This window comes from Rosa rugosa, chromosome 7, assembly GCF_958449725.1.
Source record: "Rosa rugosa chromosome 7, drRosRugo1.1, whole genome shotgun sequence".
Lineage (NCBI taxonomy): Eukaryota > Viridiplantae > Streptophyta > Magnoliopsida > Rosales > Rosaceae > Rosa > Rosa rugosa.
The window spans coordinates 6,990,834-7,135,012 of NC_084826.1; the positions used below are offsets into that span (position 1 = coordinate 6,990,834).

General features: G+C 39.2%; 11 protein-coding genes, 1 long non-coding RNA gene and 4 pseudogenes across 13 annotated transcripts; 9 read left to right on the forward strand and 7 right to left on the reverse strand.

The window, feature by feature from the left end:
* Positions 1–4,986: 4,986 nt before the first annotated feature.
* On the reverse strand, positions 4,987–6,324 carry LOC133722743 (uncharacterized). Its single transcript, XM_062149615.1, has 2 exons — positions 5,512–6,324; positions 4,987–5,340 (listed from the first exon to the last, which is right to left on the reverse strand). Exons 1-2 carry the CDS (start codon positions 6,322–6,324, stop codon positions 4,987–4,989), a joined length of 1,167 nt encoding a protein of 388 aa, XP_062005599.1.
* Positions 6,325–18,726: 12,402 nt separating this feature from the next.
* LOC133723563 (F-box/kelch-repeat protein At3g06240-like) lies at positions 18,727–22,808 on the forward strand. Of its 2 annotated transcripts, XM_062150416.1 has the most exons (4): positions 18,727–18,885; positions 18,984–19,107; positions 20,674–22,041; positions 22,291–22,808. In XM_062150416.1, the coding sequence occupies exons 2-4, from the start codon at positions 19,008–19,010 to the stop codon at positions 22,302–22,304; spliced, it is 1,482 nt and encodes a 493-aa protein (XP_062006400.1). In that variant the 5' UTR covers positions 18,727–18,885; positions 18,984–19,007; the 3' UTR covers positions 22,305–22,808. The 2 variants fall into 2 exon arrangements, with proteins under 2 accessions (XP_062006400.1, XP_062006399.1); XM_062150415.1 differs by lacking the exon at positions 22,291–22,808 and having other exon boundaries at positions 20,674–22,248.
* A 14,855-nt stretch (positions 22,809–37,663) lies between these two features.
* On the forward strand, positions 37,664–38,655 carry LOC133722744 (beta-galactosidase-like; annotated as a pseudogene).
* A 756-nt stretch (positions 38,656–39,411) lies between these two features.
* LOC133723866 (serine/threonine-protein phosphatase PP1-like) lies at positions 39,412–41,915 on the forward strand (annotated as a pseudogene).
* Positions 41,916–42,396: 481 nt separating this feature from the next.
* On the reverse strand, positions 42,397–46,914 carry LOC133722282 (uncharacterized). The gene is made up of 8 exons (XM_062149136.1): positions 46,499–46,914; positions 45,275–45,422; positions 44,580–44,730; positions 44,365–44,490; positions 44,190–44,270; positions 43,846–44,038; positions 43,491–43,761; positions 42,397–42,933 (listed from the first exon to the last, which is right to left on the reverse strand). The coding sequence occupies exons 1-8, from the start codon at positions 46,694–46,696 to the stop codon at positions 42,683–42,685; spliced, it is 1,419 nt and encodes a 472-aa protein (XP_062005120.1). The 5' UTR covers positions 46,697–46,914; the 3' UTR covers positions 42,397–42,682.
* A 7,291-nt stretch (positions 46,915–54,205) lies between these two features.
* LOC133720124 (protein HEAT INTOLERANT 4-like) lies at positions 54,206–55,229 on the forward strand (annotated as a pseudogene).
* A 621-nt stretch (positions 55,230–55,850) lies between these two features.
* On the reverse strand, positions 55,851–63,052 carry LOC133722135 (mediator of RNA polymerase II transcription subunit 33A-like). Its single transcript, XM_062148958.1, has 12 exons — positions 62,592–63,052; positions 62,387–62,497; positions 61,368–61,718; positions 60,882–61,198; positions 60,656–60,747; positions 60,187–60,568; positions 59,773–59,983; positions 59,554–59,668; positions 59,165–59,323; positions 58,401–59,049; positions 58,007–58,213; positions 55,851–57,339 (listed from the first exon to the last, which is right to left on the reverse strand). Exons 1-12 carry the CDS (start codon positions 62,846–62,848, stop codon positions 56,246–56,248), a joined length of 3,945 nt encoding a protein of 1,314 aa, XP_062004942.1. The 5' UTR covers positions 62,849–63,052; the 3' UTR covers positions 55,851–56,245.
* Positions 63,053–65,315: 2,263 nt separating this feature from the next.
* On the reverse strand, positions 65,316–69,401 carry LOC133722745 (protein HEAT INTOLERANT 4-like; annotated as a pseudogene).
* Positions 69,402–81,685: 12,284 nt separating this feature from the next.
* LOC133721989 (uncharacterized) lies at positions 81,686–82,394 on the forward strand. Its single transcript, XM_062148771.1, has one exon. The coding sequence runs from the start codon at positions 81,757–81,759 to the stop codon at positions 82,363–82,365; it is 609 nt and encodes a 202-aa protein (XP_062004755.1). The 5' UTR covers positions 81,686–81,756; the 3' UTR covers positions 82,366–82,394.
* A 4,311-nt stretch (positions 82,395–86,705) lies between these two features.
* Positions 86,706–90,781, reverse strand: LOC133722645 (uncharacterized). The gene is made up of 4 exons (XR_009852883.1): positions 90,642–90,781; positions 90,435–90,558; positions 90,258–90,357; positions 86,706–87,073 (listed from the first exon to the last, which is right to left on the reverse strand). It is a non-coding gene; the product is annotated as an uncharacterized LOC133722645 (long non-coding RNA).
* Positions 90,782–100,390: 9,609 nt separating this feature from the next.
* Positions 100,391–104,037, reverse strand: LOC133722746 (uncharacterized). Its single transcript, XM_062149616.1, has 3 exons — positions 103,339–104,037; positions 100,896–101,985; positions 100,391–100,539 (listed from the first exon to the last, which is right to left on the reverse strand). The coding sequence occupies exons 2-3, from the start codon at positions 101,866–101,868 to the stop codon at positions 100,391–100,393; spliced, it is 1,122 nt and encodes a 373-aa protein (XP_062005600.1). The 5' UTR covers positions 101,869–101,985; positions 103,339–104,037.
* A 951-nt stretch (positions 104,038–104,988) lies between these two features.
* LOC133722747 (uncharacterized) lies at positions 104,989–105,597 on the forward strand. Its single transcript, XM_062149617.1, has one exon. The coding sequence runs from the start codon at positions 104,989–104,991 to the stop codon at positions 105,595–105,597; it is 609 nt and encodes a 202-aa protein (XP_062005601.1).
* A 1,471-nt stretch (positions 105,598–107,068) lies between these two features.
* On the reverse strand, positions 107,069–108,986 carry LOC133721033 (cyclin-dependent protein kinase inhibitor SMR11). The gene is made up of 3 exons (XM_062147540.1): positions 108,860–108,986; positions 108,685–108,760; positions 107,069–108,208 (listed from the first exon to the last, which is right to left on the reverse strand). Exon 3 carries the CDS (start codon positions 108,179–108,181, stop codon positions 107,492–107,494), a length of 690 nt encoding a protein of 229 aa, XP_062003524.1. The 5' UTR covers positions 108,182–108,208; positions 108,685–108,760; positions 108,860–108,986; the 3' UTR covers positions 107,069–107,491.
* An 8,423-nt stretch (positions 108,987–117,409) lies between these two features.
* LOC133721178 (calcium-binding protein CML42) lies at positions 117,410–118,391 on the forward strand. Its single transcript, XM_062147717.1, has one exon. It carries the CDS (start codon positions 117,585–117,587, stop codon positions 118,221–118,223), a length of 639 nt encoding a protein of 212 aa, XP_062003701.1. The 5' UTR covers positions 117,410–117,584; the 3' UTR covers positions 118,224–118,391.
* A 13,930-nt stretch (positions 118,392–132,321) lies between these two features.
* LOC133722328 (uncharacterized) lies at positions 132,322–134,430 on the forward strand. Its single transcript, XM_062149212.1, has 2 exons — positions 132,322–133,189; positions 133,679–134,430. The coding sequence occupies exons 1-2, from the start codon at positions 132,552–132,554 to the stop codon at positions 134,208–134,210; spliced, it is 1,170 nt and encodes a 389-aa protein (XP_062005196.1). The 5' UTR covers positions 132,322–132,551; the 3' UTR covers positions 134,211–134,430.
* A 2,324-nt stretch (positions 134,431–136,754) lies between these two features.
* On the forward strand, positions 136,755–140,662 carry LOC133723665 (cytochrome P450 714A1-like). The gene is made up of 5 exons (XM_062150550.1): positions 136,755–137,334; positions 137,473–137,699; positions 139,134–139,387; positions 139,487–139,868; positions 139,984–140,662. The coding sequence occupies exons 1-5, from the start codon at positions 137,040–137,042 to the stop codon at positions 140,416–140,418; spliced, it is 1,593 nt and encodes a 530-aa protein (XP_062006534.1). The 5' UTR covers positions 136,755–137,039; the 3' UTR covers positions 140,419–140,662.
* Positions 140,663–144,179: the final 3,517 nt, after the last annotated feature.

A 144,179-nucleotide genomic window follows, 5' to 3' on the forward strand; every position in this document is an offset into this window, starting at 1 on the left:
GAATGTGTTTCGTTCTTTTAGAACCAATGTGTTGTGTTTGACAGTACTGAAAAGCTTCTCTGGCACAGGCCCTTGAAGTGATCTGAATTCCATAACCCTGAAAAAATAGCTCCATGCCATGTACTCACATAATAGAGAGAATTCATTCCAGGAATTCTGGCTTCCAATTATGTCACCAGAATTCTATTCTTATGTCCAACAACTGTGCTCTTTAAAGAGGTAATGGCCTAGTAAACCTGGTTAAAGATGGTCACATTCAAGTCCATTTTTTAGTCTTTTGAGGTTTTATTTTTCTTCTTTTATAAAAGAGGATCAAATGATTTCACTCCTACTCCCATGGTGACTCGAACCCAGGACTTGGGTCCTAGGTAGTGGGCGCTCTAACCACTGAGTTAACACCACTTCGTCAAATAGTCTTTTGAGTTTGCCTAAAAAGAGATGTTGGTCTTAAGTAGAAACCTGCATTATCAAAAACATTTGCACCAAAATATTGATCATAACATCTGTTATAAAATATCTATTCGCATTAGTTCCATGTCAATCGTATTACCATAAGAGATGAGATCAATGATTTGATTATACGTCTAATATTACTCAAAATTTATAAGCACACAATTAAAGCACCCTGTTTCATGTGGAACGACGAAAGCTAAGAGCAACTCCAACAATTTCCCCAAATTTTAATTTTTCTCTATTTTAGGGAAAAATGAACATCTTTTGCTCCAACATATTCATTATAACTATCTCCATTTTAGGGATAATGAGTAAAGAGAAAACCAAATTCCTTAAATTTACAGCATTCTCTAAAATTTTAAGGAAGAATTATCGAGATTGCTGTAAAAATAGGGAAGCTGTTGGAGTTAGAGAAGAAAAAGAGACTAAAACTTTGACTTTTGCTTCCCTATGATATAAAAATTATAGGGAAGTTGTTGGAGTTGCTCTAAGAGCAAGTTCACCGGGCTCTGTTGTTTGGCTCCAATTTCGCTGCAGCTGGTCAACAGTCTCTTTTCTGCGCGGGCGTGCCAGCACCGTTCGGGTGCGGTCGTCGGGGGTGTCCCTTGACCTGACTTCTATCAAGCGATTGTAGACGAGGAGAGCACCAACCTCGTCGCGGGATTCTTTATGCCTCGTGGTGAGGACTTTGCTGTAGTTTCTTCTTGTTCACACAATCGATACTCAATATTGTAGATTGAGCAGAGCGACATCACCGAGAAGTGTTGAGATCTTGCTAAAGCGTGATTTTAGCTTGGCTGGGTTGCTAGGGCGTTACCCTTGCTTGGCTGGTTCTGTAACAGTTGTGGTCGCGGCACTACCGTCGGCTCCCGAGGAGACTAGGACCGAAGCACGTTGACAGAGGGTTTGGTGGCACTGAAAGTCGGCTTCCGAGAAGACTAGGACTAGGAGTGTGATCACCGATAAGAGAAAGAGAAGGAGAGGAGTTGCTCTTAGAGAGGTTTGCTCTAGAGAGAACTTAGATCATCTTAGAGATGTTTTGAATTGTGTGAATTGGTCTTTTGTGGTGTTTTTTGGTCGTGGTACTACAATCGGCTCCCAAGGAGACTAGGACCGAAGTACGTTGACAGAGGGTTTGGTGGCACTAATAGTCGGCTCCAAATGAGACTAGGACTTAGAGTGTGATCACCGATAAGAGAAGGAGAAAGAGAGGAGTTGCTCTTAGAGAGGTTTGCTCTAGAGAGAACTTAGATCATCTTAGAGATGTTGTTGTTGTGTTGTGAATGTGTTTGAATTGGTCAGATGATACTTGTTGTAGCCTCTATATATAGGCTTCCAAGCAACACTATTTGGCCTTAAACAACTCATAATGGGTTAGGTTTTAGCACTAAACATTAATGGAATGTTAGGTTTGAATACTTAAACACTTAATGGAATTTGTTAGGTTTAAGTCATTTTCTGCTCCCTTATCCTTCAATTTTTATCTCCACTAAGAACTCAGATTCAACCTTCGATTTCTTCATATGAAATGATCCACCATGAATGTAGATTATTGTGGTAAAATTTCAGAATTTATTTCCATGTGGTTGGGCCGGAAATGCTGCTGGACCTCTTACAGGTCCAGTTTTCCAGTTTTGCTTCTGCAGAAAATTGGACTGATTATTTGAAGGCCTTCCACTCAAAGCTAGCTCTGGCACTCTTCATAAGAAATGATTCTTGGGCTGTCTAGAATGGATCTGCAGAGTTTCAGCTCATTTCGAGTTCATTTGGTCAGTCTGCCACCCCTCCTTCCTTGTTTAGCTCGGTTTCTCCTAACCGAAGTAGGAAAATGTGCTATAGTTGACTTTTCATGCTTCCATAGTAGGCTTTATTTAGCCTCTAAATATATATTTCGAACTTGTCGACAATATATATCTTGAGCCACTGACTTTGGCTCAATTTCTCCAAGACACGCCTTGTCAGACCAAAATGCTCATTTTGGGTCCAAACATCTGTTATGCCCGGGCACCACGTCAAAAGCAGGCTTGGGGCAAGATTTTTTCACTATTTATGCTTCCACCGGAGTTGGGGCAAGACCACAGTGGGAGGCCCAGGGCACCATCTCGGGCACCATGGTGACTGAGGCCGTGACCCAGGATGCCACGCTGGCCCAAAAAGAAGAGGAGAGGGGAGACACGCCGACAAGCTGGAGTGGCTCCCAGTCGCTTGTCACGTAGCGCCGACAAGCGTGCAGGAGCGTGCGAGCCAACTTTTTGGCGTGTAGTAGCGTGCGGCTGGAGACGTGACAGGTAGCCGTTGGCTGTAATTGGGAATTTGAATGCAACGGTCCACATATCTGGACCGTTGCTTATGATAATTGAAGGGATCGGACGGTGGATAATTATGGACTTATAATTCCTGGTTTGCAGAGGTAAAAAAAAAAAAAAAAAACTTAATTAGTAACCGTTAGATTACAATGGTAACAAAAAAAATATAATCAAAATTTCCCATAAATACCTCACCTCCTATTTTACTTCTCACACCAAAAAAATCATCTTTCTTCCTCAAATTTTTTTGTTCCTTCTCCTCATAGCTTTCATCTTCCGAAATTTTTTGATTTCAATATGAGCGTACGAGGCAATACGATTGTCGAACCCATAGGAGATCCAAGCATTGACGGGACACGTTGGCAGACTAATGAAGACATTCAATTGTGCAAGTCTTGGAGGGCTGTTAGCCAAGATCCGGCAAAGGGTACGGAACGCAGAAAAGATGATCTATGGATAGAGGTACGCCAACACTATGCCGAAAATTGGGATGGATATGTCCGATCATTGCAAGCTTTTCAAGGGAGGTGGAAAACCTTGAAAGTCGAACTTTTTGCTTGGCAATATTGTGCGTTAAGGCAAGCGAAAAGTTGGTACAAGAGTGGTGCGAATATGATTGATGAGGTATGAATTTGTCGTGTAACACAAATATTAATTTTTATGATTCTTTTAGTGTATATTAAAATTTAATTAGTTGATACATCTTACTTTAAATTATTAGTTGAAATATTTTGTTGATAATTATACTTTAAATTATTAGTTGATATATTAAAATTTAGTTGGTAATTATGCTTCAAATTAGTACTTCATAATCATACTTTAGACTTCAATTTATTTTAATTATACATTATACTCACCTTATACTTAAAGTTAGTAGGTGATGTAGGTGGATTTAATTAGTTTCTTTTTAGTAATGCCACGGGGGCGGAAGGTGGATTTAATTAGTTGATACATTGTACCTCGTTTATATTTGTACTAATAGATTTATATTTTTTTGTTTAAATTAACATAGCGACGTCAAGCACAAGATTTGTGGAGAGTTGCGATGACCAAATCGAAAGGAAAACAAAAAAAAGGTGATTTCATTAGTTTAGAATGTTACGAGATTGTTAAGGGGTTTCAACAATTTGGTGACATTCCAAGCCATTCCTCTTCGGCTGGAGGAACCTCCAGGGGAGGAACTGAACGGATGCACACACAACAATCCGTTCCTGATTCTCATGTCGAGTTGGACAAAGATGCAGATGAGGTAAATGCCGATGCAACTCCCAATCCTTCGGTGAGGCCTCAAGGAAAGAAGGCTGCCAAAGAAGCTATTCGGAAAGGAAAGAAAGCATCTAATGATTCCAGTCCTCTGACAGCCGCTGTGGAGACTATAACAACCAACCAAACATCAATGCTATCTGCCAAGGAGAAATGTGATGAGGAATATGCTCGACATCTCCATAACCAACAACAACGAGATTATATACGCTTGCAAATGGATATTCAAGAGAGGGAATTCAAAATTCAAGAGAGGGAAGAACGTATTATGGAGATTGACACAAGTAAGATGACGCCAACTAAAAAGAAATACTGGCAAAGAAAACAAAAAAAAATTGCGGAGAAAGAAGATGAAGATGCAACCCATGGATCTAACATCCCACAACCACCATTCACCGGTGGATATTATTCACCACCTCCTTTCCCCGGTGGCTATCCACAACCACCATTCCCCGGTGGGTATTATCCACAACCACCATTCCCCGGTGGGTATTATCCACAATCTCATTTCCCCGGTGGTTTTCCACAACCAACATTCACCGGTGGTTTCCCACAACTACCATTCACCGGTGGCTATCCACAACCACCATTCACCAGTTGAGTCTCTTCCCCACCTTTCTCTTGGGGTGAATCCACCAACCCCAACCATATGGATGACCCCTCAAACACAAATTGGATTCCTAATGAAGATGAGAATTAGGAAAATTAGGGAGTTATATATTTTAAATAATTGTATTGTTATGATTCCAATGCTTGGTTTTTCACTTATGTAATATTAGATTGATGAAATGAAAATTTATTTGAATAATACCCTTACAAATGAAAAGCACACATACATAATTAAAAACATAAAAGCTAAATGAAAACCACACAAACATAATTAAAAACATAAAAACTAAATGAAAACCACACAAACATAATTAAAAACATAAAAACTAAATGAAAACACACACAAATAGCAAATCTAGATACGCCTGTTGCCTTGAAATTCCCAAAAGTGCTGAATGAGGTCTTCCTGAAGGTTGGAGTGATTGTGCTCAGATCTAATTTCTTGGTAGCGGTCCATGAATCCGTTGATATTATGACCATCTCTACCAACAGGATCAAAGTCTCTATCGGTTGGTCCCTCCCATACCTCAGCAATCCTGGGCCTCATATTGTTATCTTCTTCATCATCGGACTCCAACTCATCATCGCTGTCTTCAGGTCGTTCATCCTCGACAATCATGTTGTGTAATATAATACAAGTCAACATGATGTATCGGAGGTCTTCTTTATGCCACCCACGAGTAGCTCCTCTAACAATACCAAAGCGTGACTATAATATACCAAAACATCTTTCTACATCCTTCCTATACCCCTCTTGAGCCTTTGCAAACTCGATTTCCTTGGGGCGTGTAGGATTTCTAACTGTTTTCAAGAAAGTCGCTCATCGAGGATAAATACCGTCAGCGAGATAGTACCCTAAACTGTGAAATATGTTATTAACTTGGAATTGGATCTGAGGTGCTCTACCGGCGGTAAGCTCATCAAACAACGGAGACTTTGCCAAGACGTTGAGATCGTTGCATGCCCCGGGCATTCCAAAGAATGCGTGCCAAATCCAGGTATCGTAAGATGCGACTGCTTCCAGGATGATAGTCTGGATCTGTTTCCTACCACTATATTCTCCAGCCCAACCTGTCGGGCAATTCTTCCATTGCCAATGCATACAGTCGATGCTCCCAATCATTCCTGGAAAACCTCTCCTCTCAGCTTTGGCAAGAAGTCGTCTGAGGTCGACAGCAGTAGGAGCGCGGAGGTATTCTGCTAAGTAAAGATCAACAATTCCTCGTGTAAATTGTTGAAAGGCTGCGACGGAGGTGGATTTCGCCATCCGACAATACTCAGCACATTGATCTGCCCCCGCACCGTAAGCAAGCATTCGCAAGGCAGCTGTCATCTTCTGCTCCGGAAGCAGTCCGACTTTGCTGGTAGCATCTGACTTTTGAACAAAGTAACTATCATACTGGCAAAGGTCAGTAAATATATGCTTGAAGAGATTGAGACTCATCCTGTAACGTGTTCGGAACTCCCAATCTTTGAACACTAGCCGGTCGACAAAGTAGTCGGCCAACATATTTTTGCCCCTTTCTTCTCTAAGTCTTTCCTCATTTGGTGCACGACCCGGATGAGAACCGCGCCCTCGGTGTTGGTTTCCAGATTCTTCTGCGACTGCAGCGATGACAATGGCATTGGTGACCATCATCTCTTCATCATCTTCATCCTGAGACCGTCGAATTTGATCCCACAACCTATTCATTGATACGAGGGAAATTGAGGAAATATGTAATGCTAGAGATATGAAAATGGTGAAGGTTTGTTAAGCTCGGATGGTGTGTGTATGTAGTGAAAACATCATGTCTATTTATTGAAAATTTTCATACAGATAAAAGTGTCGGTGGGTTATCACTCACTCATTTCAAAAAAATTGTTGGTGGTGTACATGTGATAAAACTGTTGGTGGAGTTTTCAGATTTTCACTCTTTTCATAAATCTTGTCGATGGTGTACATGTGATAAAAGTGTCGGTGGAGTTTTAAATTTTTTCACAAAGTGTCGGTGAAGTTAAAAAAAGATAAATAAAAAAAAAAATTAAAGAAAAATACATCTTGCAATCGATTATGGGGAGAAGAGACCTGCAAAACAGAAAAATACTCCGACGCCCAAGTAAATATCAATTCGAGAAGAATATAAAATTAAAGAAATTGGATTGATACTTGTTATTGTTGTTACCCATCCTTCACCACTAATCCTCCATAAGTTTGAGGATTTATAGTCATTGATTCCTTGATCCTAACTTCATGGTTCTTGGCCCTTACTCCATGTTGTCGTGGGAGAAGTAGTGTTTTCACGTTCTCCACTACCCGATCATCTTTTACTGTCTTTCACTTTAGCAAGTTGTTAATCACTTTCGGGCTTTGATCAGTGGGCTTGGTTTAATGGGTGGGAGCCCAAAGCCAAAATTTTACACCCCCACAGGAAATCAGGTAATGATAGCTAGAGCAGGGACCAAGTGGCATGGTTCCTTATATAGGCCAATTAGTCTAAGTACCTTCCCATAAAGATTTCCTGTACCTATTAGCAAGACGAACAACATTCCTGATTCATGTACATAACCTAATGGAGTGAGGGATGGCCAATCATGTAAGTCCTCTCAATGAACTAGGAATCCTAATTGAAACATCATTGACAAGTCCGATTGCTTATTCTATATCAAGAGTAGCAAGTTGCCTGTTCCTTAAGTTGACATTGGTAAGTCCAAATAATCTTACAAGTCTCCCACTTGGACTATCAATGTTTAACACAGCAAGAATGCCACTTAAACCAGATATAACAACCATGTAGTGCCCGCTGGACTAGCCATGAATTTCAACTTGTTCCTGAACTCAGTCAATCTGCAATGACTTTAACAGATAATGAGAAAACAGATACTTAACTAAGTACCAGCACCTTAACATCGTGTTGAAGCAATCACAGACCACAGGAGTTAGATTTGTGTACATGAAATTGTGCTTAAACAAATGAAAACATATATATTAGCACACATAAGGTCCTTATGCAGGATTCAAAACATAATCATTTAAAATTTTCTTACTGATACAAACCTTCAAGTTCATGTCCTGTATTATCACGCATTAAGCTGCACACCAATAGTCTAAATCTTGAAAATTTACAAGTCAATAATGTATGTAGAAGGCGTGATAAAAGAACTCAAGAAAAATAAACGTCTAGAAATAATTATTACTGTATCAAACAATTCTCAATTTAATTGAAACATGCTTATAAAATCAAAGTTTTCGGCTCCCACTGAACTACTGAATCAAGGCTCTCCAAAATTCCCATGTTTTTGACATGTACATGAAAAGATGCTACTGCAATGGCCTTTGTGAGTGGGTCTGCAAGTTGAGCAAGAGTGCCGATCTTAATTATTTCTATCTCATGGTTTCTCACGTTTTCTCTAAATGCATAATACTTCACATCTATATTTCTTGAAGCTGTTAACCTTCTGTTGTTCTTAGCAAAGAACACTGCAGCTGTATTATCACAGTAAATTTTCAAAGGTCTCTCAACTGAATCCACTACCTTGATCCATCAAGAAATTTCTAAGCCATAAGGCTTGTCCAGTGGCATCGTGAATGGCTACATATTCAGCCTGCATAGTTGAAGTAGCTGTCAGAGATTGCTTTACACTTCTCCATGAGATTGCACCACCTTCCAACATATAAATGTATCCTGAAGTAGATTTTAGATCATCAATGAAACCTTTATAATCAGAATATGTGAAACCTATTACTTCCAGTTCCTGATCTTCAACCTTTCTATATACCAGCATGTAATTTTTAGTCTTTTGCAAATACCTGAGCATCTTTTTACCTGCAACCCAATGTTCATGTAATACCCCGAAAATCCAAATTAAATTGCATGGATTTTTAGAAATGATTTCACGATAGTAGGAGCGAGTACGAAGCTTGGAAAGGTTGTGGAATTAGTTCGAACGATTTTATTTTCGAAAACGAACGTTATTTAGGGGCTCGTGGAAATTGACTTTTTATACGTATGGAATTTGGGAAAACTTCCTTCATGAAAGTTGTAGAGCTCGTCGATACGATCTCGTACATATGTGGAACGCAATATTCGGAGTTCGTATGAATAAGATATGAATATTTGAAAATTGAGATTTTTCTATAAATAGCAGAAAAATCAGAATTTTTCATTAAGGACGAAAAAATCTCATTTTTGCTGAACAGTCCCCCAGCTCTCTCCGTTCTCTCTCTTCCTTCGACCCTCAGACCCGACGGGTCTTAGTCGACCCGACCCGGCCGAAAACGGCGCCTCCGGCCTCCTCCGTCCCCGGACCCGGGCTCCCCTGGGATCGCCGGCCCACGACGAGCCTCCCTCTGGTGTCGCTTTGCTCCGCCGCTTCCCCGAAAATTGGATCGAAGAAGCCAGCCAAGAGGAATCCGACCCGACCGGAATTCCATTTTTCCGGCGTTGCGTGGGCCGATCGTTCCCATTTTCGTGATCTCCTCCTCCCCCTGATCATCCCCATATAGGCCTTGCATGACGATTTTGGGTGTAGAGCGCTTGATCAAGGTTTGACTTTTTTCGACGGCTCTGATTCAATCTGGAATCAGATCAGACGCTCCGGATTAATCCAACTTCAACGCTTGATCTAGGACGATCTAGGCCGAACCAGGCTTAGCTCCAGGTATGGAAGTCGATCACCCTTTCATTTTGAACAAGTTTGTAGTCGGTCGCTCTGCCATCGGAGGTGGTTGACCCAGAGTTGACCGCCGCGTTGACCGCCCACTGACCACGCTTGTGGCGGCGCGTCAGACCATATTTCGAGTTTTCATTATCTAGGCGATGATCTATGCATCCATACGAGCGTTTTGATATATAACATGGTCATGTTAGAAAAAGTTGATAAATAGTGGATTTACGTTTTTACGTTACTATTTACGGTTTTTACGTTTTATCTTCGGTTTATGATCTGCGAAGATCAGACCATCGGTTTTACTTCAAATTTTAATATGTTGATCGTATGACTGTCCCGGTGACTTGGTGAGGTCAGGGGCGAAGATCCGACCGTGGGATCTTCGTATAATTGAGAAATAGTGATTCGGAAGGCGATTCGTGAGAATCCGACCGTCGGATTTTCATATAATTTTGTGGAGATGTTAGTAAGGGCGATTCAGGAAGATCTGACCGTTGGATCTTCGTGATAATTTTGGAGGATGATCCTAAAGGCGATCAGTGAGGATCCGACCGTTGGATCATCATTAAATTCAAATCCGACCGTTGGATCATCGTTTAATTTGAATCTGACCGTTGGATCGTCGTTTAATTACATTTATGAGTTGTTGGCTAAGTTAAGATCATTATTGGATTAGGTTATCGACGGATTGATTTGGCGGACAATTCGGGAAAATTGTTGTTTTAGCTGTTAAGAAGACGCAGCTGGATTAGAGGTGAGTAAACCTCACGTGGTTCATATTACGAACTGAATAAATTTAATTACTTTATTTTTGTCATAATTGTGTGAAAATATTTATGGAATAAATATTTGTTTTAAATCATATGGACTTGATCAACTACGGTCCATAGGTAAGTAAAATGATTTTATTATACAAATGAATTTCACGGTTTTTATGCTTGAACTATAGTTGGTATTAGTGGTCATCCCTGAGCGGATGATTACGTATATATATATTTATGTGAAATATATATATTGGTTGACGTGTGATTGGTGTGATGAAATGATTGATAATGAATTGGATAGTATTCAAGCTATTAAACTCACATTTAATTGTTGAATAATGAAATGTTGATCATGTGGTGTGAAAGCTATTTTCTATGCCCAATTGTGAATATGTGGAAATTATTTTAAGAAATAAAGATTTGTCTTGAAATAATATGTCTCTTTATGTGGGTGTACATATACATATATACGATCTATAAATCATAAAGATTGTATTTTGTGATTTTGATTATGTCTGAGAAGTACAATTGTGAAACCGGGTGTTATCTACTACCCCGTGCTTAAGTGAATTACTGGTAAATGTGTTTTGGTGTTATGTGGAAGTTAGCCTTGGGCCCTAGTCCCTACAGATAGTGCACTATTATACTCATAGGAAAGAGGTGTCTACCTTGGGTATACATACTTTGGAGGTGTCCTCGGTATGCTGCGGCTTACCCATGCTTTGGTATTATGGACCCTAGCATGTGGATTCCCGTGCTTTGGTATTATGGACCCTAGCACGTGGATTTATGAATTGTTACCAGTCAACCTGGCTTTCCCGTGTTTTGGTATTATGGACCCTAACACGTGGATTTATGATTTGTTACCAGTTAATCCGAAAATTCACTAAAATGAAAAGTGTACTTATATTATTTTGATCAAATATCTATCTGTGATATATTGTTAATATGTGAAGGTGTTAGTGAAAAGAGAATCAAGCATGCTTTGCTTTAATGTTATTTCACATATTAATGTTGCAATAGTTGTTGGTTGTGATCAGTCAAATGTTGAGTTTTAAAAGAGAGTATCGAGAATATACTTGCTTTTATGTTTATGTGATTTTTGGAGTTACCGTGTGACTGTGTTGATTGTTTACTTGAGTTATAATAAATATAATTGAATAAATCAACAGTTCTTTCTTGTTTACTCATACGGGCTGTCAAAAGCTCACCGGGTTTTGTGTTGTTGCAACTCCCGGTACACTATTCAAATTGTGTAGCGGGTAGTCTTACAGGTCAGGAGAATCAGGGCAGCGATCGTGCGGTTTAGAGTATTAGTATTAGATTTACAGCATTTGTTTTGTGAGGAGAATTGTACTCATTTGAGTTTTACTATTTGATGTGGTGAGAGTGCACTGTAATAAGTAGCTTGAGGATTTGGTTTATGTAATTATCGAGAGGTGTAATGTGCAGTTGATTTTGAGAAAAAAATTCTGAGATTATAAACAGGGTATTTGAGGTTCATGCTTCGAATATGAATTACTTAAATTCAGAATTCGGGGTGTGACAGTTCATTCCCTGGATTTGACTGATATCTCGACAACACACCAACTGAAAATGCGATATCAGGCCTAGTACACACTTGAGCATACATGAGACTCCCAACCAACCTTGCATAGGGTCTCTTATCCATCTCTTTCTTTTCCAGTGAATTCTTAGGACATTGTTCAGAATGCAGCTTATCTCCTTTTGACATAGGTGACTGACCTTCCTTACAGGTTTTCATTGCAAACCTCTTATGTACCCTGTCAATATAGCTTCTTTGAGATAATCCCAATATTTTCTTTTCTCTGTCCCTCTTAATCTCTATACCAAGTACAAAAGCTGCCTCTCTCATATCCTTCATATCAAAAAATTTCAACAGAAAATTATTGGTTTCTCTCAGAAGATTTAAGTCACTACTTGCCAGCAATATGTCATCAACATATAAGATCAGAAAAATAAACCTGCTCCCAGTGATCTTCATATGAATGCAGTCATCCAACTTATTTTCCACAAATCCAAAAGAACTAATTACTGAATCAAATTTAAGGTACCACTGCCTATCAAGTATAATAAGACATAACCATACTGGAGATCGAAAAACGCAAAACTCAACTATAGAACCCTAGATTATAAAGAGAAACACAACCCTAGAGAGTAGAACAAACCTGGGGATCAGTGATTGAAAGAGAGGAAATCGCGAGAAGTCAGAGTCGTCCGGTCGGGTTGTTGTGGTTTTTGGAATTTCAAAGTTCCGCCTAAAGAGGCAGAACTCAGAAAAGGAATTCTCCTTAATAAAGGTCCCTCCTTTTTATCCCTCCCTCAAAATCCCAGGTCATTCATGCCCCTCTGGAGTTTTTTGTGCCAAACAAGGGATTTGTGGTGAGGATATTAGAATCCCAGCGAAATATCATCTCCCCCCCCATATAGTCTCTTATCCAAACACAGCCTAAATCATTATGTCATCCCAGTCTCCCACTCTCCCTACAGTTCATTCGGATTATGAATATTGACTTTTCTGACCTTAAAATGTCGTGATTTATTACCATCCAAGGTCACAAAATAGTGGAATCGACTTCTCAGCTAAATATTTAGTGTTTATACATTTGTACTCTGAAATCAAACATCATTGATCTGGTTATGTATTTCTTGTTTACCATAAAATTATGTATCTATATTGAATTTGGTCAGTCTTATTTGTAGTCATCTCTCCAGGTTTCTATGTGATCTAAGAAAGTTAAACGTTGAAATTATTTAGTGTTCATTTTTTTTTGAATGAAGGGCTGGTGCGGCAGACCTCAAGCCTTGATTAATGAAATTGATGAATATGCGGCAGCGGCCCCGGGGGGGACATTGAGCCTAAACCTCTGATTACAATAAGCATATAGAAAACATCCTGAAATAATAACAAGAATCTCTACCAAGTAAATGTATTCAACTAGGCACCAACTAGCAAAAAAGTGCACTACTGGCTACTCTATTTGCTTTGATATAGCGGTGACATAATGGAAAGATGACTCGATATGTAACCCGATTACAACGTAGCATAATTACCATACACACAGCTTTCCTATTATGTTGCCGCCGGAGGTAAAATCCGATGACACTTAGCTTCACCCTACCACTAGGCAGTAGCAACTATTTGACTCGCCGCATACCTAAAGCAGACAAGGCATTTAGAGTGCATCCACAGGCATTCAGCCTGACTAGCCCTGTAAAAAAGATGCAGGGATTTTACGCGCCAAAGGCGCTACAACATTAGCCAACTAACGTAACTCATAATAAGAATAAAATAAAAAACCAAGCCAGCCCAGGCCAGGCCCAAAAGAAGAGCCCTAGCCCAAGCCTTAATACAAGAAGCAAGAGAACTGCACGCTGCCAGCCAAGCTTGGCCCAATCCAACACTGGCCGCCGCCGGCGAATGACCAGCAGAGCCGCTTCGCCTGAAACTCCAAACTACCACCATCATCATGCCGGAAACACCCTGGCGCCGTGGATGCACGCTACTACCAACCACCCCCGTCACCAGATCAAATCCAATAGATCCTATCCAGATCGGAACAGACCGATCAGAGCGACGTCGTGCCGCCACGAGCCCTCCACCATTCAGCAGCCTCCGGAGATGCACCGCCCATCCCCTCCGCTGATGAGGCCAGCAATGAACAGACCAAATCTCGACAGCCACCGTGATTTCCCCTTGCCCCAACTTGCAAACTACCACCAAAGACCCCCCCGATACAGACAAGGATATAGATCGAGAGATCCGGCTCACTCTAGACCCACACGGGGACGACGAGGCCTGTCCGATGATGGAGAGAGGGCAAGCCGCCTGACAGGGATGGAAGATCGACCCCTGCTCTCTCAGACGGCTATTTTCGCTCTAGATTTTTTTTACTTAACACATTTTTTTTTCTTAGTGCTTTCATGGTAGCATGCAGTTTATTTAGGAGATTAAGTTTAGTTGAGAGTTTGATTGTAATTCTTTTGTTATTTTGTTTGATATAGGTCAATGATCTTCTCCATCCAGGGCGGAAACCGAGGTATGGTTTTAGTTTCCAGCTTTTATATTTGTTTTTGGGGTCTTAACCAAATGCTTAAATTTGAACTAACATTAACCCAATTACGAGGCCTGGCAATGTATAGGTATCGTGCGTGTTTTTAAAGGGCCGACACGGTAAGAATCCGTTATTTTAACGGTTTTTGCGGGCTTAACCCGGCGGGTTACCTGTTAGAACCCGTTAAGACCCGTGAACATAATTTTTTTTTTCTTTTCAAAACCATTGGAACCTGTAAGCTTTTTTTTTTTTTCCTCAAACTTTTTTCAAAGCCATTGGAACCCATTAAGACTTATGTATATAATTTTTTTTTTTTTCTAAAATCCATTAAGACTTGTATATTTTTCAATTCATTCATTTTTTTTTTTTTACCAAACCCGAATTCGGGTGCCGATAGATATATTCATCTAAAGCCAGAATAGGACGTTACATACCCTTCCACTGCCATGTACAGACAGACAAGAAGATAGTGGTAGTACCCACAATGGTACATAGAAATAGACCCACTCATTAGACATGTCGTGTGTGTAGACATAGTGGAGATCCTCCTTTGGTACTACTCCAGAGGCGCTAGAGATACATAGAGTGCACATAACGTGCATTAGCTTTCCAAAAAGGAAATTATTGTAAAGACTAAACTAAACATAATTTAATTTAATGGACTAGAGCAAAAACCCTAGCCCAAAAACTAAAAGCCCTAAAGGGCAGCCACCACAGAAAGCCACGCAAGGCCCATCAAGCTGGTTTGGGCCAGTCCACCATTGTCAGCCTCCCCCGCCGTACGAACCAGTCCGGCAATGCTCCGTTGACCCATAACCTGCATAGCCACAATCCACGCCGCCACGGCCACTCACCATCCATGACCCGAATCGCCACAAGCCGGTGCCGCCACAAAAAAAACCATCCCCGATCCAGATCCTCACATCCCACACCGCCATCGATCTAATCCATGGCGCCGTCGGCGAAGAACCATAAGCAAGGATCGCTTGCCGGACCTATACCGCACACCCACCATCTCTGTCACACCTCGGACCCGGTGTCGGTGGATTTTAAGCACCTGACCCCGAATCTAAGGTGTGAATGTTACAAGGCAGAATGTAAATAAAATCTTCCTTCTAGGCTCGTCCAACCCACTTCGGCTCGTCAAAACCTAAGTACTTCTCTGCAAGAGGTATTAGAGATGGGTGGGTGAGCAAAACCACGCGCTCAGTGAGTATATCATGTAATATGCCAGTAAAGCCATGTCATTTTACACACGCTAGAAAGTAGTATATCTTATACATATCAATGCACAGCAATTCATCACATCGCATCGTCCCTTCTTATTGATTATCCTTCAATTTAGTGACCACGACGGGCACCCTAATGGCCTTCTCTAGCCCTATACCACCGTGTGACACATCCTTACTTCGGCATAATCAATCAAGAAGTTCTCATGTTCCATGACTAGTCAAACAATGGATCCAACACATAATATATATATAAACCCCGCATATTTCGCAAATAGACATGCTTCACTTGAAAATAGAGAGATATTTCGTAAATAGATAAAATCATGTTTTTCCACCATTTTTGTAGAAAATAAGAATATTTGAAACATATTACACAAACCCACTCACCTCGACAATACGAATCGCCTCTTAGAATACCGATCGTAAACCGAGCCTCCTAAAATGAGCCTTCTAGAAATCACCATTGGATCTAACTCAAACCTCTATGGATAGAAAGAGGACATCAAGACAAATCTGTAGCCCTTCGCAGATCCTGAATCGGAGTTACGGATCAAAAGTTATGATCCGCCGAAGTTCTAGAGAGAGAAAGTAGAGAGAGAAGCTAGAGAGAGAAACTAGAGAGAGAAAATTAGAGAGAGAAGCTCTCCGAAAAAAAATGGGTACGGAAGAAGAAATGGCTGAATCCTATATATAGGGAGAAATGACCAATAAGAAACAACCATGTGTCAACACTTAAACCATTCACCATCCTTCTTATGCCACTTGTCAAACATATAGCAAACTTTGTCTAAACAAGTGACATGTGTCCCATGACTGTTGTAATTGTAAGTGGCACGTATGGCTGCTACTCCTTGGTCACCAAGTCATGCTTTCGGCCAATAATGAGTCGCCACGTCGCCACCTAATTTGTTTTGCATCCAAACTTCAAAAATTCCTTAAAAATAGCTCGGGAACCCGAAAAATTCACCGAAAAATGCTGTGAACTCGTGGCGACAACTACTTTCCATTTCCAAGCTCAAAAATAAAATTTGACTAACTTCAAAATTCAGGATCTTACAATCTCGCACCAACCCATCCGGAAAAACCACACAATAAAGCCCTGGGCGAAACCTTCCCTGACGGATCCCCAGGAGCTATTGACGTCGATTTACCCGTTCGGCAGCAGCCTCACGACGGCGGCGAGGCCAGAGGCCAGAGGCCAGCCCGGACGTCCGGGCGCCACCGGACGAGGAAAGATATTGCAAAAGACGGAAGTCTAGCCTTAGGGTTTCTCAAGGAGAGAGCTTTGTAACTTTTTTCAATTCATTCATTGATCAACTGTTAGAGAAGTATATTCAGATCAATTAGTAGATATATGGTTTGCTTGAGCTAAGCTAGTAGATATAATTAAATATTTCAATTGCAGAAATTGACTTTCAAATAAGTGATGAAATAGTATCAATGACAATAGTAGCTACAAATTCATAATAAGATAATGATAATAATGCAACAAAGACTGAAATAGGTTCGTTAAATAAAATACGTATTTAATGTACTAAAAATTAAATCAAAGACATCAAAGTCATCTTAATTGCAGCTTTCTTCTTCTCTGGACGGATCTTGCAATGTCAAATCAAATACCTCTTCAACAAGATCCTCCAAATTTAGTATGCACTTTTTCTTTAAAAAAAAATATTGACATAAAGATTGATACGATGAAAATAAAACCAAGTTGTTTTGGGTTTACCTTTGTTACCCAATAGAATTTGGCCTACAAAAAAAAAAAAAAAAAAAAAAAAATCTATAATCATTTCATCTATTTTCATCCAAGTTCCGTCTGATCATTTCCAAAATCAAGAAACAGAGCATGCATACATATATACATATTCAAGAAGGCATACATATAAAAGAACAAATGACGAGGCACATATATAAATGGACTGTACATTTTTAACTTTATGTAATATGATGTTGAATAAATCTCAGGATACACAAATATAACAAATCATTATATATTTGAAGGATAACCTACATATATAACAGAACTTATGGTTTATTGCAGTAGGTGAATCATTGATCATAAGTTCCTTAACAAATCTACTAATAACGAACTGGGATATACAACTTCATATAATTCATATCAAACCAGCTTTCCAATTGTGCACAAAGAGCAAGATCAGGTGATGTATACAACTTCATATAATTAATAGAATGCAGAAAAGTTTTCACCCAATAAGCACTTCAGAACTTGTTTTCAATCCCAGCTCAGACCTCTCTCGCTCTGAAACTGTGAACCAACTTGGGAATTAAGAAAACGAAAAACCAACCAAGTAGTACTAAACTAATCACTATCACATTGAAATCAAACATAGTGGATCATGTTAATCAACACAACACTTCAAAAACATGTAACTAGTCTCAGGCTTTCCTTGTACTAATAAGCTAATCAAACACAACATAAACAAATGAAACAGTAACAAGAAATTAAAAAGAGACGAACCCATCAAAGAAAAGATTCAAACATTAGCAAACCAGTTAGGCCATGTTCATCAATCTCCAAAGAAAAGATTCAAACTTTAGCAAACCAGTTAGATCATGTTCATCATTCTAGCAAAGCATCCTCAAGACTGAAAATTTACACAAAATTTACCAAGAGGACATTCAACATGAAGAATGATACACAATTTTGCACAAGTATTCAGCGCATGGGTTTTCAATAAAATCACCCATAAGCCTTCGATATGTGCTTTCTGACACCATAGAACACTTCAACAAACACAGAGATGTTCAGTAAAGTCTATAAAGTACTAAACTGAATCGAGAAAAGAGATGGGTCACAGAAATAGCATACCTGAGAATATGTGATTTGGATTGGAGATGCAAACTGAACTGAGATGAGCGGACTAAGGCTATGGTGGTTATGTTTATATGAAAATGATGATTCATATAAACAGCATACCTATTATTCTTTTTTTTTTTTTTGAGAATGAATATAAACAGCATATCTGAGAAATTCGTGGCAGCCATAACGGGTTTAGACTCATAAGAGAGAGATAGAGGTTGCGAGAGCCGTTTTGGTTGGTTGCTGAAAGAGAGTCGAAATGGGTTTTAGTTTTTGGAAAGGTTTTGGTTAACGGGTTCCGACGGGTCCTAACGGATTCAGCATGGCACGGCCCGTTAATTTGCGGGTTTTTGGCCTGCGGATTTTTCTCAGCACGAATTAATAATCGGGTGAGTTTGTGCGGGCTTTTAGCGTGCGGGTTTGTGGGTTACAGGTTTAAATGTCAGGCATATTAGAAGATAGATATACACTCGATTGTGATTGGTGGATATACGGGAACAATATTGGTGGACAAACGGGATGTACCTAGTTCCCTGTCGCACCAGATTATTTCTCCTCTCCCTACCCAACGCAACTAAAAAGAAAAGGAAAAAACAAACAGCAACTCTGGCGGTTCGACATCGCCGCGAAAACCAACGAGGAGGTTGCCAGGATTCGATTGGTTTGATTTGCTTCTCCTATCATCCGATCCCGCTGAACTAGTCGATCTCGGTAAGTATAGCATAAAAAATTTACTGAATTTATTTTGGATGTTACTCTGGACACCTTTCTCGATGATCATATTGATGGAGGATCCATTCTATGAACAGGGAAATCTTACCCAATTGGTGATTATGCGGCCAACAATAAGTGGGGGACTTTGCACAGGGCAGCACCATGGAACCTGTAAGAGCACCTTGTCTTCCAGATCCCCAGAAACTGAAGCTAATTTGGGTAAGAACTCCTCCCCCAGTTTTAGATGCTAGTTTCAATTAACCATTCTTTGCTCAAACAGAAACACTCAAAACTAGTTATGATTGGCTGCTTGCTAGACCTGTAATTTTACTTGGGACCGACCCGATGTTGTCTAACTGCCCGGGAAACATGGTATAGGATAGATATTGATTCTTCATGCCTAAGAGCAAATTGGGTATACGGCATTGTTTAAAGAACACAATTTTCGTCAGAAAAGTAGATGGTGATCGTAGGATTTGATTTATTACTTCATATAGAATTCCATGAATTCCATCAACAATAGGCCAAAAGTTTTTACTTCTGAGAGAGTGCTGGAGAGTTACGGCTATTAACATTATGGCTAAATCAGTCTGTGTGGTTTGTCCAAGGCAAATAGAGAACTACCAATCTCATAGTGGTCAGTATAGAATGTAGGTTCTAATACTGTCTTGAAACCACCATAAACATAGAATGTAGCTTCATTTCTCACCCACAACAAATCCTCAGGTTCTAGTAGTTGACATGATTGTTGCCCATTTATTTTGTTGTATATGTGTATGTATGTATGTATGTATCTATATACGTATATATAGGGGTTCTGAAGCGGACGTCCGCAACCCAGAAAAAGTGAGGACGTCGCTCCTCCAACCTCGATCGGGCAGCGACGGCGGCGTTTCTGTTGCCGCACGGAACCAGGACACGACGTGGAGCAGTTCAGAAGCGGCTGGACTCGTCAACGAAGGGTTCGAAGTCGAGCTCGATGGACTTCCATGGTTTCACACCGTTGAGTTTCCGATCACCTTCGCCTTCGCCGCTTGATTGAGGCCGTCCGGGATGTCCAGAGGGTGCGTCCGGCACCCGCAGCGCAGCAATCGCCGCCTTCCTGACGCCGGAGGAGGGACGTTCGCACTTTTTCTGGGTTGCGGACGTCCGCTCTCGAACAGCTGCGCATATATATATATATATATATTCTTTTGGAAGCACCCAATTTCCAAAAGTTCCTTGCAAATATGAACAGAAACTTCATATTTTGGTAAACAGGCTTAGATCATATCGCATGTACATTAGAATGCTTTGACTTCATATTACAAATTCAAATCTTTTTCATTGAATGCATTGGAAATAAAAACATTCTACAATCCTAATTTGAAGTGAAGTCTTAGTTTATTTCTATTATTTAATCTTGAGATGCATGTTTCCGATCAATTGTTAATTAGTAATTTTTCCTAGTCCAAAAGCGAATTACTCAGCCTTTACATTCCTTTAGACTTTAGTTTTCCTATTCCGATTGTAAAAAGGAGGGTTGTAAGGACTTTACACTTCTTTAGGCTTTAGGTTTCTGATTCTGAGAGGGTTGGCATATAAAAAGGAGGGCAGCAAAGATGTGGAATGCACGTAGTATCTGGTTTAGAAGAAATCTAAAACTAGGGCCCTTTTTCTTCTTCTTCTTTGTTTTAGCTGATGCTTGAGAAATAAGATTACTTTAATTATTATTATTACTATTATAATTATTATTATTCAGTAGTTACTGATTCTTAGATTTGTTTTATCAATCATTCTGGTCAGTTGGAAATTTGGAGATATCGGAGGCCAACAGAATGAAGCTGAACAGGTGTCATAGTGCAAAGCTCATGTTACTAGACCTACCCCTTCCTATCGTGATCAATATCCTTTCGAGACTGCCCTCTGAATTAGTCTGTTGCATTCGGTGCATGTCTAAGGACTTGTTAAATATGGTTGATGACCTCTCTTTTGTTGCATTGCACACCCGTTTTCTTATCGCCACCAATGCTGTTGCTCAAGTACCTAGACTTATGTCTTTTGCTGCATTGTTTCCCTCTGAGCGTGGTGGAGTGATAGCAGACCTGCGACCAGTCAAATTTGACGACAGTGCCTTGACAACAAGAGGAAAATATGCAATTAATGTCTCCACACCACGCCGGTCCGATTGCCCAACTTACATGGTAGATTTTGTTTTCTGCAACTTGATTTGCTTCAGAAATATAAATAATCGTGGACAAGGAATTTGCTTCTTAATCGATCTTTGTAGGAGAGAAGTTCTCAGGCTCCCTAAGAATGATTTTACCAAAGATGCAAAGTCTCCATTATTCTGTGACTGGTACGGTATGGGGTTTGATAGTATTACCAATACCCTCAAGATTCTTCATGTTGCTAAATTTGATGCAGCGGACTGCATGGTAGCTCAAGTTCTTGTACTAGGCAAAAGCTCATGGCGACAAATATCCTCAGCTCCTCTTTGTTATTTGTCCGCTATTTGTAATTTATTTTCCCCGAAGAATGTATGTGCATATGGAGACATGCATTGGTTGCGTGGTGATGCCATGGTAAAAGAAAGTGAAGCTATAATTTCTTTTGACTTCAAGAAAGAAGAGTTTTGTTGGACGCCTCATCCCAAGCTACGAAGCTCGACGGAGTACTCTCGCTTGTACATGCACTTGCACTTGCTTACCCTTAAAGGATCTCTGGCCCTAGTGGATACTTCATTATCAGAAGGTATGACTACAAATATTGAAATATGGCTGATGAAAGATTATGAAAAAAAAGAGTGGACGAGAGATTACAACATTAGTATCGAAATGTTTGATTTGCGAAATGAGTTCGAAATGTTGACAGATGTTACTTGTGATGAATGGGAGCATGGCATATTTTTCAAAAACTTTGAGAATACGCCTGCATTCTTTTTAGATCTAAGATCTGCTCTCATGAATCTAGTAAGATGTGAGCGTGGGATCCGTACCAAAATCTTTAGCTATACACGGAGCTTTATATCCTTAAAAGATTATGACATTTTGGTTGAAGCTGAACAAGGCATTGAAAGGTGTAAAAGTTATGTTAATTTGATAGAAGAAGAAGCACAAGGATTTAGCTTATGTGAGAGGCACGTGCTGCGCGGAGTTTCTTTAATCCAAGAAGGTACCAATGACATATCCCACCAAGCTTCTGTCTAATCTTCACCAAAGATAATTTCTTTGTTCTCCTATTTATTGTTATGAACTTGTGATTTTTATTTTTTGAGAATAACTTGTGATTTTTATTGGTATGTGATACTTTATTAATTGTATTTTGTTTATCAGTTGCTGAATTTCTTGAAATAAAAAAGCAACACTATTTTTTATTTTATTTGTAACCTTGAATCTGGGCATGAACTATTGTAACTTGCAGGACTCATAATCTGAAATCTATCCATTCACCAAACTGCTCAATACAATTAGAGGTCATAGAGTCGGGTTCCGAACAGCACATTGCAAGGGAAATTCTCAGTTCTTTGTTATTAATACTAATGGTCAACTTTGCTTCCCCCCTCTGACAACATAGGATTTTCTAGGGAAGGGCAAGAGAGGATACTGGCCATCACGTTGTTGGCATGCGTTTTGACTTGACTCCTGTAAACAACCGTGTGAACTGATAAAATTGTTGCGTGCTAGAAGGAATTTGCTTTCATTTGATGAGTTTGGGGCAGCCTTGCAGCTGTGACCATATTCGTGACTTGGAACACCCTATGATCTATCATGTCTGCAACTTAGTCTGATTATTTATCGGTCAATATGTTTACAATTCTTGTTAGCAGGTTTATCACTTGAAGTGAAATTATCAAACTGCCAATAGTAAGTGGGTCACCGTGATCTTGTCTTAGGTTGATTATCCTAAAGGTGCGGCTATTGTCACCCTACTAACTACTTTGTTCATTCTACATTCTCTTCTCACCCTACATATTATTTTTTTAATTTTAAGTTCACTTTGTTCACCAATTTACAGTACCCAAAATACCTTTTTCAAAAGTACTTTGTTCACCCTGCATATTTTTTTTTTTAAATTTCAATTTTACTTTTCTTCAATGTAGGGTTTAACTCGAATTGAATCTAAGAGGGGACCTAACTCGATTACTAGGATTAATGGTGGATAACGTAGAAACAACCGCATAATTAAGTCCCAATGGATCTATTTTGTAATAAACGTGTTTGATTTGGTCATAAAATGAACTTCAATGTAAGGAGCTAAAGTATTCCCGTGTCAGCATCAAAATTCATATGGGTTGATATCCAAGTATCTACAAATGAACAATCTGAATTCATACATCCACATGCTAGTGATCGCGCAATTGCTAACGTGAAGAGAAGATCAATAGTAATAAAAGAATAGAGCCAAAACGGTATTGAAAAAAGAATTTTGACAACAAGAGCATCCATTTGTATTCTGCAAATGTATCTCTAGTAGTGGCAACATCTTTATCACCAAAGTGCATTTTTTTCGTTATCACCAGAGTATACACATATCATTCAGTATAAGCCTACTGAAATTTGGCATACCCTAAGGAATTCCATAAATTCCATCAACAATAGGCCAAAAATTTTTACTTCTGAGAGAGTGCTGGAGAGTTACGGCTATTAACATTATGGCTAAATCAGTCTGTGTGGTTTGCAAATTGCAAGGGCGGATCTAGGATCCGGAAATGGGGTGAGTTACGTATTCATGTGTCTCTTTGGGCAAAGTCCAAACATTTTTTTTAGTACAATTATGCACAAGTGTGGGAATGCAGGAACGGGGAGATAAGAACCTGATAGTTCAAGTGTTCAACGATTGAATTTAGGCCTTTTTGGGAAAAAAAGAAGAAGACGAAGAATAAGAGTTTGTAATGGACGGAGAGAATGAGAGAGCCAGAGAGGAGTTTGACTTCGATAATTTGGGAGTTCGAGTGGGTTTCGTCAAACAAATATACATTTAAACAAAATATATATCATATATTATATATGAGCTGAGGATTAGGAACTGAACTCGGTCGGCTACTCTGCTGGTAATGAAGTCGCGAACTAAGAATCTAAGATGTATAAATATAACTTCTTTTTTTATTTTTTTTTAAGTGGGCTACTATGGGCTGATATTAGTAATATCTATACTTGGGGGTTTTTCCTCTTAATTTTGGGTTGGGTTATAGCCCAACCAGCCCTAGGACTGGATACGCCCCTGGTGGTTTGTCCAAGGCAAAGAGAGAACTACCAATCTCATAGTGGTCAGTATAGAATGTAGGTTCCAATGCTGTCTTGAAACCACCATAAACATAGAATGTAGCTTAATTTCTCACCCACAACAAATCCTCAGGTTCTAGTAGTTGACATAGCAACACTGTTGCCCATTTATTTTGTCGTATGTGTGTGTGTGTCCTCATGTTCATGATCATTGTGATCCCACAAGAAGCACCCAATTTCCAAAGTTCCTTGCAAATATAAACAGCAACTTCATATTTTGGTAAACAGGCTTAGATCATATCGCATGTACATTAGAATGCTTTGACTTCAAATTACAAATTCAAATCTTTTTCATTGAATGCATTGGAAACAAAAACATTCTACAATCCTAATTTGAAGTGAAGTCTAGTTTTATTTCTATTATTTAATCTTGAGATGCATTTTTCCGATCAATTGTTAATTAGTAATTTTTCCTAGTCCAAAAGCGAATCACTCAGCCTTTACATTCCTTTAGACTTTAGTTTTCCTATTCCGATTGTGAAAAGGAGGGTTGTAAGGACTTTACACTTCTTTAGGCTTTAGGTTTCTGATTCTAAGAAGGTTGGCATATAAAAAGGAGGGCAGCAAAGATGTGGAATGCACATAGTATCTGGTTTAGAAGAAATCTAAAACTAGGGCCTTTTTTAGCTGATGCTTCAGAAATAAGATTACTTTAATTATTATTATTACTATTATAATTATTATTATTCAGTAGTTACTGATTCTTAGATTTGTTTTATCAATCATTCTGGTCAGTAGGAAATTTGGAGATGTCGGAGGCCAACAGAATGAAGCTGAACAGGTGTCATAGTGCAAAGCTCATGTTACTAGACCTACCCCTTCCTATCGTGATCAATATCCTTTCGAGACTGCCCTCTGAATTAGTCTGTTGCATTCGGTGCATGTCTAAGGACTTGTTAAATATGGTTGATGACCTCTCTTTTGTTGCATTGCACACCCGTTTTCTTATCGCCACCAATGCTGTTGCTCAAGTACCTAAACTTATGTCTTTTGCTGCATTGTTTCCCTCTGAGCGTGGTGGAGTGATAGCAGACCTGCAACCAGTCAAATTTGACGACAGTGCCTTGACAACAAGAGGAAAATATGCAATTAATGTCTCCACACCACGCCGGTCCGATTGCCCAACTTACATGGTAGATTTTGTTTTCTGCAACTTGATTTGCTTCAGAAATATAAATAATCGTGAACAAGGAATTTGCTTCTTAATCGATATTTGTAGGAGAGAAGTTCTAAGGCTCCCTAAGAATGATTTTGCCAAAGATGCAAAGTCTCCATTATTCTGTGACTGGTACGGTATGGGGTTTGATAGTATTACCAATACCCTCAAGATTCTTCATGTTGCTAAATTTGATGCAGCAGACTGCATGGTAGCTCAAGTTCTTGTACTAGGCAAAAGCTCATGGCGACAAATATCCTCAGCTCCTCTTTGTTATTTGTCCGCTGTTTGTAATTTATTTTTCCCGAAGAATGTATGTGCATATGGAGACATGCATTGGTTGCGTGGTGATGCCATGGCAAAAGAAAGTGAAGCTATAATTTCTTTTGACTTCAAGAAAGAAGAGTTTTGTTGGACGCCTCATCCCAAGCTACGAAGCTCGACGGAGTACTCTCGCTTGTACATGCACTTGCACTTGCTTACCCTTAAAGGATCTCTGGCCCTAGCGGATACTTCATTATCAGAAGGTATGACTACAAATATTGAGATATGGCTGATGAAAGATTATGAAAAAAAAGAGTGGACGAGAGATTACAGCATAAGTATCGAAATGTTTGATTTGCGAAATGAGTTCGAAATGTTGACAGATGTTACTTGTGATGAATGGGAGCATGGCATATTTTTCAAAAACTTTGAGAATACGCCTGCATTCTTTTTAGATCTAAGATCTGCTCTCATGAATCCAGTAAGATGTGAGAGTGGGATCCGTACCAAAATCTTTAGCTATACACGGAGCTTTATATCCTTAAAAGATTATGACATTTTGGTTGAAGCTGAACAAGGCATTGAAGGTTGTAAAAGTTATGTTAATTTGATAGAAGAAGAAGAAGCACAAGGATTTAGCTTATGTGAGAGGCACGTGCTGCGCGGAGCTTCTTTAATCCAAGAAGGTACCAATGACATACCCCACCAAGCTTCAATCTAATCTTCACCAAAGATAATTTCTTTGTTCTCCTCCTATTTATTGTTATGAACTTGTGATTTTTATTTTTTGAGAATAACTTGTGATTTTTATTGGTATGTGATACTTTATTAATTGTATTTTGTTTATCAGTTGTTGAATTTCTTGAAATAAAAAAGTATTTTATTTGTAACCTTGAATCTGGGCATGAACTATTGTAACTTGCAGGACACATAATCTGAAATCTATCCATTCACCAAACTGCTCAATGAGTACAATTAGAGGTCACGAACAGCACATTGCAAGGGAAATTCTCAGTTCTTTGTTATTAATACTAATGGTCAACTTTGCTTCCCCTCTCTGACAACATAGGCTTTTCTAGGGAAGGGCAGGAGAGGATACTGGCCATCACATTGTTGGCATGCGTTTTGACTTGACTCCTGTAAACAACCGCGTGAACTGATAAAATTGTTGCGTGCTAGAAGGAATTTGCTTTCATTTGATGAGTTTGGGGCTGCCTTGCAGCTCATTCGTGACTTGGAACATCCTATGATCTATCATGTCTGCAACTTACTCTGATTATTTATCGGTCAACATGTTTACAATTCTTGTTAGCAAGTTCATCACTTGAAGTGAAATTATTAAACTGCCAATAGTAAATGCGTCACCGTGACCTTCTCTTAATAAAGGCCTCCGAATGAGAAAAAACATGTCTCAAGGCTAGTTTGGGCCGGATTGCTTTGACTTTTAAAAAAACTACTGTTGCTGTGTTGTGAGGATAATCAGCTGTGAATTAAAACACTTTCGTGTTTGGTGAATAATATTTTTAAAAGTGCTATCAGTACATGAAACAACTTCAGAGCGTTTTTTGATCCACAACAGCTTCTAAAAGCAACCTCTGAGCTGCCTCTAAAATCTGCTGTCAGTGACCTATAACTTTTAATTAAAGTTGCTTTTTATTTATATACCAAACACAATAAAATCTAAAATTTTAAACAAAAGCTGATTTTTTTTTAAGCGAAACAATCCCAAACGGGGCCCTCAGTATTCTTTGAAATATATATATATATAGGGACGTTCCAAAGAGGACGTCCGTGAAGTAAGAAAAGTGCGGACAAGATACGTGTCAGCCAGCCAATAGAGTTAATTTCCATGCGGGTCCTACACTCCCACAGACATCATCTGCTCCGTCTCTCACCCAGTTTAATTAGTCAACACTCCTCCTCTATCTCTTACTCTCTTCTAGTTTTCTAAAGATTGAAACTTGCTCTCGATCCTCATCTTAGTACTCTTGAAAGGAAACAAAGCCGTCGACTGTCATAAAAAAACAAAGCTGTCACGATTCTTAACATGAAGCTCCATATCCCTTTGAGTCCTACACAAAACTTCCCTCTAAGCTTGCTTCAAGCTCCACTGAGTCAACTCGTGCTCGGTGATAAAGCCATCGTCGGGGTTGACACCAACCTTGAGGAACAACAAGACCAACGGCCTGTTGGTGACCTTTAACTTCTCCTCGTCATTCAAGTAGTCCTCGGCGTCCATGAATTCCTTCCACTCGATGAACAAAACCCAGAAAAATAAAACAAACAATTGAAGATTGATGTCTCTAGGCATGAATTCGGGTATTGATTATCTGGGCATTAATCTTGGCAATTGATTTTTGTAAACTAATTTTGGTTTTTGATTGCTAATCTGGGTATTAAGCCGAGCTGGGAGTGGAAGAGATTGACAGAGTCGGTGATGTCGACGACGTTGTTTTGGGGGAGACGCGGCCGAGGAGGATGCCATTAACGGCGGAGGTACCCTATGTTGTTTTTGCTTCCCATACCCGCGCCTTGCAACAGCCCAGCAGCAGCCCACACGGGCCTCCAGCCTCACCCAGAGAACTGCAGCACCGCCTCCGCCTTGCACCCTCCGCCGAGCACCGATCGATCACCTAAAATAAAAGAACTCGGAATGCTCATCAAAGCAAACAATCTCAGATAACCAATGAATCAGAAATTCAATTTCCCGCAAAACCATCACGAAATTTGAACAAAGAAACTAAAAGAGAGTCAAAAGTCTTGAACAAGAATTTCATAACAAATCCATCTGGGAGATCCCAAGTTTACAATCCTCCGTCCACCCAAGTAAATCCATCACTGCCTTGCCGTGGCGTTTTCGATCTTCTTGATTTGAATCTTCTCCCGAGCAATCACTCAAATTCTTGATCTTCTTCTCTTGGAGACTCGGCGGTGGGGGTGGAATCTCGATCCAAGTGATCGTTCTCCCATTTGCGGTCTTTGCGGCGGTGCTCGATGTCGCCGACTAGAGGGTCGAAGGGGATGGGATTGTGAGAACGGTGGTGTATATGAATACTGAGGCCCTGCCCATTTCAAGGTTTAAACTTTCTAATAAATTTGTTTCTGGGTTTATAGATCAGAGAGACGGAGGAGATCAAGATCAGGAGCAAGTCGCTCCTTTGGAGTCAGTGTTGACTTCCCTTGGACTGAGGGTGAGAAACAGAGAAGATGATGTCGGTGGGACCCGCATAAAAACTAAGTTGATTATCTAGCTGACACGTATTTCGTCCGCAGTTTGCTTGCTTCACGGATGTCCTCTTTGGAACGTCCCTATATATATATATATATATATATATATATATATATATATATATATATATATATATATATTATACACACATCCCTATATACTTAATACACACCTCTTAAATTTTTTTGTCCAATTTTTTTCCCAAACTTCCTCTTATGCCATCTTTACTTTACTTAATACACACTCCTTAAATCCATAATCTTCTTCCTTCTGCTAAATCGAACCTAAGCAAGCCACTCCTCAATCTTGGCTGAAAATCTACAAAGATGATTTACTTATATGTACCTAAAAACTGAACGGTTGAGATGTGAATATGTGATCGGAAAGTGAGTCTAATAAGCGATCCCTTAAAATGGCCCAAAAAAAAGATCCCTCACTAGGATCCCTTCTAGTGAGGGATTCATCCACCGTTCAGTTTTGAAGTCTATATAGTTAGATCACTTCTGCAAATTTTCAGTTAAATTGGTCATCGTTAAGATATCGAACTAGATTAAATCAATGGACGAAATAAATCTGTCAAATCTGAACTATTCATGTTTATAATTTTAAATCATAATTATAAACGCCTTAACGGTCACCAATTTAGCTAAAAATTTACATAAATGATCTATTTATATAGACCTAAAAACTAAACGGTGAAGATTTTGATATATGATCTAAAAGTTGGTCTAATGATAGATCCCTTAAAATGGCCAAAAAAAGGATCCCTCACTTATATAAAAGTTGGTCGGCTTGAATCTTATTCTATCTAAAACCTTCATACCAGTTTGTCGCTCGTTCTTCTTTCCTGCACGGACATTACTACAAAAGGTGAAAGTCCAAACATGTCTCTTTAGAGACAGTTGATTCTTACTTGGAAATTGGCATAAGAGTGATTTCATCAAGTGAAGTCCAAACAAGTCACATTATGGACACTAGTTCACAATGGCATTCTTCTAAATATCGAGTGCCTTTAGTACGTATAGGTTTGCCACAGCTACCTCAAGTAACATTAGAGCTTGATCAGTGAACATCGATTTGTGCAAATGAAAACGATGTTTTATGTAAAAGTACACTGTACACATCATTTTAAACAAAAAATACCGATGAACTCTAAAGACACAAACATCGTTCCTAGGAAAATAAGGTGGCAAAATAGGCGTAAAGATGATCATGAAGAACAAACAATAGTTTATGGAAAATGATGATTAGAAGAATATAAGACATCATTTCTAAAATAATCATCGATGCAAATGTCCACTCAAATATTGTTCGACATATACTTTATTAAGCATAAAATGTCAAAATATGAAAAATTAAATGTAGTTATCATACAAAATTATGATGAGTTTTACGATTATACATTGATTTGTGTTTCAAAAACGACATTGGTTGTTATCCGGGACCGATGTCTGATTTTCTTGATCTTTCTTGTACTAGGCAAAAGCTCATGGCGACATATACCCTCATCAACTCCTCCTTGTTATTTGTCTTCTATTTGTAACTTACTTTCCCCGAAGAATGCATGTGCATATGGAGAAATGCGTTGGTTGCATGGCGATGCCATGGTAAAAGATGGTGAAGCTATAATTTGTTTTGACTTCGAGAAAGAAGAGTTTTGTTGGACTTTTTTTTAGCCTAATAAAAGAGGCCCATGATAATGGTGTTATTGTGCATTACGAAATCAATACTTGTGGCCCATTTTTGAGTGCTTATGTAAGTTGAAGCCCAGTGAGGGAAAGTTTAGGGTTTTCCAATCTTCAGACTCCTTATGGCGGATGGGAGCATGACATTTTTTTTCAAAAACGTCGAAAACGGCTCTATGTTCTTTTTTAGAGCATCTTTGGCCTTGGTGGATACTTCATTATCAAAAGGTATGACTATGAAAATTGAGATATGAGTGTTGAAGGATTTTGATAATAATCAAAAATAAAAAAAAAGACATAAGATTACCCCATAAATATCAAAATGCTTGATTTGCGTAAAGAGATTCGGATGGTTGAGAGACCTTATGGCAGATGGGAGCATGACATTTTTTTCAAAAACGCCAAAAACATCTCTACGTTCTTTTTTAGAGCATCTCTAGCCTTGATGGATACTTTCATTATCAAAAGGTATGACTATGAAAATTGAGATGCGAGCGTTGAAAGATTTTGATTAAAAAAATAGACATAAGATTATCACATAAAACCGGGGCACCAGAATCCAGCTACAACATCTTCTCAACATTTATGTTTAGAGACCTCGACTGAAACCAAGAAGATTGAAAAATTTTGAACATTTATGTTTTGAAAATTTTGAAAAATTTAGAATAAAGTTCACATGGTAATTTACCGAACTTGTTCTGCACACCCAGCTCCGTTCGCTATTGTCCCGTCACCAGTGCACAGTACCTGCATCCATACTGTTGTAGGGGTGAGCTTTCGTCCTCGCTGCTCAACAGGAATTCTAACTCGACTAGGTTTGAAAATCAACAGATATATGTTTAGAGCTCCAGTATGAAAACATGCTTAAACCAAATATTTAAAGGAACGACAAACTTTAATGTTTTTCAACTTGAAAACTGATGCATGATGCTTAAATAAATATGGCGCCAAATCCAAGTATTACCTAATGGCTGGTCCCATAGACCCACTACACAACCTTACCTCAAATTAATTTATAACCAGGTAAGTGTAGCGAGAGCGTTCGCTACCTAGCTACACACGTACCGAGTCCGTGATTACGGATACTCGGAAGACCGGCATAGCTAACCCTCCGGAGGTTTAGGGAATCGAACCCAAGGAAGTCAGTGCCCCTTTCGCTCTCAAGCCATCACATTTCTCACGATTTGGTTAGTATGCATTGCATTTTAACATAACCAAACCATACCACTTAACATGCATCACTTTATAAAAATAACATCATACAATAAAACCACCAATCGAGGAGAGTCCCGAATCCCCTACCTGAATTCCGATGCTTTCTCTCACGTACTCCGAGAGTCGCGAACCTTCTGTTCCTCGGGTAACGGGAGTCCTAGATTCCAACATTTCGACAGTTAATATCTCATTGAACTAATAATTGAAATCTCGACGATTACAGATCGTACAATCAAGTTTTACTGGTTTGACCAGGAGTTGACCAATTTGACCACGTTTGACCAATCGAGGTAGGTTCGATAATTAACTCAAATTACCGAACATTTACTTGAAACTACGATATCGACTAATTACCACTACGTCGAAGTAAATCAAGTAACGACTTAATTTCAAAGATATTAGGCGTACCCGAAATTTACTAAGGTCACCCAATAGGTTACTTTCATTTCTTTACTTAACGAGTGTCCAACATAAATCCAGCTTCACACAAGGTGTGCCCAAAATTACTAAGGACAACCAATATTATAACTTGACCATTTTTTTCAAACTTTCCACAATCATATACACAACCGATTCATACCAAAACATAAACATCCACTTTGTACATGCAAACTATGACAGTCTAATCCACCACCCCTAGCAACGATTCACAATATATCCTCAAACATGGTAACCAATCCCAATCCACCATTGCAATATCACCAACAGGTATATCAACTCATCCACAGCACTTCGATTTTTACCTTCTGTGGTAGGATTTGCATATGGAGAATCCAAGCCGATACTCCAACTCGGCAGCAGCCCTCTGGAAACTCGGGGGAGAACTTGATGATGAACTAGTATTCAAGCCTCAATGACCACAACCCAGAAATCTTCGGAGTTTAACTCCCATGCAAGGTCAGGCCTTGTCCAGAGAAGCAGTCGAACCAGAAACTAGGCAAGAATGAGTCGAGAACAGCCGGAAATGTCGCCAGTGTCCAAGAACACGGCTGCTCGAGACCAAACCCAGAAACCAAGTCATTAAAACCCGATCAAATTCAAAAACTAATTGCACAGGCTTGTAGAGCATGACGAGGAGATGAGATTTCATACCATAGGTAGCCAAAATGGTGGTCGGAATCGTCGGGAATTGCAGAGCTTGCCGGAGAAGTCTCGGAGCTTCCAGTCGTCGTTGCTCCTTCTCCGTTCAATGCATGAGTGATCCAAAGGCATAGGGACGTAGGCGGCGCAGAGACGAAGGGAATGGTGGCTGTGCACCGTCGTGGGGTGGCCGGACATCGTCCCTCTGGTCGGGTTTCTTTCTCGGGTCGCGGCTGGTGTCCGGGTCAGAGAGCTCTCTAATGCTCTCTCGAGCTTTCTGGGAGTAACCCCGATCCTTGATCTGATCAAGGAATATAAAGACCCTAATTTCCATTCTATTCAAAGGCCAAGATGAAGCGATGCTTGATCAATGGTCCAGATCACACCGTAGAAAATTCTATTTCTTTAATTATTTTCTAAAATCCCACAACTTCAGAAAATCGCTATAAATAGCTCGGGTATCCGGAAAATTCCCCGAAAATTGTCACGAACTCGTCGTGTCGTGTACTTTATTATCCAACTCCTAAATCGAGGATTTCACCTTATGAAAATTTTTGAAAATATTCTCGAGCACTTGGATGATTATCGAGATCGTTGAATAATTTATCGCACGATCTTCGCTAAGCTCGACACATTTTTCCGGGGCTCACAAATATGTATATGAATTCTGATCCAACAGGCGGTCGCCTGGAGGCCCGATGCCTAATGACTTCGCCCAAGCCAAAATCAGAACGGTGTGCCAACGCCTAGGCCGTTTTTTAGAACACTGGTTACAAGAGACCTCACCGAAGTTCACCAGAATTCGCTGAGAACCCCGCCATAGTTCGCTGGAGTTGGTCGGAGACCTCGCTAGAGAGGAGAGAGAGAATGATTGGTGAATTTGTACTCTAGTGGCATTTACATAAAATATGTTGATTATTATATCTAGGGCTGGGCACGGTCCCTGACCGGCACCACATTTACAGGGACCGGGACCGGACCGGCAGAGTTAAGTTCGGACCGGGTTTGCACATGACGGACACAGAGACCGGCCTCAACCCGGACCATGACAAACGGGCCGGTTTCTCTGGGCTTTCGGTTCCTGGCAGATTTTTCAGCAGTGCTCCATTTTTGGGCAAAAATGCAGCAAACAACAATCAAACCACCAAAAGTTCCATGTTTATATAGTTATCAACTAAACAATATCACCAACAGATCTAACTTCTACAAAATTAAAAATTAAAAATCAACTGATCAAGATCAGAACGTCGCCGATGGTTGTCGTCGGTTTGGTTTGATCTAGAGACTTTGAGATGTGAAGGCTCCGAATTTCAGGTTCTAGCCAGAGCCTTTAAGAGATCTCAATAAAGAGACAAATTGAAAGGCTTGGCCACAGAGACCATAGCTAGAAGAAGAAGAAAAAGAGATGAATAAGAAGAACTGAACTGAACTGACGAACAAGGACAAGGAAGAACATGAAGAGAAGTTGAGAGGAGATGAGACTTAACCGTTCAAATCTGAAACCTCAACTAGTTTTCGATCCGGGTTGGGTTTGGAGACTGCACTTCCACCAACAGAGAAGATGAACCAAGTGTGGAGGAACTGAGGGAGAGGAACTGTCGAACTGAGGGAAGAGGGAGATGGGAAAGAAAGAAGAAAAAGAGAAGAATAAGATAAAGATGAGACAAAATGAAATGGGAGACAGAATGATTGATGGAAGAGGAAGATGAAAGAGAAAGAAGAAAAGTGAAGTCATGAGGAATAATGAGACATAGGAGAGAGAATGATGGATAAAAAAATAAAAAAGGTTAAAGAATGATGCATAATTCGGGCCCAACGGGTTTTATGTATTTCAAAGTTCAGAACCGAGACCGGACCGGCACACTGACTACAGGGACAGAACAGGCCCGAAAGCCCTTATTTTCAGACGAAAACCAGACCCGAACCGGCCGGTCTGGATCGGTTCCTTCCGGTTTTTCGGGTTTTCGGTCATTTATGCCCACCCCTAATTATATCCAAAATTTAACACAATTTTTAATCTAGTGCTTTATGAAGGGGGGGGGGGGGGAATAGTTGGTGGCCCTATTACTAAAACACTGGGCTCTATCAATTTGTTGATAAGGTAATGGGAGTGTTTTCTCTAAAAATTGGGCTATAGGTCAAGGCCCTTTTTTTGGGGCTCTTTTCTATGAGAATTAGAGAATAAGGCCAAATCTGATGTTGGAAGACCCACTGGTCGACATCATTTTGAGATTGAAGAAAGAATTCAGAGCACCAATGTGCACTTGCACAAGGAGTGGACGGTTTGATAAAATCAAGTGCACTTTTTAGCTTTTCAAAAAGAAAAAAATAATAACTATCAATATCAAGGGCTGAGATAAGTTAATAGGTGCTGGGGTCACTCGCACGTTGGTGCATAGAAGAATATTCCTTGAGAATGCCATCTAAATCAGTCTATTGCATTCCCAATTGCAATCCAGTTCTAGTTATATTTTGCCTAGTCCAACAGGGTAACCCAGTTCCAAACGGATTTCTCGAGCTTCCTATTCCTTTAGCTTTTGGGTTGCTCATTGCAATGAGGGGAAAAAAGAAAGAAAGAAAAAAGCGGTTGCATTATCTTCCTCCTATATCTGAAAGAACAAGGTAACGCTCGCAGTAGCAACTCAACCAAACCAAACCAAACTCTCTCTCAAATTCTCCACCCCATCAAATCCACACTTCAACTCTGCCCTTCCCCTCTCTTTTAATGTCATCTCCAGTTGTGGGCTATGGGTGGATATAACCCAAAAAATGAAGATTTCCTTCTCTAATAGGGGCTAAGCTAAACCAAAAAAGCCATTTGAGGGGCTATAGGGCCAAGGGCTGGGTTAAAGATGACCCTTTGTATAGTCCTCGGACTATATTTTCATGGGCTCCACATTGCTGCTCTAGATAAATTAGATGAGATAAAATAAAGATCAACGACTAAGATTGATTAAAATTTGCAGCTAGCTAATGTCAACTATCTGTTTCAAAATGTATTTGTTGGTTTTTTTTTTTTTTTTTTCATTTTCAAAATGTAAAGGCCCTTCTAAAAAATAATAATAAATAATAAAAACAAAATATTCAAAAAATCATATCCAAAAAATTAATAAGATTTGATCAGACATAATTATAAGAGTAGAAATAGTAGTATAATTATAAAATACTATATATTTGAAAAACGGGAAAAATTCACCAACAATGTCTGGACACTTAGGGGACTTTCAGAATGATACCTGATCTTACAAAATTATCAATGTGATACCTGGACTCATTATTTCGTATCAACGTCATACCTACGACCAATTTCCGTCACGGAGCCGTTAAAATGAAACACATGCCACGCATGTAACTTGATTTCCAAGGGTAAAATTGTCTTATTACACTTTTTTATTAAAAAACAACTGAAGAAATTTCTTATTTCTTTTCTCAAAAGAAGAAAAGAAAAGAAAAAAAAAAAACCCTATCTTTTCTTCTCTCTTCTCCTCGCCAACACCACCTCAACCAACACCAGTCGATCAATTCAAGAAACCCAGAAACCCAGTTCAAGAAAATTGAGTCACACCATGTCGCTCTCCAAAGCTTTGGCTTCTCTTTGGGAAAAGATGACGGCCAGCGCCGCGACCATCAAGCTCATTACCTTTCTCGATCTCCGGCTAAACCCTTTTTCTTCCTCATGGTTCTCTTCTTCTTCATTCTCGTCCTCTTCAGCAATGGGCAACCTAACCCCCTGCATCCTCATTTTCCGGACCTCCGTCGGCAGAGGCGAAAGGGAGGTGTTTGAGCGACGGAGGAGGAGGAGGCGGTTGCTCAGTGGCGGTGGAGTCTAGTGGCCGCTGGTCATGATGGAGGATTAGCTCTTGTGTCTGCTGTGATTCTCCGTGGCTGTAATCACTTAAGGCGGCGCGGGTGTTCTTCAAGGCCATGACATAGCCTGAATGGCCCGCTACTGAGATGATTTGAATCATCAAGATGATTTGAATCATCATCAGGGGAAGAAAAAACCAAAAAAGAAAAAGAAAGAATGAAAGAGAGAGAAGAAAAAAAAATTGAGGGTAAATTGATCTTTTTGTCTTCATTAAGTGACTCACGTGCATTGCACTTACAAAATTTAACGGCTCCGTGACAAAAATTGGTCGTAGGTACAACGTTGATACGAAATAATGAGTCTAGGTATCACATTGATAACTTTGTAAGGTCAGATATCATTCTGAAAGTTCCCTAAGTGTCCAGACACCGTTGGTAAATTTTTCCCTTTAAAAAACATAATGAAAAACAATAAAATTTCTAACTCTAAGGGTCGGAGATGGTCAAAATTATAGTTCATATTATTTACATGAATAGTGATTTTCGGGGCTTAAATTTAGGAAAATATCAAAAGCATCAAAAGGAAAGCGTGCGTGTGCAAAACCAAAACCAAATCCCCGTATATACAATATTCAAGTCTCAAAGTGGGAACAAACAAATTCAAAGTTCGTTAGTGACATTAGATTTTTTCAAACAATGTGGAACTCTAACACATTGAGAGCCAAGGCCAACATGTTCCTGCTACTGTTTCTGGTTTCATGGCTGTCTTCTGCTTTAGCCTCTGTGGGTTATGATCACAGAGCTATTATAGTCAATGGAAAGAGAAGGATTCTCATTTCAGGGTCTATTCACTACCCCAGAAGCACACTTTTTTTTTCTTCTTCTTTTTAAAAGAGGATCAAAGATTTCACTCCTACCCCCATGGTGACTCGAACCCATGACTTCGTCATTAGGTAGTGGGTGCTCTAACCACTGAGCTAACACCATTTCGTCACCCCAGAAGCACACATGAGATGTGGCCGGATTTGATTCGATCATAAGGCCAAAGATGGAGGCTTGGATGTGATACAGACATATGTTCTGGAATGGGCATGAACCAAGGCCAGGAAAATATTATTTTGTGATCCAGACTTATACGAGGGTCGGCCAGGGCCTGCCGACGAAGATGACACCAGTAGCATCCCTTTCTTGACGGGCGTACATGGAAGAAATTGCCACTGCTAATGATGACAATGCAATTACATTGGTCGGACTTCGTGAGCAAATAAGTCAAACTAAGGATGCTACAGACTACTTGTGGTACATGACCAATATCACGATAGGTCCTAATGAACAATTTCTAAGAACCGGACGGTACCCTTTTCTCACTATCGATTCAGCTGGGCATGCCTTGCATGTTTTCATCAATGGTCAACTATCAGGATCTGCTTATGGAACATTGGAGTTCCCCAAGTTAGAATTCAAGCAGGTTGTGAAGCTGAGAGCTGGCATTAACAAGCTTGCTTTACTAAGCGTTTCTGTTGGTCTACCGAATGTTGGTGTGCACTTTGAGACATGGAACGCTGGAGTTCTAGGGCCAGTCATATTGAAGAGTGTGAATTCGGGAACATGGGTTATGTCACGATGGCAATGGACCTATAAGACTGGTATGAAAGGTGAAGATATGAGCCTCCATACCGTGGGTGGAAGTTCTTCTATTGAATGGGTACAAGGATCACTATTGGCTCAAAATCAACCCCTTACATGGTACAAGGCTATTTTAGATGCACCACCAGGAAATGCACCATTAGCTTTAGATATGGGTAGCATGGGAAAGGGTCAAATGTGGATTAATGGTCGGAGCATCGGACGCCATTGGCCAGCATATACAGCAAAAGGCACCTGTGGTACTTGTTATTATGCTGGAACTTATACTGAAAACAAATGCCGAACAAATTGTGGCCAGCCTTCCCAGAGATGGTACCATGTTCCCCGCTCGTGGTTGAAGCCAAGTGGGAATTTATTGGTTGTGTTTGAAGAATGGGGTGGTGATCCGACTAAGATTGCTTTGGTAGCAAGAAGTTGAGTTCTGAAAGCAGATTTGAAGATTACAACAATGATGAAGTTTGCCCAATACCATATAGTCTAGTGGCTGGCCCTCAGACGGCGCCTTTTTTTTCTTTTCTCTTGCCTATACATATTATCCCTATATATATACCTGTCGAAGCATGTATAACAGTATAAGCAAACCAACTGATGTAGTTCAGTAGGTAATGAGCTGACATTATATTCTCTGTATATTAGGACAATGTCTTAAGGTGGAGAAGCACAAAGCTTTGTTGTATATTATAATGGTTTTGCTGACAATTTCTGATAAATTAGTGATGGATGGAAATACAATAGTGGGGATTAGGGCTGTCAATGGACCGGGTCATGTTCGATTCTTTTCAAGTCAAGGTATTAAACTTTGTCAATCTAATGTATGAAAAAGCATACTTATTCTATTCATAAAAATGCTGTGGTTAATTTGAAAATCCTCCACAAATATATTTTCAGAAGAAATTACTGTTAACCTAAGCAAGAAGGTAGTTTATATGATAGAAGTAACTTACCTGTTTAACTGAAGGGGGTAGACGTCTGAGTAGTCAATGTTGTTATTTATGATAAACTGTATCTCATTCTTAATATCAACATCTATCATTTATAGCATAATCATCCCTTTTGGGGTGGAACAGCCCATGTAAATCGGAAAGAGGGTGAGGTGCTTATTCCTTTGTTCTAATTAGTTGGCAGAGGTTGAAGTACCTAACCATCGCAACCATAAAATTAAGGTTTATGTCACAACTCACAAACCCAAAAAAGAACAATCTCATCACCACCCTATGACCAACTTTGATTTAACAAATAAACCAATGCCACCAACTATAACTCTCTCCTGCTATTCTCTTGCAATTTATCCCTCACTTTATCTATCCTTAGTTAGTTGGTAATCCATTGTTTCTTTCATGATCTTGATCACATTCTGTTCTTTTTCTTTTCTCTGAAATATTTTGGTTTAGAAGTAGAAAGCAGGTTGGAATTGGAGTTGGAATTGGGGGATGGAAGGATTGGATGCCCTGATTAAGAGATTACTGGAGGGAAAGGTCAACAGAGGAAAAAGGATTCCTCTAGTAGAGACCGAAGTCCGCCAACTTTGCGTCACTGCTAAAGAAGTCTTTCTCAGGCAGCCTAATCTTCTTGAATTGGCAGCTCCCATTAATGTTTGTGGTATGCATTTATCAGCTCTATTCTTATATTTCTCATCAAGGTCTATTAATCCTTCCTTCTATGTATCCTATTATGATTTCTGCAAGCATCGTTGCATGGAATTAGTTGTACAAGCACAGGGATAAGACCTCCTTGTTTCTCATACTCATTTGTCCAATTTCTGTTAATTCCCAATCTGTATATTCTTCATGCATGTGCAATTGTTATAGACGTCTACAATTTCACTTACATTTTACATCGGATCTTTTGCGCCTCAAGGTACCATAATTTCTTGATGTCAGCATTGCTAAAGATTGAAATATCCCATCACTAGATTTGATTCTCAGCTGATGCATAAACACAAGAGCCTTTGTCCAATTAGGCTGTGAAGTTAAATGAGAAACAACTATGCCCATTTCTTCTATGTTGGAAGTAGAGATCACATATTATTCACTATCTTCTTGTTGTTGAGAATTAGATACATTTCTGGCCATAATATCTGGAATTGGGGTGTGCAGGTGATATACATGGTCAATATCATGATCTCTTGCGACTTTTTGAGTTAGGTGGCTTTCCACCTGATGCGAATTACGTGTTTCTTGGAGACTATGTAGACAGAGGAAAACAGAGCGTAGAGACAATATGCCTTCTCCTTGCTTACAAAATAAAATATCCAGACAACTTTTTCCTCCTCCGAGGGAACCACGAATGCGCTTCCATCAACAGAATATATGGATTCTACGACGAGTGTAAGCGTCGGTTCAGCGTCCGGCTATGGAAGATCTTCACAGACTGCTTTAATTGTTTGCCTGTCGCCGCAATCATTGATGACAAGATCTTCTGCATGCATGGTGGCCTATCTCCTGAGTTGGAAACCTTGGATAAGCTCAGAGCTATACAGAGGCCGGTTGATGTACCGGACCAGGGACTATTATGTGACATTCTTTGGTCAGATCCAGATAGAGACATTAAAGGGTGGGGTGAGAATGATAGGGGTGTTTCGTATACTTTTGGACCTGATAGGGTGGCTGAATTCTTGATGAAACATGATATGGATCTCATTTGCCGGGCACACCAGGTCTTTGTCTTTCAGTTTCTTCTTCTTATTACCTTCTTTGTTGATGCATAATCCTATTTGTACTGTATAAACATTTTCCCAGTTATTCTTGTCCCTAGTACAGCCTCTTTAGGGACATTTCTATAAACACTGCCCCCATAACCTTGCAGACACGTAGAATGTCAAGCTCTTTCATGGCACACCAAAAATTCAACTAAAGGCAATTGCCTATGCCTAACTTTTCCACTGGAAGTCGTTAGCAATACAATCTTCAACTCAGTACAAATATGTTCAAGTCTTTTTGAATTACAATTGATCTATATGGCAGTAATTTTGCATATGGGAACAGTTTGAAGTTTCTTTTTTATGCTAAGTTTTGATTTTAAATGATTCTTGGCACATGATTGATCTTTATCCTTGAGGTGGCTAAATAGTACTTTTCTGGCCTTGTTTGACAGGTTGTTGAAGATGGTTACGAATTCTTTGCAGAAAGGCAGCTGGTTACCATATTCTCTGCACCGAACTATTGCGGAGAGTTCAACAATGCAGGTGCCTTAATGAGAGTGGATAAGAGTTTGCTTTGCTCATTTCAGCTAGTGAAACCTTGGAGAGGGAAAGGAACAGTAGATTCTTGACTCTCATGTTATCGGACTTGCCGGGGCGATGAAGAAAAAGACAATTAAGAAAGGAGAAAACCAGCATCGAAGGAGTGCAAATTTGTTTTGTGTAAAGTCAGCAGCGTTATATGTCATTCGTTGGTTTCTCCGGTTGCATATGATCCGACCTTTTAAGCAGCAAATTTTCGTTAGAAAAGCTGCGTGTATATAAAGTTGTTAACCCTCATTTGCAAGAACATGAATACCTTGTGTTCTCACCAGTCACAAGATACAAGTATATATCTAAGCTCGCTTTTCTGAATGTGGTATCATTAGCTAGGGTGCAGGCAACATCAATCAACTCGGAACACGAAAGTAACATCGATTTTTTTCTTTTCTTTCTATATTTGATAACCGAAATAATAAGGTTCTCCTAGCATATAGTCCCGACTAGCAAATGTTACATGATTTGTGGAACATTTGAGCTCCAAAACGTTCGAAAAATGTGCCATGCTTCCATTCACCACAAACTAACGTTCTTTGATGCATCCTCCAATGCACTTACAAGATTTTTGCCACTTCTATGGTATAATCTCAGGTCTACTCTTTTCGTATCATAATGCTTTAACACCCTCCACTGTCCCGAATCCTATTGTAGAAATACACCGGGGACATGATGACCTTTACAGCTTTACCCACAAAATGTTTATTAGTAAAAAACATTTTTCTTGTTTAAAACATTTGACGAATGCCGCTTGTTTGAAGCAAACTCATTTTTTAATTACTTAGCCTGGTTACATTACAAAACACAAAAGACGAAGATTGTTTTCATGATTTACTAAAAATTCAATCAATCTGCCCCTGCTTGTCCAAATAAATCCTTTTTTCACTTCTTGTCTAGCTAAATATCACGAGAATAATGACCACGAGTTATTGCAAGATACTTGGATACTCGCAATAAAAATACCTGATCGAGGCATCTCGACCAAGCAGCCTGCATTACAATTTACAAAAGAGAGGCACACATCCACAAGACCAGAACCCTAGATTAACAATTCAGAATCATATAATGTTTACAAGGCAAGGGGACTTCTGAGTCATCTAATGATACAGGGAGCTAGAAGATTTCCCACATGCAGGAACTAGACTTCTATAATAAACTATTTCCCTAAACAGCAGCTTCATTCCCCCAAAAGGCCAAGTAATGATCTGACCTTCAGTTTGACCACACATGAACAAGACCATGCCTATTTCCAGTATATATCTCATTGCGTTCTTCATCATAAAAAAGGGCAGTGATGTCTTCCAAGGCCTCAGCAACAGTGCTTCTCAAAAGAGATGAGTTGATCCGCTTCCTTGAGGTGCTAGAACTGCTGCTACACTCATCAACCTTGGGACCGGCATTGCTAGCATTTATTTTGGCCAGGCATTTCCCAGTTAAGATATTGCTGACATGAATAGAACCAGCTGCATCAAAGACCATATGTTAGATACGTTCTTATAACATCAAGCTTATTCATCACAAGCCAATAGAATAACTATAAATGTCTTGCCTTTTAGAAGAGGTTGGAACATGCAAAGATAAATACCCTCTAGTACTTGTGATGTCCGAGAATGGCCATGATCATCTTGTGATTTATTAGTGTGTGTGTGTGTGTGTACCAAAAGATGCACTCCAGCAGCAAGTGTAGGGTAAAGAGGCACTTTTAACAATGACACATGGCACTTACATGCCCATTTGAGAATACACTAAATGTGCTTTCAGTTTTCAGGTTTCACCTAATAATGTGTATATGTCAAAGCAAGAATGAGACCAAAGAGAACAAAACTAACACTACGTCCTAACCTCAACAAATTTGATGTGAAAGGATGTTAAAGTTCACATCTTTATTTCCATTATACTTGCCAGAACTACAGAAACTAAGATGATAACTGACTGTGGCAAGGCACTTGTTCTGAGTCCAGCAATAAACTATGCAACCACTAAAAAGTGTGTAAATCTAAAAGGAAGTGAAAAGTATTACCATTTGGTTCCATCCAATGATCATCAGAATCAGCTTTGCAGTAGGATATGATCAAATCCTGATCACTTGTTATATAAATGTTATTGGTATTGCAGTCAGGATGCCACAACAAGTGATCCTCAAATGAAGTTACAAGTTCTCCACGAAAGTTCCAGACGGCCACAGTCCTATTTCTGAATGTCAGGAATAGCTGGTTCTCATACAGAAAGATAAATGCTGATGGAGTCATGAACTCAGCTCTGTTAACTTCCATCAGCTCCGCATTTCGAACCTACTCAATAATTATAGGTTATTTTCACATGCATGAATGATCAGGTTGCAATAGAACTTCCATTAATTGCTATGGTTCACTTACATCAAGAATCTGAAGATTCTCATTTTCTTGCTTAACGAGAAGCTTTTCGTTGAATTGTTCTATGAAATCCACCTTCTTATTTCGATGAAGCAGATGATTAAACGCTTTGAGAACTGTGCCATCTTCTATTGACAGAATCTTCAGCGGAACATGGCTACTAGCTCTATTAAAAATCAGCAGCATGATACCTGGACTGTTACAAACAATATATATTATGGTTAAAGTGAATACAGAAGAGTTTCATAAGAACATAGGCAACACACATTTGTATGCAACCATTAGAAGCTAACTAAGGAAGCAAAGAATAAGTAATTCAGAAAGACATTTGGAGGGGGGAGAGATACCTGATCTTGATTTCTTGTACATTTTTGTCTGATATAGAGTAAAGCATGGTATAGTTTTTAAGGTCGAACACCTTATATATACTGGCCCAAGACCCCAAAAACCAAAAGCAAAATATGTTAGTGTCCAAATGGAGTTGAAGATCGTTTATTAGAACATGACAGAATGAAAATATACCTATCTTGTGCAGAGTATGTTAAGACCTTGCCATTAACATCATCAAACTCTACAAACCCAGGCCACTTCAAGGACTCAGACTCAAAAAGAGCAAAACCAGCATCTGGCTTGCTCCTCCTTATATACCTATAATATTAGACAATACCCAAATAAAAAATAGATAAAATGGGAAGGAATTGAAAAAACAAGCAGATATATTAGATAAGACTACCCACTCAATCCTTGTAGATCTGCATTTCAAAGAGCTGAAGTTGTCCGAAGCATAGACAGAAACTGTGATGAGTGAATCATTGTTCTTGTTATAGAACAAGCTTCGGATGACTTCATCAGGACTAACATTCAAGAAACAGATCCTCTCATTTGTCTCTGCAGTAAGTATAGCCAACAAAAGAATATCTAATAAGTAATGACACATAATGCAGGCCTGATAAAATTTATTCTATTCTTTCATTAACTAATGTATGTTTACAATTCCACTTTCGTACCACGACTGGCAATTGCAGTTAGTTCTCCCTAAAAAGATTGTTTCATTGATATCAATTTGCCTCTGATCCTGTCTCTACTTTTCTAGTCAATTTAGATAATATTCGATCTTATGCCACTTAAGTTATGTATCTCGTCCTCCAAATGTAGTGATTAATCATTCAATGAATGACTGCAAAAAGATTGACCGATCTCACTGTAATAATGTTTACTTCAGAAGATGCGTGTGCGCGCACACACATACAGGTATACAGATATTCTCGGTGCAGTGTAACTCTGATTAAAAAGGGCACATGCCAGGCAACTAAACCTGTTGTCTACCGGCCTATTCAAATATGGCCCTGGATCGTGTATCTCTTCATCATATACACATATAGTACAGTGGAATTTGTTATAACATTTATCACAGGATAGTTAGGCATATTACCTCTACTAAAAGCTGCACATACACCAGAGTGTGCAAGAGCGAAGACTATGTCACGTGCCGCAACTATCTCAATTACCTTTGTCCTCTTCATCAGAAAAGGCAATTTGGAAGACAAATGACCCTTGGGATCATGAGTATCATATTCCTCCTGAAGCAGAATAAAATTAATAGATATTAGAAAAAAGAAATCAGCATGACATTGATAGCATCCCATTGATTACATTTGAAAAAGCAAGCTAAAGACTATCACGAATACCAACTTTACTGTTTTGACCGCAAATAGAAAAATGTCGTGTCATGATTTGATCTTTTAATGCTCCATAAAACACGGAACAATGAATGAAATATTTTCCCATAGTAAAAAAAAGCTTTAGTAGGATGTATAATCACAAGATCTTCTTCAGTGCCAACTTAAGCATAATCTAAAAGAGCCCCCAGGTAACGTAACAGTATATAAATCAGGGTGATAACCATAACTGCTGGGTCGGAAACAGAAAATCAAAACATCTCTCTATTAAAGAAACTTTCAAGATACAGGTCATGCGAAAGTAAAAATTTATCTTCCAAGATAAAATCTTATATTTGACAGGAAAAGCTAAGGATTTTCATGAATATCAAATTTACTGTTTGATCATTATAGAAAAACTGAAAAGGGCAGGGTCATAATTTGAGAGCTTCTAATGTTCCGTGATAAACGGAATACTGGAATAGACATTTAATAAAATGTTTTTCCCATAGGAAAGAGCAACTTTAGTCGGTTGTTAACTAGTTAATATAATCACAGGGTCTTCATCAAGTCCAGCTTCAGCAGAACCCTAAAGAACACAAACCCTAGGACATTAAACAGTATATAAATATTTGGGTGATCACAACAAGAGCCGTGTCGGAAACAGCAAACCAAAACATCTCTCAATTAAAAACAGCTTCCAAGCTGCAGGGCATTCAGCCAAAGCAAACATTGTCCCTAAAGCCGAATTCAAATTTCCAAGCGTCTGCTTTTTCTTACAAGGATTCAGTGCCTAAGTTTTGAAATTTAGATAAAACTAAAACACAGAACCAATCAGGGCACTCCAATAAAATCAATTTAAGCATAATCATGACAATGAGAACCACATGCTGAGAAACCCTAGAGCCAATTGAATGTAAAGAATCGAAATTGAACCGCATTTATCAATTGGGTACAAGTAAAAAAGTGAAATTGAGATGAACAAAAAACAAACAAACCATTAAGTGCATGTTGCGGAATCTCTCTTGGGCATTGCTCATCCCAAAGGCTCGATCACGCTTTGAACAAATCTCACGCCTCTGAAGCTTCTTGACGCTGTTGACGAACCCATCTCCGGCGGCCCTCTTCTTCCTCGCCACCACTCGCCGGCCGGAGCACGGCCGAGGACTCGCCGATATCCTCCTCCCCACTTCCATTCTCAACTCTCAAGATTTCATACAAATGAAAAAAAAAAAAAAAAAAAAAGCAAAGCCTTTTCAGATCAGAACAAAGCCCCCAAAACCCAGATTGTGAGATGATCCAACTCTGATTTTGGGACTGAAATGGTAGGAGAAGAGGAGATATAGTGTTGCTTGGGAGCCAGCAAAGGAGAGAGAGCTGGGTATATAAATTATAAATTACTTATTAGGAATAGAAAATGATAATGATGATGAAAATATATAAAGAACGGTGGAAAGCTACCTATGGTATTTTATCAATTCTGTCTCTGTCACTCTCTCACTGATCACTATCAGGTTCAGATTGCAGATATATGTAATAAATAAATTTCTGTTTGTAATTTCATGAAATTTTTTGAACATGGCCCGCCAATCCGCCACGGCCAACTCAAAATGTCCACTCATATTTCCGTTGGTACTTACTTTTATCATTTTGAACAATAAGAAATAGGGAAGTGCTTTGACCACAAGAATTGAAAGAGTGTTCACCCAAAAAATAAATAAATAAAAATTGAAAGAGTAAAGTGTGGGAGATTTGAAGTTCAGATCGATGAGGGTTTTTGGTAAAGCAGACACCAAGTTCAAGTATCATGCATGTTAACAATATTAGAAAGAGTTCGATTTGTGATGGAAAAGTTTTTGTGAAACGGTTATATTGTGTTGGTATGGTAACTTACAAGAAATTATACTAAGTTAATACGTATAGTTGTTTTTTCGGATCATGATCATTTATTAGTGACATTCACGTCATATAGGCGCACAAAAGACTATGTGAGATCACACATGTGATGTTTGTAATTATCGGTGTGACAGTGTGTCGGTCTAATAATGTCTTTGATGACGATCAGAATGACATTATCTTTCAACTCGGATCATCATTCCCTTACTCATTTTTTACCAAGTTATTTATGCCTGATATTTTTATGTTACTCACTCATCCTAGATACAACTCCTTTTAGTTTTAAAAATTTTATAAATCGTTGACGATTAAATATGTTGATCTTTAAACCTAGCAGCATAGAATCTAATTTAGATTATTTGAAAATTATCGTGGTTGCTTATCAATGATATTGACTTCTTACTCCATACATGCACCATTTCGATATCTTGCAGATTTTCGTAATTTTTTTATGAGTTATTTACATGACTCACGAATCACGATAAAGTTAGCAACTAACACTTAGTTTGCTCTCATCCTAAAAAAATTGACTCATCACACATGACGACTTGGGGCTTTACTATGGCACCGGTTCTTCCCACCATTAATCGATCATAGCCCATAAAAACATCAAAGTTTCATCCTCAGCTCTAATCTTAGAATTTCAACTCCTTCGGTAATGATATCAGCAATATGGGCCGTTCCCTTCTGGTTTTACATTAATCAGACAGAGAAAGGTACACAACATGGAGATTGAAGACCTTAAGAAGCAAGCCTGATCCTTTACTTCTCTGCTCTAAACTTGAAATTCCAACTCCTCCCATCCCAAACAATGAAGCCCCAAGTACAATGAGTGAGCTTAATCCACCCGTAGCCATATGACAAATCTTTCTTTTTATCTCTCTCGAACACACAAAGGTACACCGTACCATGGAGGATATCGATCAAAATGGAACTTAAGGAGCAAGTAAGAACTTTGAAATGAAACGATCAAGATGAAAGCCAGCTGAGAACCAGCCTGTGTTTTATATTAGAGCTTCATGCATGTTTGGTTGCTAATTTCACATGAGCAAACTATTCTCTCTAACAAGAGCCCAGTTAATTGACGTGATTGAGGAATTAAGCATGGTAAATGCATTTTTCCAGCAACTGATCTGATCTATCCCTTACGTTTTCTCTAAGATTTTGCACAGGTCAAATTACAATTTGTAATACGTGCATGCATGGAATGGTTCTACCACCACTTAACTATACAGCTTTTAACATCAGGTAGCAGCTCGGCACAACATCAAATAATTAATAAGTTTTGAGTTCAGAGTTCAGACAATACATGCAAGCATTTTCTAGATCAGCAGCAGATCATATGGCGCGCCGCGCGGAAGTCTCATTTCTCACTCAAATTCATGTCACCCTCTCAATTTTCCTCAGTGTCGATCTCCAGTTCTCCACCTTCATTCACATCTTTAATCCACGCCGAAGCAAAGTGCACCATTAATCACAACCAGAAAGTTTATGTGAATCCCACAACAATAATGCCGGCTCTTGGAGTCTGGAGATAGTGCCCATGCTGGCAACTTCTCTCAAAGTCCCATACCAATGAACCTGCCAAAATCACCACATGTCATAATGCATACCCCTCCCCTAAATGAACTTGCCTCCCTCACCGAGCTGCTCTTCCTTTGGTGAGAGTGGCCGGGTTGAAATGGATTTATAATTGAAGTAGATGTAGATCATATGTTCGATTTCAAGTTGGCAACATTAGACATTGTTGGATTTATTATAGAGAAGCTTCCGTGAAACTGTTATCCTATGTTTTATGATAACACACCCAAAAACTAGGCCAAAATAATGTATTTATACTCTTTGGAACATTATGTGGGACATAGGTAACGTTTTGTTACTGTTAAACGAAACAAAATTCAAACGAAAATCTACATCCCCAATTTCAAATTCAGGCATGTCTTTCCGATTGTCGGTGGAAGACGCCTTCAACCCCGATGGTAGCAAGGTTGTAAGCCTACCCTTTGTGCCTAACCTCAAGCCATGTGAACCTGGTAGTACTTTAGATCGTGTGTCACTCCGCCTTTGTATGGCAAACACTCGCGGTTCTCCTGGACCAAAGGGGACTCGCAATAGACCCTTGTTCAGAGGCCACGCTCAATCCGCCCTCCTAAAGGTAGATGTTTGATTTGTTCCTTAGATGAACACACTTCATTTGAATGCCTGTACAAGGCTCAAGTCCCCAAGAACGCTACTGTTAGCAGGGGCTGTGACGTAGTTTGTAAGGTTTGTGATGATTTGTTTTACGAGGGCTGTTGTAACCAAGATTTAGGGCGTGCTAATTAAGCTCAAGTTTTGTAATTTCAGTTGTAACTACGGCCAAGATCGACTTGATGCGATAGTGCCCGCTCAACTCTTTAAAGTGATGCTCGACTGTGGTCCTAGCTCTGGATATTTTCTTTTGAGGAAAAAAAGTGGTGTGTAATTAATCTGCGGTTTGTATGTGTTTTGTACTACGTGGGATAGTTAATGTTATTTGCAGGGTGAAATTCTCTGATTTGTTTCTTTTGATATAACCAAAATTTCCTGCTGGGGATTTCCTCTCAAAAAAGTTTTTGTCATTGTGAATGTATATTTTCATTGATGAATAGAGGGGATAACATCTATCAATCAACAATATCATTACCTTGGTTTATTACCAAGTTACACGGGATCAGGCTTTTTCTATCCAATATATTTCCATCACTAAATCATTCACAAATAAACCAATGTTTTAAAAGGAGACAAGCCTGAAGCTTAAAGGGCGTGAGGCGTCCATTAAAATGAGTGTGTTTTGCTGCCAAGGCGACGAGGCGCAAAAGGCGTGGCTTAAGACAACCGTTTTTGAGTTTCAATCTCCACTATTTTCAAAGGGTTGGTAGTCGGTAAGGAGAAAGGGAGAGTGTTTGATTAGAGTTGCATATCGAACTTGGTGATGTTGAAGGGGTTCAGATCTGTTCTTGGCAAATAGACCCTTTTTGCAATTTTGAATCTTCAAACCCATAAGAAACTTGGATGGGCTTGAGTCAAATAACAACCTATGTTTATAAAAAAAAAAAAAAAAAAAAATTCTTATACATATGTATTTTTATTTTCCAAAATTTTGGGTTGGTCATGAGCCCACCTACTGGGCCACTTCTATATTTGGATCCGCCCCTAATTCTGCTTGACAACATACTTTGTTCTTTGCATGCAGTAGACACCATAATGAAAATGACACTCTATCGAAGCGTGAACTACTTGAAGATTACCTTAATAGCTAAAAATGTCTTATTTAATGAGGATTTTAAAATATAAACTTTTAAATTAACAATTAATTGTGTTAAAGTCAGCTAATTGGTTTAAAAGTCTAAGAACTCTTATTCTAAATGTCACGCCCCGAATTTTGAATAACCAATTCAAATCCGAAACATGAATAAACAATTAATACAAATAACGTTCTGAATTTTTTTCTCAGAAACAAACACACCACTCGCCACTCAACACAAAACTCGAAAACCTCGAGTTAATTATTACAATTCACTCTTACAAAGTAAAATTGTAAAGCTCTAAATGAGCATAACAAACCTCACAATATAATGCTGTAATTCACATAACACTACTCTAAGCTGCCCGATCACCGTCCTGGTTCTCCTGACCTGCAGGGTTATCCGCTACACCGTTTGAATAGTGTACCGGGATTGCAACAACACAAAACCCGGTAAGCTTTTGACAGCCCGTATGAGTAAAAAGAAAGAACTGTTGATTTATTAAATTTCAGTTCAAGTAAAATTCAACAGTATTACGTCTGCAAAGAGACATCAAACCACTCATGTAAAACCACAAGGAATACATTTTCACAATCCTCAAATCACAATACACCACACTGGTCCTGCAAAAACCCAACCCACATAACACCACTTTGGTTCATCCCAACAGCACGTTAGAGCTCTAACCACATCGCTACCAGTCACCTTGGCCTAGGTGCAAGTAATGCGACATACTTCGGTTAATAATAAACCGTCGCGCTTTGGACATCCCCGTCCTCAGCACCATATACTTCGGTTAATAATAAACCGTCGCGCTTTGGACATCCCCGTCCTCAGCACACAACTTCGGTTAATAATAAACCGTCGCACCTTGGACATCCCCGTCCTCAGCACACAAACACTCCGGTTATCCTTAACCGTCGAACTTCAGACACCTCATCCTCAGAACCCTACATTCTCTAACTCTATACATCCTCCAATGTAAATCATGAATATTAACAAGAACTCATCAATCATGTTCATCACATATAATTATGGTAAGTCACATGTCAATTCATAATAATTTAATCATCCCAATTCCACACTCTTCAATGTCACACCATTTACATATAATCACGTAAGTATATATATACGTAATTATCCGCTCAGGGATAATCACTAATACCAACTATAGTTCACATGCAATAAAACCGAGAAATTCATTTGTATAGTAAAAATCATTTTACTTACCCATGGACCGTAGTTGATCAAGTCCATATGATTTTAAAACAAATATTTATTCCATAAATATTTTCACGCAATTACGACAAAATAAGGTAATTAAATTTATTCGGTTCGTAATATGAACCACGTGAGGTTTACTCACCTCTAAATTCCCGCTGCGTCTTCTTAACAGCTCAAAAACAACGATCCGAAATCGTTCACCAATCAATCCATCAACCACCTAGTCAAACACGATCTTAACTTAGAAATCATTCATAGACCACACATATACAGAAATCCAACGGTCGGATTCTAATTTAATGATGATCCAACGGTCAGATCAAATTTATATGATGATCCAACGGTCGGATCCTCACGGATCGCCCTTAGGATCATCCTCCAAAATTATCACGAAGATCCAACGGTCAGATCTTCCTGAATCGCCCTTACTAACATCTCCACAAAATTATATGAAAATCCGACGGTCGGATTCTCACGAATCGCCTTCCGAATCACTATTTCTCAAATATACGAAGATCCAACGGTCGGATCTTCGCCCGTGACCTCACAAAGTCACCGGGACAGTCATACGATCAACATAAACCGAAGATAAAACGTAAACCGATGGTCTGATCTTCGTAGATCGTAAACCGAAGATAAAACGTAAAAACCGTAAATAGTAACGTAAAAACGTAAATCCACTATTTACCAACTTTTTCTAACATAACCTTGTAATATATCAAAACGCTCGTATGGATGCATAGATCATCGCCCAGATAATATAAACTCAAAATATGGTCCGACGCACCGCCACATGCGGAGGACAGACGGCGGTCAACGCGGCGGTCAACGCCGGCTAACCACTTCAGATGCTAAAGTTGTCAACTACAAACTTCTTCAAAATACAGAATTGAACCACTTTAATACCTGACTTTTTCTGAGACAAGGTCTAGATCGTCCTAGATCAAGCGTTGAAGTTGGATTAATCTCGGTCGCACGATCAGATCCTAGATTGAATCAGAGGCGTCCAAAAAGTCAAACCTTGATCTAGCGGTCTACACTCAAAATCGTGATGAAAGACTTACATAGGGATGATCAGGGGGAGGAGGAGATCACGAAACTGGGGACGATCGGCCCATGCAACGCCGGAAAAGTGGTTTTCCGGCCGGGTCAGAATCATGCGTCTGGGTGGCTTCGATCCATCTTTTGGAGCAGCGGCGGAGCAAGGCGAGGCTGGGGAGCTGCTCAGCGTGCGGCGGCGACCTCGAAAAGCTCCGGGTCCGAGGCCGGAGGAAGTCGGAGGGCCGTCGTTTGGCCGGGTCGGGTCGGTCGGGACCCGAGGGTTCTGAAGAGAGACAGAGAGAAAACGCGGGGACTGTTCCGCAAATTCAACATGTTTTCGTCCTTAATGAAAAAGTCAACATTTTTTTTGATATTTATAGAAAATTCCCAATTTTCAAATATTCATAACTTATTCATACGAACTCCGAATATTGCGTTCCACATATGCACAAGATCGTATCGACAAGCTCTACAACTTCCATGAAGGAAGTTTTCCCAAATTTTGAACGTATAAAAAGACAACTTTCGCGAGCCCCTAAATAACGTTCGTTTTCGAAATAAAATCGTTCGAACTAATTCCACAACTTTTCCAAGCTTCGTACTCGCTCCTATTATCGTGAAATCATTTCTAAAAATCCACGGAATTTAGTTTGGATTTTTCGGGGTATTACACTAAACTCCTTAGTAAAGAGATGTCTTACGTAGTTCAATATTGAATCATCAATTGCTGGTGGTGATCAAGTTTAATCCACTTTGATCAGGATTGTTAAACTTACGAGTTTTCCATTATAAACTAGGTAACCCTTTATAATCTATTGTAATCTTCCATTGTAAACTAAGTAACTTTTTATAGTTCTATTAGGATAAACTTTATTGAGTCTAATTAGGAGTTGTAGTCTATAAATACGTCGCCACAGGCTTCTGAATTTATATACGTTTCAGTTTTAGATTTGTGACTAATCAGAAAACATTGGTAGACTCCAAGTAACTGCCTCATTGGGTCCTTGCAAAAGTGCAAAACTCCAAAATTCAACATTTTTAGGTGCGAAACCGGAAAGGAATCTCCGGATTTTCTTCTTTTTCTAAAACTAAAATTATAATTGTCTTTGGCAATTATTATTATTAATTTTTTTTTTTGTTTGGCAAGTGAGAATTTTCTAGCTTCGTTTTCACGCGCGCCAAAAAGAGTCGGCGTTTAAATTTCTAGGGTTATTGCTAAAACCAAATAACAGCCACTAAACCCCAGATTCTCCATAGTCGTTCTCACTCTCTCAAACCCAACAATGAGCAAAGGAGCCAAGAGAAAGGCTCGGCCGGCGGCGACGGAGGAGGCCAAAGCCGCCGCCACATGCACCAAGCGCGTCAAAGCCTCTCAGCAGCATCCGGAGGCGGAGCCTCAGTACTTGGAGGAGAAGCGCAACCTTCAAGACCTTTGGAAGGCAGCATTCCCGGTCGGGACCGAGTGGGATCAGTTGGACTCGGTCTACAAATACAACTGGGATTTCTCGAATCTCGAGAAGGAATTTGAAGAAGGGGGAAAGTTGTACGGAATTGGGACAGCCAACAAAGTCTACATCCTCGCCGCTACGGAGACTTCGTCGTCGCCGTCGCTGGCGGCTGTCGTGGCGCCTAGGCCACCGTCAATGGAGATTGGGATAAGGTCGGTGCAGAGAGGAGAGGAGATAGTTCCAATGAAGCATATGAAGATGGACTGGATCCCCGATCCCCTACATTCCTATGGAGCTCAGAGAAGGCTGGAACTCCGAAAGAGCGGCCAAGTCTGGTTCGAACTTGCCTCAGATTTTCGTGCTGGGATGTACTCAGAGGAAGGCGAGCTTGAAGCAGATGAAGGAGGACCGTTGGATGAAGTTCCAGTACTGCGCGCCGTATTTGTGTAATCCGAAGAACGAAGAGGAGAAAGAGCGGTGTAGTGTGGTGGATATCCTCTTCCCACAGGAGCCGCAAGCACCACTGTTTGTACAATTCGATTGGGACATGGATGAAGTTGAGGACTTCACTGATGAACTTATAGACGCTGAGGAGTTGAGCGTGGATAAGAAGGAGGCATTCATGGAGTTTTTGAAGGAGGAAGTAAAGAACGCTAAGAAGAAGAAGAGGGAAGCGAGGAAGAAGAGAATGGAGGACCCAAAGTATCAGGAAGCTAAAACCTATTATGAGAATATAAGGCTTTATAAGATCTACCCAGTACAAACACCAAACACTCCTTTGATAGAGAAGAAGGCTCGTCGCATCAACTTCTACTACGGAACGTACTGCCGATGAGATTATTTGAGCTCAGCTCAACTACGTACAGAACAAGTGTCATTATATCAAGTAATTAATAAACTCATTATATATTTAGAATTTCACAATTGGTTAGTAAATATTGCTGCTTGTTTAAATTAGACAATTACATATACATACTGTTTGCATCAATTGTTTACTTGGGATTTACTAGTTACCCATGTAAAAATTAGCCGGTTTTTCATTTCATTTAATAGAATCTTACACTTTAATTGTCCTTACAATAACAGCTTCCAAAAAATACTAGTTCAGCAAACTTCTGTGCTGATCTCTAAACTTAAATTTCCAACTCCTCTCATCCCAAACAATGCAGCTCCCCAATTACCATGAATGATATCAATCTCTCTCTATGTCACTTAGACAACTGAAGATCTTAAGGAGCAAGTTAACATGCTCATGAAAAGATCAGGATGAGAGAGAGCTACTTCAAGTTATATATGAGAGGTTGGTTCATACATGTTTGGCTGCTCAATTAACATCTCTAACAAGAGACTGACATGATTGTCGAGAGGAAACAAGCATGGGAACTACATGTGTCCTGCCACCAATCTGATCCTTTCACCTTATACAGATTTTTCACATAAAAAAGTTTTGCCTGTAATCCATTTTCTAATCGACAGATCATATCATGAAAAATTGCCCATGAAGTGAGGGTCAAAAAATTGCCACATTCTATGAACTCATGAAGCAAACAAAAGGAAAATAAGATTGTAAACAGAACTCTAAGCTACATCAGAGTCAGCTTACTGGAATCCAAATTCCTTTGTACAACGGTTCTACCATTCCTGTGTAAACAGAACTCTAAGCTACATCAGAGTCAGCTTACTGGAATCCAAATTCCTTTGTACAACGGTTCTACCATTCCTGTGTGTCCAAGCTATACGGCTTGTAACATCAAGATAGTAGGTAGACAAACCATCCACAAATAACGACACAACTTAACCCTATCCCTCAGCTCTTTATATTAAAACCACCAAAATCTGCATTTTGGGGTTATAAGTTTGAACTCAAAACTCAGTTCAATACATTCACTAGTTCTGCAGCAGACCCTATGGCGGAAGCCCCACCTCTTTCAAGAAGAGAAAGGGCCAACTCACATTCATGCCACCCCCTCAATCCACCGGCCAATTTCCTCAGTGTCTCCACCTTCACATCTTTAATCCACGTCGGAGCAAAGTTTACCATTAATCCCACCAGACAAGAAACATAAGATTTCCATGTAGCAGGATCACAACCAAGTGATATGTTTCCCTCTAAAACGCCTGCCAGAAAGTCCATATGAATCCCAACAATGCTGGCTCTTCTAGAGAGTGCACATGCTGGCAGCTTGTCTCCAAAGCCCCATTCAATTGAACCTGCCAGAATCACCAGATATGCCATTGCATACCCCTCCATTACACGCGATACGGAACTTGCCTCCCCGAGCTTCTCTTCCTTTGGTGAGAGTAACCAGGTTGGAATGGTTTCACGGTACAATTCTTGGACCAGCCGGACACCCCCTGCAACACATAAGAGACATGCACCAAGTGTTGCCGCCTCCTTTGCCTTAGAAATAGCCAGAGACAATGATGCTTGGGTAGAATTCAAGCGAGGGGAGTCTGTGCTTGCCCATTTAGAGGCTAATTTGAAAGCATACTCTGCTACAAGCTCTACAATCACATTATTGACATATTGGACAACCGGTATTGTCCTGCAAGAGCGAAGGTATAGAAATCCAGGTGCTACAGAAGGATGGGCACTACAGCCTGTTATAGTATAACCCAAAAGACCACTCACGCTGCTTTGGCTGGACAACAAAGAGGTTGAAGTGTGGTGGGATCCAAAAAAGGAGGAGAAGCAACTTCTTAGGAGCTGGGCAACAGCATCTTTGTTTTGTGTAAATACAGAGCGAGAACATGATACCACAATGAAATGATGCCAGCGGCGAACCTTTTGAGCCCACAAACAGCCTACAATTGGCATGCTAGGCCAGGGGCAACCCGATGCACAGTTCTCCAAGGCTAGCCCAGCAACAGCATGAATGTATTCAACACTTTTCTCAAGTTTAAAAGTAATGGTCAAACTCACAAGAGCAGCTAGCGGAAGCGGTAGCATTACTGCTGAAATATCTGCAAGGCAGCAAAAAGGTTTTAAGACATTCTTAGGTTAGAATGACATAATGAACATTCAATCAATCGTAATGATAATTGGTAAGTGACAGAGCAGATATCTATCAATGCGTATTAACATCTATACTAACAAGAAGTTGACAGTTGAAAGTTGAAGCATCTTCTTCCACCCCCCCCAAAAAAAAAAAAAAAAAAAAACCCTCACGCTTTCCCTTCCTCCCTTAAATATGAATTTATGTTTGAGGCAGAGTATCTTTTATACATATATTTAAGGAATTTAACTAAAATATGACACATAAAAGAACTTAACAAGTTCATTATATTTTATTATTTTTCATGCATCAGTGCTAAGCTACTAAGCAAGGTTTATAAATTCATTTGTAGTCACATTATGTATACACATAAATTGTTAAGGACTTACTAGATCCAACACAAAGCTTTAAGATTGTATAGATTATCTAAAAATTTAATCAGCTGTTAAGTTTTAGACACCTAAGAGCTTCAAAGATACTTTTTTTCTTTTCATTTTCTTCTCTAAATGTATGACTTGAACATATTCATGGCATGCATGTCTGCAGCTAGAGCCCTAGAATAGAATAGTCAGAGTGAATCCTAGCTACAATATGCAGACAAATAGAATAGGCTGAAAAGAAATGGCAGGTACTACCAGTGAAACAGCTTGGAACACTGACACCAACAGCTTCAAGTATTTCTTTTATTTCAGACTCGACTGATTTAAGAATCGCTGCCGGACTAGGCCAATCTGTTCCATTCATAGGAACTGGTTTCCATATACCACGAGTGACTTCTGCGGAGAAGTAACTGATAATAGTAGCAAGAGAAGCAGGTAGAAATTCAACTAGGTCTCTCAAGCCTGCAAGCATTTAAAGGCTCATGAGAAGGAATTTTGATGAATAAAACCTAAAAGAAGTTAAGTCCAAAATGATACAGAACCACAGGTATTCCAAGTACCAGTAGGATGGTTGAATAATAAATGAGGGAGAAAAAGAACAAATAATAAGCCTTGACTAAGTGCAGTAGCATGATGGCATCCAACTAACCAGTGGTTAAGTCCCGAGATGAAAGCCTGCCATGGGAACAAGCAGTTAAAATAGCCTCGAGAACAAAAGGAATGGCTTCCAACACGTCCCAAGCAGGAAGCATCAGTCTCTGATTCACATCCTCCCCAACATCTACAGGGGAGCCACTTGATGGTGCAGGAGAATTACTTGATGGGGCTCTACTTCTAGTCATTTTCCAGTAAATCATACTCAAAATTTTATTAGCAACTTCATGAACAGGATTTCCACTGGAGAGACCAGAAAGTGTTGAAGCTACACAAGATTTGTTTTGACTATACCAGGCTTGTAGTTTTGGATATGAATCAATGTACATCGGTTTTTCAGATGCTGATTCATATTGATGCGCACTGCTGTTTGTTTCATTCCAGGCAGAGGCAACATGGTTATTGTGCAATATCAAAAGATACTCCAAAGTCAGCTCACCTACTACTGCTCCTCCTCTCTCTGCAATGTATTGCTCAAGAGGTGGTCTATAGAATTTCCATAGACGAAGAAGAAAAAGAAATGCTAGTGAAAAAACCATGTAAACGGAGGACTCATCACCCATGCTTGACTTGTTATTTGATGTAGGCTTTAGGGATCCAAGGTCCTCACATAGTGGAATTAAAGAAGCTGCCACTTCGGGGACCTGTAACAGACAAAAGTTTGTTGAATGCATAAGAATGCCTCAACCTCAATTATATATTACTTAACAGAAACTTAAAGGCGATACCATAGATACAGCCAGGAATTAATCCACTCACCATACCATGCAATGAAAGTATATGAACTGTATCAACAGTGGAAGCTTCAAAAAGGATAGCACTCAGCATTGACATATGATCAATTAAGTGACTTGGTCCGGTAAAGTTGGGAGGTACAGGAGGACAAAGAAGCTTAACCACAAAGTGCACCACATGTTCCTGAAATAACAATCAGGAAGCAAAATATATTTCTTTTAATTTAAGTTTTCTTAAAACCATAACACGCTTAAAGTTTAGTACTTCAAGCCCAGGAGATTTGAGGTATATTAGTAAACTGAAGAGAGAAAAGAGGATAAAAGTAACAATAATAAATATAGAAATAAGGCCATTGTAGATGTAAGAGAACATCAAATATAAGAATATCCAGTAGTACTGCATAGCTGTTCAACCTGAATGTTCCATCCACTTCTGAGGGATGCACCACACAGGATCTTTGCAGCTGCCGACTTCTCCTCTTGTGACCCATTTAGTGCAATATGATATAACTTCTCTATCTCTTCTAAACTTGAACAGGAGATAAAAGAAAGAAAAAAACTCATCAGCTAAATTCAGCTAAGATTAGCTGGTCTTACAAAGTTACAATTAAATTTAGATATTTTGCATGGTACCTTGAAGCTGGGGTCATGATAAGAGAGTTTATAAGGGAATCCCTCAATGGTGCTCCTTCCATGAATGTTGACCATGGTGACTTTTGAACCGGTGATGTATTCAATTGTGAGATCATGGATGCAGACACATATCCAGGCCAAAAATATGCTGATGTGTCGATTAAATTTCTTGCAATGCAAGCTTCCACAATAAGGTGCCGCATGTCACCACCTGAAGCAGAAATTAATTAATTGCAAACATATGACAGAAAGCACCCAACCAAATTGACTAGATGGTAAATAGATCCATGTTTATATGCTTCTTCTTTTTTTCTTTTCTTTTTTTAACTAACGATACTTACCGAAATCAAATAAATTGATCAAATCATAATGTGTGGTCAGATTACAAGTGGACAGCAAATTTCCAAAATATACCTGCTTTTATACAAGTATCACCACAGCTGCCTCCACCTGATGCATCCTTTTCATTGTTGGAATTATGTATAAAGCGAGCTGCTTTTGTTGCTGCACTATTTGCTGAATCAGAGACTGATGAAGGAGGGCATAGGAGGCCAGAGAAGTTCCCAAGGACTTTGAGAGAAGAAATCAGTCCTTGTTTCCTTGAAGTATTTGCTTTGCTATTCATTTCATGTCCATCTCCGTTCTCCACATTCCCGGAAGCTGTATCTTTAAGAGATGAGGAATTCAAGTTGGCCTCATCCTCCAAAACCTTAGCAATTGCCAAGGGGACAATAGACAAAAGGACACAAAGACGTGACTCGAGATGTGGTACAGGGCCTTCAAGAGGATCACGTTCCTGAAAACAAATATTGAAGAAGAAAGTAAATATTTATTTAGTTTTCTCTTCCCTGTTAAAGATATTTTAACATGGATTAGTCTCAACTCGTTGCACTAGCCGAAGGGCTGAGAGCCAGAGTGCTAGGAAGGTTTCTTGCCAGCTAGCCTGGTTAATTACTTGGAGCTTCATAATTCCTTCTGCAGTTAGGTCAGTGAAGTTAGGAATCAGTTTAATGTGAGAGATTTCTTAAATATTTGTTTTGCATACATTTACAAACATACATACAGAAATTATATCAGATATTCATATAAGATTTTTCAAAAGGATTTACCTGCATGTATATTAATAGCTGATTTAATAGAAAGCTGTTTTCCATCCATTGTATTCTCCATGTATATATCTAAAGGAACCCAACAAGTAGAAGGACCAAATCCAGAGTTAAAGTGAAATGTTGGCTTCTGAGATCCAATATCAAGAAGCACTCCAATGAGCTGGCGCTTATTCAACTGGTATTCAAAGCCCAAGACTCTCTGTAGTTGCACTGACAATCTTGCCAATAGTTGCACTGCAGAATTCAAATCTGAGGATGCAAATTGACGAGCTTCAAGAAACCGTAGCCTCTGCAGAAGGCCATTGAATTTTTCAGGCCTATGAATACAATTCAATTACAAAACAACATGCTATCAGTCTCAGTGTGAAGCACTTACTACAGTACAGCAATGCAACAAATTATAATACTATTAACGCAAAAATGCGGTTAATCATATAACAGCCAAAATATTGAAGATGATGAAGTTATTAAGAATGGAAAACATACATATTCAAGTGAACAAGGCGAAGCAGAACCAAAGCTTTTCTGCTTTCTGTTAGCTTTCCCAGCACCTCTATGGCCAAAAAAGAATTCATTGTCCTAATCCTTTCCTGATGTTCGTTACTTCTAAACTTCTCATTTCCTATAGAATCTATCCCACCATCATGGTCACTTGAACCTCCAAAAGCTAATCTTGGTCTCTTTCGAGATGTCTTCAACCCCCAATCATCCAATGTGCTATCAATTAAGCTGGTGATGATACTGAAAAAGAACAAGACCAGTGCATGTCCAAACTCCACAACACGAACCTTGTATGTCTCAGAAAGCTGAAGAGCAAGATCGACCGATTCTGCTATCCTGCAACGTAGAAAAGCAAAGGCACTTCAGCAATTCATTGTATAGAATTAGTGCAAAACACATGCTAGCAATGCCTACATTCCTTTCGCACTGTATTTTGGCAATTGTTATGAAACAAGAATAAACCATTTACACTTATCATGGAATCTCGTCCACTAAGTTAGTAACTTGAAATCTAATAGGGAAAACCAAAAGTACTACAGCTAATCATTCAATTGATTCAAATATGAAGCCCATGCCAGCAATTTCCACATTCCTTTTGCCCATATACACAAACATCAAATCTCTTCCACTAGGTTTTTAACTTAAAATCTAATAGTGAGAAGCAAAAGTACTCCAGCAAATCATTCAATTATTGGAGTGCAAAACCCATGCCAGCATTGCCTACATTCCTTTGGCAAGCATCTCAGCTAATGTTATAAGCCAAAACTAAACCATATACATCAAAGATCAAAACTTTTCCACTGGGTACTTCAGCAATTCATTCAATTGATTCAATGCAACCCATACTAGCAACGCCTGCATTCTTTCTGCAAGCATTTCAGCCAATGCTACCACCACTAAACCTATATATACATTAAAGATGAAAACTTCCAATAAAGACTACACCAAATTCAATAATCACAACTAAAGACTCAAACTTTTTTAAACGAAATTAGCTAACTCACTTTTCTTTGTGCCCATCTGGAGCAACTGGACCAAATGAAAATGCATACCGCCGCAAAAGCTCAAGAAACAGCCTATAAGCTTCTGGTTGAGACCGCCGTTGAGGAATCACCCTGTAAAACATATAGACAATGTATAAGCACAAATTGGACAAGAAAGAAATATTGGAACACTAAAATTTAAAGAGAGAGAGAGAGAGGTCTGAACCTGGCAGAGAGGAGAGAGAGGACATGAAGAGGAGAGAGGAGACCAGACGAGAGACAAAAGTCGAGAAATTTCCAGAGACAAGGTTTGTTGTGCCGGAAACAGAGTTGGGTCACCACAACCTCCCCCAACTCAATGCTGGGCGCTGCCTCCACACATTGGCCCAATTCCATGGCCCAAATCACCACACTCTCCTCCTTCCCCTTCGCCGCATCCGTCACAAGCTCCACCACCCGCCGCTCCAATTCGACACTACCCATTTTTTGGGGTCCCACAGTCCTAGTTCTACTCTATAAACACACTTCCAATGTGAAGGTAGTGGTTGTGATATGTGACTAATTTTTGTACACAAGGAAGTGCGGAGGCACCTACCACGCCTACTGTGGAACTCTCTCACTCACTCCATTCAATTCAAACGGTTAGATTTTGGTGCGAAAGATGTGTACGCCTGTGTCACAGAGTTTTTACCGGTCAACATCACCATTGATGCGTACAATAAAATTTGGCCCACTCTGCGCTGCACTGCACCCTATTGTGTTTTGGGCCTCGGACCTAACAACGATACTACCCAGTGTGTGTAGATAACTAGATATGGCTCAACTACTACTCAAATAGTTGTTAATAATTGAGCAAAAGCTTCATCATGGATGACGGAAGAGCTTGATCAGATGGTGTTCTGCGGCTGTAATTTGCTTTTATGTTATGGTAGGGATGAAATCAGCTGTCTCCATTATTCTATCCTAATTCTATCCCCTCAACATGATTGGTCTACAAAGATTAAAAAAATATTTTCTTAATCTTTTGTTCTATTTTTTACTCTCTGTAGACCAATCATGTTGAGGGAACAAAATTGGGACACAGAAATTTGAGACAGTTGATTTCATCCCGTTATGATAGGGATGGCAATCTTTCAAGAATTTGGGTGTTAGAAATTGCATTGAATATGAATATGTAGGCGGATTCAGGGGTGAAATCCGGGATTAAAGGCAATAATGGAAAGACTTTTATCTCCAAAATAATTTATGAACTTGGGTCGTATTTTCATTTGTCACTTCTCAGAGTTGCCAATTTTTATTGAATTAATGCTAATCTTTTACTTTGTTTGGTAACTGATATATACAATCCAAAAAAACTTGATTGGTATTATGACTATTATCTAAATTCTAAAGTGGTCACTTACTGAATTGTTATGATACTCAAATCACTCTTACATCAACGGACTAAGCGGCAAAACCTTACCCAAATCGGAGTAGGAAAGAAAAGCGTATCGCCTAATTACAACCCTAAATCTCATCATCTAGAATTCAAGTGACACGTCAAATTATGCAATGACGTATATACTTGGTTAGAATTACTATAGTTTGCAACTTTTACACAGTTCAAGCGTAATTGAAAATATTATAAAGGGGCGACTTCAACACATACATCATTGCATTGCAGATGTCTTTCTTTTGTCATTTTGACTCTGAGTGCATCTTATTAGATTGGGTTTAGTTTTTTTAATTTTTTTTTTTTTGACAAGAAGAAAGATCTTTATTCCATGAAAAACATTACAACTGCTGGGAGTGACTTGGTGTAAACTCGTTGTCTCCCACCATATATAAATAGAACGTATAAGCTACTCATCTCCCTATGATGAATATCAATCGGAAATCTATCATATTAATGATGGACATGAGCCAAGGAGGCTCATCTTCTAACCATAGAAAACACCTACTCTCTCAGGCTACATAGCTGTTAATAGCATGCATGAGCAGCTTTATTATAATCACGCGGTGTATATCAAATAAAAGAAATATGTAGAGCTTGCATTAAACCCTAAAATTCCTTCAATAATTATTCCCTCCGCCGCAAGACATTCAACCTTTTATGTGAAATTAAAGTATTTAAGCTAACCCTAGTGCTATATATATTATCACTAATGAACTGAATACAGATGGTACACTAGTTTCCAACAAGCAAGTATCGTTTACTTGTTCGTAACGCAACCACAGGTCTACAAGCAAGAAATCAAAACACGAAGTTAATTGACCATTTTGAAGATTTTTTTTTAATTTTTAATTTGTAATTTTTTTGAGAATCAGCCATTTTTGAAGCTTGAACAAGTAGGATTCTGGACCAAAAAAAAATTATTTACGGGTGCATGTGTTTGGTGGAGTGCTATGACAAAAATTGTTTTATGATCGAGTGCGTGTGTTTGAGAGGTCACGTGTTCAAGCCTCATCAATTGTGAAGAGAGGTGGGGAAAAAATAAAAAAAAACCACATTACTTAGAAAAAGAAATTATGGTCACTCTCCACAATAGGGTGTGGTAAACATGAAAAAGATCGATCAATTAATCCAAGTAAAAGTCTTATACATGATCTCTTCGATCGTGATAAAGAAATTCTCATTCATGTTTTTTCTATTTTGAAAAAGATCCCTTATACTTTGAGCACCATAAAAGCATTATGAATTTTGTTTGATAATTTCTTTCAGCAGTTGGTAAACCTGGAGAGATGACTGCAAATAAGACTAAACAAATTATATATAGATACATGCTTCTATGGTAAACTAGAAATACATGCATAACCAGATCAATGATATGATGTTTGATTTAATCAGAATATTTAGCTGAGAAGTCGATTCCACTATTCTGTGGCCTTGGATGGTAATAAATCACGACATTTTAAGGCCACTATTCTGCAGAGAAGTCGATATTCATCATCCGAATGAACTTTAGGGAGACTAAATAGTGGGATAATACAAAGATTTAGGGAATTTGCTCAGGATTCGTAGTAAAGTAGACGTTTTACAATTTTTGCGGTGATCAGTATATCAATAGACAAATATCAGACCAAATCTCTCATTCTATGCAGATGAACAGAGACACAACTGATTTTATGTCCATAAATCAGAATAGGTACTACTCATCCTCTCATGCTTCAAGCATAGAACACAAAAGAACTGTTTAAAAGGCCTTGAATTCCTGCGAATTGACTTCAATAAAGCATGTGTAGCATCGTCTTCCCAGGCTTATTTCCTTGAGTTGCATCCATACTGTAACGATCTACATAAGACAATGTGTTTATCTCTCACACTTGGAACTCATCAATCACCAAGCAGTAGTTGATAATGATATAATGAGTTAATGACACTTCTTCTCTAGTTGAGCTGAGCTCAAATAATCTCATGGGCAAACCTGTAGTAGAAGTTGACATAATGAGACTTCATCTCTATCACAGGAGTGTTTGGTGTTTGTACTGGGTAAATCTTGTAAAGCCTCATATTCTCATAATAGGTTTTAGCTTCCTGATACTTTGGGTCCTCCATTCTCTTCTTCCTCGCTTCCCTCTTCTTCTTCTTAGCGTTCTTTACTTCCTCCTTCAAAAACTCCATGAATGCCTCCTTCTTATCCTCACTGAACTCCTCATCCTCTATAAGTTTATCAGTGAAATCCTCAACTTCATCCATGTCCCAATTGAATTCACACCCCAGGGGCAGTTGAGGCTCCCGTGGGAAGAAAAATTCCACCACAGTATTCTCCTCCTTCTCTTCTTCGTATTTCGGATTCAATATATAAGGCACACAGTACTGGAACTTCATCCAGCGGTCCTCCTTCATCTGCTTCAAGCTTGCCTTCCTCTGAGTACATCCCAGCACGAAAATCTGAGGCAAATTCGAACCAGACTTGGTCGCTCTTTCCGAATTCCAGCCTTCTCTGAGCTCCAGAGGAATGTAGGGGATCCAGTCCATCTTCATATGCTTCATAGGAACTATCTCCTCTTCTCTCTGCACCGATCGAATCCCAATCTCCATCGAAGGCGGCCGAGGCGCCACGACCGCCGCCAGCGTAGGAATCAGCACAGGTAGCGTTGGTCGTTCCAATTCCGTACAACTTTCCACCCTCTTTAAATTCCTTCTCGAGATTCGAGAAATCCCAGTTGTATTTGTAGACCGAGTCCAACTGATCCCACTCGGTCCCAACCGGGAATGCTGCCTTCCAAAGGTCTTGTGTTAGTGTGAGTCATCATTCCCTATTAGGAATAGACTACAAGAGAATATATTGTTGTAACTACTTACCTTGTATATGTTGTGTAGTACAGTAGTACACAATAGTTGTAGTACGATTGTAATCTGTTTATATACACCACAGAATGAGTGTAATAAGATATCAGAAAATTCATTCTCTATATCTCGTCTTATTTGACTTGATATCAGAGCAAAGATCCGAGAGGACTGTGTCTCTTATTTTCTACTTTTAATTTTCCTAGTTCGAGGAATTAATTTAAAAACTCCATTGTTAGGGTTATTGTTTCCTTCACGACGTTACTCTCCCGTTGTTATTCCTCTTGCGTTGACATCCGTCCAAGAACGACTAGATCGACCGTCTTCTTCTTGGACCTCGACGTCAGCAAACCAGCCGCCTTCATCACCTGTTCAGGTCGGCTTCATCTTCATCGTTCAGACCCAACGTTTTGCTTGGGTACTAGCACCAGAAAGTCAGCGCTAGGTCGATTTCCAGGTCGGCTTCGTCTTCTCCAGATCAGTTTCCTCCACCGCGCCGTCCTGCCATTTATTCCGTCCGGTGACATCATCAGCAGTTTGGGTTCACATCAGAACTGATCAGATTCAGAACCGTCGATCATCTTCATCTCTTGCTCAGACCCATACTTGTAAGCTCCGACCAGCTTCAACCGATCAAGCTCAGACCCATCAGTTTCCTGTTCAACACGTTCCCAGGCCGTCGTGTGCCCTCTGTCGCCCAGACCCGTCGGCCCTCGCCCTGCTTCGCCGGCTGTCGCTCAATCCCGCCGTCCGTCGTGTGCCCTCTGTTGCCCAGACCCGTCGTCCCTCGCCCTGCTTCGCCGACTGTCGCTCAATCCCGCCGTCGAGCTTCTACTTCAGTCGGCATCCTTCCTAACCCGGCTCACTGTTCCAACCCTCTCACTCGGTCAACTCGCCTCACCCAACTCAGCCACACACGTGGGATAACAGTCAGCCCATACCTCAGGTTACAAAAAAAAAAAAAAAAAATCAACTGTTATTATTTGTTTATTTCCGCTGCATACTTTGGGATTTATATATATTTTCTATTGTATTATTGCAATGGGTGGTGATGACAGTAAAAGTCAGAGTTCTAAGACCAATGAGATCCAGAGGGTTGAAGTGTCTAGGCGAAGTTTAGATGGAGGTTCTTTTCGGGATTGTGGTAAGATTGGTATGGCTTTAAAGGTTTCTAACTTTGTTGGTTCTGATACATGGATTATTGATTCTGGTGCCTCCGATCATATGACTTATGATAAATCATATTTTACTAACTTGTCTTCCCCACCAGTGTCCTATGTCACCAATGCCAATGGTGAGGCTTTTCCTGTGTTAGGGTCCGGGTCAGTGCGTATTACTCCCACTTTAGAGCTTCATAATGTGTTATATGTACCTGACTTGTCTCATCACTTGATATCTATTCCACAGTTGAATACTGAGTCTAAATGCTCCGTAACCTTTTATCCTATGTATGTGATTTTTCAGGATCTTCTCACCAGGGAGATAGTCGGTCGGGGGTATCTGAGGGGCAGGTTATTCCATCTGGATCAGACATACGCGGGAGAGAAACCAGGAGCACAGTCCCGAGTCGCTTTGACTTCGAATTCTGATAAGATAAGTGAAATTTGGTTGTGGCATCGCCGTTTAGGGCATCCTTCTTTTCGTCTTATGAAAACAACCATGCCTACTCTGTTTCTTGGTGTGAATGAGTCTGCTTTACGTTGTGAAACATGTGTTTTGGCCAAGAGTCATCGTGCTACTTATTCTCCTAGAGTGTCTAATAAAAGTGTTATTCCTTTTGAGTTGATTCATTCTGATGTTTGGGGACCTTCTAGAGAGCCCACTGTATCGGGTATGAGATATTTTGTGTTGTTTATTGATGATTGTACGAGATTGTCATGGGTTGCCCTTCTTAAAACCAAAGATGAAGTCTTTCCAGCTTTCCAAACTTTCCGTACTCTTGTTCAAACACAGTACCATAGCACCATTAAAGTCCTTCGTTCTGACAATGGGGGGGGGGGGGGGGGGGGAATATGTTAATCATGTTTTCCAAGAGTTTTTTAACACCTATGGGATTGTTCACCAAACCACATGTCCACAAACACCTGAACAAAATGGAGTGTCTGAAAGGAAAAACCGTCATTTACTTGATATGGCTCGTGCCCTTCTCTTTAGTGCCCATATGCCTAAGTATCTTTGGGGCGATGCTGTATATGCTTCCTCCCATCTTATCAATCGTCTTCCCTCTAGTGTCCTTCAGGGAAAAATTCCATTCGAGGTTCTTGCATCTCATGTCTCCTTACCTTCATTTCATAATCTTCCAGCTCGTGTCTTTGGTTGTGTTGCTTTTGTCCATGTTCCTAAGAACCAGAGGTCTAAATTGGATGCCCGGGCACTTAAGTGTGTGTTTGTTGGCTACGGAGGGTATCAGAAAGGGTACAAGTGCTTTCATCCACCTACCAGGAAGTATTATGTCACTATGGATGTCACTTTCTTTGAGGACATGAGTTATTTTACCTCTTCCGATACAGCTCTTCAGGGGGAGAATTCATTTTTTGAAGAGCTGTATCATGGAGAGGGGGAGGAATCAGAAGGAGGAGAAGAAGCATGTGGTATTTTGACGGATCCAGTTGAGACCATTAGCTCGCCGCCAGAAGGAGAAGCTCCAAACATCCAAGCACCAGTTTCTATGGCGGAAAATGATGTTGCAGATACAACTCCAAACATCCAAGCACCAGTCTCTATGGCCGAAAATGATGTTGAAGACACAACTGTCCCTCCTACCATCGCTTCTACCCCTGACCCACAGCTTCCTGGTACTGAAGATCACTCATTTGAGGTATGTCCACCCACTAGTACTAGTAGTAGTGAGTCTAGTGTTGAGCAATATGTGTTACCAAATAGGACCACTCGGGGTCAATCAGCCAAAAAATATGAACCTACTCTTACTGCCAAATCAAAATACCCAGTAGCCAATTATATGTCCACTAGGAGGTTGTCTAAGTCATATGAATCATTTGTGAATCACATATCTGCTGTATCAGTACCTAACAAAGTGCAGGATGCGTTGGGGGATCCAAAGTGGAGGAAGGCAATGGAGGAAGAGATGGAGGCGTTGCAGAAGAACAATACTTGGCAACTTGTGCCTCCACCACAAGGCAAGAAGGCTGTAGGTTGTCGTTGGGTGTTTACCGTGAAGCATAATGCAGATGGATCAGTGAATCGGTACAAAGCACGCCTTGTAGCAAAGGGGTTTACTCAGACGTATGGTATAGACTATGATGAAACATTTGCCCCTGTTGCCAAGATGAACACTATTCAGGTTCTGCTCTCATTTGCTGCTAGTTTAAACTGGTCACTCCGACAGTTTGATGTCAAGAATGCATTTCTTCATGGAGAGTTAGCCGAGGAAGTGTACATGAGCCTTCCACCTGGGTATGTAGTTGCTTCTCCTGGTGATTTTGTCTGTAGATTGAGAAAATCTCTGTATGGTCTCAAACAGTCACCTCGTGCTTGGTTTGGAAGATTTTCACAGTTCATGCGGAAGGTTGGTTACAGGCAGAGCAACTCAGACCATACCTTGTTTCTCAAGCATCAACAAGGGAAGGTAACAGCTCTAATTATTTATGTGGATGATATGGTAATCACTGGTAATGATACTATTGAGATGGATAGACTGCAGAGACAGCTAGCCTCTGAGTTTGAGATGAAGGACTTGGGTGAGCTTAAGTACTTCTTAGGAATTGAGGTAGCCAGGGGGAGAGAAGAAATCTATCTGTGCCAGAAGAAGTATGTTCTTGACTTGCTGACAGAGACAGGTTTGTTGGATTGCAGACCTTTTGATACTCCTATTGAGCAGAACCATTGTTTAGCTGAGTATCCAGATCAGGTACCTACTGATCGAGCTCGCTATCAGAGGTTAGTTGGGCGCTTGATTTATTTGGCTCATACTAGACCAGACGTTGCATATGCAGTGAGTGTGGTGAGTCAGTTCATGCATAATCCAAGTGAGAGTCACATGGATGCTGTTATGCGAATTCTGAAGTACTTGAAGTCAGCTCCAGGAAGGGGAGTACTGTTTTCTAAACACAACAACATTCTTGAGGTTTGTGGTTTCACAGATGCAGATTGGGCTGGAAATATCACAGACAGGAGGTCAACATCAGGTTACTTTACCTTTGTGGGAGGTAATTTAGTTACATGGAAGAGTAAGAAACAGAAAGTTGTGGCACGTTCTAGTGCTGAGGCCGAGTATAGAGGTATGGCTCACGGAGTGTGTGAATTGTTATGGCTGAGAAATCTGTTACGTGATCTGGGTTTCAAACTCAAAAATTCTATGCAGTTGTATTGTGACAACAAGGCAGCTATTGACATATCACATAATCCAGTACAGCATGATCGTACTAAGCATGTGGAGGTTGATCGTCACTTTATAAAGGAGAAGCTAGATGCCAAAATTATTAGCTTTCCTTTTGTTCCAACTGAAGAGCAACTTGCAGATGTACTTACCAAAGGAGTTTCCAGGAAGGCGTTTTATGACTCACTAAGCAAGTTGGGCATGGTTGATGTATATGCGCCAACTTGAGGGGGAGTGTTAGTGTGAGTCATCATTCCCTATTAGGAATAGACTACAAGAGAATATATTGTTGTAACTACTTACCTTTTATATGTTGTGTAGTACAGTAGTACACAATAGTTGTAGTACGATTGTAATCTGTTTATATACACCACAGAATGAGTGTAATAAGATATCAGAAAATTCATTCTCTATATCTCGTCTTATTTGACTTCTTGAAGGTTGCGCTTCTCCTCCACGTACTGAGGCTCTGCCTCCGGATGCTGCTGAGAGGCCTTGATGCGCTTGACGCGTCTGGTGGTGGCTTTGGCCTCCTCCGTCGCCGCTGGCCGAGCCTTTCTCTTGGCTCCTTTGCTCATTGTTGGGTTTGAGAGAGCGAGAACGACAGTGGGGTTTAGTGGTGTTAATTGGTTTTAGGGTTTTAGCAATAACCCTAGAAATTTAAACGCTGACCCTTTGGCGCGCGTGAAAACGAAGCTAGAAAATTCTCACTTGCCAAAAATTGCCAAAGACAATTATAATTTTAGTTTTAGAAAAAGAAGAAAATTGGGAAATTCCTTTCCGGTTTCGCACCTAAAAATTTTGAATTTTGGGGTTTTGTGAGCCAAGTATTTGCAACGACCCAATGAGGCAGTTATTTCTGTGTAGAGTCTACCAACGTTCCCTCCTTATTGGTCACAAATCCAAAACTAAAACGTATATAAATTCAAAAGCCTGTGGTGACGTATTTATAGACTACAACTCCTAATTGGACTCAACAAATTTTATCCTAATAGAACTATAAAAAGTAACCTAGTTTACAATGGATTATAAAGGGTTACCTAGTTTATAATGGAAAACTCGTAAGTTTGACAATCCTGATCAAAGTGGATTAAACTTGATCACCAACAATCGATGATTCAATATTGAACTACGTAAGACATCTCTTTACTAAGAGCAAGTTCACCTGTTGGGTCACCAGGTCACCTACTATTCACTGCTTTTTAGTGTATATTTTCATTCTCTGGGTCACGAAATACACTGTGCCCGTGACCCAGAGGGTGAAATTAACACTAAAAAGTAGTGAATAGTGGGTGACCTGGTGACTCAACGGGTGAACTTGCTCTAAGGAGCTTAGAATAAGTACTAATTAATTAAATAATGACTTTTAAACCAACGATTAGCTGACTTTAACACACTCAATTGTTAATTTGAAAGCTTTTATTTAAAAATCCTCATTAAAAATGACATTTTTAGCTAGTAAGGTGGGCTGAAAGACTGTTGAAAAACCAATCCCCCTCCCAAAAAAGTGGGTAATGTTCAAGTAGTTTATGCTCCAATAGTGTCGTTTTCGTTATGCGGAGTCCACAACACCTACACTGACTGCAAATAAAAGAACAAAATATATTATCAACAATCAGGGGCGGATCCAAATATAGCAGTGGCCCAGTAGGTGGGCTCGGCCCAATCCAAAAATTGAGAAATAAAAAAACCCATGTATAAGAAATAAATGTTTATTATTATTATTATTATTATTTACAGTCGTTTGACTCAAGCCCGCCCAAGTTTCTTCTGGGGTCGAAGACTCAAAATTGCCAAAACAAACAGTAGCTCCTTTGCCAAGAATAGTTTGGACCCCTTCGACATCACCAAGTTCGATTTGCAACTTTAATCAAATACTCTCCATTTCTCCTTACCAACTATCAACCTTTTGAAAACAGTGGAGATTGGAACCCAACAACAGCTGTGCAAATCATGAAAGCAATCCTCTCCCAGATCTATCTACAACGGCGGGAGCGCCAACAACGTTCGCCCAGGAGAGAGCTCACTCCCTCGGGTTTTTCTTTTTTGGCTTCGGGCATGGGACGCGTTCTAAAAAGAGTTAAAAAAAAAAAAAAAAGATGACTTATTATAATATGCTTAGATCGAACAATAACTACTTACAAAAACTGGTCATGTACTAAAAGACAGGTTTATCTCAGTTGACCTTGCCACTATGTTTTCATTGCGGAATTCATTAGATCTCTGGCTTGTTGAGCTCCGCTTTCTTATGCTATTCACATTGACAAGTATCTCTTCATCAAATTTGCCCCTCTTCAATAGAAAGTTGATTGAAGCCTTTCTCTGCATCCTCTATGCTTCGCTTCAGAGCCACCTACAAGTATGCCAGAAGTTATATTCCTTTTGTCTAAAAGTAGTTATTTTCTCTGTTTTGATCCATATATTCATATACTACATGAAGAACTCCAAATTAAAGACGTGCATGCGCAAAATATCTCTTGTTACTCTAGTATATATGTGGAGCACCTAGGCTATATATGTTCCAGTTTGGTACGAAAGATGTGTACGCCTGTGTCAGATAGTCTTTACCGGTCAATATCGCCATTGATGCGTACAATAAAATTTGGCCCACTTTGCGCTGCACCCTATTAATAGTGTTTTAGGCGTCGGCCGGACTTAACAACGATACTAACCCTAAGTGTGTAGATTGGACTCAACTACTACTCAGTTGTTGTTAATAATTAAGCAAAAGCTTCATCATGGATGCTGGAAGAGCTTGATTAAAAGATGTATTCTGCGTCTGTAATTTGCTTTTATACTATGGTAGGGAATTAGGGATGGTAATTTTTTATAAAAATCTGTGTGCTATGAATTGTGCTAAATATGTAGGCTGGTAAGGGTTAAAATTTGCCGTTGGAGCCAGAATAAACGGTTCGGGAGTCGCATTTCCATTTGTCATTCCTTGGGCCTTGGGGTCTCACTTTCTATCGAATTAATGTTAAATCTTTTACTTTGTTTGGTAACTGACTAGGGATGGCAATGGGGCGGGTTGGGGATGGGGATCATAATACCATCCCCATCCCCAGAGTCATTCTTTGCCCCCATCCCCGCCCCAATCCCCAATATATTTTTATTGGGGATTCCCCGTCCCCATCCCCACTGGGGACTAAGCCTCCAAACCCGCCCCAAATCCCCAATAAGAATTTAATAAATAAAATAATTTTTTCTCATATTGCATTTTTTAAAATCAAAATCTACAACAAATAAATTTAAAATATGATTAAATTCCTAAATCATAATTTAGTGAGTGCAAAAGTCAAAACACCATTAAAGTAAAAGTGTAGCCATTAAAGTAAAGTAGTAAATGTATATATTTTTCATTCAAAAAAAAGAGAGTATATATTTATGATTTATATTATAAAAAATAATTTAAATTATATATAAGTTAAATATATGTATATATTATTGGGGCGGGTTTGGGGATAGGGATCACAATACCATCCCCGCCCCATCCCCAATCTTAGATAGCGGAGATTGGGGATCCCCATCCCCATTCCCCATTTGTCCCCGAATTCTCCCCCCATTAGGGGCGGGTATCCAATGGAGCTCCACCCCGCTGGGGATTTCTGCCATCCCTATAACTGACTAACTGGTATTTACAACTCAAAAAAATTAGGTAGTTTGATAGATTCTAAAAAAATTATCTAAAGTGGTCAATTACTGAACTCTTAGGGCAACTCCAACCATGGGGTGCCAAACTCAAAATTGGCCAATTATAAGACTTTCCATCTCCAACCAAGGCTTTTTGGTGGATCTGGGTCTTATAAATATAAGACTTGGAGCCATTTGAAGTCTCATATTTGAGACTTTTCCAAGACCAGGACTCGGCACTGTTCATGGGGCCCAGCATGTGGGCTGTCTCAGCCCAAAAGAGGGAGAAACACACCAGGGGTGGAGAAGGAAGGAGACGCGCGCGCCATTTGAAGGGAAGAACACGGTCCGATGGGTTTGCGGTCATGAAACCGGCGGTCCTGATTGATCAGGTTTAAATATAGACGGTCCGATGTGCCCCTTTTTTTTTTTTTTTTTTTTTACTCAACAGATCCATTTTCAATCTGATGGCTCAGATTTGAGGGGAAAAAACTTATCAACTGCTCTTATTAATTAAAGAGTTATTATTTCCTTTTTGTTCCAAAAAAATTAAAAAATTACCAGAAAATTGAGGGGAAAAAATATACCCGTTGAAACAGTGCAACAAGGGGTTAATAAGAATAATTTTTAAATATTATGATAAAATGTTAAATTATTTATTTTTACCTTATTTAATTAAATTAACATATTTTTAATATAATATTCATCAAAATTATACTCATATTATATTTTAGTCAAGAATAGTGAAAATAGCACCCCCATATAGCACCTCATGGTTGGAGATGAGAATTGAGTCCTATATGAATAGTGCAACAAGGGGGTGCTAAAATGAGAATAGCACCCCCAAATAGAGCCTATGGTTGGAGTTGCCCTTATGATCTTAGTCTTACATCAAAAGGCTAAGCGGCAGAACCTTGCCCAAATCGGCGTAGGAAAAAAAAAAAGAGTTAAATACTGCTTATTCCCTATACTTATAGGGTTTTATCGTTTCAGTCTCTGACCTTCGAATTTCACCTTAAAAGTCCCTGAACTCCCAATTTCCTCCCAATTGGTCCTTACCGTCAAGCATCCATCAAAAACTCCGTTATCTTTCCCTAAAAAGTCTATTATACCCTCGTTTAATTAAATATATATATATATATATATATATATATATATATATATATATATTTCTCTTCCTCTCTTTTTTTATTTTTTTTTCTTTTTACCTCTTCTTCTTCCGACTCTCTCGCCTCATCTCCTCATCAAGATGGTTCCAATCCACAGACCTTCAAGAGGTGAAATGAAAAAAAGAAATAAAAGAGAGAGAAAAAATAAAATTTAAAAAAAAGTAAGTGAGGGCATAATAGACATTTTTGGCAACTTTAACAGAAAATTTTGACGGCAGGGACCAATTGGGAGGAAATTGAGAGCTCAGGGACTTTTTAGGTGAAATTCGAATGTCAGGGACTGAAACGATGAAACCCTATAAGTATAGGGAGTAAACAATATTTTATTAAAAAAAAAAAGTATCGCCACCCTGATTACAAATCTAAATCTCATTGTCTAGAATTTGAATGAACGAAAGAAGAGCCATGTCCTGCAAAACAGATGTTGACACATCAAATGCAACGAAGTTTATACTTGATCACTTCGAAGATTACTAAAGTTTTCAACCTTTACGTACACAGCTAGCTCAAGCTTGATTTAATTAAATATATAGAGTACTTCGACTTTGCGGATGTCTTTCTTTTGCCATCTTGAGTTCTTGACTGCGAGAGAATCTTATTAGATTGGGCTAAGTTATTCAACCTTTTATGTGAAATTAAGCTAAGCTAACCCTAGTGCTATATATATTACCATTAACGAATTGAATGCAAATGGTATCTAGTCTCTAAGCTATTAATCTATTATCGTTTACTTGTTCATGCATCATAACGTAACCACAGGTCCACAAAAAACAAAACACAAAGTTAATTGCCAAAACCATTTTCAAAGCTTGAACAAGCTAGTGATCCCGATGGCCTAACCACATAACTTAACAAAAAGATTATGGTCGCTCTCCATGATAGGGTGTGGTAAACATGAAAAAGATCGATTCCAAATAAAAATCTTATACCCAATCTCCTAAATCGTGATAAAGAAATTCTCAATTGCACTTTTTCTATGAAAAAAAAATCCCTTATACTTTGAGCATCATGAAAAGCAATATGAATTTTGTTTAATAATTTCTTAATTTCTTAAATTTTATTTTCATCAGACAGTAATCTACCATAAAGTATTATGAAAGAGTAAAGCACATAACTAATTAGCAGGAAGTTCAGAAGTCAGAACAGTTTATACTAGGGCCGTCACTCGGTCGGTTCGAATCGGTTATAGGTATTACCAACTTCAAAACCAAAACTTTCGGTTTCAATATTGAGCTATCAATTACCAACCAAAATTTTTGGTTTTTAATCATATCTACCAAATTCGATATTTTGGTTTTTGGTATTACCAATTTTAGAACAATTAATTCTTTGTAATATAAATAGAGCTTTCTTTTGTACATATGAGATCAAGTTTTAGCCATTTTCAATAAAACTAGGTAATTTAACCATATTTGACCAGGTTACTTAAAATACATGTACTATTAATGTAGTATATATAGTAATGTTCATACTATTATGAAAAATTTTATGTTTACTTCTTAGTATATATACATGTATGTGTATTGAAAACTATAGTATATAAAGCTAATATTTAGATAATCGGTATATTCGGTATTTACTAAAACCAACCAACTTTTTCGATAATTTTCAATTTTGGCCTTATCGGTTTCGATTACCAAAAAGTCAGTTTACCAAACCTAAAACATCGGTTGATATTCGATCAGTTTGGTAATTACCAAACCAAGTGGTAGCCCTAGTTTATACCATGCATTTTAGATAGTGATCGCGTTCAAAGTTATGTTTAGCTACTTGTAAAATAAAATTATAACCATTTTTTATCTGTAGTAAGTGATTCAGAGAAGTTCCTATTTAAATGAGTACTATTTATTTTTCTGCAACCTTTCTACAACATGTGATCAAATGTATAACATGTGTAAGCTAAAATAAAAAATTTGAATATTCAATCAAATGAAGCAATAAAACACATTAAAATCCATCCCTCAAACTGATCACATGATCTATGGGCTCCGGAAAAACAAATACAAACTGTGATCAATATATAAAAACTTTAGATTTTAAACTCGTTATGTGACATCCACTAATGGTCAGCATATAATTGCTAAAAAAAAAACACTGAATACAAACCACGAGCCTAAACACCGCTAAAAAAGATTGAGAGATTACAAACTCAACCTCATTGGCATGGCTTAACCAAGCCACCACCAAGGCACCAACTAATCCTGATCCTGTAATACCCGGTTGTTTCTTTAATCAAAGCAAACAGTGTGCTTTACTTTCATGATTCGATTACTTTAACTTTAATGATTATGCTGGGTTAATTGTTTGTGTTGATCGACATTGCCGACACTCTCTCTCTCCCTCACTCACACTCTCACTCTCTCTATCAGCCGAACCCAGCAAGAAAAACAGAGCAACCATTCACCTGCCGACCTCTCTCTCCTCAGGCCACCTCAAGACGTCGGACCACCTCCAGTAGCTTCGCCTAGACCTTGCGCAGCCGCCGGTGGCATCCTTGCGCCGCAACATGGACTGTAGTGACGGCGGAGGACCTGGCTCCGTTTGAGCCGATTTCGAATCAATCTCAATATCTTGAGCTACAAGCCACCAATACTCTTGATTCTTGGCTCATATGATTCGCATCAACTTTCTGAACAAGCACCAAGAAGAACCAGACCTGAATCGACCATTTTCACGTTCGTCGGAGCTCGACCGGTTTTTGATCGAAAATCAAAACCTTTCGATCGTGATATCTCGAGTTGTAGTGCATCGTTTTGATTGATTCTTGAACCAGTGGGTTTGCCTTGATGTTCTTAACAACTCTCTAGAAGGAATCGAGGCCTGAAATTGAAGTTTTTACGTCGAAATCTTGGCTCGCCGGTTTCTGCATTTCTTCGCCGGTTTCTGGAAAATTTCCGGCCACCTTCAACTGTTCTAGGTAATTTCCGACCACTTCCTTTCGTTTTTAGACTTCATGCTAGTTAGGAAAGTGGTTAGGCTTGATGAGATAAAGAGGAGCAGCCCGGCCCCGACACCATTGGCGGTGGTCGGCGGCGGCTCTGCCACTAACTCCGGTGGCCCTTTCCGGCCACCTCCGGGGATCAAAAATATGGTTTCTGTACATTTTCAGATTCTATATTTCAATACGATCATTTCGATATATTATACGCAATTTTTGGATATCGTATGATTAAGTTATGAATTTTTAAGTTTAGATCGATTTCGATCGTTAGATTTGTGATCTGTGAAGTTAGGACCGTCAGATGGACTTGTAGTTTTGATATGATGATCTTATGACTGTCCCAGTGGCTTTGTGTGGTCATGGGCGAAGATCCGACCGTTGGATCTTCGTATAAATGCAAAACAGTGATTAGGGAGGCGATTCGTGAGAATCCGTCCGTCGGATTTTCGTATAAATTTGTGAAGATGTTAGCAAGGACGATTCAGGAAGATCCGACCGTTGGATCTTCGTGATGATTTTTGGAGGGTGATCCTAAAGGCGATCCGTGAGGATCCGACCGTTGGATTGTTGTTTGATTATGTTTTTGAGTTGTTGGCTAAGTTAAGGTCATGTTTGATTAGGTGATTGACGGTCTTCCTTGGGTGAGCGGTTTTGGTGTGTATTGTGTTGAATTGAAGACGCAGCGGGAATATCGAGGTGAGTAAAATCGCACATGGTTCATTTACGAACCGAAATTCAGTGATTGAATTCTATAGTGATTTTGTGAAAACTGTTTTAAGAAAATCAATATTTGTTTTAAATTATATGGACTTGATCGACTACGGTCCATAGGTAAGTAAAATGTATTTAAAGTATAAAAATGAATTTATCGATTTTTAAATGCATGTGAACTATAGTTGGTATTAGTGGTCATTCTTGTGTGGGTGACTACGTATATATATATTTACGTGGAATATATATTGGATGTGTGGTATTTGGTGAAGTGTGGAATTGATGCGATTGATTTACAATTCGAGCATTACTCTCTAGAAGATATAATTTATCTTATAGGTTGAGTTGAGTGTGATAAAGAGTAATTGAGTAAAGTGCTATAGTTGAGTCGTTGAGATGAGTTAAATGAGGAGTCGAGTGATTTGAGGCAAATATTTTCGTAAGGGTGAACCTTGGCCAAGGTGACACTCTACGATTCAGTTAAAGCTCTAGTCTGTCTGCCTTTGTACTGCTTGGGGGATAACCTTGAGTTATCGTATGCCCTTGAGTACACTATACTGCTAGGGGGATAACCTTGAGTTATCGTATGCCCTTGAGTACATCATACTGCTTGGGGGATAAACAAGTTATCATATGCCCTTGGGTATGACATACTGAATGGGGTGATTAATATAATTAATCATAAGCCTGTAAGTATGATATACTGAATGGGGTGATTACTATAATTAATCATAAGCCTGTAAGTATAATATACTGCATGGGATGATTTATATAAATAAATCATAAGCCTGTGAGTATATATTGAGTAAACAGTTGTTTGTTTTTGCGTAGTCATGTTGAGACGTGAGTATAATATACGGTATGAGATGATTAATATATTTAATCATAAGCCTGTAAGTATGATATACTGAATGGGGTGATTAATATAATTAATCATAAGCCTGTAAGTATAATATACTGCATGGGATGATTTATATAAATAAATCATAAGCCTGTGAGTATATATTGAGTAAACAGTTGTTTGTTTTTGCGTAGTCATGTTGAGACGTGAGTATAATATACGGTATGGGATGATTAATATATTTAATCATAAGCCTGTGAGTATATATTGAGTAAACAGTTGTTTGTTTTTGAGTAGTCATGATGAGACGTGTGTTGATTGATGCTTGAAGTGACGTTGTGCACTTCAATTATTATGCTAAGAGATACTGAAATTGAATTGTTACTTTAAAATCGTGCAATTCCTTGTTTACTCATACGGGCTGTCAAAAGCTTACCGGGTTTGTGTTGTTGCAATCCCGGTACACTATTCAAATTGTGTAGCGGGTAATCCTACAGGTCAGGAGAATCAGGACGGTGATCGTGCGGGTTAGAGAATTTGTTTTAGTTTTACAGCAATTGTAATTGTGAGGTGAGTTATGCTCATTTGAGCCTTACAATATAATGTGGTGAGAGTGTGCTGTAATAAACAAATTTGAGTTTTGGTTTATGTAATATCGAGCGATGTGAGGTGTGGTTGTTTTGAGAAAAAAATTCAGGTTGTATTTATGTGAGTTGTATTAATTCATGTTTCGGATTTGAATTTGTTATTCAAAATTCGGGGCGTGACAGATCCCACATCCGAATTCAAATCACTCTAGATCCAAAACCACTATGAATCCCGGATCTTGATCGTACACCGAGCACCGCACACCAAAACTGCACCATCCACATTGCAATCTTGGTTAGCACAAAACCACCACAACATGCATCTAAACAAGACCACCGTTCATGATGGCCGATCGATGAGGATGAATTCCTGATGATAGGGGAGCTCGCACACCACACAACCAAGCAAAAGAGCCATCAACCCTGCTGAGAGACTATTGTTCCTGACCTCCCATGGGAACACGACAAACTGCCGGATCCCCAATAGTAGAGCGACTAGAGCCACGACCAAGTGAGATCATCTATTGAATAAATTTATTTTTTATTCCAAGAAAAAAAATAATTAAAAGCAATAAAATGATATATAATTAAATACTCAAACTTCCATATTGTTATTCTCACCTCATTTTCTTTTCTAGATACTTCCTATTTTGTCCTTAGATATTCAGGAAAACCCATCAAACCTAAGTAGGCTAGTGCCTTCCAAATCCCTAACATTAGTGTGGGCTCAAACAAGTCGGCGAAGTCTACATTGAATATCAGTTGGTAAATCAGCAATTAATTGCCCTTAAATTATCCGTGCATTTGCTCTGAAGCATCCTCCAACACCAAACCTTATATCTTTATAAAGGGCATGTAGACATCCAAAATCTTTATACTTGGATTACTAGTTAGCTAGAAAGAGCCATGAAAGCCTATGAGACTGTTGACGGTTCTGAGCCTCCTCGCTCTCGGAAGTGCAGAAACATCTGCCTTGCGGTGACCGCCGGCACTGTCGTAATCGTTCTCATTCTGGTCGTACTCTGTTTGACGGTGTTCAAAGCAAAGGACCCGGAAATAACGGTGAACTCAGTCGTTTTGAGGAACTTGCAAGCGGACTTTAACGTCAACAAATTCAGCGTCGACGTGAATATCACTCTCGACGTGCACTTGACGTTGAAGAACCCGAACAAGGTGGGAGTCAAGTACACCAACAGCACCGCGTCGTTGAACTACAGGGGTGAGCTGGTGGGCGAGGTCCCAATCGGAGCCGGAAAGATTTCCGCGGATCAGACCAAGCCCTTGGATATTACCCTCACCGTTATGGGCGACCGGTTCCTCGGAAAAACACAGGAGCTTTTACCTGATGTGGTCGCCGGTACGATCCCGCTCGACACTGTCGCCAAAATCTCCGGCAAAGTCTCTATCTTGGGTATCTTTAAGGTTCATGTGGTCTCGACCACCTCATGCGATATCAATGTCTATGTCAGAAACAACACCATCGGAAAAGTGTGTACGTACAAGACTAAATTATAAACCTTTTTTCTTCTTTTCTGGGTTTTATATGGGATATATATGCTCGTCTTCTTGCGCTAGCTAATTGACTGAAATGCCCATCACCAGTCACTACTTCTAAGCCCTCATCATGTTCTTCTTCTGGGTTGAAATCCTTTTTGGTTTTGATTTATTTGTAGACATTGGCATAGGGGCAGATCGGCAGATCGGCCAAGTAGATTCCTGCTGGTTAATATTAGTACTGAGCTGTTTCTATAATCTATATATCCTTGTATTTAGTAATAATGTTAATACTATGAGACAGTTGATGTTATATCAATATATACAGTTTTTAGTTGAGAGTTTGAGACGGTGTCAATTGAAACTCTTCACTAATCTCTAGCCTACTATGTTTGTTTGAAAATCGCTTTGGCGATGATCTGTGAATGGTATTCCATTGAACACTATACTACTAGAGGCTGCAGAGTCATCTTACTAAACTATCTACAAGATTACTAACTAAATGAACAAGAGATGTACCAACAATAACCCTGTCGACTTCTTGGATATGTTTTGGGAAAATCGTTCTTCATGTATGCTGACATTGAGCTTAAGAAGGGAACTCCTGTCTTTTTCAATTGGATTTTAGTTGATGGGGATTAGACACAGCCAATTTTCAGTTTCATCTCCCGAAGAAAAAACTGTCTGTCAGTCACATCTTCAATTGTTAAGTATAGAGCATAAATCTTACATCCAAATCTATCTATGCCTTGAACAGTCTACCCTTTCTCCGTTTCGCTCTTTTTCTGTATCCAATTGTCCATCAGCTCTTGCAATTGCTATCAAATTTAAGCGAAAAAACTGTTGGAAGCACAAGTGCAGATAATCATATGGCAGCTACTAATTGACCGGCCGACTTAGAATTCAGCACTGCTTCTTATTTTCTATTTCTTTCTTCTTTTAGTAAGATTTAGAATTGTTTGTAGATACATGCATTTGTACATAATTGCTTCTTTGCTACTTAAACACGAAAACCAATTCTAAGGATTGACTACAAATATTACTTCCCAAAGAGCAAGAGTCTCCTCTCTGTTTCAGTACTTCGTAACAACAAAAAAGCTACAAAATTAAGATCATAATACATAAGATAAGTATGCTCCACATGCACTATACTTCGTTACAGGAATTATTATCTATATGTGCACGACATGCATTTCTCGCCTTTCTTAGAAAACAAGATCATACTCCTTGACTCTGCACTGCCTAATTGGGCAGAATTTTTATGCTTTCCTTCAAGCTCGGCTTAAACTCTATCATGACACTGATATTCTCTAAAAGCATCCTGCAGCATTCAAGTTATGATTTATTATGAAAAAGATAAATTAATAGAAAAATCAAGAAGACCAAGGATTTACATGGTTCATCACCCCAAAGTTAAACAGTTACATCCATGAGCGGAAACTGTGAGAAGATTTCACTAATATCAAAAGGAGATTATAAGGTGTTTAACACTTAAACCCAAATCTCAATTACACCTTAATACATTCACAGAAAGAGAAACATCAAATAGAAAAACGACTGTCTCAGATATATATTGTTGCTCAAAAGAACAAAAGCAACAAAAGGTAACCTTTCTATAGAACCCAAACTCTGGCTACTTCTTTTCTCTCACACAGTCACACCTTAATTGGTGACAAAAAGCTTATAGTTATATATACATGAGGCAAACTCCAAAACCTAATAGGACTAGGTTAATTATGTGGGCTTAATCCAAAAGATAATTGATGGGCTTATTAATTTAAACCACAAACCAACAATCTTCACCTTGGCTTAAATTAACCAAAATTTCCAAGGTACAAATTTCCTCCGAATGTCTCCTAGGGTACTAATTGGGAATATCATTCAAGCCCAAGCCAAGCTTGAACTTACAAATAGGAACGACTTAATCAAAATTAGATGATTCTAACGAAGTGACTGAAATTTTTCATACAAAGCAGCCTTGTAGAACTGAAGTTGCTTCTCTTCAATACCACTCTGAAGCTTGAACAAGCTCCACTTGCTTACTAACACTGTGGCTCGAACCTACATCAATAGACTCTCTTTCAAATAGCATGGCATACTCTTCACAGTTAATAATTTTGCTGATTACAAATTTGGGTGACTTAGACTGGACGCCCCACAAGTCATAATTATTCACCCCATATGCAAATCCATGAAATACAATTTTTGCTCTCCACTCAAGTTTACCATCACTCACATGAGCACCAACTGAACAACTAATATCAGAATAATCAGCATGAGTACCAAACCGTACCTTAACTAGAGTCTTCATATAAAATGCGGATGATGGAGACCAATTAATCAAGTAGCAGGAACTAACAGATTCAGCACTGAAGTCTTTAGACTCCTATACTCCCTTTTGATGTCTCACTCATCTTCATAACTCCCCCGTTTGCGCCTGCGATAAAACTTTTTCCTTCAATTTTACTCCTCATTTGAAGCAAGTTCACTTACCAAACTTGCAAGACGAAGTCTTGTAGAGATGACATATTCTGAACATGTTTAATTGGATTGCCCTCCCTATATTAATTTTGTTAAACTCAAGGTTTTGTGAGAGCTAGCTGTTGTTTATAGTTTGTAGTTGTACTGAATCTAAATACATGTTTGTACTATTTGCTTCGCCATTTTGATTGCGCGGGGGGCGCGCGATGGAAACCTTAGAATTACACAGCTGTTTACTTTGTTCATACCAAACTGACTATCTGCATTCCTTGTTCAGAAAATAATCATTCTTTAATTGCCCTGTGATATATAGTAATGTACATCATGCATTTACTCAAGTCCTCATTTAAAATCAAGGGCTGCACTTGCTGCGTGCTTTTGAGTTATATTCAGCTGCTACCATGGCAACTATGAGATTGCTGCTCTTTCTTGCCTTATACTCTGCAGGGATTCATGTGATCTCCTCTCTTACGGACCAAAATGACGGTAAAATCTACAAATGTCGATGCTTATTGTTCATATATTCATATCCTAATCAATGGGAAATTTAGGTATAGTTTGTGTTACTATTCTTATGTCAAGTAGGAAATGATTTTGCCATATCATGTGAATGAGTCTGATTCAAATTTATCATACAGCTTTGGCAGAATTTTGATTGTAAAATGACATATCTTACACATATATATGACTAAAAGATGATGATGTATTAGTGTTGATCCAGTTAAGCTGATGAAGATCTTGAGAGATTCATGGAAAAACACACCATCTAGCTGGGAACATTCCGATGATCCCTGCGGTGTGCCATGGGAAGGAGTCAAATGCACTGATGCAAGGGTGACTGAATTGTGAGTAGTTACTTTTCTACCTTTGGAATTTGATATGATTGATCCCGGTAATTAAAGGCACTAATCGATCGCTTTCTTTTTAAGCAAATGTTTTACTTATTGCTCCTTATCTGGTTTTGTGTGCAGGAGTTTATCAGCCATGGGGCTCATAGGGCAACTTTCCACTGGCTGTATTGGGCAAGGAGTAGTCCTTTTTTACCAGCATTATGCTTACAAATTAATGAACAATATGTAGCAGGTTGCTGCTCGTAAGCTTTTTAATGGATAATATCACTCAATCTTGGGACCGTTATGCTGAAACTTAAACATTGTGCAGGGACGTGTCATTTAACCCTGGCAGCACATGTCAAATCTCTCTACAAATATCATTTCTCCTAAAGTTAAATACCCTGTAAGAACACATAAACAAGCCCTTTCGAACTGTGACACAGTGCCAATATACAGCTTTTATTGTTGAATGAGTATATGACCGTCTTATTTTAGGAACCTAGCTGGCTGCAGCTTCAGTGGTAGTATTCCAGATCCGTTGGGAGATCTTGAACAGCTAACCTTCTTGATAGAAAGTTGGATTACTAATAATGATCATTATTTGTAAGTGTTTCGTTTTCCAACTTTGATTTGGTTCTTCTCAGGGATCTGATTCAAACAATTTATCTGGAATAATACCTGCTGCTTTGAGTCACTCTCCAACCTCGACTTGCTTGATCCATCAGACAATCAGCTGACGGACCTTTCCCAATCTCAACCCATACTTCTCTAGGAGGATTAGACCTCTTGTTAAAGGCTAAACACTGTCAAACACAACACATTGGTTCTAAAAGAACGGAACACATTCATCCATCATAATGTGCAATAGACAATATTGTCAACAAGAGTTCCAGTTCGAAACCCAACTTCACAACTTGATATATGTGAAATTGTTAGATACTGTAGTCGAATAAGAATACTTGAAGGTTGGATTGCAATGGTTATTGGTAAATACCCAAAAAACCACACAAATGACTGAATGAGTAAGACTTATCAAATAGAAAAACAGACAAAACCATAAATGGAAATATATATTTAAAGAAATCCCGAAACTGTGTCTGCATTGCAAACCAAAGTTGCTAGCATTGTCATCAAAGTAAACGGACAAACTAAGTAACTAATCTCATTCCAGAGGTGTTTATAAGAAAACTTCAACTGGACGAATAGCAGTGAGAAAAATGCATCATCCATGACTCGAACTCTCATCCATGACTAAAACTAACAGAACTACACAGATAAGTACCACAACAAAATAGTCTAACATGACAAATTAAATGTCTTAGATTTTTATAGCAGAGAACTAAATTTACTGGGAGACAACAAGCAACTTTTGAAAGACACTGAACTCTGTGTAACTCGGAGATCATAGCTTCCTCCTGAATTAAATAAAATGAAAACCACATTAGTAAAAGTTCTACTATGAAAAGGTATTATAATATGACAATAATACTAGATTACCCGATCAAACACTTCATAACCTTCAAATCTCAATAAAAAACACACAGAAAAATACAATATACAAACATTCTGAATTCTTCACCTACCAAAACAACAGTAATGTATCTGGTTTACAAGTAAAAACTGTAAAATATAAATAATCTGTATCACAAGAAGATTCTGACAAGTTGTTTCAACTGATCATACCCAGGAATTGCCATTGATTTTGTAATACAAGTTACTGTAGCTTTGGCATGGAGTAAAACTACAACAATCTAGACTATCTCTGGTAATCTGGATACTATTTCCAGGAATTGCCTTTCATTGTACAAGTTACTATCGCTATGACATCGGAGTAAAATGACAAAAATCTAGAGTACCCGTGATAATCTAATTTCAATGAAAACAGCCTACTTGTTTCAGCATCTAAGGGAAATGTTATACACACACTGACTCGTTCATCTCACACAAGCAGCTTAGATAGACACCCTCCAGACATTTATTCATATTTCTAAGACAATGGTTCTCGCACTAAAAATTAATATATGGCCAGTATATATATATGAATATAAGAGTTACTCTATGATTATTTTTTCAGGTATATTTTATAAGTATACTGTTGAGAAAACCGGATTAACATATTATGATTCAAATGCAACAATAACATACAGACACAAGTATTTCATCACTTGGTAATTATACTGTTAGGGAAATTAGAATCCCTCCCTTCAAGGCTCACAGAGTAGACCGATAGAAAAGTAACAAACCACAAGACAAGCAACAAGAGAACACCGAGATTTAACGAGGTTCAGCATAAAACTATGCCTATGTCCTCCCGAGAGATACCTGTTCTTCACTATGAGAATAATTACAGTACAAGATACATTGAGCTAAATCACCATAACCCAAACCCATAACCCTTGTACACCCACACTCATAGAATTTCCCAAGAACTCACTCTCACCCAAGAGCTGTATTCACTCTTGACATCTCTGCTCCCTTACCCAAGAGATATACACTCTCTTGTGGATGATCGCATGCACCGACCATACCTTGGTTTACTACCCATGCCCTCTATATATAGGCACCCTAATTATAATCCAATTGGTAGTAGGAAAACCAAACCTTCTTGTACAGGAGAAAGATCTTATTCCTTATAGGAATAAACTTTGACATCAACCATGTCCAATTAGGAAGACTAACCAAGTCCAACTAGGACTTGCCTTTCCTAATTAATTCTCATCACATCCTAACAATCTCCACCTTGATGAGAATGCCATGCAAAATTCCCTTGCACCATCTTTAACCATTGGCCTTTTTTTGTACCAGCAACACATAGCCTGAATCAAATTGTGGTCCTCCCTGATTCGTAACGGCCAATCCTATGTGTAAATGCACCGACTCAACAATCAACAGCTGACTCTGAAGAGGGACCTCAAAACAACCCCTTCCCTAGCAGGATTTCCTTCTCACCATCATCTGAACTCGGAAACTTGTCAACGACGTCTCTGCTGTACCCGCAAACGAGACTCGCCTATGCGCACTCCTGTTTCCCATTATCCATTGAGGTCTGACATACCAGATGATACTTACCACACTGTTCTCCCTGTATGAGGACCGTACCGCCATGTGTGATTTTTTCGGCTCCACCTGCTATAAACAATTATAGCCTTTGGAAACCAACTAGCTCCTGAATATCAAATTCCTCTGTAACTTTGGGACATTGTCACACCACCCAAAGTACGCCAATCCCAAATCTAATATCCAGTCAAAGAACATGTGTCACCTATGGAGATTGTGAAAGCATCTCCATATGAAAATCGGTTTCTGCTACAGCAATGCCATCCAAGCCTTTCGCTTCATATGACCCTAGTCACGACACTTGTAGCATCCCTGCCTCTGGATTTAGACTTGCTATGATCACTAAATCCCCGACAGTTTTCCGTGCATTATCCGCTGTCTTCTCCGGTTTCACATCCTTTCCCTTCAACACTTAACTAAGCCCCATTGAACTAGGATGTCTTTCACTCACTTATACCCAAAGAGTGAAACTTCCTTTTCTGTCAAACTACTCCACCTCAAACTATGAGGCAATACCTGAAGCCATGACGAACAACCACGATCAACATGCAAACCTTCGGCGAACGAATACCACGAACGACGAACAAGCACGATCTCTGACACCACGAACCACCTTAGTGAGATATACACTCTCACCAACCATCATTCATTTGAGTCATATCTTGGTCTCTTGCAACTCCACCTTTGATTAGGATTTTTCCTGAGTCTAGCTCGCACCACCTAGCATCCGAGTTACTCCACCTATCGACTACCTTCGATTAGGACTTTCTTGAGTTTTTGACCCGCTCCACGTTGCTAGAAATTTTCCCGAGCTGGCTCCACCTAATGCACTTTGAGTTAACACCTTAACCATCTAATTGACTCCACCTTGAATGATGAGGTGTCCCAGCCGAACCTTCGGCTCTGATACCACTTGTTAGGGAAATTAGAATCCCTCCCGTCAAGGCTCACAGAGTAGACCGATAGAAAAGTAACAAACCACAAGACAAGCAACAAGAGAACACCGAGATTTAACGAGGTTCAGCATAAAACTATGCCTACGTCCTCCCGAGAGATACCTGTTCTTCACTATGAGAATAATTACAGTACAAGATACATTGAGCTAAATCACCATAACCCAAACCCATAACCCTTGTACACCCACACTCATAGAATTTCCCAAGAACTCACTCTCACCCAAGAGCTGTATTCACTCTTGACATCTCTGCTCCCTTACCCAAGAGATATACACTCTCTTGTGGATGATCGCATGCACCGACCATACCTTGGTTTACTACCCATGCCCTCTATATATAGGCACCCTAATTATAATCCAATTGGTAGTAGGAAAACCAAACCTTCTTGTACAGGAGAAAGATCTTATTCCTTATAGGAATAAACTTTGACATCAACCATGTCCAATTAGGAAGACTAACCAAGTCCAACTAGGACTTGCCTTTCCTAATTAATTCTCATCACATCCTAACATATACTGCATTGTATAGGTTAAACAATCTCTTTCAATATTGTCCAAGCCAAAAACAGAACAATCAAAACCATTACCTATCAGGGTTGATGTTCCTATTCATTGTGGCAAAAAGTACGAATCATCTAGGCACTCTTGTGCCGAACTCTTGTTAGCTGGATCAAAGCTGAGCATCCTCTGTCAAAATCGAAACATTAGACCATAAAATTCACAGAGATCCAATATGAAAAAGCTCAAGGATTGAGTATGATGACCAAGAGGAGTGACAAAACTTCCGGTGGCAACGTATCCCCGTATGGTGGATGATAAGCAGGCTGGTCATAAGCAGGCAGGCGTCCAAAGCTTATAGTCGACTCTTCCTCTAGATATGCTAGCACCCTATTAACAAATAATATTAAGCAAAGAATAGGACTAGACCCGAGTACAAAAAACAGAGGAGATAAGGCATCAAATATACAGACCTCGAGATAACAAACAGTTGGTTTTCCCTCATGTTATCGCCACAAAAGATGGCATGGCCGAATAACATTTCAGCTGCACAATTGGATAGATAATTAAGACGCCCAATTGGGCAACATGTTATGAAAAGCTGAGTTTTGGATTAGGGAAAATTTCGCAAACAGTACGCCAAGTAAAAGCCACTAATAATTCTTATACATAAAGTTCCAAACCAAACATTTCGGTACACGAAATCTGAAACTCGACCCACTATCAGTACACGACGTCAATTTTTGACACCAAAATGTCCATTATGCCTTTCTTTCTTTTTTTTAATAAATTTTTTTTCTGTTATTTTTTTTTCCTTTGTTTTTTCTGTTATTTTTTTTTTCCTTCGTTTTTATCTCTTTCTTCTTCCTTCTTCCGGGCTCACTCCCTCGCTTCCAACGCCGCCCTTGCCCTCCAATTGGTGAGATTTATGGTCCTACAGCTTATATTTGTAACTCAGCCAATATTTAGTCATGTGAAAAGAAAGAAAGAGATAAAAACAAAGGAAGAAAAAAAAAAACAGAAAAAACGAAGGAAAAAAAATAATAGAAAAAACGAAGGAAAAAAAAAAATAACAGAAAAAAAAATTTATTAAAAAAAAAAAAGAACTGAGGGCATAATGGATATTTTGGTGTCAAAAATTGACGTCGTGTACTGATAGTGGGTCGAGTTTCAGATTTCGTGTACCGAAATGTTTGGTTTGGAACTTTATGTATAAGAATTATTAGTGGCCTTTACTTGTATTGTTAAAAATTATAACTAAGAAGACTAGCTTTTTAGGTTTTCAAAATATTCTCTTCTCTCCGTCCGGCGGCGCATCCGGTGGCGCTGTCGTCGGACGGGATCTGTTGGCTTCGGTTTTGTTGCCTGTGTTAGCTCATTCGATCTGGTTCACAAGGGATCGCAGGAGATGGTAGGGGAGATCGAGGCGGCTGGCAGGTTGTGGTTCCTCTCTTGCTGGCCGGAGGTAGGATCAGTGGGTCGGCGGCGGGGTGCGGTGTCGCGGGTTCAGAGGTGGACTGGAGAGAAGGAGATCGTGGCGGCAAATCAAGGCTCGGATCAGACTGACCCGATTTGGTTTGGATCCGATCGAAACTGTCGGTTCTGGGTCATGGCGTTTGACTTCGACATGGGGAAAGGAATGGGTGGAAGGGGCGGCGCTTCTCCGGGCGGGGATGGAGCGAGGTGGACGACGTTCCGGCGATTGTGGCTGTCGGTGGTGGGATTGGGCCACGCTGGGCTGGCAACCTGTGATCTGATTTGGACCTGGGCTTGGGCTTGGGCTTGGGCTTGGGCTCTAGTTCCAAATGGTTTTTTCTTTATTTGGTTTATGTTTTTTTGTTTTTCTTTTTCCGCAAGTACTGGCATAATGCCAGCAATAATTCCCTGTTACTTTATAGCAGGGCGATGTGGGCTTGGTCCCAGACTGCACACCATGTGTGCCTGGTTTGCCCTAGTTAGGTGGCGGGATCTTTGCTTGGTCAAATGGTCGCAACCTCCTAGCGGTAGAATGAAACTAAGTGTCGCCGGATTTATTTTCCGGTGGCAACATAGTGGGAAAGCTGCTCTTATTAGTATATTATGGCTTCGAGTAAGCATTTACTTTCCGGTATATCACCACCTTTGTAAAGCGAATAGAGTAGCCAAATGTGCACTCTTCGCTAATTGGTGCTTTTTAGAATACATATCCTTAGTTGAGACGCCTGTTATTATCTCGGGTGATTCTCTTACTGCTGTTTATGATTTGGGGTTAGGCTATATGTCCCCCCCCCCCCCCCCCCCCCCCAATGTATTCTATGGTTTCATTAATGACTAAGGCTTAAGGGCAGCCAATTTGGTCCTTCCTCAAAAAAGAACAAACTCGCTTCCTAAGGCAAATGTCTTTTCATCCTAAGCCTGGTGAGGAATTTCAATAGTTGATAATTTTTTATTATTTCTTTAATTAAAAAATAATAAATACTAAAAATATATAATAGGAATTCTCTTATCTCATTCGGAAAGATATTATTTTATAATTATCTATGTTTTTTCAGAATATAATTAATTAATATTTCAACCGATCAATTACGATAAATTGGATCGGATTTTATAGTATTTACTTCTGCAGTAAGTCGACGTGACGTGTGTGTGAAAGGGTTGAAGAATCAGATTTCTTATATTAGGGCTAAAATAACGTGAAAGAAAGTTATTAAAAAAGAAAAAAGTTAAGAAAGGGAAAATTTCGCAAACAGTACACCAAGTAAAGACCACTAATAATTCTTATACATAAAGTTCCAAACCAAACATTTCGGTACACGAAATCTGAAACTCGACCCACTATCAGTACACGACGTCAATTTTTGACGCCAAAATGTTCATTATGCCCTCAGTTTTTTTTTTTTTTAATAAATTTGTTTTTCTGTTATTTTTTTTTCCTTCGTTTTTTCTGTTATTTTTTTTTCTTCGTTTTTATCTCTTTCTTCTTCCTTCTTCCGAGCTCACTCCCTCGCTTCCAACACCGCCCTTGCCCTCCAATTGGTGAGATTTATGGTCCTACAGCTTATATTTGTAACTCAGCCAATATTTAGTCATGTGAAAAGAAAGAAGGAGATAAAAACGAAGGAAAAAAAAACGAAGGAAGAAAAAAAAAATAACAGAAAAAACGAAGGAAAAAAATAACAGAAAAAACGAAGGGAAAAAAAATAACAGAAAAAAAAATTTTATTAAAAACAAAAAAGAACTGAGGGCATAATGGACATTTTGGTGTCAAAAATTGACGTCGTGTACTGATAGTGGGTCGAGTTTCAGATTTCGTGTACCGAAATGTTTGGTTTGGAACTTTATGTATAAGAATTATTAGTGGCCTTTACTTGGTGTACTGTTTGCGAAATTTTCCCTTTTAGAAACTGCCTGCCCCAAAACCTCACATCCCGAACGCATTAAAACCCTCGCTTGCCCCCAAAACCTTCCCATTTATGTCATAACCAAATTCTACAATCTCCCTCTTCAGTCTTCGATTCTCTGCCTTTTATGGATCTCGGTCGATTCCGTTTCAATCGAGTCTATAAGAAGGGGTTTGAGGCTCTCGATGGTGAGACTGGAGACGTTGTATTCGTCAGGAGAGTCGTGAGGTCGAGTTTGAGGCAAGAAGCACAAGGAGCAGAAGAACCACATTTGACCCATGCTGAGGCCTCCCGTGGTGCCACCGTACTCAGAGCCTTGCCGGAGCACGAAAACGTGATATCTTACATCACCAACGGCGAGGTAGACCCCGACTTTTACTGGGTGGTGGATTTTTTCGATTACAGTCTGTCCGATTTGATCTACGGAGGTGCTCCTGAAGTGAACGCGTGCCGATTATTCGCTTCGTCATGCGTGCTTTGCTGCAGGGGTGGAGCATCTCCACACGCATGGAGTAATCCACTGCGATTTGAAGCCTACGAACGTGCTTATTAATCGGGTCACGAATGATGTGAAGATTGGAGGCTTGGAGAGGGCCAGACGTACCACCGTTCTACCGGTCCCCCGCCCAGTGCGTCGCAGTGATCGCAGTTATCGTAGTAGCAAAATGTACATGGCACCTGAGATGTTGAGGGGTTCTACATTTTATGGCCCGGGGGCGGATATTTGGGCGTGTGGCTGCATCTTTGGTAAAACACCTTAATTCAAAGGGAAAATTTCGCAAACAGTACACCAAGTAAAGGCCACTAATAATTCTTATACATAAAGTTCCAAACCAAACATTTCGGTACACGAAATCTGAAACTCGACCCACTATCAGTACACGACGTCAATTTTTGACACTAAAATGTCCATTATGCCCTCAGTTCTTTTTTTTTTAATAAATTTTTTTTTCTGTTATTTTTTTTTTCCTTCGTTTTTTCTATTATTTTTTTTCCTTCGTTTTTTCTGTTATTTTTTTTTCTTCCTTTGTTTTTATCTCTTTATTTCTTTTCACATGACTAAATATTGGCTGAGTTACAAATATAAGCTGTAGGACCATAAATCTCACCAATTGGAGGGCAAGGGCGGCGTTGGAAGCGAGGGAGTGAGCCCGGAAGAAGGAAGAAGAAAGAGATAAAAACGAAGGAAAAAAAAAATAACAGAAAAAAATTTATTAAAAAAAGAAGAAGGGCATAATGGACATTTTGGTGTCAAAAATTGACGTCGTGTACTGATAGTGGGTCGAGTTTCAGATTTCGTGTACCGAAATGTTTGGTTTGGAACTTTATGTATAAGAATTATTAGTGGTTTTTACTTGGCGTACTGTTTGCGAAATTTTCCCTAATCCAAAACTCAGCTTTTCATAACATGTTGCCCAATTGGACGTCTTAATTATCTATCCAATTGTGCAGCTGAAATGTTATTCGGCCATGCCATCTTTTGTGGCGATAACATGAGGGAAAACCAACTGTTTGTTATCTCGAGGTCTGTATATTTGATGCCTTATCTCTTCTGTTTTTTGTACTCGGGTCTAGTCCTATTTTTGTATTCTGTTTTTTGTATATTTGATGCCTTATCAGAAAGTACAAAAATGAGTAATAACCCAAGATTGTACAAAAATGAGTCCCTATAGGTTTATATGGCATTGATACAAGATACGATTGATTAACTGACGTTTCAAAATTAAATGTCGGTTCATTAGAGCCATATAAACCAATACCACCGTCCGTGCATGACAGAGTCCATTCTCTCGTTTGCTCTATGAGGATAAGAGTTTTGAGCTAGGGCTACACCTCTAGTAGACTAGTATTCATGCTCGCTTCAACTTATGTGGTGGGGTTTTCGAGTGGCGAAGTGTGGGTGGTAATAATCACAGTTTGGGTGTGCAGCATGGAGGAAGCCATTGTTACCATGCCACATCTTATAGTGTTGATAGAGGAAGAGGATCTGAATGTTATTCAGATTGAGAACCCTTTGAAGGTCGATGCTCAGCATTTCTGGTTAGTATGGACGTTGTTGATGAGCAAATAGCACAATTTTGAATTTTTTACAAAGACCATGAAGAGGATCTGGGCGATCAAAGGGAATCTCTCAATTTTCCAATGGGAAGAGTCGGTTCATTTGGTTTTCTCATTTATAGTGGATGCAGATAGGCGTAAGGTGTTGCAGGGTAGCCCTTAGCAGTTTAACCACGCACTTTTAGTGTTGTCAACCACTGATGAAAGATCAAATCCAAAGAAGGTGAAGCCTGAGACTCAACTGTTCTAGATTTGAGTGAGAGGGAGTGTTCCAATTTTCTAAACCCTAAAGTTAGCGAAGCATATAGGCAGACAACCAGGCACTTACATCCCAACATCGAGAGGGGGAGGGGGGTTAGTAGTGATTGAATTAAGGCATCCAAAACTGGAATTTACAACAATGTACACGAACGGTTCCGATTCGACAGATTCGGTTCGTTCGTGTAAATTGCAGTTTTAGATGCCTTAACGACCACCAAATTGGCTGAAATTCTGCAGAGGTGATCTATACATTAGGACCTAAAAACTGACCGGTTAAGATGTGAAAATGTGATCGAAAAGTGGATCAAATATGGAAATCCGTAGTTTTTTGCTATATCCGCACCTGAGCAAGGTTGTATATTTATATATATATACACACACACACACAGTCTGGCTACGGTGTGGACGTCCGTACCATGCAGAAGGTACGGATTTCCCGTTTTCCCCCACTTTCCGATCACATTTTCACATCTTAACCGTTCAGTTTTTAGGTCCTAATGTATAGATCACCTCTGCAAAATTTCAGCCAATTTGGTGATCGTTAAGGCATCCAAAATTGTAAATTACAACAATGTACACGAACGGTTCCAGTTCGACAGATTCGGTTCGTTCGTGTAAATTGCAGTTTTGGATGCCTTAACGATCACCAAATTGGCTGAAATTTTGCAGAGTTGATCTATACATTAGGACCTAAAAACTGAACGGTTAAGATCAAAATATGTGATCGGAAAGTGGGTGAAAATAGGAAATCCGTACCGAAATTTCGGTACGGACGTCCGCACCTGAGAAAAATCCTATATATATAAGTTCGTTGAATACTGAGACACGTCTTTTCTCCTTCAGAGGCCTTTAGAGCATTTCCACCAGCTTGTCTATGACCGACCTCCATATAGATTTGTTGAGGTGGTGACCGGCCTACCCCAAAATCTCTCTTCCACCAACACAAGCTTGACCGGGCAAACCATGACCTTACTTGACCGAAGCCAAGAAAAAAGGCAAGAGGATGACATTTTTCTTGACCCAGCCAAGGCCTGTGCCAGCTCGGCCCACACCCAAACGTGGGTGATGTCTGCCGAGAGAAAAGAGAAACAGACGCGCTGATGAAGAGACTGAAGCAGGAGAAGCTGACGTGTGGCACCGCAGGAAGCAGAAAGTGAAGCCCAATCGTTTGTCTTGTAGCGACAGAGAGGGGGCCCGAAGTTGCCACGTGGAAGATAGCCGTTGGTGAGATTTGAAATCTGGGCCTAACGGTCAGACAATCCCAGCCCTTCGTTTCAATTAAATGGCCGATCCTACGGTGGTGAATTAACAGTGAATTGAACAGTAAAAATGAACAGTGAATTGAACAGGTAAAATACTCAATGAACAGTGAAAAGTGAACAGCTTGACTTGTCACGCCCCGAATTTTGAATAACCAATTCAAATCCGAAACATGAATAAACAATTAATACAAATAACGTTCTGAATTTTTTTCTCAGAAACAAACACACCACTCGCCACTCAACACAAAACTCGAAAACCTCGAGTTAATTATTACAATTCACTCTTACAAAGTAAAATTGTAAAGCTCTAAATGAGCATAACAAACCTCACAATATAATGCTGTAATTCACATAACACTACTCTAAGCTGCCCGATCACCGTCCTGGTTCTCCTGACCTGCAGGGTTATCCGCTACACCGTTTGAATAGTGTACCGGGATTGCAACAACACAAAACCCGGTAAGCTTTTGACAGCCCGTATGAGTAAAAAGAAAGAACTGTTGATTTATTAAATTTCAGTTCAAGTAAAATTCAACAGTATTACGTCTGCAAAGAGACATCAAACCACTCATGTAAAACCACAAGGAATACATTTTCACAATCCTCAAATCACAATACACCACACTGGTCCTGCAAAAACCCAACCCACATAACACCACTTTGATCCATCCCAACAGCACGTTAGAGCTCTAACCACATCGCTACCAGTCACCTTGGCCTAGGTGCAAGTAATGCGACATACTTCGGTTAATAATAAACCGTCGCGCTTTGGACATCCCCGTCCTCAGCACCATATACTTCGGTTAATAATAAACCGTCGCGCTTTGGACATCCCCGTCCTCAGCACACAACTTCGGTTAATAATAAACCGTCGCACCTTGGACATCCCCGTCCTCAGCACACAAACACTCCGGTTATCCTTAACCGTCGAACTTCAGACACCTCATCCTCAGAACCCTACATTCTCTAACTCTATACATCCTCCAATGTAAATCATGAATATTAACAAGAACTCATCAATCATGTTCATCACATATAATTATGGTAAGTCACATGTCAATTCATAATAATTTAATCATCCCAATTCCACACTCTTCAATGTCACACCATTCACATATAATCACGTAAGTATATATATACGTAATTATCCGCTCAGGGATAATCACTAATACCAACTATAGTTCACATGCAATAAAACCGAGAAATTCATTTGTATAGTAAAAATCATTTTACTTACCCATGGACCGTAGTTGATCAAGTCCATATGATTTTAAAACAAATATTTATTCCATAAATATTTTCACGCAATTACGACAAAATAAGGTAATTAAATTTATTCGGTTCGTAATATGAACCACGTGAGGTTTACTCACCTCTAAATTCCCGCTGCGTCTTCTTAACAGCTCAAAAACAACGATCCGAAATCGTTCACCAATCAATCCATCAACCACCTAGTCAAACACGATCTTAACTTAGAAATCATTCATAGACCACACATATACAGAAATCCAACGGTCGGATTCTAATTTAATGATGATCCAACGGTCAGATCAAATTTATATGATGATCCAACGGTCGGATCCTCACGGATCGCCCTTAGGATCATCCTCCAAAATTATCACGAAGATCCAACGGTCAGATCTTCCTGAATCGCCCTTACTAACATCTCCACAAAATTATATGAAAATCCGACGGTCGGATTCTCACGAATCGCCTTCCGAATCACTATTTCTCAAATATACGAAGCTCCAACGGTCGGATCTTCGCCCGTGACCTCACAAAGTCACCGGGACAGTCATACGATCAACATATTAAAATTTGAAGTAAAACCGATGGTCTGATCTTCGTAGATCGTAAACCGAAGATAAAACGTAAAAACCGTAAATAGTAACGTAAAAACGTAAATCCACTATTTACCAACTTTTTCTAACATAACCTTGTAATATATCAAAACGCTCGTATGGATGCATAGATCATCGCCCAGATAATATAAACTCAAAATATGGTCCGACGCACCGCCACATGCGGAGGACAGACGGCGGTCAACGCGGCGGTCAACGCCGGCTAACCACTTCAGATGCTAAAGTTGTCAACTACAAACTTCTTCAAAATACAGAATTGAACCACTTTAATACCTGACTTTTTCTGAGACAAGGTCTAGATCGTCCTAGATCAAGCGTTGAAGTTGGATTAATCTCGGTCGCACGATCAGATCCTAGATTGAATCAGAGGCGTCCAAAAAGTCAAACCTTGATCTAGCGGTCTACACTCAAAATCGTGATGAAAGACTTACATAGGGATGATCAGGGGGAGGAGGAGATCACGAAACTGGGGACGATCGGCCCATGCAACGCCGGAAAAGTGGTTTTCCGGCCGGGTCAGAATCATGCGTCTGGGTGGCTTCGATCCATCTTTTGGAGCAGCGGCGGAGCAAGGCGAGGCTGGGGAGCTGCTCAGCGTGCGGCGGCGACCTCGAAAAGCTCCGGGTCCGAGGCCGGAGGAAGTCGGAGGGCCGTCGTTTGGCCGGGTCGGGTCGGTCGGGACCCGAGGGTTCTGAAGAGAGACAGAGAGAAAACGCGGGGACTGTTCCGCAAATTCAACATGTTTTCGTCCTTAATGAAAAAGTCAACATTTTTTTTTATATTTATAGAAAATTCTCAATTTTCAAATATTCATAACTTATTCATACGAACTCCGAATATTGCGTTCCACATATGCACGAGATCGTATCGACAAGCTCTACAACTTCCATGAAGGAAGTTTTCCCAAATTTTGAACGTATAAAAAGACAACTTTCGCGAGCCCCTAAATAACGTTCGTTTTCGAAATAAAATCGTTCGAACTAATTCCACAACTTTTCCAAGCTTCGTACTCGCTCCTATTATCGTGAAATCATTTCTAAAAATCCACGGAATTTAATTTGGATTTTTCGGGGTATTACATGACTGGTCAAGAAAAAAAACGGGTAAGAAACCCTTGTCCAGTGGCAGTGAACAGTAACTTGACTGGTCGACGCTTTGACATTTCTTGACTACGGGTGCACTTGCTCTTATTAAGACAAGGTCACGCTGACGCACGTACTATTGGCAGTCTGATAATTTCACTTCCAACGATAAACTTGATAACAAGAATTGTAGACATATTGATCGATAAAGAATCAGACTAAGTTGCAAGCATGATAGATCATAGGGTTTCCCAGATCACGAATATGGTCACAGTTGCGAGGATACCCCAAACTCATCAAATGAAAGCAAATTCCTTCTATAAAACAGTCGGGAGTCGAGTACGCATGCCAACAATGTGATGGCCAGTATCTTCTCTTGCCCTTCCGTAGAAAATCCTATGTTGTCCGAGAGGGGAAGCAAAGTTGACCATTGATTTATATTTAATAACAAAGAACCGAGAGTTTCCTGTAACCAAAAAAAAAAAAAAAAAAACTGAGAATTTCCTTTGCTATGTGCTGTTCGTGAACTCAACCCTACGACCCGTCATTGTACTCATTGAACAGTTTGGTGAATGGATAGATTTCAGATTATTCGTCTTGCAAGTTACAATAGTTCATGCCCAGATTCAAAGTCACAAGTAAAATAAAAGATAGTGTTGCTTTTTTATTTCAAGAAATTCAACAACTGATAAACAAAATACAATTAATAAAGTATCACGTACCAATAAAAATCACCAGTTCATAACAACAAACAGGAGGAGAATAAAGAAATTATCTTTGGTGAAGACTAGACTGAATCTTGGTGTGCTATGTCATTGTTACCTTCTTGGATTAAAGAAACTCCGCGCAGCACGTGCCTCTCACATAAGCTAAATCCTTGTGCTTCTTCTTCCATCAAATTAACATAACTTTTAAGACTTCCAGTGCCACGTTCAGCTTCAACCAAAATGTCATAATCTTTTAAGGATATAAAGCTCCGTGTGTAGCTCAAGATTTTGGTACGGATCCCACTCTCACATCTTACTGGATTCATGAGAGCAGATCTTAGATCTAAAAAGAATGCAGGCATATTCTGAAAGTTTTTGAAAAATATACCATGCTCCCATTCATCACAAGTAACATCTGTCAACCTTCCAAACTCCTTACGCAAATCAAACATTTCGATACTTATGCTATAATCTCTCGTCCACTCTTTTCTTTTATAATCTTTCATCAGCCATATGTCAATATTTGTAGTCATACCTTCTGAAGATGAAGTATCCACTAGGGCCAAAGATCCTTTAAGAGTAAGCAAGTGCAAGTGCATGTACAAGCAAGTGTACTCCTTTGAGCTTCGTAACTTGGGGTGAGGCGTCCAACAAAACTCTTCTTTCTTGAAGTCAAAAGAAATTATAGCTTCACTTTCCTTTACCATGGCATCACCACGCAACCAATGCATGTCTCCATATGCACATGCATTCTTCGGGGAAAATAAATTACAAATAACAGACAGATAGCAAAGAGGAGCTGAGGATATTTGTCGCCATGAGCTTTTGCCAAGTACAAGAACTTGAGCTACCATGCAGTCTGCTGCATTAACTTTAGTAACACGAAGAATCTTGAGAGTATTGGTAACACTATCAAACCCCATACCATACCAGTCACAGAATACTGGAGACTTTGAATCCTTGGTAATATCATTCTTAGGGAGCCTTAGAACTTCTCTCCTACAAAGATCGATTAAGAAGCAAACTCCTTGTCCACGATTATTTCTATTTCTGAAGCAAATCAAGTTGTAGAAAACAAAATCTACCATGTACGTTGGGCAATCGGCCCGGCGTGATGTGGAGACATTAATTGCATATTTTCCTCTTGTTGTCAAGGCACTCTCGTCAAATTTGACTGGTTGCAAGTCTGCTATCACTCCACCACGCTCAGAGGGAAAGAACGCAGCAAAAGACATAAGTTGAGGTACTTGAGCAACAGCATTGGTGGCGATTGTGCAATGCACCAAAATAGAGGTCATCAACCATTCTTAACAAGTCCTTAGACATGCACCGAATGCAACAGACTAATTCAGAGGGCAGTCTCGAAAGGATTTTGATCACGATAGGAAGGGGTACGTAGGTTTAGTAACATGAGCTTTGCACTGTGGCAGCTGTTCAGCCTCATTCTGTTGGCCCTTGACATCTCTAAATTTCCTAGTGAACAGAATGACTGATAAAACAAATGTAAGAATCAGTAACTACTGAATAATAATTATTATAATAGTAGTAGTAATAATAATAAAAGTAATCTTATTCTCAAATATCAGCAAAAAGAAAGAAGAACAAAAAAAGCCCAAGTTTCAGATTTCTTCTAAACCAGATAATATGTGCATTCCACATCTTTGGTGCCCTCCTTTTTATATGCCAAGTCTCTTAGAATTGGAAACCTAAAGCCTAAAGCAGTGTAAAGTCCTCACAACCCTCCTTTTTACAATTGGAATTGGAAATCTAAAGTCTAAAGGAATGTAAAGGCCAAGTAATTCACTTTTGGACTAAGAAAACCAAGAGTTCACTTCAGATTAGGATTGTGGAATGTTTTTGTTTCCAATGCATTCAATGAAAAAGATTTGAATTTGTAATATGAAGCAAAGCATTCTAATGTATATGTGATATAATCCAAGCCTGTTTACCAAAATATGAAGTTACTGTTTATATTTGCAAGAACTTTTGGAAATTGGGTGCTTCTTATGGGATCAAAATGGTCATGGAAAAAAAAATATACAACAAAATAAATGGGCAACAGCGTTGCTATATCAACTACTAGAACCTGAGGAATTGCTGTGGGTGAGACATGAAGCTACATTCTATGTTTACAGTGCTGTCAAGACAGCATTGAAACCTACATTCTATATTGACCGCTATGAGACAGTTCTCTATTTGCCTTGGACAAACCACACAGACTGATTTAGCCATAATGTTAATAGCCGTAACTCTCCAGCATTCTCTCAAAAGTACAGACCATTAGATCACCATTTACTTTTCTGAAGAAAATTGTTTTCTTTTATTTTTTCAAAGAAAATTGATCAACAAACAATGCCGTATTGGCAATTTGCTCTTGGGCATGAAGAATCAATATCTATCCTATACCATGTTCCCCGGGCAGGTAAACAACATCGGGTCGGTCCCAAGTTAAATCACAGGTCTAGTAAGCAGCAAATCATAACTAGTTTTAAGTGTTTCTGTTTGAGCAAAGAATGGTTAATCGAAATTAGCATCTAAAACTGGGTGGGAGTTCTTACCCAAATTAGCTTCAGTTCTTACAGGTTCCATGGTGCTGCCCTGTGCAAAATCTCCCACTTATTGTTGGCCGCATAATCACCAATTGGGTAGGATTTCCCTGTTCATAGAATGGATCCTCCATCAGTATCATCATCGAGAAAGGTGTCCAGAGTAACATCCAAAATAAATTCAGTAAATTTTCTTTTTGCTATACTCATCGAACCATTTGCTGTTTCTTTTTGTCTTTTCTTTTCAGTTGCATTCAAGTTAGTCTCGGGTTCTTGGTTTGTTTGGAGTCTTTGGAATTCGGATGGGGAGAGAGAGAGAGAGAGAGAGAGAGAGAGAGAGAGGAGAAATAATCAGATGCGACAGGGGACTAGGTAAGTCCCGTACATGTGGCAAATATTAAGAACATTATCATGTAATAAAACTAGACTAATTTGACTTATTAATGTGTGCATATCTCAAAAATTGTCCTACTACAGCACATAATTTCATAAAGACAGTCATAATTAGATTTTTGCAATGGTTGTAGGCTGCAGGATGAGTATACTGCCATTAGTTAACACTGGTCCGGTGATGTCCACAAGCTTCGATTCGATGGTACTGTTGTTATCTTCATCTATTCCAATGAAGGTTCTCACCTCCACTCAAATTTTTGAAAAATCATCGAGTGTTCAACATCTCTGTGTATGTTGCTCTATTGTTCATGGGTACTGATGCATAATGCTTCTTAAACGCTTGAATGTCAGAATAATTTCTTCAAGGAAAACTAAGGTGTTGATGAATTGATGTTTTTCATATAAAATAATTCATTATAAAGTGTTCAAAAAATTACCTTAAAAAAAAAAATAGAGGCAAAAAATGCAGAGCCGTGTCGTCCAGAATCACCTCTTTTGTCTCTTTGAGAGTCAAAGCCGTGTTGGGAAGTCATTATGCGACGGTGTCCGTGTGTCTCTTTCTATCAAAGACTGTGAAGTGTGAACCGTAAATCTGGCCTCACATGCTTTCCTCCTCCCAAAGTCCCAATAGAACAAAATACTAAAACCCCACAATACTCTTCTACTTTGCTTTGTGCCAACCCCATACTGCAACACGCATGCCATGCATTTGCTGCTCCCTTCATGCATTGGCACATCGACATGGGGCACAACCACTCTTTACTCCTTTCCCTTTATGCTCGCCTTAAAATTCTTTAATCACCCCATTAATAATAATTCTAATTTATTTTTTTAGAGAGAAATATCATTGAACTAAATTAGTCTCCATTGAACTAAATTAGTCTCCGTCACGGAGGATGCGCCGGAGTTGAGTATTCGTTTCAGAAATTTGCTCAAAACATAAAAAAATATCTGTTCCTGATTCTGTAGAACTCTTCATGTGGATATGACCGTGTGAGTGTGTGACAAAACCCCCATAATAAGAAATCGGTTTTCTGGCTGGAAAAAATAGCAAACCTAACGTAGTTGTCAGTTTAGAAATCAGGTTAGCTGGCCATTTAATTGCGCAATAAACCACCATATAATCCCCCAACCACCTAGAAAACCTTGTTTCTATTTGAAGTATTGAACGTTGTTGTCCATCTTCTATTCTAGACCTTAGAAAACTCACTCTTCCTCCCTCACTTTCTTTAACCTCTTTCTCAGGTTTCAAACATTGATCGATCAACCATGACAGAAACTGGCACAGACAACAAACCCAACAAGCGAAAGCGCCCGTGTCTCATCGCAATCGGAGTTTTCCTGTTTTTGATTCTTCTAGTCTTCATTATCTGCCTCATACTTGCCTTGACCGTTTTCAAAGCCAAACAGCCGAGAACCTCGGTCGTCTCCTCCAGCGTCGACGGCGTGGCTCAACGTCTCTCATTCCCGGCGGTCAAGATCGAGCTCAACATCACCGTTGATCTTGTAATCCTAATAGAGAATCGGAACCACGCTAGCTTCAAGCATGGGACAGGCAAGAGTTTACTGTCGTATCGAGGAGTTCAGGTTGGAGATGCTGATCTTTACCCCGGCGATATTCCGGCGAGGGGTAATGGTACGCTGCCGGCGAGGCTGACTATGCAGGCGGATCGGCTGGCGTCACAGATGAGCAATTTGGTCACTGATGCATTGAGTGGTGAATTTGTTATCGAAACAAAGTCAAGCATTCCAGGGAGGATTACGTTCTTGGGGTTTATCAAGAAGCATGCTGTTGCTGAATCTGAATGCCAATTGACTATTGGGTTTCCCAACTTGAAGGTCAAGAGTCAAGTCTGCAAAAGCAAGACCAACTTATGAGAAGAGATTGAGTTTCATTGGAAGCTAAACATTGCTTGGTTCTCGGGGAATTGAATGAGAATGTGCATAGTAATTTGCTTTCTGGGTTTGCACATGGGCTTCAAGAAGAAGATGAAATTTGTTTACTTGAGCTACAGAGGAAAAAAATTTCAAGGGAAAGGAGCAAACTTTCACTATGGCTTTGGATTTTCAGTGATGGGTTTTTGATCATAACATAGAGCTGTGATAGATTTTTTGAAGCCTTTCTGTTTATTGTTCTTTGTTTTCTGTAGATGAAAGTAAAGCAAAACAGAGTTTGATCCATGGAAAGAATAGAAAATAGATGGAAGTTGGAATACAAAGTCCAACAAGAAGAAGTTATTGTTCTTATTATATGTCGTCTTGATTTGTCTTCAAGTACCTAATTAGCTTTATACAATCCGTTGTGCTTGTAAGCATGCATATATGTGATATCACTAGGCATAAACAACATGTGACAGACCTCACTATCCAACAAACTCATTAAACACCCGTGAAGTTTTTGCTCACAACCTGAGAACCTTATGCATGAGTTGTGTACCGACTTATAAACCAGAAACTGAGGTGGAATATCAATCAGCTTCTGCATTCTGGTTTGATGTTCAGTATTAAATCAAACCATGTTGCCAAATCTTCACGAATATACACATTCAAACTGTGAGGATGAAGATTGAAATCGGGAAACATATTGATCTATTTCATTCCTTAACATAGTGCAAAAGCTCAAGGAAAAGTTAACTAATTGGTTTCCGTTTCCTTTCAAGTATACCAGTAATCTAGCAATGTAACTGCATGTAAGCAAGCCTCACAAAATCTTGACAAAAATATGCTTTTCTGAGGAAAATCTTTTGGAGAGGATTGCATGGGTGACTAAGTAGTTGATCAATTGTTTGCCAATCATAAGTCTTAATCTACCCATCCATCAACCACCCAGATTATTTTCACGACTACCATTTGGCACTCAAGATCAGATCAGACCTATCTTTCTTCTTACCTAGTGAACCATTCCTCTTCTTCATTTTACTATCTAGCAGCTAGCTACCACTTGGGTAATGATGGTGAGGGAAGTTTTTTGGGTGGCACACAAAATCTTTACTTTCATTTCTTCTTCTCCAGAGTATTTTTCCTTTCGTTTATATCACAAGGTACATGACAACATGTGACAGACCTCACTGAACTCATCAACACCCACAAACATTTTTACTCACAACCCGAGAAGTTTATGCAAGAGTTGTGTATTTTCTTATAAACCAGAAAGGCAGCGTGATGAAAGGATTGAAAGCAATCAGCTTCTACATTTCAGTTTCACTACCATAATCCACATAATTCTGAGGTTTAGATACGAACATATTCAAACCATACATCAAAACAATACGAGCACACACTCAAAAGAATTGCCGGTGCTGAACATAAACTACAGTCATTTTCACTATTGAAATCAGAAAAGCAGAAGGAAAATAAATTCGCAAATCAATTTGATATCATCCACTACTCTTGAAATTAACTAATCGGTTTCCATTTCATCTGAAAAAACTTGCTAGTTGCTCCAGGATGTCAAACTCTAAGAAAAACATGGAGAAACCAACAACATCAATACTGGCAGCAACCAATTATAAATATTATTCTTGAGAAGAGATACAAGCGCTAGAGTAGCTGCCAATGCTGAAATTTAAATGATGCCTACTTTTCTTAGTTGAAGCACAATAATTTCATCAACTACTATACAATGCTAGCACTACTGTATGATCTTGGTCAGAGAGAGGGGCAGAGAGAGAGAGAGAGAGAGAGAGAGAGAGAGAGAGAGAGAGAGAGATTAGCAAAAGATGCAGCTGTAGGAAGGAAGTACCAGTACTTCAGATGTAACCACATGAGTCAATTAAAATTCGAGCTTTCTGATTAAGCCCAAATCAATCTTCCTTGATTTCCCAGAGGGCCTCAAGGGAGCACCGGGACAGGTTTCAGCAATTCCAGTTAGCCGAGTTCCAGGAGGTGTTGTACAGTCATCACCACAGTCCCAATCCTTCCTTGCACGTTCACCAAGAACACTGAGAGTCAGATCAGATACAATAGCTTCCAATAAATTTTCATACACAGCTTCAAATATTTCTTCGTCCGAAAGGGACTCCACACCATTGGTAGAAATCTCATCTTCTGAAATTTGTACCGGAGAATCAAAACTCAGCTGACGAGCAACCACACTCCTCGACTTGCTGACAAACTTCTTACACATAGGCGCCATTGCCAGCTTCTCCGGACCAGGGGCAAAGGGATCAAAAACTCCATCCTCAGGTGTCCTGGGGCTGCCGCTGCTATCATCAGAAAGACCAAAAGGGTCATCCCCATCTCTATTGGACTTGACAGTTAAAACTGGGGGTTTCTTCAAAAATGTTGGTTGGGATTCCCCATTCTCTCGGTCAGCTTCAGGAGTAATAGGCCCTAATTCAGCTTGTGGCTCAGCACCATCCTTTTGCGGCTCCCCAACCTTAGCCTTGTCCAAATTTTCACAAGATTTTGGAGATTGTTCTTCGAATTCCAAAATATCATTGGTACAACCTCCAGAACCCATCAATTCAATAAAGGGTTATCACAGCAGCTAAAAATTGAAACTTTTTATCAGTAACATTGAAATTTGGCAGCAAAATCATTCTCTTATCTAAATTCAAAACAGAAATACAATCCAGATAACACCCATGTTAATTAGTTCAACTTACATTAAAATTTGGGGATAAAGGTAAACATAGAAGTAATGAATGAAAGAAACCCAAACAGAGAAGCCATAGCCCTGAAGATAAAATCCATATATTGAATCCAAAATTACAATAAAAGATTCAACCTTTGAATTAAACCCACATAAATATTTAAGATTTTTCTTAGCCAAATGGCATAGAAAGAAAAAATAAACCTAGAAATGGAACAATAAATAAGAATTCATGAATAAGGAAAAATCAATCTGAAATATAAATGAGAAAGAAAATTCCCACAGCCACAAAGCCCGATTCTTGGCCCACCACGCATCTCCATTTCTGAACATATATGAATGAAGAGCTGAAACAGAGAAAAACGAATTACCCGAGTGAGAAAGCAGAGTTGCAGAAGAACAAGAACAGTCCAAGCAATCGAAGCAGCCAAAGCTGAAGACTTAAAACTGCAAAAAGGTACAAAAAAACGCGTTTGTTAACTGTGAAATCTGAAAGTGAAAGTTGGGTTCTTGTTGAACTAGAAAACCAAACAGCGCAGAACTCACTGTGTACTTGCTTTCCAGTTTGCTCCGGCCCTCGTGTGCTCTCTGCAACTTTCACACCTCCATTGAACCAAAAGACAAAAACAAATAACTTATTTATACCACCTCGACCAATCAAGATCCGGATTCCGGGCCCACTACCTAGGCAACTCACTCGAGTCACTCCCCTAATTTTAATAAACCAAAATAAATGAATAATAAATAACAGAACATTAGCCAAATTTCGAGCAAAATTCATGTTTTGCTATTTTTCGTTTAATTTCTTTCTTATAATATGTCATGTATTGATTGAGATTCTGTTCTCTATGCTATCCTGCTCATCACTCATTATGTACGTGCAAAGATGTAACATGAGAATTTGAGTTGGAACATATAAGAATTTACCATATGTGAACGTCATCGATTTTGGTGGGAAAATATGGCGGGAGAACTAATTCCCTCCAAAACTTGTTTCCCTCCATATTTTACCCGCCAATATCGAATATCATTCGTGTATGGTAAAAGTTTTAAGCATTTTCCATATGAGGATTGTTTCTAGATTAAATGTGATCCATATGCACAAAGGCCATGATTTGTAGTTCTTGCTGGCGATTAATCTTACCAAAATTAGATTATTAGACCTTATCTTGGATACCATTTAGTTTGTTCTTATCTAGATGATTATACAATTGAAGTTCTGGGGCTTGGGCTTGGGCTTCAGATATGTGTACACTAAATAACATGCTGCTTCTGCCTGCTTAATCAACCTCAACCTTCTCTTTGGGCTGTTGTTTTAAATCTTCCCCTCCCCTTTGTTAATGGCCTCAACATCAAAAGTAAAATTACGGCTTCTTATTGCCTAGCCCATCAACATCAAAAGTAAAATTAAATGCCAAAATTTTGGAATCCAAATCTGTTTCTTTTTTTATTTTTTATTTTTTTTTAAGGTTTGAAATCCAGCTAAACTGGGAGGCTCATCCCCACGCCTGACTTATTATATTAAGATTATAAGAGTGCATAGAGGGAGACATAAAACCTTGACCTCTAGCCTTAGTACATAAATCCTCGTAGAGTACATCTCGGATAATCACAGGAGACTCATCTATCCAAATCTGTTTAGAAAAATAAATATTTATTGTTTAGAACATCAAAAATATATATTTTAGGTGATAAATCTAATTTAGTTGACTAAAAGTTTTGCACCAAAACATTGCAGACAATCTCGATCATACCAATCTTCAATGCTTCAATTTGTAATTTTGCATATGAAAACAGTTGGTCCTCAAGATTAAACTTTAGCAGTTAAAATCTTGACTTTTGCACATTTAAAACTAATATGAGTATCAAAATTAAGGATTTTGCTGTCTCCTTTTGTTTTTCTCCACTACTATAAATGAAGGCTTGAAATTTGGTGTAAAAAACTTCATCAAATTATGGTATGTCTTTAGTACCCTTCAGACAAAAACCATAAAAAGTCATGATAAATGATCTAAATGGTTATTATAATAAAATAACAGAAAGCGGAAAAATATAGATATGAAAAAATTGGAATAGTCTTGATAAAAAAAATATATATATATTGGAATAGTGGGTGAAAAGGAAACGATCACTTTTTTTTTTTTCATTTATTACACTGTATCACACGGATATGAGACTGGTTATTAGATAGTTCTATAGTACCACGTAACAAGTGATATGAACAAATGATTGAGCCACGTGGCTTTACTTTGTTGTTGATCATTAATCCAATTTGCCTTTTTTTATTGTTGCTGACCGTGTGCACCTTATTGGTGCAAGCTTAAACATGTAGTATTCTAAGAGCATCTCCAACTGTGGTGTCAAAATCTATCGTGGAGCTCCAACATATATAAATGACAGTTCAATGCCTCTCCAACCCATCCTTCAATTCTACAGTGGAAGACATTTCTTGTTTCATCTGTTAAATTTAACAACCTTAAGTCATTGTCATTTTCTTTTTTTATTGTTTCTCTCTCCCTCTTTCCTTCTTTTCTCACTTTCGTAGTTTCGTTCTACCTAGACCAAAGCCATCCATGCCATGCCTTCAATCTTTCTTGTCCCTCAATTTATTCTTACCTTGTTGGAAATTAGATCGGAGAGTGAGGTTGCCTAGTGTCATCAGAGACTAAAGTCGCACCGGAAAGTCTGGGATTTGATCGGAGATTCAGATTGCAATGAAAATCAGGGATTAGATCAGACCCTGTTTCTTGATTGACTAGGTGAACTTAATGAAGATTGGGGATATGATATTTAGTAGGGAAAATGGTCCGCACGGTACCCGAACTTTTCTTCCTTATAACTTTTGGTATCTAAACTTCAAAAAATATCACTACGGTACTTGAGGTTCTTTGCCCGACCGAGGATTGGTACATATGGCCGTTACCTCCGTTACGGAACTTGCCAGCTGGCAATTTTTGAAGGGTATTTTCGTTCCTTCATGTCTAAATCTCTTTTTTTTTTACTATATATTTTCTCTTTCTCTGCAATAATAATAATAATAATAATAATAAATCGTTATCTTCTTCTTCCTTTAGGACCTTCACCGAAACCAGACTTGGGTTAAAATGATTTGATGGAACTTGTGATGCAGAACCCAATTTGGGGTTCTCTGGTCTGGGCAGGGCGATGAGTGGAGGCCGTGAAAGTGTGTCTTGTATCTAGGAGGGCCTTCCCAACATGCCACTCCTTTTGGTCTTCTGGTTGTTACATCGGAGAGGAGATCGGAAGTGCCATCAAGGGGTCTGTGTCAAGTCGTCAAGGAATAACTTGCATAGCTTCATGGCGATTGTATTGAGAAGTGGTTGAAGGTTCCTGGGATTTGCCCGGTTTGCCGGTTTATGATGTCGTCCTATGAGGAAGAGCCGGAGAAGAAAAAGGAGAATGGGATTTCTGTCGGCATATGTAAGGATTCAGATGATTCGACTCCAAGCAAAGCAGCATCTCACGATGATCATATGCAGAGAGATAGAACAAAAATTCAAAGACTTTTAGATTTGATTTTCTGGAAATTTTATGAAATTGGAACGAGGATTACTTTTGTTTCTGTGTATTGATTTAATAGAAATGTGGTGGTGTGTTTTGGTTTCTGGGTTATGAATGATTTCAGTTCTGGGTTGTTTTTGTTTCTCAAAATTGCATCTTAGATCTTTGATCTGGAAAGAGGAAGAAAGAAGAACAGAGAGAGAGAGAGAGAGAGAACTAAGGTGAACTTTTTGATCTGCATCTTGGATCTTTGATCTGCATCTACATCTTGGATCTTTGATCTGCATCTTGGATTTCAGCCTCCGGTGAAATATTTCTTTTCCTCTTGGGGGTTGATTCTATCAATGAGCTAGTTCTCTATAGATTTTTAGGAAAGAAAAAATAAACCAGAGGAACTAAGGAAGTAGAAGAACTGAGGAAAAAACGTATAGGCAGAGGATGAGTTCTTAATATCCCGTCTTCGTGTTGGCCCCAGTGTAACTAGAACTAGAAGAAGCAGCAACAGCAACCCAGCTCTGGGATGCTATTTTGCAGGGTGTTGATGTATCTTATTTCCAGTATTAATCTGTTGTTCAGTTACTTTTGACTTTTATTGTGGCTTGTGTTTCTGGTCTTATGGATGAGTTTGTGTCAGTGTAATAGTCCCCGTGGGTTTGAGGTATGGTCAGTTCACCAGGGGATCCTCCCAACGGCATTCTCGTTCGCCGGCAAAAGCTGCTCATGCAAAATAAAAAAGAGATAGAAATGAAGCATGATTCTTGGCTACTGGAGTTTTCTTTGTTATTATATTCATTATTATTCTAATTTGAGAATTAACCAGACCAAAAAAAAAAAAGTGAGGAAAAAACGTTCACAAATTTTTTTTTTAAGGAAAAAATAAAATAAAAAAAGAATAAAGGGTAAACTTGTCATTTTATGATCAAAATTGCCAGCTGGGACGTTCCGTAACGGAGATAACGACCATATGTACCAATCCTCGGTCGGGCAAAGAACCTCAGGTACTGTAGTGATATTTTTTGAAGTTCAGGTACCAAAAGTTATAACGAGGAAAAGCTCGGGTACCGTACGTACCATTTTCCCTATTTAGTAAAGCAATTACAGAGTTTTGATGGGTAATGAGATTTATTCTTCTAGTTTTTGATGGATCTGTAGTTTTATTTGGAGAGCCTTTATAGTTTACTAAGTTTTGATGGGTAATGAGATTTAATCTCGTAGTTTCGATGGATATGTAGTTTTGATTGGGGATACTTTCTTGAACGGTTTATGCCTCTGTGCATATGTCTTTCATAGTACTTAGAATCTGAATATACTTCCTTTGAACACCTCCATTTTTACCATCTGTTCTTCTGCACCTTCCTGGCTCTGGGTCTATCTTTCTGCTGAAGCCCATAGCATAGTAACCCCACCCAACTGTTTCAATTCAATTAATTAAACCACTCCCCCCTCTCAATTCAATGTGAGATGAGATTCTCTATTATTTTTATTAATTTAAAATATTTCTATTAAATTATTTTATGTAATTTATAAATCCATTTAAACTTTTTTTTTCATTCAATATATACTATAAATTCAAAAATATCTAAAATAAAGAAAACTGATGCAGACGTATTTTCAAAGTGGCTAGCTAAAATGACTTTTTAACTATTTTAGCTAAAATTTGTCTAAAAAATTACTAGCATTGCTAAACATGCTCTAAGACTACTTAATAATTACTTAATTTTAGCAACATTTGATGACTGACATATTCACTCCAGTTTTGGAGCCGAAAATGGCATAGACTCACATTTTTTTTTTTTTTTTTGGTCGGAAAGGTAAAGTTTGTATTAGATGACCTAAATGATCCACCACAATACAAGAGGTACAAAATACCCCAGAAAATAGAGGCACATAGGCTCAACAAATAAGGCACATAGGCCCAGCAAAAGATAACAAAAGCCTCTAAGAGACTCAGCCCAAAAATAAGTTGGGAACCCATAATTGAAATTAAAAAACCCTAGAGAAATAGCTATCAGCCACCAAGAGAAAAACGTCTCCATGCTTAGAACCCTACTGCCGCTACTTCCATATCCTTGCTTGAAGAGAAATAGCCGCCATAGCACCATATTGCCTCCTTCTACACCGGTTGGGACACACATAAGGCTCAAGAACGTCCAAGAAACACCAAGTAACTTAGCAGAGTGTGATAGCGAGAGCAATCAAGCCACTCGCTTTTGTGGAACGAAAAATCCGCCAACTGGCGTAAGTTTATTTAAAGGTGGTGGAGAACGAAGCAAATCCGGAAACAATAGTGACCAATTCCATCCAAGAGGATATAGACACTCTCAACGGTAGATCTGAATTATAGAAGAAGAAATATGGTGACAAGAGAGCATAATTGGATTGCATGTGTAGAGAATGGAAGAGGTGGAGATGTGGTGATCGAGGGTAGAGAGGATGAGAGTTATTCTCATCAATGAGAAGCCCATGAGGGCAGTATGGTTTGCTAAGGTAGAGGAGTAGATAGGTGAGGTAGATGAAGAAGAGAAAGGAACAAGAAAATGAGTCTTGAGAATAGAGGATGTGTGCAAGGGATGAAGGAGATGGAAGGGGTGGACGGGTTGGTGATGGTGTGGGGGGTTGGGGTAGGGAGACTCTCAAAATAATGGCTGTGTTGGAGAAAATTTCTAGAGAGAAGGTAGAAATTTTCTAAACGTTAGCATGAAATGCTCATATGCATGTTGGTTTGATGAACAATTCTAGCCTGATCGCAACACAAACATTTACTTATTCCAACCTACTAGGTTAGAATTATTGCACTAAAACATTGTAGACCATCCTAAGGACCAACCAACAGTGTTAACTTTAGTATGTTGTTTTGTCATTTAAGATAGGTGCAAATTAAACGAAAACCGGTCGTTATTTTACTACACCTAATTTTTTCTTATCACTCAAGATCTAACTTCTGGACATAATTTTTTTTTGCTTGTGCACGTCTAAAATTAGACTTTGCACAATCAAACTTTGGGTTTTTCTATTACCATCTTGTATTTTGCATCTCTTGTTTTCTTATTCTTCAAGAAATCTCCCATAATTAAGTAATGCGTGATATAACTATAACAGGTGGAAAAGTTGGTAAGAGCCTCCAAGTGTGAAACCTCCACATTCGGGTTCGAATCCCGCCGACACTGATTGAAACTAAATCTCAATCTATTCTTGATGGTCAAGGGTGAGGAACCTCCCGGCATGTATTAGTCTCTAAGCCTAGAAAACCTTTAAGTATATTGTGTGATCTCGATAGAAAAAAGAAAAGAAAAGTAATGTGTGATATATTAAACGAAAAAGAGAATAATTAAAGGAGGATAAAGCCAAATGAAAGGAGGCCTCTGAGTTTGGCGGAGCGACCTCGACGGGCAAAACCTAGGGTTCGTGTAGTGGCGGTGGTGTTACCCAGACCAGGCAACGGTGGTTCAACGAAATAGGGCGGCATCTTTCTTCGACGGCGACAGTGATCAATCTAAGTAGAGTTAGGCTCTGGTCACGGTAGTGCTAAGGTGTTGGAGGCTGAGGGTGTTGTGATAAGGCGGTGATCGGGGGCTCGACAGTGTCTGTGTCACGGCTGCAACGGATCTCTCTAGGCAGTGAGGTTTCTCCACTTCAGAGGCGACGGAGTCCGATCAGATCTAGCCGGGGATTCGGGTTCTCGGCTGCAACTTAGCTGGGGGACGGCCGATGTTTGATTCTGGTCGGGTCCAGAAGCTTCCGGCAATGGTGGAGGACCAGGGTCGGCCGCCGGACTAGTGACCGGAGGCTGTTTCTCTGGGTGGCTCGGTGCAGGCAGGTCTGGTGAGGGAAGGTGGAGGAGATGGGCTTTGGCGTACTTGGGCCTCCGTCTGCCTGGGTCACTGTGTGTGGTTTGGCTGGACTAACCCATCCTTCTTCATTTGTCTTTGTTAGATCATGGCTGTTGTGGACCTAGGGGGAGGCAGAAGGCTTTTGTTTTTTTGCTTTCAATAAATGAGCGTGGCTCGGCTCCTACCCTTTTTGGCCCCTGATCATTGCTGTGTGCTGATTGATGAGTGGCGATGTATACCATTGTAGGTCTTAGACGTCAATGCTTGTCATGTCGGTTGCTCTGATTTTGGATTAGATCAGTGTAGGAGTTTTTTAATTTATGCCTTTTCTTTCTTACAGTTCCTTTAGGTTTTTAGTATTTTGGTTAGAGAGTTTTGGGCTGCTTTTCGCAGTTTGTATTGTGTTTGAACTTGTACTATAAGTGGTTTCTTCAAACCCTCTAGCTTGACGTAGTGACGTCGTAATATATTGGAACCTGATTCCATTTCCCTAAAAAAAAAGGAGGATAAAGCCAAAATCTGTCAGACAAAAAAAAATATTTAAAGGCAATACGAAAATATATATAAGATTAACACTAGGATGCGGCTATTTCCACTTTACAAAATAATTTGTTCACCCTATATTTGATTCATTTTACTAAGACCAATACACCTTAATGCAAAATTACAATTATAGACAATATTTTATTAAACAACTACATTATATCTTGCTTATTATATATATACTATGAAACATTTACACCCATATCAAGCTTTCATTAATTATCAATCTCATTATTCATGTTTATACCCTAACACTTTAATTTAGCATTCATCATTAAATTTCACTGTTTGTGATTCTTGAATCCTAGCTTGCACTTTGTTCTGTAATACTTTACCAAACACTGGCACTATTCGGTAGAAGTCTACCAAACACTTTTTTATTATTCGGTGGGTATTGCTAAACACTTTAAATGATTTTTTCGTTGTAGATTCGTTTGGTAAATCTTTACCGAACTCTAAGGGACTACCGAACATTTCATTAAGTTTTAGCAGAGTCTTACCAAATACATGAGATGATAATCTTTTTTTTTTTTTTTTTTTAGTTGTAAGGAAACTTTACACCTAAGTGTAATTTGAAAAGTATAAGTGGGTAAATTACACAAATTACAATTTGAAAGTTTATAAGTAGGGTGAACAAAGAGTTTTATAGGGTGGCACGCAACCTTAACACTAACATGTTGAATTAGAAATTTAGATGCACAGTAGGTGTTTGAGCTCGAGTAAGGTGTCGTGAACTCATTTGGTCTTATGTGGCCATGCATACAAGAAGTCACTAACAATATACTTTTCATTCTCTTTTTTTTTTTGGCTCCGAGACGAATTCAATATCGAACCACATATGATACTTGCCGGAATTAAATGGGAAGAAAGAACGCGTGAAATGCAGCCAATGGTACTTTGAATCGATTTGTCCCTAACTGATCACATGGACCAATACATGAAACTCAGACCACACATATCATAAAGAAAGTGTGTAGCACTCCACCATCGATTCAACTTAGTCTGGCTATTCTAGATCTCATATTTTTCTAAAGTCAACAACCAACGACTAGTAGTTATTCCAATTTTTTTTTAACGACTAACGACATATTTGTTGTATATATTTTGACACGCATGTTAATTATATGTCAAGTTGTTAATAAAGATAGTTATAGGCATCTGGAATAACAAGAAACAGTCTCAATTGAAAAAGAAAAAACAGGAAACAGTCGAAACAAACTTTAACAGTAAAATTAATTAAGACTCCCATCGCCCGCCAAACGCGCCCAATCCCTTATATTATAGCAGCCATATTCGTTCTCTGATAGATTCATGATTTATTTTCTTCTCTCTGAAACCCGCTGCTGCATCCCTTAACCCTAGCCTAATCACCGGCCATGGAAGCAGCAGCACCTTCTTCAACCGGAACCAGTGAACGCACCCTTACCAGAAGGCCCTCAGTCTCTTCCTCCTTTCGCCTCCGCAGCCCGAGTCTTAATTCTCTCCGCCTCCTCCGCATCTTTGATGTTTTCGACAAGAACCGCGACGGCATGGTCAGCGCCGAAGAGATCAGCCAGGCTCTAGGACTCCTCGGCCTGGACGTCGAAGTTTCCGAGCTGGAGCGCACCATCCGGACCTTCATCCAGCCCGGAAACGAAGGCCTCAAGTTCGAGGATTTCGTAGGGCTCCACCAGTCCCTTTACGATACATTCTTCTTCGACGGTGATGACATTGGAAATGCGGTGGAAGAGGCGGCTGCCGCGGTGGTGGCAGCGCGGGATGAGGAGGAGGCAAAGAAGTTGCAGGAGGAATCGGATCTAAGGGAGGCGTTCAAGGTGTTTGATGAAGATGGAGATGGTTACATATCGGCAAAGGAGCTGCAGACGGTGCTTGGGAAGCTAGGGTTTCCGGAAGGGAATGAGATTGATAGAGTGGAGAAGATGATTACTTCCGTTGACCGGAACCACGACGGCCTCGTTGACTTGTTCGAATTTAAGCACATGATGCGCAGTACCCTTCTTGTTCCTTCCTCTTGATTCTAGCTGCTAACTTCTTAATCACATCCATTCCGATCCATACTGATTGATCTATATATTATATATGCATGTCATTTTTCGATCTTTTTGTTAGTGACAGTGTGTATTTAATTGTCAATTTGTAACGGAAATAAGTAATGTGAACATTTGTTTCTCCATTGAACTTTAGCTAGGGTCTCAAACATACAAGCTAGTATGGATTTATCTTGTATATGCATATATGCATGACAGCTAAAGCTAGCTAGCTAGCTCCACATTCCTATAGCACTAATTGGAATTTGGGTATAAGTTTATATTTCAAGTCAGATACATTTCGTTATGTGACCGAAAATACGTTTTGTTATATTTCAAGTTTAGAAATACATTCATGCTTGTTGAGGACACATGCATGTTTGCAAATCCCTATAGGCCGTTGATGAATCTTTAAACTAACTTGGGGTTTATTACAGTGAATTATTGGTGGTTATTTAATAAACTTGTTTCTAGCCAACAAGTCATAGTTTTTATTTTTTATTTTGAGGAATTGGCCAACACATTAATTAGTTGCCATTTCAATTCGTGATTTTGTCTTTGAATATTAAACTGGCCAGGGAAATTTCCAGGTAAATTTGCCTTGATTGACTCCCTTGCATGCCTTTTACTTTTCTAGTGAAGGGATTTTAATAGACGCCCAAAACATTTTCATATACACTTCCTGGTGATCAATAATCAGTGGGAGTGTTCTTCTGCAGTTCTGCCCTTCCTTCAACCCGGATCAAAGTGTGTGTCCATAATCAGTGTAGATTTCACACACACACAGAGATATATATAGGAGTGAAATCTACACTCCTTATTTTCTTTTTTTGTTGTAATTCTTATGAAAGACAAAATTGAAATTACTAAAAAATGAAACATAGAGTGTGGATTGTAAAATGAAAGAAATTATTCTGTGGTCCCGGACTACCACGTGGCACTGCCATGTAGTGGTCCAAGCTCAAATTTGGTGGGGACCATGCAGGAGGGTGAAAAAAAAAATTAAATTAACAGACCAATCAGAAATAATTGTAAGTCTTATGAGCCAATAACATCAACCCTGACCACCACGTGTCTATGTGTGTGTGTGTACTGTGTAGGGCCCTTTTATTGACGGTTCCCTTTTTTTGCCTATTTTAAGGGATCTCTTGCGAGACCCCCTTTTTTATTACATATTAGCATCTTAACTGTTCAGTTTTTAAGTCTCTATGAATAAATCACATCTGCAAATTTTCAGCCAAATTGATGATCATTAAGGTAAGCAAAATCGTGATTTACCATTATGAATATAAACGGTTCATGTTGGACAGATTCGGTTCGTCTATTGATTTGATACAATTTGGTACCTTAAAGATTATCAATTTAGTTGAAAACTTACATAAGTGATTTACTTATGGATACCTGAAAACAGAACGGTCTAGATGCCGATATGTGACAAAAAAGTTGGTTTAATAAGCGATCCCTTAAAATGACCGAAAAAAAAGGATCCATCACTAGAATGGCAACAGACAATTATGTTACATTGACGTATGTTCATACCACCTTGCTCCCAACTGTAAATACCAGGAGATAAGGCTCACTAACCCCCAAAAGGGGAGGATCCGAACACCCAAAATGGGATGCCGAGCCACCTTGGGATGTCGCCAAAGGCCAAACGCACAGGGCACAGGCCCACTCCTACACTCCTGTTCCAATTTCCTAAACCGCGAAAACACATTCGCCACTTTCGAAGGCGCACATTCTCCCATACCGAAAGTGAACAGGACTCCAATCCCAAAACAGGCTACATAAGACGCCCCCACTTCCATATCTAGTAAGTCACCACTATCTCATTCCCCTAATTGTTAACATCTTACTAGATACTGACTTAGGCATTAGAGGGTTATAGGCCGGTCCACCCGATCTACCCACTGACGCCCGTTGGTTCTTGTAGGAAACCGCAATCATTCACTCACTTAGGGAGTCCCGAGTCTCGTGGCAGGATTCTACCGGGATCTATTCCCTGATCAGATTTTTGCATAAACAACGTAATTAATTTAGCAAAGTCGGTAAAGAAAAATGATGTATATACACTATGCGAGGGTAATTCAATCTAGCAATCCAGCTTAGAGGTAATCACGCTCGAACCTGAAATTTTAAAGGCTTGAGTTGAATTACAAATATGGTCTCCATATGTTATAGTTAGAAAGAAGAAGAAAAATATTTCTAAAAATGAAAAAAGAAAAAAAGAGGGAGAGAGAAAATAAGAGAAATATAATTTTAGCTAAAACATTCTAAAAATAAAAACTAAAAAAAGTTTAGAATATTAATAACATTTCCTCCATTTTCAAACAATCTCTTCAATAGTAAAAAATGCTTTCTCTTTCGGCCTCTCCCTTAATTAGGCCCCGTTTGGATGGCAGGAAATCATGGTATGGAATGGGAATTAATTTCATTTTCCATTCAGATGTTCCGTTTGGTTGTAATTAAAGATTGGAAAGGAAATAAAAAATAAGATTTGACTGGAAATTGACTCCCTCGTAAAGCCTGAATAGAATTACCTAGTCAGGGGTGGTATTCTATTTCCATTTCTCACTGTCAAAGGCAAAATTACATTAATTATCCCTCTAAAAATTTATATTCCCCACCAATATTCCTTATAAATTGATGTACTTTAATTAGTAAAAGGGCGTTATTGAAAATTATAATTTCATATTCCATTCTTATGACTTACCAAACACTACAATAGAAATGAAAAATTAATTCCAAAATTTAATTTCTAGTAATATTCCAAACACTCACATGGAAATACCAAAACATATTCCATTCCATATCCATCTGGAAAGGAAAATAAATCCTTTTCCAATTTTGACATTCCTGCGAACCAAACGGAGCCTTAGTGTTTTTTTGCGGCGGTTTAGTTTTACCGATCTTGAAGGAAGTTTTTCTTCCTCTATGGATCTGGATGGCAATGGTACTAGTGGTAAGCGTTGGAATCCTTTGGCTCTGGGAGGCTTCGGCCTCCTTATTCTTAATTCTGGTTCTTTGGGCGCTGTCGGTAATGGTTGGTGGCCGGGATTGCTAGCCTGGTGTGGTAGTGGTGGTAGCTGAGGCGGAGAGATGCTGGTGGCGGTCTGTTGGGCTAATGCCTCTGTGCTTTCGAATAGAAGTCCGGCACAACATTTGGACTTTGGAGGTATTGGGGCTTGGGTCTGGGCCTGGCTTTGGAGCCAGCATCGGTTTTGATCAGGATTGAGGCGATCTTGAGCTTTGGGTCTAATGTGTGGGCCTTACTGGGTATGAAGGCTAGTGGCTTAGAGTGACGGCTAGTTCTTTTGGATCTTGGGCTTGTCTCTAAGTCTTAGGCCCTTCCTATTATTAGTATGGTCTAGTTTTACTTGAACCCGGGGACGCCTCCTTTACGTATAGTGGTCCCAGGCTCGTAGAATAAGTTACGGTGTTTTCTTTTCTTTTCTTTTTCCCTAACATTGTCTTGGTTCTGGTTCTGGGTACGTGTTAATACTAATTACTAATTTATGTTGCTCCAGGGTAGCCTTGCATGACTTGATATTGGCATGGCCACCTCGGGTAAGTCATGTTGTGCAACTGCCTATATTTGGTCATATTAAAGGCATGAAGTCCTCTTAAAAAAAAATAAAAAAATCCTCCATTTTCACATTTTTTATATACTCTACAATACTATATTGCATGGAAGAGTAAGCGTTGAAACTTGGAACTCGAAAGCATAACTTATACATATATTGAGTACATTTCTCTTGTAACATATAAGGTTATGTCTAGTTTTTTTTTTTTTTAGGATGATAATTTTGACACTCCACTTTGCCATATATTTTATCACTTTTTTTTTTTTGGCTGAATCGGGATGAGGGAAGAAATCGAAGAATTCCTTAGCACCCAAAATTTATTTTTTTGAAATATGCACCCAAAATTTATTAAAGAAGAAGAAAAATTACAAGGGACTCCCTAAAACCAAAGAAACTAAATAGAAACCAACTATCAAAAAAAAAAATTCAGAAGACCTATACAGTTCTCATTACAAAGCGAAACAATGAAAGGATGAGCTATATTCCACCACACAAAATCAGTAGTTGACGTACCATAGTTGTCCAATGCATCAGCTGTTAAGAATATATATCCCACATGGCCTAGGAAAATCGAGACCTTGCATATGAGTTTATAAGAATTTGGGCCACTTCATCCATTGCTAATTGATTTTGGATATGAACTCCAGGTTTATTTATCGTGGTATAAGAGCCAGGTTATCCCATGTGTAAATGTCTAGCAGCCACACGGGCTTCACGTCACCCAATATAATTGTCCATGTGTATGGCTTGAAAATTCGCCACACGTGCAATGGCGTGTTGAGAATATAGATCCCACATAGGAAAATAGAGACCTTGCATATGAGTTTATAAGAATTTAGGCCACTCCATCCATTGTTTAATGGTTTTAGATGTGAACTCCAAATTGCATTGTTGAAATTTTAGATCCGACCAGTTGACATGGGGAGTTGACCAATCAATTCCCAAAAGAGAAGACCTCGACGTGGTCAGCAAGCAAAAAGGTATGAACCTTTCGTAATTGCTACAACTAGGGCTGGGATTGGGCCCGACCCGTGTAAAATTTATAGGGCCCGGATCCGGACGGGAATTTTCGGGCCGGGCCTAAATAATATTTTTTCAGTTTTAGAACCGAGTTGGGCCCGGACCGTTTTTTTCGGGCCGGCTTTTCGGGCCCAAAAGGCTAAAAAAAAAAAACAACAGATCTGTTGATTACAAGCATTTATATACTTGTAATTGTATCTAAAACACTAGAAATAAGCTAATACTTGAGCCAATTATAATGTAGTTAATCCAATTTTATTTGTTTTGTAGGTAATAAGTAGTGGAGTTACGGAAATTGAGAGAAAATGATGCAAAAATAGAGCAATTTAGAATTTCTGATAAAAGGACAAAGTGATCGTTATGGGTTAACCATAATCAATGCCGGTGAAGGAGCGGAATATAAATCCATAACGTTACGTGCGGCGGGATAGATTTTAGAAATAGAAACAGAAATAAATATATATATATATATATATATATATATATATATATATTTACATATATAATAGTCCATGATGACACAATCATTTAATTAACCAAATGGTTAATTAAACGATGCATCATTGCATCTGCACCGCCAGACCAATTTTGGTCATGCCACGTGTCCTGGCCAAGATCGTTTCATTGTCTCCCGACCAAAAGAAAAACCAGCACGTGCTCCTATACATTCACAGCAACCATCACCGTTAAATTCTCTTCCCCTCTCGACCAATGGACAAGATGCATTCATTTTTTGATAACGCTTTGAGCAAGCGCATAATTTAACCCTGCAAAATGTAGTTGTCAGTATAGAATAAGTAGAGATCGTTCTATTCCGGGGATTGAGGGTACACCTGTAATTGCAAAAATAATTAATTAATTAGTAAAAGTAAAAAGTATTATTTACAAAAATAAAACAAAGAAAAGAAATATATACAAGTAAACACAAATAAGGGGGGATTAGGATTCTTAAAATTAAAATTAAAATAAATAAAATAAAGAAAACGTAAAAACATATATACATGGGTGGAACACAAGGAACAAAGATCAAAATCAATTCCATGTAATCCAATTTGATTCAAACCCTATAATTGTTCATCTGAGTCATGAGAAAGGAGTTGATCATGTGAAATATTCGAAAGCAAATAATTTCCCATTTTTTACTTTTCAATGCTAATTAACCTAAGCGAAAGCACCTAGATCAATCCTATCAAACATGCATTCAAGCACTAGAAAACTAGTTAATCATAACATGTTTAACGCATTACACATAGAGAAAGGCTATCAACTCAAGTGTACAACTTAGTTATGGAAAAGTCCACCTAATTGTAATTCTCCTTAATTAAATTCGGTTTTTGTCCAAAACCTTTACTACTTCGATTCAAGTTACACAAAACAAAAAGTTGATTTCATGTTCTTAAATCTAGCACCATTCATATCAAAACCCTAAGTGTTTCGAACCACATAAGATTAAAATACAAAAGATATCTATAAAGCAAATTTAATTAAACAAACTCACATAAGCAACTCTCGAATCAAAATTATAGAATTCAAACACTTTATTTAAACATAGAAATTGGGCTTAAACTTCGCCCTAAACGTTAGGTTAACTAGAAACAAGTTCATACGAAATCAAACAAGGAAACCAAAAAGGTTACAAGGAAAAGGAACGAATTACACCGTGAGTGGAGATGGAGATGGAGAGCTAGATGGTTGGATCTTGAATCTTGGAAGCAAGCCTTCAAGGTGGATGATGGAGGATATGATCTTCACGGCTCATTCTTCTTCTTCTTCCTCTCCTTGCTTGAAAACGCAGAACTTTGCAACTAGAGAATGGAGAGAATTTTTCTGAATGAAGAGGTGTTGTGGTGTTGTTCTTGTGTTGGTGTTAGAACATCTAGCATAGGGGGGTTTATATAGGGGAAGGCAAGGCTTCATGAATTTAATTTCCAAGGAATTTTCTGGTTGCACCACACAGCTCCAACCAATGAATTAATGTCACGTCAGCTCTGCCATGTCATTCAACCAATCAGGAAGCTCCAAAATCAATCCCTAATCTTTCCAAATATATTATTGCTGATTTTCCCAAGATTTTATCTGATTTTTCTCTTAATTTTCAGCCAAAATAATCTTGAGTGAAAATAGGAATGAATCGGGACTTGTTTTGGACCTTTTCTCCCTTAAATCTCTCCATGGTTTTATCCTTAACATCCTCCCCTTGATTTTCTCTTGATTTCCACATTAAAATTGCAGATTTTATTCTCTAATTTCAGCCAACATATCTTGAGGGAATTAAGGAACGAATTTGGACTTGTTTTGAGCTTTTTCTTGTTGCACAATCCCTTGAAACTCTCCCTTGATATTCTCCTTGATTTTTCATGTTATCTTCATGATTTCCCATGGCAAAAATTAGATTTAATCTCCCATAATATCTCCCACTTCATCTTCAAGCCATGTAGTCTCCTAATGCCTTCAGGTTTCCTAGCCTCATCAGGATTCCTAGTCGGACCAGGAAAACTCCATTTCTTCATTTCAGCTCATTTCTGCATCCCTTCTGCCTTTAAGCTCATTTCTTCTCCATTTATTCAATGTACCTAGAAAATAGAAACTAAATTAAAATTGATTAAGTAAAGGAAATAACTAAGCAAAATATGGGGAAATAACTATTAAAACATCGCATTAAAATGCTCCTATAATTTTTCCTCTTTCTTTGATCAACAGCCACCATGACTCCAAATATATAGCACCAACCCTTATTCTCCGAGGAGAACACGAGAGCAACAGTAGCCGCACCAGAAACCACCAAAACAGAGGCAGCCCCTTTGGGCTACTATCTCTCCTCCTTCTCCTCCATTTTTCCTCTTTTTCTTTCTATTTTATTTTGAGATTTGAAGGACTACTCACACAAAGCTTCAAGGATTTATCAATTGGCTCAACCTTTACAAGATTCAATATTTGGGTATTTTGTGGGAGTTGTAATTCAATGCTAGTCATGCTAGCTTATTAGCTATTTGTGATTATCCTTGTTTTCTCCCACACTTCTCTACTCTTTGCTATTTGAATTTTGTAATCTTGATGTCTATGCTTATGGGTTATGAGTAATTTCCTTGTTGGGGGTTAGGGTTGTGTGCCCTAGCCCAAATTTTGTGTAAAAGATGTTTAATTTAATGTAATGATGCAATTTTCATATGATGGATGCTTATATCTATTTTTGTTGGGTTAAAATGCATGTCTATGAGCCTAGTCAACTCTAGGGTGTGTATTTTGAGCATGCCTAGGACGGAGTTAGAGGCTTGACCCCCTCTAATTCCTAAGCTAGAAACCTTCAATTTTGTATTCGAGGGGTTATAAGCATGGTGATTTACACTCGTTGCGTGATTGGGCGGGCGGGTCGTTTAGTAGTCTAATTCCTCGATCTCTACGCCTCTTGATGTGAATTAGTGACCCTTGAACCGGCTCTAATTCATGCTAAGTGAGTTCCTACGGCCCTTGAACCGGAGTAGGAATACCATGAAAGGGAGTTTCGGTCCTTGAGCCTTGAGCCGCCTTGGATACGACTACCGCCAAAGTAGGAATTTGCATCTACATTAGATTAGCTTCTGACACATAGAATTTGGGTGAAGGAACCTCCCTAGCACCTGACATTCTCATTTCCATTGTTTACATTTCATTTTTAATTTTATTTCTTTACATTTCATTACATTTTGTTAATCTAAAATCCTCTCTCAAAATATTGAACTCTTCCACTCATTTGTGCATATCCACCACTAGGCTCTTAGTTTTGATTAGGCTTTGGTGAGAACCAAAGCCGAGCATTGCTAAGGCTTGGTGCCTTAGATTAGCCTTTTTATTCACTTTATTTTTATTTTGTTTACTTAGTGACTTTAGTTCCGATTACCCAAGGATTGTGGGTTAGCCACTAATCCCCGTGGTACGATAAACTTTGGGCTCAATATTTCCCTATCTTGACAACGATACGTACGCTTGCGTAATTGTGTATCAAGTCATCTGTTCTCAAATCTTGCTCCAAACCCATTCCTCATTTCCTCCGTCCTCCAACAGATCTGTTCAAAACTATTAAACAAAATTAGTAGGTTAGAATCAATCTCTTCAAAATCAATCAAAACTATTAACAGAAATTAATCAAAATCAAAATCAACCAAAATTATGATAGCAGACCTTCCTCGCCCTTTTAGCTTGTGAGCTTACAAACCCCCAAAATTGATTAGGGCTAGGCACTACAAACCGAACAACCGATCCCGATCCGGGTCGGTTTGAAAAGCTATATTTTTACTGTTTTGTCCCGGCCCGGCCCGAACCGAATAAACGGGACGGGCTTCGGTTTCAGTTTATAAAATTCGGGCTAGGCCCGGCCCGTACCGAAATAATAGATTTTATTATTTATTATTGATTTTACCACATGTCTCAGTGTGATTAGTTATTTGGTTAAGCCTATACTTCTATTATAGACTCTAACACACCAAATTCTACTCTGTCTCAATCTCTCATCTCTCATCTCTCTTAGATCCGAGTCTCCAGACTCAATCTCAATTTTAATCTCACTCTCACTCTCTCTCTCAGACGTTTCTTCTCTCTCTCTTTCTCATTTTGATAAACCCAGAAAATGTAATTCTCAATTCAACCATCATTCCCTAATCACCTTCACCAATCAACGATTTCTTGACGGTTTAACGAGGATTTTCTTCACCATTGATTCACAAATCCAACCTTAATCTCCCTCAATCTTCAGTCTTCTGTCGGTTCTGCAACTGTCAAAGCAGAGAAGAAAAAGAAGAGAGAAGGCGCAGATCTCGACCAAATGCATCTGGGTTCGATCATTTTTTCTTTTTTCTTTTTGCAGCTTTTCCTTAGTGTTGTAACTTGTACTGTTGTTCTTTCCTTGCTTGACTTATTCAATATTTGAATCAGATCAACCTTAACTTATTATGGAATGATGGAAAATTGAAAATCATGGAATGATGAGATTGTTCATTTGATATTTTGATTCATATTTCATACATTTATAGGGCTGGAATGATGGAATTGTTCAGTTGCAAATGTGCACAACTGAAGAACTGAAAGCTATCAATCTGCAAACTCAGAAAATTGCCCAGTTTGCAAACTTTGAATGACTTTTTTTTAAATTTTTTTTTTATTTCGGTTTTGTCCCGGATTGGGCCCGGTCCCGGCCCGATACCGATCGGGTTCGGGCCTGTCGGGATCAATTCTCAAAATGGCCTAAACCGTCTCGGCCCGTACCGAACTTTATTTCCGGGACGGGCTTCGGGATTACCACAATTTCAGCCCGTCCCGGCCCGTGCCCAGCCCTAAAATTGATAGCAGACCTTCCTCGCAGACCAATCTTCTCACTGCCATGAATAATTGAAAGGAAATCGCATAAGAGAGGTGAGATTTTTGAAGAGGTGGTATCGAACATTCGAACTTTCAAATTCAACATCCCAACAATCAAGTACAAAGAGAATGTTTTACAGTTTTACTTACAGTGGGTCGAACCGTCGAAGCAAAGTCGTGGGTCGGCGGCGACACGGTGGGTCGGTGGTTCAGCTGTTAGAGATTAGGGAGAGTGCGAGACTTAGACTGAGAGGCTGAGGGAGTGAGTCGAAGAGCTAGAGGCTGAGAGAGTGAGTCGAAGAGAGGCTGAGAGAGTGAGTCGAAGACTGGGCTGAGAGAGTGAGACTGAGAGTTTAGAGATCGATTAGGCGGCGACATGGACTGAGAGAGGCTGAGGGTGAGTCGAAGTATGAAAGAGGCGTTGAGGGAATGAGGGTTAGGGTTAGGTCTTTAGTTGGGATCGTAATCCCCTGCAGCATACATATTGTAAGCCTATTATCCTACCAATAATATACAGACATGTGTCAAAAAACACAACCTTCGGGCCTTCGGGCTTTTTTATTTATTTATTTCTGAGGCCCGGGCCCGGACTGTTTTATATTTATTTCGGGCCGGGCCTTGCAAAACAGGAAAAGGAAAAACTAAAGCCCGGATCGTTCGAGCCAGTTCCGGGTCCGTTTCCGGGTTTCCGGGCTAAAATCCCAGCCCTAGCTACAACAAAATATCCAGTTGCTAATTTTGTGTCACACAGTAGGTTGTCTAAACCTTATGCATCATTTGTAAATCAAATATCCTCTATATATGTACCTAATAAAGTGCAGGAGGCTATGAGAGACCCGAAGTGGGCCAAGGAAATGGAGGAAGAAATGGAGGCATTAGAGAAGAACCACACCTGAAAACTTGTACCACTACCACATGGTAAAAAGCCAGTTGGATGTAGGTGGATCTTCACTGTGAAACTTAATGCAGATGGCACAATAAGCAAATATAAAGCAAGGTTGGTGGCTAAAAGGTTTACCCAGACGTACGAGATTGACTATGATGAGACTTTTGCTTCAATAGCCAAGATGAATATTGTTCGAATGTTACTCTTACTGGCAGCAAACCTAAACTCGCCACTGCATCAGTTTAACGTTAAGAATGCTTTCCTTCATGGAGAGCTAACTGAAGAAGTAGACATAAACTTACCTCTTGATTATGTACCTGATGCACTAAGTGATATTGTGTGCAGATTGAAGAAGTCTCTTTATGGACTAAAACAGTCACCCCGGGCATGGTTTGGTAGGTTTACTCAATCCATGAGACTTTTTGGATATAAATAAAGCAACTCTGATCACACCTTGTTCCTGAAACACCAAAAGGAGAAGGTAACTGTGCTCATCATATATATGGGTGATATGGTGATTACAGGGAATGATCTAGCAGAAATTGAGCGCCTTGAGGAGAAGTTGTCATCCGAATTTGAGATGAAGAATCTGGGTGACTTAAAGCACTTCTTGGGGATTGAGATGGCCAGGGGGAGAGATGGTATCTTCCTATGTCAGAGAAAGTATGTGCTGGACCTCTTGGCAGAAACATGCTTGTTGGATTATTGCCCAATTGAGCACAACCATAAACTGGAAGAATACCATGATCAAGTTCCAACTGATAAACCTCGGTACCAAAGGTTAATGGGACATCTAATTTACTTATCACACACTAGACCTGATGTAGCCTATGCAGGTAGTGTTGTGAGCTAGTTTATGCACAACTCAAGTGAAAGACACATGGAGGATGTAGTAAGGATCTTGAGGTATTTGAAGTCTACGCTAGGTAAAGGGTTAATGTTCTCTAAACATCAACTCCTTGACGTTAGTAGGTATACAAATGTAGATTGGGCTAGTTGTATCACATATAGAAAGTCTATATCTGGCAACTTTACCTTTGTGAGAGGAAATCTTGTTATTTGAAGGAGCAAGAAACAGAAGGTTGTTGTAAGGTCAAGTGCTGAATCTGAATATCGAGGAATGCCACATGGAGTGTGTGAACTTCTATAGTTACATAATCTTCTCCGAGATTTTGGCTCTAAGCTAAACTTGGTTATGTAGCTGTATTGTGACAACAAAGCTGCAATTGAAATCTCTCAGAATCCAGTGCAACATGATCGAACAAAGCATGTGGAAGTTGATATACACTTCATTAAGGAGAAGCTGGATGCAAGGTTGATTACCTTTTCTTTCTTCCCACTAAGGAACAATTAGCAGATATACTTACCAAAGCTGTATCTAGCAAGTTGTTCTATGACTCACTAGGCAAGTTGGGTCTTCAAGATGTTTATGCCCCAACTAAAGGGGAGTGTTGACGTGTGAGTCATTATGAGAATATTTGTCTTCAGTAGTTACCTTATAGGAATTAGTTTTCTATATTGGATTGTACTAACGTACTACACATGTAGTGCAACTAGTAGTGTATACAGTAGGACTATATATATATACCCCTTACACAACTGTGAATATTATCTAAGCATTCTCACTCACAAATATTATCTCTTTTCTATCTCAATATTTAACTTCAGCAACATGATTCCATTCATAAAATATATGAGAAGAGCGAAAATGCATTTGAGAAATACGTAACAAGCAATTATTCCATTGAAACCAAAATTACCAAGGCACTAAAGAAAGAGTATGAAGAAAGTAAAGTATAATAGAAGAGTCAACTTCTAGCCAAACATGCTTCCAATCTCTAACCCAAGCTAGTTTAATATCTTTGATCACCGCCATTACCTCTACCGCAACTAAGTTAGGTATGTCCAAATTACAGGCAAAAACACCAAGATTAAGACCAATATAATCCCGAAAAATAGCACCATAACCAACATGACTCGATTCATGCTTTCAAGCTCCATCAGAATTAATCTTGATCCACCCTAAAGAAGAAGGATGCCAATTTACTTCTATAATTCGTAGAGCACGACGTGTCACCCCAAAGCATTTTAAAATTCTGAGATTTTAAATTGAATTATCCATGCAGCCCGTAGCAATGTGGCAGGCAGCTTGGATCACCGCTATATATTTTATCACTAGTTTAAAAGTCAGGTACAAGTAGAAAAATGAAGGGCCTAAATCATTCCCCCTTTTTAACAGAAGTTAGATGGAAGTTAGGAAATGTGACAGAACTATTTAATTGATACATTGTTTTATGTCTAGGTACGTACCTAGTTAATCATTTTCTAAAATTTAAGTATCATCGATTTTAGTATTAGAAATCCTCATAATTAAGGAGTTGATCATTCGATTCATATTATTAAGTTGTTGGAATATTAGGTGAAATTTAGCTTAAGATTGAAAATTGTTGGGTCCATATCAATTTCAAAAGAACGTTACATCATTACTTCAGTCACAATACGCATTTGCCAGGTGATATCTGCTCAGTTATCCATCAAAAATCCCAGGTTCAGTGCACCTTTTACGCATAAGCCCCACAGATTTTGCATACTTGAATCGGAGACAGAATATCCCATCTATTTGTTCACTTACCTTACGTTGTTCACTTATTGATGCTGTTCAAAACTAAGGGACAAGACCCCTGAGTTCTCAGATTAATTGGAACATATATAGGCCAGGTACGTAAGCAAGGTTTATATTTTTACAGTAAAATACGATGTTATCGTTTTGGGGTTAGGGTTGAGGCCAATGGGTTGGCTCAAATTACGGATTACACAAACCAAAAATGGGCAAAAATGCTTGGGTGATGTTAACCAATTAATCTCTCGGAATTGATATAACATCTGAAAATTATGAGGGGTGTCCTCATATGCCAATTAGCTTCTTGTTGTGTCACTTGTTTGACTAACCACTACCTGAGGTCATTTGTTTCCATGCTCACTCGTGAGCAACAACATTAAAGTTTTCTGGAGGAATTCAAGGGCCAACAAAAATAAACTAAATTGAATCATATCTTTCAATATATATGAGCTCGTGGGATTCGATTCGTTCAATAATTATCTTAATTTTGATCACTTAGCCCTCAATTAAGCTCCCAACTTTGGACCACTTGGCGCTAATTTGTGGATTCAAGTTTGAAAACAATGTTATTATTTATTAAAGTACTAATTAACATAGAAGGTAGAAGGATGACATATATATATAAAATGTGATCGGCTAGCTTGCTAAAACCAACCCCCCTTTACTTGTAGTTTGGGACTAGGACTCTCCAACCTCCTTCGTCTAATTAACAATGGCTTAGCCCTACTCCATGCACATGCAAGCATCTCCATCTATCTCTAGCTAGCTATTCGATCTCTATCTCTTTCTGATCTTATTCTTCTCCATATGATCTGTTGCCAATACATATAATAATTATAATTATATAAATCTTATATCATAGCTACAATAGAGAGATGGAAAGAATGAGTTGTAGTACTCTGCGAGATCTGGGCTGTGGAGGAAGCTTCTCCTTCAGCTGCTCCGACTCCGACTTAAACTTCTCCTCTGCCCTCTCCCATTTCACCGACGACGTCGGTGATGATGTTGTTGAAGAAGACGATGATAGTGACGTCGACGATGAAGAATCATACATCGAAATAGCACTGGATCAACACCATCCAAAAGCAAGCCATGATGATGGTGATGGAGACCGGTTAGACCATGTCAATTACTTGCGCATATCGTTTTCGTCAAGCTTTCCCTTCCCAGACTTCTCCAACCACACCACCAACCCTAATACTCAAGACGACACGAACATCGTCTCCGAGACGACAACTGACCCAGCTGGAGCAGTAAAGCAGGCAGCATCATCTTCATCAATGAAGTCAATATCAGCTTCGTCCACCTCAATGGAAGACTTTAGAGGCTCTGATCATGATGTTAGAACCAAAAGGTCGAAATTGCCGGCAGTCAACCGCCTAGTCAATACGTTGTTCTTTAGTCTTTGGTCATCGTCGGACACCACCGCCAAGAAAGTTAGTGGTGCTCAGGACCATTATAATATTAGTCATCCCCAATTGCACGTGGACAACGATGACTTCGTACAGAACAGGTATGCCAAAACAAATTTCTTGATTATTTTTGGGCTAAATCATAGAAAAGTTTTATGAGTGCACAGAATCTGACGGTGTATGTATGTATGGTAGAAATTTCAAATAATAACCTAATAAAGATACTTACGACTACCAATTTAACTAAACTACTGCATTTATTGGTATACCTTTAGGTATATTATGTTATCATGTTTCCAATGAGGTTTTTGATGAAATGTACATTAGATTCATTATATTTATAAGAATTTTCATCGGGGGTTTAAGATCACTACTTTACTAGATGTAAAATTATAAATATCAGAATTTCATTTTTAATACATAAATATTTGAGAATCTCAATTAACTATTATATTATCTAAAAAAAACAATTATATTATCTATCACTAAAAATGTATGTTGTACAAACTATAAAGTATAGTGTGATAAACTAAATAAAGCATTTAGCTTCAAATGGAGATTGAATCATTTGTTTGGTTGCATCTGATTAGGAAAGTATCAAACATAAAAACCACAGTCAATGGCGGCATCATGAAGTTGCTTTTCAAGTTTCGAGCTATGAATCTTGGAACTTTGGTAGCTTCATTTGTGAAACCCCGAAAAGTTGTTTGTCCTCCTGATCAAGAGTACTGCCATTTTAGTAACGAAGTACGCAAGAACAAGAAATCAAAAGCTCAGTCGACTCTTCAGAATCAGAAGCCCTTAGACAAATTCTTCGTACAAAAGAAGCAGCAGGGAAAGCGTGTCAAGATGGACTCTTCACGAGAGGTAGGAGGCGGTGAGAAATCAAGAGCGTTGGAGAAAAACTTGAACGCAGTTAGAGGGGTTTTAGAAGCTATAGGAAGTAGTATGAGCACAGGCGTTAACCGCAAAGAAAGAAGAACGAGGAGCTGCCCAAGTTCTATCAAGTCCTCTCCAATTCATAAAGAATTTGCAGGTGATCAGAGTAAAGTATTTGCAAGAGAAACCTCAATTCAAGCTGCAATTGCCCACTGTAAAATTTCATTTGAACAAATATTTTGATTTTGATTAGCTTTTGAATACCTATGGGAGCTTTCCTCATGTTTTTTTTTTATTGTTCAATCACATGGTATCCTCAAAGGTTTCCTAGCCCCAGAGACTAATCCGTGCTCGGGGGATCTTGTCAAAACGCTTCCTCCCTCCTGGCCACCAAGAATACCTATGGGAGCTTTCCTCATTTAGATTATGTCATGGCATCACCAATAACGGATCGTGATTTAGTAGTAAATGAAAATTTCACTTTTTTTATGCATGGAGTATATATTAGAGTATTTGATCGAGTTGCTGAAAATGGCTTTTGCTTTTTGATACGTACCTTCAAACAAGTATTCATTTCTCTCAAGGTTTACCTAGAATACCGAGGGAAAGAGAGTATGAAAATGTGGAGTGTTTGTTCCATATTGAAAAATAGGCACATTGCAATTTGTTTATAAAAGTTTGGGCTTCTTCAATCATCTCCAAATAATTTTGGTTATCATGTTATTAGAGCAGGTTCGCTCACATATAAAACATAAATTTAATATTATTTTTTGAATAAAGGGTTGGTGCGGCTGCCCTCAAGCCTTGATTAATGAAATTGTCGAATACAAGGAGGGGACATTGAGCCTAAACCCCTGATTACAATAAGCATCTAGAGTATTTTCTGAAATAATTTCAGAAATCTCTATAAGAGATATGTATTCTAACAAGCATCAGCTAGCAAAGAGTGCACAATTAGCTACTCTATTTGCTTTGACATAGCAGTGACATAACGGAAAGATAACTCGATATGTAACCCGATTACAACATAGCATAATTACCATAAGCATAGCTTTCCTACTATGTTGCCGCCAAAGAATAGATCCGATGACACTTAGTCTCACCCTGCCACTAGGCGGCAACGCCCATTTGACGAAGCAAATAACTCGCCGCCGACCTAGAGCAGACAGGGCACGTAGAGTGCATACACAAGCACATAGCCCGAGTAGTCCTACACAACAAATGTAGGGTTTTATTGCTCGCATAAAGCGCATCCAGCCTAGACAACTTAAAAAAATAAATATTGTAAAAAATAAAACAGCCTGGGCCGGACCCAAACAGTGGGCCCAAACCCATGAGGCAAGGATATCACAGCCACAATTTAGGGCCCAACCCAATTCTGATCCAGCACAAGCATTGGGCCGCCACCACCTAAACCAGGTCGCCACCGCCCGAAACCGATCGCACCCGCCTGCATCGGACCCTCCCTTGTGTCCGGCCACCACATGCAACGGTCCTCTACTGGCATCAGAGTATCCACCAAATCGGATAGAAACCTGCAACAGATCGCCGCCGGCCACCGCTTCTCCAACCCAATTGTCCCAAGACGCTGATCTACCAGCCACCATGCCTCGATCGGAACTGGAAACTCCCATCCCCAAACCAAAGCGGATCAACTCGCATCCACCATCCTCGTGCAACCAGACTGCAAAGCGCTACCTCGGATCCGACCTCCACAACCCATCCAACCCGCCACTTCGTCCTACCAGAACTGAGCATCACCCACCTCGCCACCGCGAACACCCTTGCCAGAATTGCCATTTTAGTAACGGAGTACGCAAGAACAAGAGTTCAAAAGCTCAGTCAACTCTTCAAAATCATAAGCCAATGAAATATATACGCAATCAGATTTTCCCAAAAAATTTAAAGGCAATGAATTATGGTTGTTTCCTTTGGAAGTGTTGATGCAATTATATTACAGTATTTTTTCATGAGAAGATGACAATTTATTAAAACCGAAGACTTCAAAACATTATTAACATACATCATTATATAACCACCTGGTGTGGTAAGGTTGATCGAGCAGTCTAGCGTTCACATCTCAACTCCGACTAATTTGTAACCAGCAGGTTTGAGAGGCATTAGGGTTCGTGTGCCTGCAACGAGGGATTAATCTAGCCTGGCTGGGATACCCTCATGTTTGTGTCGACAAGTTTGTTAGTTTGATTTCTTTGTGACAGTAGACTAATAAAAGTATCATGTTGATATGAAATTATGAGTTCAGGTATCACGTTAATAACTTTTTGAATTCAGGTATCAATCAGGGAGTCCCCCAAAACTTTAGACATTGTCGGTGAAAGAAACCCTAATTTTAACAAGAAATCGATTTTATTTGACCTAAGTAAGCACACAACACTAAGTTATTTGAAGTGAGATGCAATTCATATCGTGGGAAACTGGGGATCGTGAGTGGGGGATCATATATGTCGTTTTTTTTTTTCCTCTCTCTCTCTTTTTGTACTTATTTATCTTTTTATATGAGTTGATAAAGTCTATTAATAATGAAAAATACATGAAAGTCTAAATATTAACTTTAAAGGTTCAACTAGAACCAATCTAATCAATATGTATTTATATAAAATACTCTGGATGTCACGATAAATATGTGACCACATGACATGTATCATGCATCACAACTCAAGATGATCTGAGCTATGCATGTCATGTAAGAGCGAGAAGCCACAACCACCATGTGAGAGAAGCCACTACATGCATATATGCATGCAGCATAGCTAGTGGTCATCATCTACATGTGTATAACCCGAATGTGCATGTTCTACAGTTGTAAACCAGATTGCTCCATCTTATGTCATGTTAATTTGTATCGACTCTTACTCACATTTATTACAGAATCCAACATAAATTACCCGAGATAACATACCATATATACGCAACCTACCTTCATTCCATATAGAGTACGCCATCATTGCCTCCTTTACCCATTTTCCATTCCTATAAGTTATACAAGTATTTGCAGCACTTCTCCATTTCTGAATCTCATCACCTCGGCCAGAGTAAGAGATCGAGCTAGAGATGGAAGTGAACGCATTACCGATATGGTGGTCAGTTTTGTTAATCGGTGTATCAAGCTTGGTAATCAAATTGCTTAACAAGTTGTGGTTCGAGCCTAGAAGGATTCGAACAGTGCTTTCGAAGCAAGGCATTAGAGGACCACGACCCACCTTCCCTTTCGGCAATGTCCCAGAGATGCAGAAGATTCAATCAACCATGATCAACAGCACACATGAAGAAATGGATGGTCAACATCTCAACCACAATTGGCTTCCCTCTGTATTTCCATATATTCATAAATGGGCAAAAGAGTTTGGTAAGTATGGCTTATGAAGAAATTCATATGGGAGTTTATTTGGATCAAGATGACTGGGAAAAAAGGAGGAAAAAAAAAGAGAGAGAGGCTCCATTATGTACCAATTTTACCCGTAGAGTTAACTTGATGAATTTGCAGGTCCAATATACATGTACTCCACAGGGATCAACCAACACCTATATGTGAGCGATCCGAAGTTGCTAATGGAGATAAAACAGCACAACTCCCTGGATCTGGGTAAACCTACATATCTGGGTAAACCACTCCGGCCCTTGTTAGGTGATGGCCTTCTCCGAACTAATGGAAAACAGTGGGCCGTCCAGAGGAAACTTCTTGCTCCTGAATTCTTCCTTGGCAAAGTTAAGGTAAACACCCTTTTAACTCCTCAAAAAAAGAATTGGTTGTTTTGTGGGTAAGACGTGGGAGAGTGTCCTAAATCCTCACAAGCATTGTCAGCAAAGTTTTATTCCTCCCACTGTGGGACAATATTCCACAATGTCATATTATCAATTTTTTCTTTATCTTAGATACAAGTTATTTATAGTAGCTATTGTAGGTAAATTGTTGCTTTATGCAGATAGTTTTTTATTTGTTTTAAACATGTCAATTCTTTTATTAATCAGTGAAATTACACATAACTACTCACACTAGTGGACTATCAGAAGAGTCATTACCTAAATAAATTAACTTTTTTAAAACAATGAAGCTCATCTAAAACTGCCCTACACCACGTCACCACCCATGAGTAAAACTCAAATAGCACAGGCAATGTGGGTACCCTTGGCAACATATTTCAAATATGAGAACCTACGAACTTCATCGCTTCATCCTCATAAGAAGAGGAATTCTTACAAAATAAAAAATTGGAACCCAAGCCCAGTCCAATGGATCCAAGCCCAATTGCACAGACCTCCAGCCACCATCTTGTCGCTGCCTGTAGGGCTATTCCACGCCAGTGAACCTCCGCATCCACCGCCACTAGAATCATCCTTTACATCATACCACCTGCCTTGCATCCCCGACAACGCAACCATCAAGTTGTCCACCGCAACAATACCAGCGCTGCTGTGAGCATCTGATGCGAGATACAACAGGTTCACACAACCAAACTCCGACCCTACTGCACAAACACCATCACCACCTCGCGCCCAGCCCTCATCCTCCATAACCACCAAAGGAAAATGACCATCGTCACCTGCGAAATCGAGAAATCACCACCTGATGCAGGTTGATCAAAACCAACCCATCGTACTTGATCACAGATCCAGTGCCTCCCACAATCACCCCCACCATAGCCCAAGAGAGAACTTGCACCATGGAACCATTGCTATTGAGGCGCTGGAACCACCCTCCAAAGAAACAAAGACCAAAACCAATAAGGAGAATAAGGCGTCGCCATTGAAAAACGCCACCACCCTTCAGCAAGGAGTGAAGATTCGAAATCTCCCGATCAGAACCGATGAAGGGAAAAACATTCATTGGCACGGATGAGATTCCAGATTCAAAACCTAAGTTTTCGATCTCAACCCTAGCAGAACGGCTGCTAGGTTTCCGAAGATCAAACTATTTGATATTTTATGCATATGGTTGGTTGTATATAGAACAATAGTTTCTTCATCACAATAATCAAGAAGGTTATTTTTTTTTTTTTTGAAACGAATCAAGAAGGTTATTTGCAGAAAATAAATACGAAAATGACGTATTCTATTTATCCTTGAATTGTTAGAAACCGTGTTAAATTGGCTACGTAGTAGCGGGTACGGCATCACATCTAATTGAAAGGGTAAAGAATATTGTAGGGCATGGTGGGTGTGATGGAGGAATCTACAACTGCAATGATCAAGAGATGGGATTGTCGTATACTAGAAAGCAAATCAGGCATTGTGGACATGGAAATTGATGTCGAGTTGAAGACACTATCCGCAGATATCATATCAAGAGCATGTTTTGGCAGCTCTTACTCCTTTGGAAATCAGATTTTTGAAAAGATTGCTGACATGGTGGAAGTTTATGGCAAACCAAGTTTACAATTTGGCTTTCTTAATTTCAGCTGGTTAGCTAATATTTTTTTTTATTGGTCTATTTGATCTTTTATATATTTAGTCATACTAGTTAGCCCATGTTTCTCTAATTTCTAACGCTGTTCCTGCAGGTTTCTTCCTAACAAGAAGTTATGGAATCTAAGGAAAGAAGTGGACTCTATGTTGCTCAAGTTGGTGACGGATCGCCAGGTTGAAAGACAATCGGGTGGTGCAACAGAAAATGACCTATTACAAATGCTACTCGATATTGCTTCTACCAACACTGACATTCCTGCGCGTAGAAGAGAAACTTTCGTTCTAGACAATTGTAGAAATATCTACTTTGCAAGCTCTGCAACCACTTCTCTTACGGAATCATGGACCTTGATGCTTCTGTCATTGCACCCGGAATGGCAGGACCGCATTCGTGCGGAGATCATTGAGGTTTGTGGGGTTCTGAATAAACTCCATCATTCCTTGCACGACATGGATATGTTGCGAAAGTTCAAAGTGGTACTAATTCCTCAAATTCTTATACATGTTTCATATGCATTTACTACAATCTAATGCATGTCAAATGTTCGAATAAATACTCAAAATTGCTTCTACATTTTATCAAATAATGCAGCTGACTATGGTGATTCAAGAGAGTATGCGTCTTTATCCATCTGGAGTCCTAATTGCAAGGGCTATTCTGGCAAATGTGAAGTTGGGCGACCTTGATGTGCCCAAGGGCACCAACATCCATGTATGCAGTGCTGCATTACACTGCGACCCTGAAAATTGGGGTCCAGATGCTGATGAGTTTAAGCCAGAGAGGTTTGCAAATGGGATATCTAATGCCTGCAAGCATCCCCAAGCCTATGTGCCATTTGGTTTTGGAACTCGAGTGTGCATAGGACAGACTTTTGCTATGACACAGCTGAAGATAGTGCTCTCTCTAATCTTGTCCAAGTTCTCATTTTCCCTTTCTCCAAACTATCGCCATTCACCTGTTCACAAAATGATACTGATGCCTAAACATGGAATCAGACTCCTTGTTGAGCCTGTGCAAACAAGCTAGGCAGCTGGTAATGAATAAAATTGCAGCATATAGAGATATTTGTACTAATCCCAGACTGTCCTCATGTCATGAAGTCACTAGCTTGGAACTAGATTAATTTTGCAATAAAAGAATGCGGAGCTTTAAGTCCGCATAGTGCAAAGATTTCAATGTTCGATCTTGAACTTGATCTGTCTCTCTGGGTTGACAAATAAAAAGATTAATGTGGAGTCCACATACTGCAAAGCATGAACTTGAATTTTTACGATTTGCGTTGCTCTGAGTTACAAGTCTAGCTTATTCAATTCTCCTTTCTATATAGAACCTAGCGCTCTGCTAGGGTTGAGAGCGACCGCCCTCACGGTCTGCTTCTAAAACTTCCTCCATGAATATGGAGGATTTGGGTGACTCAGGTGGCGTGGTGGGGATCTGGCGTAGCGGCGAAGGTTGTTTGCCCAGTTTCTTTTCCTTGTGACGGAGTTACTACTGTGATTCTTGAAGCCATTGGAGGATCAGATGGTGGAATAGTTGTCCGATTTCTGGTGGTGGATAGGGGTAGTATGGTGGACGCAGTGGTGAGCAGGTTGAGCGGTTGTCAGCCAGCAATGGAGGCAGGGAACCTCGTCCCTGGTCGTGGTCGTGTACGACGGATCTGGATTTGCGTCTGGAAGGCTGAGATGGGCGGCATCTGGAGGCGTGCGGAAGGCGACAGATCGCCGGATGCTGAGCCGATGGTCGGAAGCTTTTCTGGGCTGAAGACGCCGCGCGATGGCATGGTGCAGACTGGTCCGAAGATCCGGATTTGGGATCCTGGTCGGATCCAGTTTTGGGTCTGGTGCTGGGTCTGGATCTGGATCACGGGTCGGGTCTGGATTTGGATTTGGTACTGGGCCTGGATGTGGGCTTTGAGGTTGATTTTCATTTGGTTTTCATCTTTTTGTTTCATAGGTCACTTTGGTGGAAGATTGATCTCTGTTTGGCGTACTTTTTACGTGGAAGATGTTTGGATGGTCACATCACCAATTACATTGTTAGAAGATTGCCCTTTAGTGGTCGGTCACACTATTGATAACTTAGATGGAAGATTATTCTCTTTTCGACGTAAGATGTACGAGGAATCTGCTTGGTCGGTCATACCACCGGTTACTTTGATAGAAAATTGCTCTTTTATGGTCGGTCATATTATTAGTAACTTTTCACATAGCACGGTTTACACCCGATGCGTCCTCATATGCATTTTTGCATACAATCGTATCTTTGCTAGGTTTTATGTTCATTGTTTTATTTTGGGGAAATTACTGGTCCCCCCTTTAACTTTTGGTGCGTCGACAGTTCAGTCCCTGTTATTCCAATTTTAACAGATAACTCCCCAAACATTCAAATTTCACACAATTTGATCCAAAATTACCATTTTACCCCTCACTTCCTTTTTTCACACACACACACACACACATATATACATATATCTACATATACATACATACATACATATATATACACACACACACACACACACACACACACACATATACATTATATATATACAACACATATGTATAAAATTATACATATATTTATATATCTACATATACATATACATATACATACATATATATATATATAGATATACACACACACATTAGATATATAAAAGTTGTGAATTTTTTTTATAATATGAAACATAAACATAGTATATAGACTTATCAAATACATAAACACATTAGATATATATGTATACATACATATACATATATATATATATATATATATATATATATATATATATATGTGTGTGTGTGTGTGTGTGTGTGTGTGTGTGTATGTATATATCTGCATATGTATATGTACACACACACATATATACATATAAATATATATAAAAAGAGAGAGAGAAGAATAAAAATATACACACACATATACATACATATATACATACATACATACATACATACATACATACATACATACATACATATATACTCACACACACACACACACACATACATATATATATAAAGAGAGAGAGAAGAATAAAAAATATATATACATACACACACACACATATATATACATATGTATAAAAGAGAGAGAGAGAAGAATAAAAAAAAAACAAAAAAAAATAAGTGAGGGGTAAAATGGTAATTTTGGATCAAATTGTGTGAAATTTGAATGTTTGGGGAGTTATCTGTTAAAATTGGAATAACAGGGACTGAACTGTCGACGCACCAAAAGTTAAAGGGGGGACCAGTAATTTTCCCTTTTATTTTCATACTTTTCATTTATGATGTAGTTTCTACATCTGTCTTTTGTAATCGTTTTTATTATTAATGGAGTTGACATTTAAGTTTTTACTTTTATTGTTTTGTGTTCATTTTTTATTATTTGGTTTTCCATAATTTAATTTTGGTTCTCAGTTACGAATTTTTTATTTATTGGAATACAGATCTCTATGTTTACGTTCATTAAAAATGTTTTATCTCGGTTAGTTAAAAGAAAAAAATCAATGTATCTCAAGTGCCGTGTTCATGTGTGTTCACTTAGCTTTCAGCTCTGAATGCTCGTCCTACAACGGGGTGTTACCCAAGTCTCAAGCATGGGCTTTTATTGCACTTTTTTGTAAATCATAATTATACATTTAACCAGCTTTTGCAAAAAAATTTGGTTTGTCGCAATGAAATTCTTTATTTTTGTCCATTTCTCTTGTAATGACCATGTGGATCGTAAAAGACTATTTTTCTTATATGTAGCGTATGTTTAATCTTATCCTAATTATAAGATCATTCAATTAAAAATAAAAAAGAGACTATTTCTTATTGTCAGGTATTTCAATATATGGGGACATTGTTTATCAACTCCCACAGCGTGAAAAATTTCTTCCTTCCACCGTACTTGCTAGAATTCTTTGTTTTTTTTTTTTTTTGACAAAGATACTTTCTAGAATTCTAGCCAACAAATACAAAATTAAGTTGTGCACTTGTTTCGATTGAGTCGCACCACATACAAAATTTTATGTGGTTAGGGAATTTTCGGTCTTGTCTGAAGAAAGAGATAGAAAGAACTTTAAAACCCAACTCAGAATCTTATTGCATTGGATTCTTTAAATATTTAACTGTCTAGCGAGATAATATACTAGATATTTCACCGTAATTATAATAAAGGAAAACCTACATTCTTATCCAACATAATTACCTACTATTATTCTGTATACGCCGTTTTATGCCATCTTAATTTACCCCTTCTATAATATATTAGATCTTCAGTACTTCTCCACTTCTTTATCAGTTTATCCCATATTAGAGTAAGAGAGATGGCAATGGCTTACGCTACTGATATCTTGATCAGTTGTGGTAATGAGATTGCTTTTTTTTTTTTTTTTGAATAAAGGGCTGGTGCGGCGGCGCTCAAGACTCGATTAATGAAACTGTCGAATACAAAGGGGGGACATTGAGCCTAAACCCCTGATTACAATAAGCATCAAGAATATTTTCTGAAATAATATCAGAAATCTCTACAGAAGACTTGTATTCTAACAAGCACCAACTAGCAAAGAGTGCACAAATAGCGACTCCATTTGCTTTAACATAGCAGTGACATAGCGGAAAGAGAACTCGATATGTACCCCGAGTACAACATAGCATAATTACCAGCTTTAGCACAGTTTTCCTCTTATGTTGCCGCCGAAAAGTAAATCTGACGACACTTAGTCTCACCCTGCCACTAGGCGGTAGCGTCCATTTGAAGAAGAAAATAAGTCGCCGCCGACCTAGAGCAGACAAGGCACG

What these genes read in the sequence shown, in the direction of transcription:
- LOC133723665 (XM_062150550.1), top strand. Translation starts at nt 137,040, where the DNA reads ATGGAAGTGAACGCATTACCGATATGGTGGTCAGTTTTGTTAATCGGT. An exon ending in TAAATGGGCAAAAGAGTTTG is followed by an intron (nt 137,335 to 137,472) that starts GTAAGTATGGCT and finishes ATGAATTTGCAG; the next exon opens with GTCCAATATACATGTACTCC. An exon ending in GGCTTTCTTAATTTCAGCTG is followed by an intron (nt 139,388 to 139,486) that starts GTTAGCTAATAT and finishes CTGTTCCTGCAG; the next exon opens with GTTTCTTCCTAACAAGAAGT.
- LOC133722135 (XM_062148958.1), bottom strand. Translation starts at nt 62,848, where the DNA reads ATGGGTAGTGTCGAATTGGAGCGGCGGGTGGTGGAGCTTGTGACGGAT. An exon ending in CTCTCTCTCCTCTCTGCCAG is followed by an intron (nt 62,498 to 62,591) that starts GTTCAGACCTCT and finishes TATGTTTTACAG; the next exon opens with GGTGATTCCTCAACGGCGGT. An exon ending in GAAGTGGATGGAACATTCAG is followed by an intron (nt 59,324 to 59,553) that starts GTTGAACAGCTA and finishes TTGTTATTTCAG; the next exon opens with GAACATGTGGTGCACTTTGT.
- LOC133722743 (XM_062149615.1), bottom strand. Translation starts at nt 6,324, where the DNA reads ATGAATAGGTTGTGGGATCAAATTCGACGGTCTCAGGATGAAGATGAT. An exon ending in CACCTCAGATCCAATTCCAA is followed by an intron (nt 5,341 to 5,511) that starts GTTAATAACATA and finishes GGTATATTATAG; the next exon opens with TCACGCTTTGGTATTGTTAG.
- LOC133722282 (XM_062149136.1), bottom strand. Translation starts at nt 46,696, where the DNA reads ATGGAAGTGGGGAGGAGGATATCGGCGAGTCCTCGGCCGTGCTCCGGC. An exon ending in AGAATCTTCAGATTCTTGAT is followed by an intron (nt 43,762 to 43,845) that starts GTAAGTGAACCA and finishes ATTATTGAGTAG; the next exon opens with GTTCGAAATGCGGAGCTGAT. An exon ending in TCATTGGATGGAACCAAATG is followed by an intron (nt 42,934 to 43,490) that starts GTAATACTTTTC and finishes TCTTTGATGCAG; the next exon opens with CTGGTTCTATTCATGTCAGC.
- LOC133721033 (XM_062147540.1), bottom strand. Translation starts at nt 108,181, where the DNA reads ATGGGTTCTGGAGGTTGTACCAATGATATTTTGGAATTCGAAGAACAA.
- LOC133722747 (XM_062149617.1), top strand. Translation starts at nt 104,989, where the DNA reads ATGACAGAAACTGGCACAGACAACAAACCCAACAAGCGAAAGCGCCCG.
- LOC133721989 (XM_062148771.1), top strand. Translation starts at nt 81,757, where the DNA reads ATGAAAGCCTATGAGACTGTTGACGGTTCTGAGCCTCCTCGCTCTCGG.
- LOC133721178 (XM_062147717.1), top strand. Translation starts at nt 117,585, where the DNA reads ATGGAAGCAGCAGCACCTTCTTCAACCGGAACCAGTGAACGCACCCTT.
- LOC133722328 (XM_062149212.1), top strand. Translation starts at nt 132,552, where the DNA reads ATGGAAAGAATGAGTTGTAGTACTCTGCGAGATCTGGGCTGTGGAGGA. An exon ending in GATGACTTCGTACAGAACAG is followed by an intron (nt 133,190 to 133,678) that starts GTATGCCAAAAC and finishes GCATCTGATTAG; the next exon opens with GAAAGTATCAAACATAAAAA.
- LOC133723563 (XM_062150415.1), top strand. Translation starts at nt 19,008, where the DNA reads ATGCGGCCAACAATAAGTGGGGGACTTTGCACAGGGCAGCACCATGGA. An exon ending in AGAAACTGAAGCTAATTTGG is followed by an intron (nt 19,108 to 20,673) that starts GTAAGAACTCCT and finishes CATTCTGGTCAG; the next exon opens with TTGGAAATTTGGAGATATCG.
- LOC133722746 (XM_062149616.1), bottom strand. Translation starts at nt 101,868, where the DNA reads ATGGTAGATTTTGTTTTCTACAACTTGATTTGCTTCAGAAATAGAAAT. An exon ending in AGTTTCTTTAATCCAAGAAG is followed by an intron (nt 100,540 to 100,895) that starts GTAACAATGACA and finishes TTTTGGTTACAG; the next exon opens with GAAACTCTCGGTTCTTTGTT.